Source organism: Lampetra fluviatilis, chromosome 44 (genome assembly GCF_964198595.1).
Source record: "Lampetra fluviatilis chromosome 44, kcLamFluv1.1, whole genome shotgun sequence".
Taxonomy (NCBI): Eukaryota; Metazoa; Chordata; class Hyperoartia; order Petromyzontiformes; family Petromyzontidae; genus Lampetra; species Lampetra fluviatilis.
In genome coordinates, this window is record NC_136318.1 from 4,921,781 (window position 1) to 5,044,209 (window position 122,429).

General features: G+C 49.7%; 9 protein-coding genes and 1 non-coding gene across 18 annotated transcripts in view; 4 read left to right on the top strand and 6 right to left on the bottom strand.

Moving 5' to 3' along the window:
- The window catches only part of RBM17 (RNA binding motif protein 17), a 13,322-nt gene extending 12,133 nt beyond the window's left edge, over positions 1 to 1,189 (bottom strand). The window contains exon 1 of the mRNA XM_078876551.1: positions 961 to 1,189. The gene's annotated coding sequence lies outside the window, so the exon portion shown is untranslated. The remainder of the gene's footprint in view (positions 1 to 960) is intronic.
- Positions 1,190 to 5,561: 4,372 nt separating this feature from the next.
- PBRM1 (polybromo 1) lies at positions 5,562 to 38,510 on the bottom strand. Of its 4 annotated transcripts, none has more exons than XM_078876553.1 (30): positions 38,395 to 38,510; positions 35,973 to 36,128; positions 34,840 to 34,937; positions 34,217 to 34,364; positions 33,119 to 33,481; positions 32,387 to 32,500; positions 31,732 to 31,800; positions 31,430 to 31,528; positions 31,016 to 31,104; positions 30,580 to 30,680; positions 29,413 to 29,532; positions 28,674 to 28,965; positions 27,956 to 28,097; positions 27,407 to 27,516; positions 26,091 to 26,542; positions 24,459 to 25,221; positions 23,504 to 23,724; positions 22,941 to 23,120; positions 22,153 to 22,310; positions 21,073 to 21,447; positions 20,377 to 20,522; positions 19,658 to 19,818; positions 18,879 to 19,062; positions 17,492 to 17,726; positions 16,903 to 17,098; positions 15,794 to 15,961; positions 13,175 to 13,306; positions 12,011 to 12,081; positions 10,915 to 11,110; positions 5,562 to 9,695 (listed from the first exon to the last, which is right to left on the bottom strand). In XM_078876553.1, the coding sequence occupies exons 2-30, from the start codon at positions 36,111 to 36,113 to the stop codon at positions 9,523 to 9,525; spliced, it is 5,697 nt and encodes a 1,898-aa protein (XP_078732679.1). In that variant the 5' UTR covers positions 36,114 to 36,128; positions 38,395 to 38,510; the 3' UTR covers positions 5,562 to 9,522. The 4 variants fall into 4 exon arrangements, with proteins under 4 accessions (XP_078732679.1, XP_078732680.1, XP_078732678.1 ...); XM_078876554.1 differs by having other exon boundaries at positions 10,915 to 11,074; positions 31,430 to 31,531; XM_078876552.1 differs by having other exon boundaries at positions 31,430 to 31,531.
- Positions 38,511 to 40,381: 1,871 nt separating this feature from the next.
- UQCC5 (ubiquinol-cytochrome c reductase complex assembly factor 5) lies at positions 40,382 to 43,167 on the top strand. The gene is made up of 3 exons (XM_078876557.1): positions 40,382 to 40,458; positions 42,604 to 42,780; positions 43,043 to 43,167. Exons 2-3 carry the CDS (start codon positions 42,627 to 42,629, stop codon positions 43,123 to 43,125), a joined length of 237 nt encoding a protein of 78 aa, XP_078732683.1. The 5' UTR covers positions 40,382 to 40,458; positions 42,604 to 42,626; the 3' UTR covers positions 43,126 to 43,167.
- A 134-nt stretch (positions 43,168 to 43,301) lies between these two features.
- Positions 43,302 to 45,068, top strand: UQCC6 (ubiquinol-cytochrome c reductase complex assembly factor 6). Its single transcript, XM_078876558.1, has 2 exons — positions 43,302 to 43,436; positions 44,218 to 45,068. Exons 1-2 carry the CDS (start codon positions 43,329 to 43,331, stop codon positions 44,341 to 44,343), a joined length of 234 nt encoding a protein of 77 aa, XP_078732684.1. The 5' UTR covers positions 43,302 to 43,328; the 3' UTR covers positions 44,344 to 45,068.
- A 3,193-nt stretch (positions 45,069 to 48,261) lies between these two features.
- Positions 48,262 to 61,759, bottom strand: HSP90B1 (heat shock protein 90 beta family member 1). The gene is made up of 19 exons (XM_078876556.1): positions 61,554 to 61,759; positions 60,158 to 60,263; positions 58,844 to 58,985; positions 58,221 to 58,337; positions 57,374 to 57,705; positions 56,650 to 56,761; positions 56,414 to 56,536; positions 55,879 to 55,995; positions 55,307 to 55,444; positions 54,993 to 55,070; positions 54,246 to 54,311; positions 53,787 to 54,056; positions 53,177 to 53,266; positions 52,424 to 52,579; positions 51,766 to 51,902; positions 50,917 to 50,995; positions 50,037 to 50,192; positions 49,194 to 49,337; positions 48,262 to 48,544 (listed from the first exon to the last, which is right to left on the bottom strand). The coding sequence occupies exons 1-19, from the start codon at positions 61,603 to 61,605 to the stop codon at positions 48,506 to 48,508; spliced, it is 2,454 nt and encodes an 817-aa protein (XP_078732682.1). The 5' UTR covers positions 61,606 to 61,759; the 3' UTR covers positions 48,262 to 48,505.
- Positions 61,760 to 65,039: 3,280 nt separating this feature from the next.
- LOC144947310 (guanine nucleotide-binding protein-like 3) lies at positions 65,040 to 76,570 on the top strand. Of its 2 annotated transcripts, XM_078876560.1 has the most exons (16): positions 65,040 to 65,128; positions 66,306 to 66,364; positions 67,345 to 67,500; positions 67,804 to 67,914; positions 68,327 to 68,392; positions 69,038 to 69,167; positions 69,647 to 69,747; positions 70,215 to 70,512; positions 70,938 to 71,025; positions 71,340 to 71,523; positions 71,719 to 71,861; positions 72,710 to 72,840; positions 74,046 to 74,398; positions 74,878 to 74,941; positions 75,663 to 75,718; positions 75,773 to 76,570. In XM_078876560.1, the coding sequence occupies exons 1-16, from the start codon at positions 65,116 to 65,118 to the stop codon at positions 75,989 to 75,991; spliced, it is 2,172 nt and encodes a 723-aa protein (XP_078732686.1). In that variant the 5' UTR covers positions 65,040 to 65,115; the 3' UTR covers positions 75,992 to 76,570. The 2 variants fall into 2 exon arrangements, with proteins under 2 accessions (XP_078732686.1, XP_078732685.1); XM_078876559.1 differs by having other exon boundaries at positions 75,663 to 76,570.
- A 3,337-nt stretch (positions 76,571 to 79,907) lies between these two features.
- Positions 79,908 to 91,019, bottom strand: LOC144947313 (putative E3 ubiquitin-protein ligase makorin-1). Of its 2 annotated transcripts, none has more exons than XM_078876561.1 (8): positions 90,932 to 91,019; positions 87,864 to 87,992; positions 87,250 to 87,530; positions 86,713 to 86,939; positions 85,575 to 85,789; positions 85,183 to 85,293; positions 84,733 to 84,877; positions 79,908 to 84,357 (listed from the first exon to the last, which is right to left on the bottom strand). In XM_078876561.1, the coding sequence occupies exons 1-8, from the start codon at positions 90,979 to 90,981 to the stop codon at positions 84,142 to 84,144; spliced, it is 1,374 nt and encodes a 457-aa protein (XP_078732687.1). In that variant the 5' UTR covers positions 90,982 to 91,019; the 3' UTR covers positions 79,908 to 84,141. The 2 variants fall into 2 exon arrangements, with proteins under 2 accessions (XP_078732687.1, XP_078732688.1); XM_078876562.1 differs by lacking the exon at positions 90,932 to 91,019 and adding an exon at positions 90,467 to 90,607.
- Positions 91,020 to 94,134: 3,115 nt separating this feature from the next.
- On the top strand, positions 94,135 to 103,319 carry LOC144947314 (metalloproteinase inhibitor 4-like). The gene is made up of 5 exons (XM_078876563.1): positions 94,135 to 94,467; positions 97,130 to 97,215; positions 97,947 to 98,055; positions 98,859 to 98,983; positions 99,905 to 103,319. Exons 1-5 carry the CDS (start codon positions 94,323 to 94,325, stop codon positions 100,178 to 100,180), a joined length of 741 nt encoding a protein of 246 aa, XP_078732689.1. The 5' UTR covers positions 94,135 to 94,322; the 3' UTR covers positions 100,181 to 103,319.
- Positions 103,320 to 104,886: 1,567 nt separating this feature from the next.
- SLC25A3 (solute carrier family 25 member 3) lies at positions 104,887 to 116,554 on the bottom strand. 4 transcript variants are annotated; one of them, XM_078876566.1, is made up of 8 exons: positions 116,493 to 116,554; positions 116,114 to 116,339; positions 110,222 to 110,346; positions 109,600 to 109,779; positions 109,058 to 109,239; positions 107,568 to 107,740; positions 106,531 to 106,641; positions 104,887 to 105,759 (listed from the first exon to the last, which is right to left on the bottom strand). In XM_078876566.1, the coding sequence occupies exons 2-8, from the start codon at positions 116,289 to 116,291 to the stop codon at positions 105,599 to 105,601; spliced, it is 1,110 nt and encodes a 369-aa protein (XP_078732692.1). In that variant the 5' UTR covers positions 116,292 to 116,339; positions 116,493 to 116,554; the 3' UTR covers positions 104,887 to 105,598. The 4 variants fall into 4 exon arrangements, with proteins under 4 accessions (XP_078732692.1, XP_078732690.1, XP_078732691.1 ...); XM_078876564.1 differs by having other exon boundaries at positions 116,453 to 116,534; XM_078876565.1 differs by having other exon boundaries at positions 116,457 to 116,523.
- On the bottom strand, positions 108,272 to 108,535 carry LOC144947405 (small nucleolar RNA SNORA53). The gene has a single exon (XR_013640060.1). It is a non-coding gene; the product is annotated as a small nucleolar RNA SNORA53 (small nucleolar RNA).
- Positions 116,555 to 122,429: the final 5,875 nt, after the last annotated feature.

Below are 122,429 nucleotides of genomic sequence, written 5' to 3' on the forward strand. Positions count from 1 at the left end.
CGCTTGGTTAAATGCCTCAGCATCTCAAATCGCCTGACATCAATTCTCATTTCAACCATTCTAATGCCTTGCGGGAGTCTAGGAGCCGAGGGCCCCCCCCCAGTGGCAACTGTCCCTACGTGGCACAAGGAGTATAACAACACGGGCCTGAAAATGCTCTAAACACGTTTCACTGAAGAATTATCAAGGCTTAAATCGTTGACACGTAACAATCGCCATGACGTAGCGACGCTTATGCCAGGCTAGGTGTGTGAGAAGGTTGACTGCAGGGTGTCAGGGGACTGAGAAGACTGGCCGATGCACCACCTGTGCCAGTGTGTACACACACACGCACGCTAACACACACACACACACGTGTACCACAACCCGCCATTCGCCACTAAGTGACCGTGACATCACCACGGCGCCTGTGCCAGGCCAGGTGCACTTTGAGGCCACGTGAAGTGTCCAAGTGCTCGCTGCTGACAGGAGGTCTCGGGGCAGACCCAGCAGGTGCCATGGGTTGACCGACTGAGATGACTGATAGATGCACCAGCTGTACCCCCTACTGTACACACACAATCGTCTTAACGGTGGCCACTCACCACTGAATAGCGGTGGCGGGAGTGCCAGGCTAGGTGTACTTCGTACAATTACTTTGCACAGGCACGTCAAGGTGTCAAGTACTTGTACGCACACGCGTGAACACTCACGCGTGAACACTCACGCGTGAACACTCACGCGTGAACACTCACGCGTGAACACTCACGCGTGAACACGCACGCGTGAACACGCACGCGTGAACACGCACGCGTGAACACGCACGCGTGAACACGCACGCGTGAACACGCACGCGTGAACACGCACGCGTGAACACTCACGCGTGAACACTCACGCGTGAACACTCACGCGTGAACACTCACGCACGCACACACCACGCAACCCCCCTCATCGTTCGTTTCAATGAGACTCGGCACTCGCCTGGGCGAAGCCTGGCCTAGGCCCCGGGCTTCGCTCCAAGCCCGCGCGCTTCGCTCGGCGCCTCCCCGTGCCGCTTCCCGCTCGCCCGGGGGCGGTAAGCCGCGCCGCTGTTGCTGCTGCTGCTGCCGCGCGCGTTGCGTCCCACCGCGGCGCTGAGATTGTCAACTCGAGTCGACTGTTAGCGAGCGAAACCCCCCACACACTTAAACTGGCGCGGACGAGGCGTGGATTTCATACAACGCACAAGTGATCGCGTGGAGACGAAGCCGCGCGATTGGTCGGCGCGGTTGCCCACGTGACCGACGCCAGCCAATCCAGCCGGCGAGCTCGCCGACCGTCGCCAATGCGCAGTGGAGGTTTGCAACGCGAACGAATCTTACGGGAAGTGACGAGGCACGTGCGCGCGCGCTGAGCGAAACGCGATTTATAAATGATCCAAACACCAATGAGAAAATCTGAAAAGCTTTCTTGAGTGTAGGAATTAATATTCTTTGGGTCTTTCGGTAAAGTCACGTAGGTAGAAAAATAATATCTACGTGACTTTACCGAAAGACCCAAAGAATATGAATTCCTGCAGTCACGAAAGCTTTAAGTCAATATTTAACCGCATCTAAGGGGAGGGTTTCCACACAACCATTCGATCTTTGAACAAACTCCGAGACAAGAATGATCGATTCGCTCACTTCTCTGAAGAGATGCCGCGACACCGAGGTAATACCGATCGCCTTTATTTTATTGCATTCTGACCACAAGTATTCTGGTTAATGCAGACGTAATTAGTCGAGGTATTCCGAGCTCTGCGATCTTACATTTATAGTACTTGCAAATTCCATCTCTAGCCCCGCCCACTTACCCTTGGGTTGTACCCATCTCAAACATATTTAACCTTTGGCTGCAGTTGCTCTCTCGCAACATTTATTCCTGCCTCAGCAGTCCTCCTGCTGTATTTTTCAACGGTTTTACTTAACGTGATTGCTTGTATTCTTAGTTTTTTTCGGTAAAGTCACGTAGGTAAAACATTAAATTAATAAAAGTTAAATAAAATAAAAATCACGACGTTTCGGAGGCAACACAAGCTTCCGTCTTCAGGTGTTGCCTCCGAAACGTCGTGATTTTTTATTTTATTTTACTTTTATTAATTTTAATGTTTTTACCTACGTGACTTTACCGAAAAAACCTAAGAATATGAATCCTTGCAGTCACGAAAGCTTCAAATCTAGAATTGATTGCTTGTGTTGCAATCGAAACGTCGTGATTTAATTTATTTCATTTTTTACCCACGTGACTTTACCGGAAAAAACTTAAGAGTATGGATCCCTGCAGTCACGACCACTTCAAATCGAGATTTCATTTTTTTTTTCTACCGACGTGACTTTACCGAAAAAACCTATGAGTATTGATTCCTGTGTCGTGGTCAAATCTTGTAATCAAACGTTAGTCTACTTCCTGTTGTCCAATGAATTCAAAATTTTGCGCACGTACTCAGATCCGGTGACAATGCATGCCTGGATCAAAATCTGCATCAATTGATAATTTAATTCGCTACTTTAAAGCAATTTATATTTTGTATGGACGCCCGATTATTTATTTATATATTTGTGTAGGTTATAAAAACGCCGCGGTCCCTAAACTCTCCAATCGCCTCGCCCAAGAAGCAGGCGCCACGTGTCCTAGGCGTGCCTTGCTCCGTGTGAACGAGTTACGGGCACCCTCCACACAAACAACACATTCCTGCGGAGGGAGCTGGTAGGAACGTTGGGTTGCTCGGTCAATGGCCAGGGTCAACGGCGGCGTGGTTTATTCCGCAAATATGCCCGACTGTGAGGGCGGGCACAAGCCGGCGTGAGTAGGTTAAACGTTGAGTTTTATAAGGGCACCACGGGGTGACCAGCCCCTCCACACCCAGCCCCACCCCACCCAGCCCCATAACTTCCCCACCCAGCCCCTCCCCACCCAGCCCCTCCCCACCCTCCCATCCCAGCCCCTACCCACCCAGCCCCTCCCTGCACGACGGACACAATAATCCCCTGTGGGCTGGTGTAACCAGGAAGTTCCTACCGCTAAAAGTTCTACATTGAAGATTAATTGATCAAATAATCAATTAATTCAAGTAAGCGTTGCTGTGGGAGCAGGCACCGCATCATTGACGTTCTCCTCGACCGTGGAGTTAAACGAAGTTTTGTTAATAAAAACCGTTGTATTTAAAAAAAAACTTTTTTAGAGGATATTTTCACCTGAAGACGATTGCTTGCGTTGCGATCGAAACGTCGTGATTTTGTATTACTTTATTATTTTTCTTCTATCCACGTGACTTTACCGAAAGACCCAAAAAATATGAATATCAATGAGAAACCTTTTGCAATTAACGGTAGTTGTGGTGAACACACAAACAGACGTGCTCTGATAAATATGATGATGTATTGTCTTTAAAATTGGTTGGCCTACACCAGATACAGCAACAGCCTTCTTTAGGGCCTCGTCTTTCACCAGTGTCAGACCAGAGAACAACGCCAAAGGGGCCGTCCATAAATGACGTCACGCACCTAGAGAGGGGGGGGGGTCAGACATTTGTGACGATGTTGACGAGGGGGGGGGGGTTGAGAAATGTGACGTCACATCAAAATGCGCAACTTTGAATAAATATAGACAACACGTTCTACTTAATTAAATATACTTTTTAATAAATGTTTTCTCCTACAACATCAGAGTGCAGCGCCACATTAAATACGCACTACAATGACAATAGTTTAAAGCGATTTGAAGCATGTTTTATTTTGGGGTGGCGGGGGCAGAGCTTTGTGACGTCATATTTTAGGGGGGGGGGTCTGACTTGTTGTGACGACGCGTGACGAGGGGGGGGTAAAAAAATCGTCCAAATTCGCGTGACGTCATTTATGGACGGCCCCAAAAGTCGAATTGGCAGAAAAAAAACCTATTCTTATTTTTTTCATACTTTGATACTGGCAAGGAGGTCCCAAGAGCAGGACAATGTATCCTTCGTTTATCGGGCTATCCACATAAAAGTCTTCCTTCAACACATCGGCCACCCGGCCTTCTGGGAGTGCATACTTTCAGAAGCATTGAAAGTCAGCACTCCGACTAGCACGGTTGGCTACGTATGGTGCGAAAGAAGTTAAAAATTTATTGATTTAAGACAAAAGCCGTTTCGACGTTCACATACCTATTCTTGGTTCTTTCGGTAAAGTCACGTAGAAGGGAAATAATAAAATAATGCATGACTTTACCAAAAGAACCAAGAATATGAATCCCTGCAGTCACGAAAGCTTTAAATCAAAAGTTCACATACCTGTCAACCCATACGGTTTACCCGTATTGTTGTACATGGAAATTAAGTAATTAAGTCCATACAGCGTTTCGCCATTTCAATACGGGAAAACACTTTTTTTGTCCGTTTTTCCCTTGTGATAGGAGTTTGTAGGATGAACGTTAAGATTTATAAGGGCACGGGGTGACCCATACGGTCTGAATTGTTCTGTAATAAGACAAGGGCACTGGTAAGGGGTTGACAGGTATATAGTGTTCTTGTTTTTTTTCGGTAAAGTCACGTAGAAGGGAAGTAATAAAATAATAAAAATAAAACATAATAAAATTATTCTCACGACGTTTCGGCCACAACGCAAGCAGCCGTCCTCAGGTGAAGACCAGGTCTGTCGGGGAGACAGCGTCTTGAGAATTATTTTATTATGTTTTATTTTTATTATTTTATTACTTCCCTTCTACGTGACTTTACCGAAAGAACCAAGAAGATGAATCCCTGCAGTCACGAAAGCTTTAAATCGAAAAAGGTATATAGTGGTGAGCAGAGGTGGGACAAAGTCATTGTTATGCAAGTCCAAGTCGAGTCGCAAGTCATCAAATTCATGACTCGAGTCTGACTCGAGTCCAAGTCACATGACTCGAGTCCACATCTCATAGGTGGGACAAAGTCATTGTTATGCAAGTCCAAGTCGAGTCGCAAGTCATCAAATTCATGACTCGAGTCTGACTCGAGTCCAAGTCACATGACTCGAGTCCACACCTCTGGTGGTGAGTGTACACTAGTGGTGAGTGTACTAGTGGCGAGTGTCTGTTTGTGTTTCTCCCTTGTGATGGGACTTTGTAGGATGAACGTTGAGATTTATAAGATCACAGGATGCTGACCAAGATCTGAATTAGTCTGTGATAAGAAGACACTGGACAAGGGCTGGACAGGCGTGAATTCAGTATCATCAGAATGATCGAAACCAGTGCAGAGTTTGCTCGACTTGAACCAGTGCTGCTGAAATGATGCACTCCCAGAAAGGCGAATGTGGCTTGTATAAGCGGACTTGTGTTGTGAAAATCCGGATATAGAGACATTGTGTGTGCTGATGGTATTTATATTCTCCACAACGCAGTTTATGATTTAGTTACACAAAATTTAATGATTTGTTCGTAATATAGCAAATTACGATTGGTCGATTGACACCACATTGGACACGACCTTTCTTTTATCCAGAGCCCAACTTTACGGGCGTATTTGTCAAGTTTCTGACATCGTTTCTTGTAGTTTTCAAACACGAGGAACACAACAACGACCACAAGATGATGAACAATGAACATATTTATTTTTTTGTGTTGTTTCCATTACCATTGTCCTTCGTGGTATTATTTTTGTATACAAATTTCCCATAAAATGCAAACAAAAAAACGCTCATGGTTAATACACGCTGACACACACGCAATAACAATAAACACACGCACACGTTACCTTAAACACAACCGCAGGTATTGGTCCAAACACGAGGTCACACATACGAGGATACGATTCAGCAGGTACACGTGTATGGACCACACAAAGATAAATATCCCCCGTATAGCCGCCAAATACTGCTGGGGAAAGAGCTGTTAGCGAGCATTCTATTAAGGGTGGTACAGCGCAGGGGGGAGTTGATCAACAACCACGCCCGGTCGTCTTTGTCTCCCCCGCTACTTTGAGGCTGAGTCGACCTAGGGGAGGCCGAGGGTCGGTTCAAATATTCGCCAATGTAGTTTGGTGGCGAGCGGGAATTGAACTCATGTGGCCCGGTTCGGAGCGGAGTGCGCTAACCCAATGTCCCGCCACTCTGTTTGTTATGCACCACACGCACTCACACAGGCGGAGTACGGTCCCTTCAAATATGAACACAACGACAACTCCCCGGCACGGTACGGCAGTGGAACATTTACCGCGAGAACGGGTAGGAGCATTCAAATTACCACGCACACCCAGAAGGCATGATGACCACATGTGACCCACGCAACTGCCTGCGCCTGTATACGCCTGACGCAGGCACACCTGGACCGCGCACAAATACGAAGATTAATCTCCCGAACAGTCACTGTCGGGGCGAGTGATGTTAGCGAGCACCTATTACGATTGACACGGAGCACGAGTCGGTGGTGTGGCCATAGGGTTGCCACCCCCCCCCCCCTCCCAACTTGCAGACACAACCTGGACATATTTATCAGTCAGCCAGCGTGTACTAAAACCGTGCAGTTCACTGTTATAAAGTTCAACACAATACCAACAGATCTGGGTACAAATCAATCTGTCACCCGAAGGATGCCAATTTTCGGGACTGTTAAACGCAGACAGCTGGTAAACCCGACGTGGCCAACAGATCCATCATGCCCATAATACAGATCCATGCCCGCCCACCTGTTGTCTCCCCAGTGCCACTTTGTATATGGCCAATGCACACAATCCGTGGCAAGTGCTATCCAGTCTCGGACTGGCTCTGCCTTAAATGGGTCCATGGTGCAGTGTGTAAACATCATCTTTGGGGAAACAAAGATGACCGGGCATGGCGACTGCTACCCCCGACCACACCATGCCAGTCTCTGTGTCTTACTCAATGATGCCATGCAACACTACACACCCAACACCACACACAACCCAACACGCAGCGCGTGCATTTGGCAAGGAATGTCTAAAAATACACGGCTGTTGATGTTTGAATTGACCGTAGTAAATGTTGATCGATTTTTATCTGTTTTTCCACATTATCATTGGTTTGTTTTTCTTACAAATATGCCCCCGGTGCTGGCCTGGCAGGAACACCTGTCCGAATATGAAGAACTACGGCTGCCGTGTCGTCACCTCTAGCCCGAGGATAGGAAATGCGATCGGAGACGGAGATAGGTGGCTTTTTTCGACCTAGTTAACATCTCGCCGGGGTGGCAAGATGTTAACAACTTCGCCTGGTATACAGGAGATTGTGCGTTTGATCTCGACCCTGACGCCTGTATATTTGGAGTTTTCACGTCTTATTTCCCCGTGGTCGCGTGGATTTTTCTACGGGTCCTCCAGTTTCTCCTTCCACATTTATAAACATGTATTTAGAATATTTGGCTGCGATTAATTTACACACAAGCCACGTCGTTGAGCTATCATTCGTGATAGCCAGGTCGCTTCTGAAAAAGAGTTACATAGCTCAGTGGGGCTTACCTGGTAAATAAAAAGTTTAGTTTTAGATGACGCAAGGGAACTGGCAAGACCCCGGTGAGATTCATATTCACTCCATCACATTGCGGTTGAACTCTGCGGTGGACTCTTAAAACTCAGCCTTGAACGGCTCGTCGAGTAAAAAAAAATACAACCGTAGGTTTTCGCACGACATAAATTTTCACCATACGATATCAAATATTACGATATCGGGTTTTAAAAGACTTTGTAACTGTATTATTAATGTATCGTTTTTTGTGATTTTGTCACTTTCAGAACAAATAAAAATAGTATTTCCATCACCGCAAGCCAGCCATAATTGTGTACAACCTAAAACGCTTACAATGCACACACGCTTTTAAAATGTTACGTATTATGGTCATTTGCCAAGTTTTTGCAGTAGGGGGCAATGATTGCTAAACTGAATATAGTATTTCAATTGAGTAACGTGCAGTAATTTTTGCAAATTTGGACCCACGATGCGAGTACACAACGGCCCCCTGTTGCCAACGACATCACGAGATCTTCAATGTCCACTGTGAAGCAGACAGCGCGCGCAGGGTGTTATTACGGTTCATGCACCCGCTGCAATAACCAGGGCGGGCTGCTGCGTTCGAACCGTGAAACTCTGCAAACAAGCGGGGGGGGGGGGGGGGGCGCATGCTCAACCACGACCCAAAATCAAAGCAACACGCCATCAGCCGCTCGGAAACAGTCTCGTGAAGAACTACCTAGATTTGTAATTGCTATTTACTCTGAAACGTTTCTTCAAATTTTGTCTGCCACAATCACCTTGATGTTCTCAATGGGGATGGTAGGATTACCATGGACCTTGTATCATGCACTATGTCGTAGCATTGCCATATCGCGGCAGCCCTAGATAAAATAGACATTAAGGGACCGTGTTGGCAGAAGAGCGTTCACCAGGGGCAATATTACCTCGCCCTTCTTTTCATTAACAACCATGCCAAATAGTTTAAATAAAAAAAGTATACAAAACAAGCTCACGTTTGGGGAAGCGGTCCTTTCTTCTTGGCAGTGAGAAAGAACTGGCAGAATATTGTGCCAGTCAGATATTTTTTAAATTATAGTGAAACCTTGTTCTTCCAAAGTCAACATTTTCACGGTCTAAACCCCCTGTTGATACAATGTCTCATTTTCCACACGAACGCTGACCCTATTGATTTTCCAACGAACCCTAAACCTGTTCAGTCTCACAATGAACGATACAAAGTGGTTCAACCTCTCCATACAGACAGGACCTGGAGCCAAGAAACACCGCATGCTTGATCCTCAACGACGCCAACAACAGCTGGCACCGGGGCCGCTGGCGCCACAGCCAGACATAGGTGGCGCTGAGGTCCGGCCGTCTGTGTCAACAATCGTTGCAAGCGTTACTCCTGCCATTCCTGCTGCATTTGCGCCGGGCGCAGAAGCGACTTGCGACGTGATCGTTCTCGTGCTGCCACCATGTTGTCAAAGACGGCAACATCGCTGCCAAACTCAGCGCCATGAGCAACCAGAATGATGGAGATGGCTGAATGATGACGATGGCAGCGATGTCCAGGCAGCAGCGCCAGCTACATCGACCCCGGAACAGATCCGAGCACCCGCCGACCCGATGGTCCCTCTCGCCAGATCCTGTGCAGTGGTGGCAGCGGTAGTGGCAGCGAGAATGATGGTGGCGACGAGGATGGCGGTGGGAGGCGTGGTGGTGGTGCCAGCAGTGGAATGGTGGTAAGTGGTCGTGGAGGGAGATTGGGTAGTGGTAGAGGGGAGGTGGCAGCAAGCACCAGCGACAATGGCGATGGCAGCAAGGACGGTGGTGGTGGTAGTAGTAGCGGAGGGGGATAGGGTCAGAGAGGATAGATATTGTGAGAGGTAGAGGTGGCGGTGGGTGGAAAGAGAGAGGTGTGATGGTGGCGGAAGTGGTAGCGACAATGGCAGTGGTGACGAGGACGGTGGTGGTGGCGCTGGAGAGAGAAAGTGTTGGAGGGGACAGATGAGGCGGCGACGGTGACAGCGGTGGTGGCAGTGTGGGACGGCGATCGGAGGGGATTCACTTGGAGGGGGGGGGGGGGCGGCGTTAGTGTGCATTAGTCGCAGTCGAGCGAGTGCGCCTGCCGGATGTTGAGGGCGTCGCGCAGCATGATGTCGCGCAGGCGCCAGAGCGCGTGCGCCAGGCTGTTGTGCGCCCCCTTGCCCTGCAGCCAGTGCGTGGGCAGGCGCGCTTCCTGCTCGCGGCTCAGGGGGACATCCTCCCGTCGCGCTGCACCGGCAACGAGGGGTGCCGGATGAAGGTCGGGGGTCAAGAGTCACGGGGAGTCAGCGGCAAGCAAAGGGCAAGGGGCGGACGGAGAGGTCAGGGGGCGCGCCCACCAGCAAGGGAGGGCAGGAAGTAGAGGTCGTAGGGGTGGAAGTTATTCAGAAGCAAGACAGGGGAAGAGGAATGTGGGAGGAAGGGGGGGGTGGGGAAACCAAAATATTGAAATAAGGTTATGAATGCCAACGTTGGCAGAATTAAATTATAAAAATTAAAATAGGCATGTCTTACAACTGTAATTAAATCAAAGTAAATATACAATGCAATAACAAAAAGTTACATTTAAAATAGGAATGAAAAATTTTCTTGAAAAAACTATTTGCAACAAAAAAACCCACCTACTTAATTGGAAAATTAAATGAATGCAAATTACACAATAAAAAAAGCCAAATTGGACAAAAACAAGTCCATACATGAAGCCACTGCTGCTACGGCAGAGAGACCGGCAAAACATCGCCATCATCGCGGTGGTGTGTTCACCTAACCAACTGATAAAATCCAGAGAAAATCGGTGTAGTTGACTGATGCTTCTAAACGCAGAATCACTCCAGTTGCTCTCTCACTGCTGTTCAGTCACTGCTTCGTCACTCTTTTACCTGCTACTACCACGTTCAGTGTTCCCATGAACCTCAAGCCCTGCCAGCTTCATCAATGTCAAGCACTCGTTCTGTCAGAATGACTGTTTATATGAGGCCCCTCAGCCACCCCAAAATCTCAAAAGCCCCCCACATACCGGCAAGCGTCTACTCCCACCGGCTGACGGTGGGGGGGCACTCATTGAGGTTCTCGTTGAAGGATTATCCTTTTAGCGCTGGCTTTTTAGCGCCAGTATAGGAAATCCTTTCATCCATATGGCTGCTTTCATATAGGGTGAGTCCCTAATAGCCACACAACTTTACTCTAAAGTTTCACTCGTATTGGAACATATTTATGAGAGTCATCATGTAGAGCAGTCACATCGACAGAGAGATCGATCGACTGACAGAAGTAGCTGATGCATTTACGCTTTCAACCCGGGTTGGACCATGCGCGGGCCTGCGCCCACGATTGTTTATCCTTGATCTAAGATGGTAAAAGGACACGAGAATGAATGAGAACATTGGGCCACTGAGGCCCCACTCCTCAACCACAAACCTCCAACCCCGAAAGCCCCCCCCATACATACCGGTGACCGTCTGCTCCCACTTGCTGACGGTGGGGCACTCGTTGTTGAGGTTCTCGATGTAGCGGAGGTACGCCTCCGAGTGCAGCAGGCGCTGGGGCCGGGGCGGCGCCGCCACGAACATGGGCGCCGGCGGCAGTGACGACACAGCCGCCACCGCCACCTGGGGCGCCGGGTACGGGGGGGGCGGCTGCTGAGACTGTGCACACAGTTTGGGGGGGTCGTTATTAATTAAAGAAATTTGCGGGGGGAAGGGAGTAGTTAAAAATTAACCCGTAAAAACAACGTTTTTCACTATAAATCCTTTATATGTGTGGCGGCTAGAGTCCTCTCGTCCTCTGGCTTGAGATGGCTGCCACCTATGGGTCAGATAATTACCTGCCACCATTAAGCAATTGGTAATTAAATATAATTTATTTTTTCCTAAAAAGTCTAAAATTTAGGAAAAATTTTTTCACGTAAATAAATTGTCACGCACAACGAGTCTGTTTGCAAAATGTCAGCTCGATTGGATCACGGGAAGTGGGTTAAAAAACGACCGAAAGATTTGCACGGTCGTAAGCGCGCAAGCAAGCAAGCAAGTGAACTTAATATAAAGGATTTAAATATACGTCGAACGGACGCGTGCGTGCGCGGCGGCGGCGGAGGGATGCGCGCTCGTCAAACTTGATCGGTCGCTTTATTTAAAAGTTGTTCCGCCTTGCGGCGACGTTGAAAAAGCTACGCGAGTGACCGTTTCCCGTCGTGGACGCGCAAAAACAAAGAGCGAAAAAACCTTGAAAAGGCTACAACCGCCACGTCATTCTCGCGACTGCGGCGTCACTTTTGCTACGTTGGCAGGTGACCCCTCTCGGCCCAAGGGGAGAAAGGAGATTGCCAACGCGGGTCACACTCTAAAAAGGTGGCATACCCGTTGGGAACGGTAGGCAATCAGATACTAACGAAATGCTGATGCCTAATCCTACTAGCCACCCGGGCCATAGGGCTACATCTAACCCTGACCACACTCGCAAACCAGACTTTGGCACCAGCTCTAACCATAACCACACTAGCCACCCAGTGTGGTTATGTTCGCGTGCATGTGTATGTATATGCATACCTGTTGGAAGCCAGCTCCTGGTGTCTGGCCTGCCCCCACTGCCCCCACTTGCTGCCCCATGACACGTCCACCTGCTCACGGCAAACAACCACAGCCACAATGATGACACCGGCCTTTTCAAAACACACACCACGCCGCTAACCACGCAAAGCCAAATCTGCAGCCAATAAGCCTGCTGCTCTCGACTGCGTAAGTACATGCCAAATCCACAAGCACTGGTGGGTGCCTTGCTAGGAATTGTGCGCTTTCCCCATGAAGTCAAGTGGCCTAAATATATTTCAACATAGCCATGATCACCACCAGTCACGGTCAATCCACTGCTGGATGAAGGCTTCTCCAAGCCACCGCTGTCTCTCCCGGTCCTGCGATGTAATAATCCACCTGGCATCTGTACAGGAGCTCCTTTCACCGCTCTATCTCCTCGGTGGACATAATGAAATTGTGAAGCTCCTGCTAATTTCACGTTTTGTCACAAGGCACTGAGCACACTTTGGCACCCTCCACCCATTCAACTGAGTAAGACAAATGGCAAAACACTTGTTTTGATGTGAAAGTAAATTTCCAACATCTTACACGATTTGCGTGTAAATGAGCAATGGCCTCGAGATAGAGCACAGCTAATCCTGTGAGATTCATTCATTAACGAGCACCATCATCGTTAGCCACTACCAATCCACTGGTGGACGAAGGCCTCCCCATGCCATCCCCATCCTTCCTTGTCCAGTGTTGATATTATCCATCTCGCTCCTGCACACAAACCAAACTCCTCGCACTCCAAATCTGGGAACAACACGGATAGGCAACTCCCGGCATCCGCGCTTTTAGATGCGCTTCTGCTGCCGTCTGGAACGCTCTTCCTTCTGATATTAGGAAACCACTGGAACTATGGACTTTTAAATATAAATTCTACCTATGTGACTTTACAGAAAGAACCAAAGAGTATGGATTTCTTGAAGTCACGAAAGCTTTAAATCAAGATAAATTGAAAACTCATTCCTTAAGAACTGCTTTTTGTGTTTAGTTTGTTGTCCTTAACCCGCACCTCCGATTAGCACGGTTGGCTACGTACGGTGCGAAATAAGTTCAACGTACAGACGTACATCTGGATTGAAGCATTCCGCTCCGGTAAAAACACAGAACGTGACGTGGACGCAGCAGCCTTACCTGAAGTGATGGCGATGGGCTGGGGGTAAAACGGCAGCATGGGGGCTGGCGGAGCAATGAGGGGAGGGGCCCCCAGCCCCTCTATGGAGCCCTGTAGGCTGACCAGCGAGGGAGGGAAGCCCCCTATGAATCCTTCCCATCGACATGGGGTGGATGGGATGGGGGGGATGAGGCGGATGTTGTTTGGTCGGGTGTGAGATGTGGGGATGCAAATGGGGAGGAAGGAGGAACAGAGAAGGGGGAGAACAGGGAAATGGGGGAAGGGCGAGGAGTGGCAGATGAGAGATGGCCTGCGCATGCACAGTGAGAGCGTTTGGGGTGGATAATGATGATGCTGCCCAAGCGATGTTGTCAAGGCCCCAACAGCGGTGGTGTACAACCAATTAGTACCGCTGGGGCTGTGGCTTCTGGTTCACAGCCTGACGAAACGGCTGGAACATACAGAACCACTCTGATGGTACAAGCAAAAATGTACCCAAAATGTAATTAGGAGGGCCATTGTCCTATACGGAGTGCAACTTGTCTGCTCCGTTAACTCAAAAGAGGTTCTGGGGGTTATTCTCTACACTTGGGCAGCATCATAAATGCTCGATGTTACAAGTTTACAATTCCTTCCTTTCAATGATTAATGGTCTCTGCTCACGCTTACAATGTTTTATGTACGGCTGTTTTTACGTACTTACGTATGCATGTTCGTACTCTATATGTACAGACACGTGAGGGGCGATAGGCACGACTAAAATTGAACACTGAGAGTATTTATAGCATGTGTGTATGCACTCGCAATTAATGCTACGATATTCAATACAGCCACCAAAAGGCCATGGGCACTGAAGCGATTAGTTTACAAATTATAATGGGGCGGTAGCATAGCCCAGTGGTCAGCGAGTTCGCCACTCGTTGCAGAGGTTCACGGTTTGAATCTAGCGGTCGCCCTGATTGTTGCTGCGGGTAGATTAATCACGTGAATAAAAACCACGAGCCACTTGCTTCAAGGTGGATGTTAAAGATCCAGTGATGTAAATCGCAAGAGCAGGCCACTGTGTGCCAGCGTCATTTTACCGAAAGAACCAAAGAGAGTATCATAAAAGCTGTGATAAAGCAATTATTATTTGAAAAGCGAATTTAACGATTTGCCAAGTCATCATCGGAGGTGACTGAGTCCATCAACTCCCTACGCACGAGAACCCGGTTCGAATCATGATTGGGCAGCCAAAACTCGAATTCAAACCCAGGTTCTCAACGGCACTGGCTCAGTGTTTTGGACCTTCCGATCGCTCCCCACGTGCGTTAACCCGTACGTATACAATGTACACAGCCACACGTGTTATACACACACACACAAACACACACATGCGTGGCAGCACAGGGCACTGCCGTTTGTTGCAGGTGGCTCAGCAGCGGACCATTAACTCGTCATGCAAAAGCCTCACGGTCCACACCACACACGATGGGATGCGGTTACGTCGCGAAGGAGTGGCGACCGTGCGGCACCACTGTGCCACAGCCGATGTTTCATGCAACCGCCAAGAGTCGGGGGAAGTTCGTGCACAGCAATGGGGTGGTGGTGGTAGTGGTGGTAGTGGTGGTGGGGGAGATGGGGGGGGTGGCGGGCGAGCAGGGGGGCTGGTCCTGGTCACTTATAGCAAGGAGGAGAAAATCAGAGGTCGCAACCGGGTACCCGATACCCGTACCCTACCCGATACCCGGCTACCCGTACTCCGCCGGGTACGGGTAGCCGTTTGCGACCCTGGTGTGGCCGGGTACGGGTACGGGTAGACCGTGAGTCACTGGTGGGTAGACCGTGAGTCACTGGTGAGTAACCGTTTGTCACTCATTTCCCAACGTCTTGTCTCTTCTCACAATTCAAGTTCCTAGAATCAATCCACCCGCGCCTGCAACATGGCTTCATCCCAGAGGTCGCAATCAGTTACCCGATACCCGTACCCGGCCGGGTACGGGTGTAGGGTATGGGTACACCCGGGTACGGGTACCCGTTTGCGACCCTGGTGCGGCCGGGTACGGGTAAGGAATCAAAACCCGTTTGCGACCTCTGGAGCAAATGTCACGTGGAGGGGAAAGTTCTCTTCCAGTGACACTATTTACCCAGCAAGTGGCGCAGCCTCACTCATTTGCTGCTCGATTGGGTTGGTTTGTGTCGATCCCATCTGTTGTTGTCCATGTTTTTGCTTACTCACTCATCGTTTAAATGCTCGCACTTTCGCGTGGTAGTTCGCAAGTTAATTTGTTCGCAATTTAATTTGTTTACTTTCTCAATCACTCTTATGTTCGCTCACTCTCTCGTTTGTTCTATCCCAAGCACTATTGTTCACTAGTTCATTTATTTTCTAACTCGTACTTTCGATTATAATTAATTTGCTTGTTCATTCATCCATTCCATATTTCATCTGCTCGTTTTCTTCTCAATTTCATTAATTTGTTCTCTTGCTCAATTGCTTGTTCACTCACTCACACAATTATTCACTCACTCATTCACCCCATCGTCCATTCATCTGACTGCGCGTCCATTCGTCTGACTGCGCGTCCATTCATCCATCTGTCCGTCCGTCTGTCCGTCCATCCGTGCGTCCATTCGTCCATTCGTCCATCCGTTCATACCAGCGGCGGTGGGCAGCTGCTGCTGCAGCGCTCCCATAGGCGTCGGGGGCGGCACGACTCCCATGATGGCGCCCCCCGAGGGCGTGCCAGCGCGCGGCGACGCCGACGCCTGCTGCTGCTGGGCTGCGCGCTCCCTCTCCTGCAGCTCCGCCTGCTTAGCCGCGCGGTCTGCACACGCGCCACGCGGGGGGGGGGTGCATGCGGGGAGGCCATGCGCGATCACGCACCACGCCAAATGGCGCGGTTACACGCGCTTCGCATGTCGCATGGACGCATCTCGCAAACTCAAGTGCCACGCGAAAACTACGGGCACACGTGGTGCCGCTCTTGGCGGAAGGGCATTTGTGGCTGTGGTTTGGGAAAGTGGTTGCAGAGCTGCACCTTTACCTTTTTGTTACCAACCTTGTAGTAGGCATAGCAACATACGTGGGAGGTGGGGGCAGTGATGTAGCTATCAAGTCTCAAGACCCATTGAAGATTTCTTGGGTTGATAAAAGGCATTAGTGTGTGCATAATTTTTTATTAAAATCACGCTGGCCAGATGTCTTATAAGAGGTACCCCCACTTTACCCCGCCACACATGACCTGCCGATCGACTAACCACAGCGTACCCATTCATACTGCTGGATGGGCCGAGGTTGGGGTGATTTCAAGAACACTGCCCTCATTGTTTCCATTGCTGCCGCTCTTCCTCTCACCAACGGCCACCTCCCCTAATCACCAGCGCAGCCGGCGCCACCTGCAGACGCAACCCCATGGGGCGCCATGGTGACGAAACGTTAACTACCTCGCCTGGTATGCATGAGGTCGTGGGTTTGATCCCAACCCTGACACCTGTATAGACGGAGTTTGCATGTCTCCTCTCCCTGAAAGTCGCACAGATTTTTCTCCGGGTCCTTCGGTTTTGTCTTCCACATTTAGAATCAACATCACGTGTTTAGAGTATTTTGCTGCTATAAATTCCCACGTGATAAGCTACTTCGTTGAGCCATCATTTGTGGCCAGGTCGCTTCTCAAAAGCAGCTATAAAGCTTAGTAGGCCTTACCCGGTAAAATAAAGTAGTTTATTTTTTGCTCTACAGCGCCGCGCTCTTCTCTTGCTCACTCACCCTCGTACTCGGCCTTCTTGACGGCGTCCAGGTTGCGCCACTCCGTGCCGACGATGCGGCTCAGCTCGCCGAAGGTGTACTCGGGGTTCTTGGCCTTCACCACGGCGCGCATCTCGCTGCTGAACAGGATGTAGCCGCTCGGGTTCGTCTTACGCTTGCCGTCCTTCGCCTTGCCCCGCACCGCCTTCGGAGTCGTCTGTGCCACGGGGATGAGGGGTGATGGGGAGGGGGGGGGTTACCCCGAAAATTCGGCGATAAAAAAAAACTGCGCAAAAAAAAGTATCTGCCTTGGCATCCGAGGCGGTGACGACATAACTTTCTGACCCGCCACTACTGGACATCTGTGAAAGAGAGCTTCATCGCTCATCAGATTTCTCCAGCATAAAGATTCCGATTCTGTCATTACTTGTGACGTCACGCAGAGGGGGATCGCAACGTTCCAAAGCTATCCAATCAAGGCCTAGAGTATTAATGATTCTTGCCTGTCTGGAACGAGAGGACCATGATAACTCTTGTAAAGATAAAGATGCTACAATAAAAAGCGAGTTGCAGTGGTGGTGGTGGTGGGGGGGGGGTGCCTGGTCTGCACCTGTGGGGTGAGGTACGCGGACGAGTCGAGGTCACCCGCTAGCGGCGCGTGGAGCTGCGAGAGCGCCGCGTGATCCGCCAGGTCGCCCTCCTCCTCCATGCCCTCATCGTCCTCCTCTCCGCCGGCGCAACCGGCACCACCGACGCCGCCGTCCTGCTCCGCGAAGCGCGCCTCCAACTCGGCGATCTTGCGGTCGAGCAGCGGCGACGGCTCCTTAGCCGGCGTGATGGGCTTGCTGCACGGGGCACACAGAGACGCAGGGCCGCCAGTCGTTACTCTCTCTGAGGCGGCGCCCGTCGAAGCGGACCGCGGCGTTCATTCGGGACGGTGTCGGACGTTTCACTCCACGTGCCCTTTTTCTAAATACAGTCAACAACAATAACTATCTTCTTGGTTCTTTCGGTAAATTCACGTAGAATGGAAGTAAAAAAATAATAAAAATAAAACATATTTTATTTTTATTATTTTATTATTTCCATTCTACGTGACGTTACCGAAAGAACCAAGAAGATGAATCCCTGCAGTCACGAAAGCTTTAAATCGAAACAATACCTATTTTCTGCCACTATTTTCGTTGTATGTGTTGAACTTTTTTCGCACCGTACGTAGCCAACCGTGCTAATTGGAGGTGCTAATCGTTATCCATGTGTTTGGGTTTATCTGGGCCACCCCTCTCCCATTATGAATCGAGGACCGAAGCAACAAGGGAATTTCTACCGGAGCTTCTTCTCTATAAATATATGGTTCATAGGTCATCACAGTCATTGATTTCACAACACATAGTCATCGCCTCGTCCCTTCTTCCAGATCCTACGGTTGTCACAAAGAAAGCCGACACCGGCAAGACAGGGAATATGATAGTGACGATGATTTTGTTTGGCCAATGAACAGCAACGATTAGAAATTCAGTTCAAAATGATTCAGTCATTTAATTGCTTTGTCTGAATACAGATACACTTGCCTTGAAACCTATATTTGGGGCAGACAATACAATCGAGAGAGGGGATACAATCGACAAAGACAACACAATGGACATGGTACAAATGAGATAATCATAACTGACTCAACGACTATTCTAACTAGACTTTTTATTATATCAGGTAAGGCCCACTGAACCAATTTAGCTCTTTTTCAGAGGCGACCTGGTCACAAATGATAGCTCAAAGACCTGGCTTATCACGTGGAAATGCATAGCAGCCAAATACTCTATACGCACTTTTATAAATGCGGAGGGAAAAACCGGAGGATCGGGAGAAAAAAAAACCACGACTCACTGAGCAGCGGGGGGGGGAAGGGTTAGGACAGGAGGGTGGTGAATGGTCATGAGTCCCAGCGTTTGCAAATCCATCGCGGGGGGGGGGGGGGGGGGGGAGTTCCCCTCACTCACCGGAAGTAGTATATCTCGTCGTCGAGGACCTTGGCCGACAGCGAGAATCGCCGCAGGCCCTTGAAGCGCTTCATGTGGCGCTCGGCCTCGTTGTAGCGGCTCTCGCACACGTACACGTCGCGCTCCGCCACCTCGGTGGCGCGGCACACCAGGTAGTCCTTGAAGGCGAGGACGCAGCACTTGCCTGCGACGGTGCAACAAAAACAACGACGACAACGCACACGCTGAGCCGTGGCGGGAGCCCGAGGGGGGCATGGGGGCGCAAACAAAGATCCCCCCCCTACAGCCTCAGCAGACTGCAGGGGCAAGTGCGATCAACGAGTAGCACCTTTGAAGGCCGGCACGGCACACAATTGGGTGCTTGGCAAGCAGCAGGTCCGGCCGGCTTTGTCTCCCGGGTAGCGATGTTGACGCATTATACCAGATACTCATTTGAGGTTGAGTCAACCTAGGGGAGGCCCAGGACCAGTTCAGATAACCGCCACAGTAATTGGTGGCTGTGAGCAGCAATCGAACTCGGGTCGCCGGGTTCGTAGCACCGCGTGCTAACCTCCACATCACCACTCCCGCGCACGCACACACACCTACACACACACACACACCTACACGCACACACATCTACACGCACACACACCTACACACCTACACACACACACACCTACACACACACCTACACGCACACACACACGTTTACGCACGCGCACACCGACATGCACGATGACACGCACGCACCTACACACGCACACCTACAAACACACAAACACGCACACACGCCGCACCGATGACGGTGTCCATGGTGCAGGTCTCCTCCACGGTGCTCAGGAACACCTCCTTCTTGTAGAACATCTTGGTCGGTTCGTGCTCCGTGTCCTCGGGAGGGATGAAGAACGGCCCGAAGAACCACACCCGCCCATCTTTGTCTCTCCACAGTTTCTCCACCCTGCAGCAGACACAACGGCCCTCTGTGCTCATCGCGAACACTCACCGCCATCAGCCTGGATCCATCCACTGCTGGACGAAGACCTGCCCAAGCCACCGTCATTCCCTGACAATTTTCCAGGGTAAGAATCCACTTGGCTTCTACATCCGAGCAGATTTCATCGCTCCATCTCCCCAACGTTCGTTGCGGACGCGTTGCGTTCCTTGGCTACAACACTGTCATTCCTCTTGATCATAAGCCATCATGCCTTATAGGTCCGACGTGTCCCACGCAAACCTACTTGATTCTCTAAACAGCCAAGACGATTTCTTTAACCTGCGTGCGTCCTCTGATCAACGCGTTCCTGTTTCCGTCTATCACTGTAATTTCAAAACGACGATGCGTCATCTCTCCATGCATCTCTGCGCACATTGTCCGCTATCTATCAGCTTTAACCGCCGCCATCCAGGGGGAGTCGGAGTGTGTGAAACGGGGGACGGCCCCAAGGAAGGGGACAGTAACAAAGGGGGCGCACAGTGGGGATCGAGGGATGAGCGAGGGTCGGGGGGAAATGCTGACCTGCCAATGCGCGGCCGCTCGCGACCCTCAACCCGCGTGTACACGAAGTCCCCGATCTTGTGGTAGCGGCCGCTCATGCCCAGCTGCTCAAAGTACTGGCAGCCGGGCTCTCCGTTGGGCATCTCCACCGGCACGTCCTCCCGCTCCTGCCAACAGCGGGCACGGCACGTGCGCGCACGCACCAGTTACGCGTGTGTGTGTGCGCAAACATCCTGCAAAGACGGTTCGCTCCCGTCGGTGTGTGCGCGTGTTTGTGTGTGAACACCCCCCCTGCCTGCGGGGGTAGCGGTTGCGTTGTGGTTCGTGCACTGAGATACAAACCCGGTGAGACCCAAGCTCAATTCCCGCTCACGACAAATATCAGCGACAAATATCTAAACTAGCCTCGGGCTACTCCTGGGTCGACTCAACCTAGTGCCTGGTACGGTGTGTAAACATCGGCACTGGGGAAACACATGCGGCCGGGCGTGGTGCTGACCACCCACCCCCTTCTATGCTACGCTGGCTTTAACAGGTGCTCGCTAACAGCACTTGCCCCACCAGTCTATTAAAGGCAATATGGGGGATCTTTGTTTTTAAACACCCTGTCAAGACTGTTCACTCTGTGTGTGAACCCTGTCCAGGCAGTTCACGCTGCGTGAACGTTGGGCCTCACACAGCCCCCCGGCGACCACCGATCGTCGCTCCTCTCCGCACCTTGTCGATGATATCGTCGTTGCTCTCCTCCATCATCCCGGCGGCCGCCGCCGCCGCAGCTGCCGCGGCCACCTTGGCCTCGTCGAGTCCTGCGGTGATGGGCCCCACGAGCATCGCCGCCGTCATCCCGTCCCGCGGGCGCTCCCTCTCGCGTTGCTCCCTCTCGCGCTGCTCCCTGTCGCGCTCTCGCGACGCAAACACGGAGGCGACGCGCACCACGGGCAGCGGCTCGTCGCGCGCCACAAGCCGCGCCGTGCTGGGCGGCATGGACCACAGCTTGATCTTCTTGAAGGCCTTCACCTTGGTGGAGTAGCGCGACTCGCACACGTACACGTCTTCCGCGCGCAACCCGTCCGGGCGCGACTTAAAGTAGTCCTGGTGGAGAGGAGGTGGAAAAGTGCTTCCACGTCACGCACAACGACATCGTCGCCTGGCTGGCAAGACAAAATTCTTTGAGCGCTGGTTTTTAACTTTTTGGCAACCCTTTGATAAATCTAGTCAGTTTTCTATAAGTGACTAAGATCAACATAACTGTTTGTGCCTTTTGTTTTGGTGCCATCTTTTGTTTGTAAATTTTAGAATTTGCTTGGTAGTCAAGTATCAATTTGCTTGCTTATGGCTGCATGTGGGATTTGGTCCTCATATAACATTAATGTACAGCGTTATGGGATGCTATTAGCATGAATGACGCTATATAAAATGAAAATATCATTCTGTTAAAGTTTTGTTCATATTGGATAATCTTAACAATAATTATCATGCCCCCTCCCCCCACCCCCCACCCTTTGTCACAGACAGACGCACGGAGCTAAAGTATTCACACTTTAAACCTCAGTTATAAATATAGCTGGGATATCCGATAACAAATTCATTATTTTCTCTACCGATTCTCGGTGAGATTATTTATTTCATGGGATCGCCACAGAAGAGTTGGAAACTATTCGGCAGGATGTCGGGACTGGCCACCGTTTGCAAATGGGGACCAGAGTCCTCGACCACAAAAGTAGATTTTACAACTTTTGGTCGATTGATAAATCAACTTAATGAACCGCGTGTGTGAGACGGGGCGGGGGCTGGTACCTTGACGAACATGACGACGCACTTGCCCAGGATTTTGGAGACGGGCACCGTGTTGTAGTAGTCGCTCTTGAAGACCTCCTTCTCGAGGAACTTGCGTGTGGCCAAGTGGAAGGTCTCCGTGGGCCGGTAGAACCAGCAGCCATACAGCCACTTCTCTCCTGCGGAAGGGGGGGGGGATACGGACACGCAAACACATACACACACACACACAATCAGATCCTATAAATATAACACACATTTGAACGAGATCCACCGTTTTCATGAGATCCAGAGGCATGGGAAATCACAGATGAGCGGGATGTCAGCCAGAACTACAGTCAACAATTGCCCAAGCTCTGGGATCCTATATTGTCATGTTAGGCCCACTCTATGAACGAGTGTTCATAAAAGTGGAAGGAAAACGGAGTGCCCGGAGAAAACTCACCCATGCGAGGGGGTAACAACTCTCAATCGCCGTGGAGATGGACAAAACAAAGATCTGAACAGACTGTAGGGGCAAGGGCTGTTAGCGAGCACCTATGAAGGTTGGTACGGCACATCAGGGGGTGGGTGGTCAGCACCACGCCCGGCTGATTATCTACCGAGTGGTGATGTTTACACGCCGCACCAGGTACTCATTTTGAGGCTGAGTCGGCCTTAGGGTAGGCCAAAGACGGATTCAGATAATCGTCACTGATGGTGGCCGTGAGCGAGAATCGAACCCAGGTCGCTGGGTTCGAAGTGCAGTGCAGCAACCGCGACACTCGGGCTCCCCATACATCCACTCACACACCCACGCACGCACCCACCAGTATTATCGTCCACCCAAAGCTTCTCAATGCAGGCGATGTGGGGCTGGAGGTCCGAGGAGCTCGGCTCCACGTAGACAAAGTCGCCCACGCGGTACATGTTATCCTCGAAGCTGCAGTCCTGGCTGTACGTTCGTTGCCCTCCCGCCCGCGTGTCTGACCCCTCGCTCTTCTTGAAGTCTGTGCGGGGACACAGGCACACAGCCGACACGCATACACAGCCAACACGAACAAGCTCATGATGATGACAATAGGAAAACGCAAACCAAAATACAAACATCTACTTCTCACACATAGTATTTACAAATTTATCTTCAATGAGCAGCAGCATCTATGTGTGGCAACATTAATCAAAAACCACATTGAAGACGAAGAAAGCTCAAACTCACGTGGAACAGGCCCGGGACACAAGAGACTGTGTGTGTGCAGCAACAAGGTAAGAGCACGCTGGGTTCCATCTCTCAGTGAAATGTTTTTAGAGAAATCTTTGAAGAAGACCGAGCGGGCTGAGCGAAGACACGGGGGGGGGACTGGGGGGTGCCGGGAGAAGACTGGGGACTCACCGGACGGGTCCTTGCCGTCCTCGTCGCGCTTGACGCGATCTTCCGCTGCCTCGGCGGGAACCTTCTCCTTGCGCTCCTTCTCCAGGTCGTGCTGAAGGTGCTTGGCCGTGTAGCTGAGCGCCGGCGACAGCAGCATCTCTCCGTTCTTGCACAGCTCATCGCGGATCTTGATGAAGAACTGCTGCAGCTCCACGGCGTCCTCGTAGATCTCCGAGTCCGTGCTGTCCCGGGCAAGGGAGAGAGCGACGATGCACGCGGCGGTCTGGCAACGCCACACGGCTCTGCATGATGTGCGCGGGTGTGTGTACGCGTGCTCGCTAACTGCGTGGGGAGCGGTAGCGTAGTGGTTAGCGCGATACTAATGCGATGCTAACCACTGCTCGTAATCGTATATATGTTGTTTGTCTCTTAACTGTGACTCTGAACTGCGGAGCAGCACAGAAAGTCTGTGCTGCTCCCCATTTGTCTGGGTGAAAACTGGGCGAAGTTTTGCCAAACTCTGGCCAGTTGGCTCAACAACTTCAACAACATCGCTACGAACACGGCCACCAGAGTTCGATTCCCGCTCACGGTCAAACACTAGCGACGATTATTTGATCCGGTTCTGGGCCTCCTCTAGGTCGTCTCAGCCTCAAAAGAGTAGATGGTGCGATGTGTAAACACCGCCACTGGGGAGATAAAGGCAGCCGAGCGTGGCACGAGCCACACCATCCCCTCAAACTAAACTATATTTTATTTTACCAGATAAGGCCCACTGAGCTATATAGCTCTTTTTCGGGAGCAACTTGCCCACAAATTATAACTCATCAAAGTGGCGTATCATGTGGAAAGTTATAGCAGCAAAATACTCTAAACAAATGTTTCTAAAAGTGGCGGGGAAAAAGCGGAAGTCCCGGAGAAAAATCCACGCAACCATGAGCAGAACATTAGCTCTGCTAACGCAACCGCCTCTCACCGGTTCATCTTGCGCGCTCTGTCCAGCACTTCGAACATGTGCTCCTGGAACACGTCCAAACGACGGTAGCGCCCCCTCTCGATGTTCCTCCGGATCGTCTCGAATGTCAGCAGCCGGTCCTGGGTCTCGGCGGCCACCGGCGCCACCACCACGGGGGTGATGGTGGCGGCGGTGGCGGGAAGTTCGGCGCCGGCTTCGACGGCCAGCGGGCAGGACACCACGTCGGCGAGTGAGTCGCTGTAGCAGCGCCCCTCCTCGTCCTGGTGGCTCAGGACCGACACGAAGAGGTTGTTAATGAGCTCGCGCACGAGCAGGCCCACCTTGGGCGCGCCGCCGCCGCCGCCGCCGCCGCCGCCGCCCCCGGTTATCGCGTCGATCTCGTCGTCTTCGTTGTCGCACAGCTGGCGCCTGGCGCGGAGGAGCACGCGATGCAGCACCAGCGCGTCCTTGTAGATGAGCGAGTCCGGGTCGTTGTAGGTGCACGCGTTGTTGAACATGAGCGTGAAGTCCTCCACGAGTGACTCCACGTCCTGGTACTTGCCCGCCACCATGTGGGCGCGCATCTTCTCCATGTCCACGGGCTTCTTGATGGTCACGTAGTAGTCGGGCAGCTCGGAGCGCGACGGCAGCCGCAGGAAGATGGTGCACAGCTTGCGCCCGCGGCGGTCCGTGTGGCTGCGCACGGCCTCGTACAGGTCGCTCAGCTTCTGCTGCAGAGGCGTCAGGCTTCGGATCTTCTTCGGAGACAGCCCGCTCTTGCGGCCTGCGTGGGGGGGGGGTGGGAGGCGCGTGGGGGTCCGAGGAATGGTGGCAGCGAGTTCATGGGGTGAGTGCGGAGAGCCAAGGTGTGATAGGGGAAAGTGCGGGAAGACAAAAATCATTATGCAGGCGGATCATATGAATGTATATGGATCTTTGTCATTGCGTGTGAGAAGCGGTGGTGTAGGGTTTGAGCGCGCTGCGTTACAAATCCGGAGGCCCGGGTCAATTTGAAGATTTAGCGCATGACAAGAAAGGAATAGTTTGTACTGCTTCACAACACCACGTTTCTAATTCAAACTAAACAATTTAAACTATTTTTATTTTACCAGGTAAAGCCCACTGAGCTATATCACTCTTTTTAGAAGTGACCTGGCCACAAATTATAGCTCAACTATGTGGCTTATCACGTGCAAATGTATAGCATTCCAAAATCTGTAAATGCATGTTTATAAATGTGGATGGAAAAACTGGAGGACCTAGACAAAAATCCACACCACCACAAGGAGAACATGCAAACTCAAAATATACAGGCATTAGGATAGGAATCGAACCCATGAATAGGCGAGGTAGTTAACATCTTGCCACCTTAACAATAGTGGAGCGCCGGGCGGCTAAAACACAGCAAGGTGGCACAGTAGACAGCACAGGTGGCACATCTGCCAGCCATCTCAGTCAGTCTGTCCCATGACTTCTAGTCAGCGAGATTTTGACACTGCAAGTGGCCTCAAAGTGCCCCTAGCCTGGTACAAGCGCTACAATGTTGAACGGCGGCTGCTGCTGTGTTGTTGTTGTGTGGGACTGGTATTAGGTGAGCCCCCCCCCGTGGCTCGCGCATGCTAGCGAGGGCGACGCGGGGACTCGACTCCTCACCGAGCTTGAGCTTGGGCGATGGGGACTCGTCTTCCTCTGTCAGGGGCCCCATCTCCTTGAGCTTCTCGCGGATCAGCCCCTCCAGCGTCACGGCGTCGTTGTACACCTGCGACCCCTCCTCGTTGTAGTGCCGCGCGTTGCGGAACATGAGCTGGAAGTCGTCCATGAGCGCCTCCTGGCTGGTGTACTTGTCGGCGCGGATGTTCTGCTCGATGTTGCGCATGTCGATGGGCTCCAGGATGATCTTGTAGTAGTCGGGGTAGTCCTTGCGCGACGGCCGCACCATGAACAGGTCGACGAGGCGGCGCCCCGACGCTGGGTCGCGCGCCTCCACCGCGGCCGCGTACAGGGCCCGCAGCCGACGCTTCAGCGCCGAGTCGGCGTCTCGCCGCTTGTGCGTCTTGTACACTTTCTTGCCCGAGGAGCCCGTGAGCAGGATGCGGCTGATTATCCTGCGAGCCGGAACATACGGGCGAGCGAGCGAGCAACGGGGTTTAAGGATTTTACATTTATTCAGAATCAGAAAATTTTTACTGGCGGAATCAAATGCACTATAAAGCTCTTTTTCATACATGTCCACGAGAGGGCGCTTGTTTCAAATATTCGGCAACTCAAATTGCACTTAGGTCACACCTCATCTCGACCGTTCCAATGGCCCTGTTGCGGTCTAGCCAAGAGGATACCTCAAGCAGCATCGACCTGCAAGTGGTCATAAGTCCGCTAGTTGGGGGCGATGTTACAAAATATTTCATGCAATTAAATAACTTATTATGCAACAACCACAAATAATAAATGGATATATATATGAACGGAGAGGTGAAGCAATCAGCCTTGTAGTATAGCTGATGTCCGACCCCCTTCACTCTCAGCGAGAGAGCAAGCATGCAGAGAGCCAGGACGAAAAGCTGATTAAGAGGTTTAACCCAACTGGAGATTGCAATCGTCCACGTCACTGCTTAGGTGCGGCAGTGGAAAAACAACCTGGCGCCTCGTGATCTGCGTCAGGCTTGGCTCGGCACGGCCCCGGCGTGGCTCGGTTGTACAGTGGAAAAAGAGGGAAGTGATTTAGACCAATGATTGACCACTTCTCTCTCGGTAAAACAAATATGCCCACTGTTTCTTTACGAAGCCAAGAGTGCAGTCTGGGTCGAGAAGCGATTGTGGAGGCCTAACTATGGCCTCCATGGCACAGGACCATGGGCGCAACGGTGCCTGCATCAAACCAGCTCCGCGCCAGCCAAGGCCATCACCGTGCGCGGAATGGGAGTGCGCGTGCGGGTGTGCGTGCGTGCGGGTGTGCGGGGGTTGGGCGCCACCTCTTGCGCTTGCCGCTGGCAGTGTCGGGCGTGGAGGCCGTGCTGCTCTCCGGGTCGTCGCCCAAGTCCCGCGAAATGTCCGCAGAGCGCAGCAGCAAGCGCTTCTTAATCTGCGCCGCACACGTCAAAGTCACAGACCACCGCGTCAACCACCACAGTGATATAAACCACCACCACCACCACCCCACACAAACCACCTTCAATCACTACTCCACAAACCACCGTGTCAACAATGGTGATATATTCCACTACCCACACCACCACCACAATCATACAAAACCACCTTTGAACACCACACAAACCACCGCCTCAGCCATGACGATGATATATACCACCACTACCATCTATGGTCAAACAAACCACCTTTGACCAACACACAATTTAACTTAAAACACTACGCAAATCACCATGGAGACAGAGGAGTGGTGATGGAGTAGGCAGACAGTGGGGAGACATCAGACAGACAGAAGAGACAGAAAAAAAGGGCAGCAGCAGCAGGCGGGGAGTGGCCAGGAAAGCTTCGGAGGAGCGTGTGGCAGCGGGGCCGACCTGCAGCAGGTGCTGGAGCTTGACCGCGCGCTTGTAGATGGAGGACGTCGGCATGTTGAAGCGCTTGGCGTTTTCGAACATGAGCGTGAGATCGGACTCCAGCTGGTCGGCGCTCGCGTACTCGCCTGCGCGCAGCTTGCTCCTGCCACCGCCGACAAGCACGAGAGACACGACATCAAGAAGCGGCGGCGGGGGCAGCAGCAGCAGACACGGGACTCTCCAGACACGGGACAGTGATTCCATCGATTCTGGAAACTATGAATTGTTTGCATTAGTGTTCGCGATTTGATTTAAGAACCCATTATTTATTGTCTTCATTCAAGACTGCACTCGCATTCTTCAAGCTCCTCTGCCTCCTGCCTACCTCTACCCTCTCGTGCCACTCTACTCCCCTCCATGTACTCTCCTACCTCTACCCATCATCCTCAAGAAACTCCCCCTCCACGCACTCTCCCACACTTGAATCGAAAGCATGAATTAAAAGCATGCGTCAGGTGCAGTCAGCATTTTGTGACCGCAAAACTTAAGCAAAACCCCTGCCTGTACATTCCTCCAGCCATGCCACCAGGCAGCCATACCACCCCTCCAGCCAGACCACCCTTCCAGCCATGCCACCCTGCAGCCTCCAGCCTGCAGCCATGCCACTCTCCAGCCTTGCCACCCTCTAGCAAGAGCACCCTGCAGCCAGACCACCCATCCACCACCCACACATGCCCACCTGATGTGCAGCAGCGCGATGGGCTGCTTGATGAGCACGTAGTACTCGGGGTACTCCTTGCGGGAGGGCAGCCGCAGGAAGGGGTCGGCGAGCAGCTGACCCTGGGCGCCGCGCGCGTTCTGCACCGAGTCGAGCAGCCGCTGCAGGAGGCTCCCGCCGGACTCGGAGCTCCCGCCGGGACTCACGGCGGCCGTGCCCCCCCCGGCGGCGCCGCCGACGCTGCTGCCGCCGCCGTCGGCGTCGTCATCCTCGTCGGAGTTCGGCGCGTCCTCGTACTGCATGCTGTCGTCGCCTTGGTGGGAAACAAATCGAATCGCGAGTACGTTTTGGTATCCGCCGGGCGTTCTCGCGGCGGACAAATTAAAGCAATCAAATTATTCGTAGATTCGGCGTTCGCGCCGTTCTGACTTGCCAAGACCCTCCTGAAAATAGTCTTCAGACTAAGTGAGAATATCTGAGGTAAACAAAAGCCTAATAATAATAAATTCATGAGAATAATAGGATTAACATCAACAAGATGATGCTTGTGCCAGGATAGGTTCACAAATATGCACCTTTGCAATATTTGTGAACCTGTCCTGGGACCTTCGAACGCGTTTGGCGTGTGGGAGGGTGGCGTATTGACCATTCGCCGTGACCATCATCTATCCACTGCTGGATAAAGGACTCCTAATCCCCCCCCCCCAACCAAGCCATCACCAACTTGCATAGTCTCACAATGCACAAGTCCATGCAGTACCTGCGCACGAGCTGATCTCATCGCTCCGTCTCCGCGGCGGACGTCCTCTGGGGCGCGTTCCCTCCTTTGGCTGCCAGTCCGCCGGTAGTCTCGACCGTCGGACGGTGGCGTTGAGACTCTCTATAAAAAGCCACAGCGCGTTGTGAATTACCGCAAGATCCACGCACCATGGCAAGGCTGTAGAAGTACATTTGTTAAATATACACATCGGAGACAACAAATCGTGCACACGCAACGGCATCTGCGTGCAACACTTTCCAACAGACGTTTGTCCTCCGATGCGTTTAATCAGCGATAATTGTATACGCAGGACTTCACGACCGACACAATGATTTGTAATCGGTTTCTATTCTGTTCAGTCGCGTAGAAGTAAAGCCAATTTTTTACGTAACCCTCAACCACACCTTATGATGAGGAATGCAACCTCCAGCAAAACGTCGAATAAAAAAATGTCAAAAATATTGCTTGATTTTCAATATTTCCTCCTCTTCCAGATCTGTTGAAAAACCAAATCAATTGGGACTTTTGCGCATGGCGTGACAACTTGATTGGATTGGCTCTGTCAGGGAGTGGAGGGTTGTTATCGTTACAGATTGGCATTATACCGTCACGATGATTGAACCCCAAAAGAAACAACGAATGAATGAGCAATAATTCCATTTGGGACCGATGCGCGACAAACGTGACGTCACACGGTGTGCATATGGCATGACGTCATCTCGCGACGGCACACGTTACGATGTCATCACGTTGACCAGCAACCCAGATATTTTGTTGTTCTGGTTTTTTTGTGCGACCCCATTAAACTAACTATTGAACTAAACAATTTTTTTTATTTTACCAGGTAAAGCCCACTGAACTATACAGCTATTTTTCAGAAGAAACCTGGCCACAAATGATAGATCAATGAAGTGGCTTATCATGTGGAAATGTATCACATCCAAATACTCTAAACTTGATCAAGTTGGCCGGTTTCCTTTCGGGTAAGTTCCTAAGAGCAACACAACTTTAAACATTTTTTTTTTATTAATATTGGCCCATCGTTACTAAAGTTATCGGGCCTCCCTATCCCCATTACCGACAGCCAGAGAAGCGGACAGAGTGAATGCATTCACGCTTTCAATCTTAGTTCTCGTTAAAAATGAATGAATGAATGAACGACCGAACCGTTTGGCGGTTGCTGCTGCTCCTCGTCTTCGCTCTCGGAGCCGTACTGCAGCGTCATGGTGATGGCCGACAGGCGGTCGCCCTGCGCCGAGCGCCGGTTCCTGCCACATCGACGAATCCACGGGCGTACAAAAGACAAAGATCCCCCGTAAATCCTTACTGGACTATTGGGGCAAGTGCTGTTAGCGAGCACCTATGAAGGGCGGCATGGCGCACGTATATCAGGGAGTGATGTTTCCAGCACCACGCCCAGGAACAGCTCAGAGTCACCACCGGTGTTGCCCATGAGACTGGCAGGTTCGTAGCACATTGTGATAACTGCAACGCTACCGCTTCCCGCATACGCGCCCACTCGCTCACTCGCGCACGCACACAATCACTGCACTCCTAAATATCCCCACCAGCCGCGGCACCGGTGCACACCACGCTCGCCCACCTTATCCTGAGGCTGGTCTTCACGGGCTCCAGCGAGTGCTCCAGTTCCGTCTTCTTCTGGTTGAAGATCTTCTTGATCGTGTGCGCATCCTGCCGTCACAAAACGACGACAGAAGCGTCTCTCGCGGATGACGGCGAGAACGACGCTCGTGGTCGCGCGGTGTGCGGGTAACCCCACCGTGCACTGCCCCTCGATGAACGCTTAACGTTCCCGGGTGAAGCCGGGCAAATGTTCTAAACTATGGCCGACAGATGGCTCTGTTAATAAACCGCTGTTGGTTCGAGATCCCACTATCCACCAGGTGGGGGTGAGCAGGTGAGGGGCAGCGGGAGATGGCAAGCAGGTGACTGCAAGCGGATGATGGCCTGAAGGGTGGTGAACAGACGCTGGCACGCAGATGTTGGCAGGTCTCACCTTGAAGACCTGAGATCCCGGCTCGTTGTAGTTGCGTGCGTTCTTCACCAGAGTCTCCACGTCGCGAGCCATCTCCGTTATGCTCTTGTAGAAGCCGGTCTGCTGGGCAATCAAAGACAAAGATCTCCCATGTAGCCAAGTGCTGTTAGCGAGCACCTATTAGGGCGTATTGCACACGTACCTTATAAGAACTGTTTGTTTGTTGACCTGCGAACACCTTGAACTTGCGCTCACCATTAATGCACGGTTGGCTATGTACGCTGCGAAAGAATTTCAACATACAATGCCCAAGATTAACTCACCTGGATCCTCTGAGCGATCGTCTTCAGGTCGATGGGATCCTTGATGACGTCATAGTAGTCGGGGTAGTGCTGGAAGGAAAATGAGAGGTTATTCAATGTTGGACGCATGCGACACGGATCCGCACGTAAAACAATCATCCACCTGCCAGACGAGGGCCTCCCCATGCCGCGAGTGGTTCGATAAATACTTCACCCACGCTGGGCAGGCACCCGTTGTAGGTAGGGGATTGAATGGGGCTAGAAGTTAGGCTTACTGTGAGTCAGGCTCGAGCGTTACTGGAGCTACGTACTTTTCAAATCTAGATTGAAAACGAATATCTTTAGAAAAAATGTTTTCGTTTAGTTTGTCGTCCTTCCGCTGTGCCCCCGATTAGCACGGTTGGCTCCGTACGGCGCGAAATAAGCTCAACATTAATTGTACATCAGGAGTCTGAGTAAAGTGAGGGCTAAATCTATTGTTATAGTGAGCACGAGGTGAAGGGCTCAAGACAGGAAGGGTTAGAGTCAGGGTTAGGAGTAGGGCTAAGCTAGGCTTTAGTTAGTGTTGGGATGAGTGAGCTAGGGTTTGAGTGAGGGATGAGACTAAGATCACTCTTGCTAGGGCTCGGGCTCAACTGAGGCGGCCTCGCTACTGTGAAAAGGAAGCAGTGCTGACCGTGCGTGATGGAAGCTTCTGAAAGAGTTCGCTGATGAGGCGTCCAGATGGGTCGCTGTACGTCGCCACTGTCTCAAACAGCTGTTCCAGGTGCTCCTTCAGGCCCCGCACACGCTGTGAATGCATGTACACGTAAGCATAGATATACACGCAACAAAGATCACTCGTATAGCCTTAACATACTCCTGGGGTAAGTGATGCTAGCGAGCACATGTGAAAGCGGGCACGGCATGGAAGGAAGTGGGTGGCCAGCACTACACTTGATTCTCTTTGTCTACCCAATGGTGAATTTTACAATTCACACAGGTGCTCATTTGAGGCAGAGTCGACCTAGCAGAGGCCCAGAGCAGTTTCAGATATTCATCACCGGTCTTGGCAGTGAGTGGGAATCGTAACTCAGGTCAACAGGTTCGTTGTGAAGTGCGCTAACCACCACACTACTGCTCCCTGCACATATGCACGATACTCCTGCTCAACACACATAGGAACCGACACAAGGATCCCCCATATAGCCTTTAACAGACGGTTGGGGAAATTGTTGTTCGCGAGTAGCAGCAGCTATGAAGGCTGACACGGCACACGAGGGGGTGGGAGGCCAGTCCCCACATACGAACCCGCACAAGCACGTCCACACGCACACAATCAATCAGAAAAGCTCTTGCATCTCGTCATGCATTGAGACCCCTCGCGCACACGGCCGTGAGACCGCCGCGAAGGGGCGAAGGTGCCTACCGGCTTCCCAGGCATCTCGTCGTCCTCCGTGGTGCCCGCTCCGCTCTCCTGACCCTGCTCCTGCTCAGGATCCTCCGTCTTAGCCTCAGGCTCGGCCTCCGCTTCCGCTTCTTCCTCCTCCTCTTCCTCTTCCTCCCCCGCTTCCTCCTCTTCCTCCTCCTCCTCCTCCTCCGCTTCGTCCACTTCCTCCTCCTCCTCCGCCTCCTCCTCTTTGGCGGTCGTCGCAGCTGCGACAGCGGCGGCGGAAGCGGCGGCGGCACTGGTGGCGGTGGCGACGTCCAAGGGCGGGTGGATGAGCTCGTTGCGCTTGGAGACGTAGAGCTCCCAGAGGCGACACGCGTCGCGGTGTTCCACCGTGCCCTCCTGGCGGAAACGGAAAACAAAAATACAAGTTTGGAACCTCATTTGCCAGTAAAAAATATGATAATTGGTTTTTTACCCTTTTATTTGGCAACATAACTGACACCTTTTTTTTACAAGGAGTCATGTTTGCATAGACCACAATACCTGCAGTCATAATGCCTTTTGGCATCATCTGGTCCAACCCATGTGAGACTAGGCTCTAAGGAAAGCTGTCTCGGGTGTGGACCAATCAACTTCAAGGACAGTGCATACATTATCAGAGTTATGTTTTTTGTTTGCATTATGACTGCAGGTATTGTGGTCTATGCAAACATGATTCCTTGTAAAAAAGGTGTCAGTTATGTTGCCAGATAAAAGGGTAAAAAACCAATTATCAAAAATACAAGCGAGCAAGGAAGAATCGCGCGCGTGCACAAGAACGAATTCGTAAACGTTTTCCAACATGCGTTCGTCCCCAGAGGGATTCAATAACGTTACATTCTGAGCCACGCGATGAGGTGACGTTAGTTGTAATGACGTCATCGCCTTAACAGTCAACGTGTAAACTATTAGCGCCGCTTTTTTGTCTCCAAGTTTTGGGCAGTTTCTGTACGGTCAGTCTCTCATAGCAAGGTAACTTTATTTTAAAGTTTTGTTTATTTTACTTTGTAGTCCTTCTTTCTTACTGACAAGACAGACAGAGATGCTTAGTTGGAGAACATTGAAAAGGCAACTGTGCGAGCGATCGGCACGTACCTTGTAATAGGCCTTGGTGTTGTTGACCATGAGCTGGATGTCGGTGGTAAGCTGGTCCACACTGTTGTACTCCTCCGTCTTCAACTTCTGCTGAATCTTCAGCAGATCCATGGGCTGAGACACTACGTCATAGTAGTCGGGGAGGTTCCTGGGAAGAAGCATTCCAAAGTGATGCTGTCATGACGTGAAAAAATCATCCTGCGGCATCACGTGTCACTTGACGTCATCTCATTTGCATCGTCTATTTCGTCACAAAAACTAAATTCAACCACCTTGCCATTAATACTGCGTTATAACACCATTAATAGCATCATCATCAGCCATGAACAATCCACTGTTAGACGAATGGCTCCCCAAATAGTTGCCATCACTAAGTCTTGCGATACCACAATTCCCGTGAACCAAATAGCTGCCTTATAACAAAGCAAAATACCAGTCAATGCCATCTCCACCCCCGTGACGTATGTATGTTAAACTTCTTTCGCATCATACATAGCCAACCGTGCTATTCAAAGGGACGGAGCCACACCTTCCTCCGCAGAGCTGCTGTTGTCTCATCACATTCTACGGAAGAATGGCTTCCTTCGCGCCGTGGGCGAGCGCTGCCAATTATATGGTCTTACCTGCGCTTGGGCACGCGGATGAAGAATTCACACAGCAGTCGCGCGTGTCCATCCCGCGTGTCCCGCAGAGTGTTGTACAACTCATGGCACACGCCCAGCTGCAAAGGGAAGGACCGGAGGATAGAGAGTGTAAGGAAGGAGAGCGTGGAGGACGAGGGAGCGAGAGCAGAATGGGAGTGTAGGGGTAAGGTGGACAATAAGCACAAGGAAGTAAATATGATTGAACCCAGTATGAAACACAGTCTGTCTGGAAGACCCGAATCCTTAGCACAGGTGAATAAATCATGGAGTAAAGTTCATGGGAAGTTATCATGGAAAAAGCGACAGAATTGATAAGGTGACTCGGATGAATCAGTAAGTGCTGAACCGTTGATCACCCTGGCTGCATTACACTGAAATTTATCGGGTGCAGTCAGTTTTGTCTTTTGTTGTTGCTGCTGTGCTCCCACAGAACCACGGATCTAATTGGTAAAATAGCCGGGCTACATGTACGCATGTATGTTGAACTTATTTCGCACCACACATAGCCGACCGTGCTAATCGGAGGTGCAGGGAAGGACAACAAACTAAACACAAAGAGCAGTTATAAATAAACGAATTTTCAACCTAGATTTTCAAAAACCATCTGTGTAACAAATCAAATAAACTCAAAACTCAAGGTAGGAACCTGGGTGCACCCACCCCATATACGCTAACGGTTTTCCAACAAATGTATGCTTTGTATCGCACGAGGAAAAAATGTACCCGTAAAAACAAAGTTTTTCACTATAAATCCTTTATATGCGTGGCGGCTAGAGTCCTCTCGTCCTCTGGCTTGAGATAGCTGCCACCTATGGGTCAGATAATTACCTGCCACCATTAAGCAATTGGTAATTAAATATAATTTATTTTTTCCTAAAAAGTGTAAAATTTAGGAAAAACATTTTCACGTAAATAAATTGTCACGCACAACGAGTCTGTGTGCAAAATGTCAGCTCGATTGGATCACGGGAAGTGGGTTAAAAAACGACCGAAAGATTTGCTCGGTCGTAAGCGCGCAAGCAAGCAAGCAAGTGAACTTAATATAAAGGATTTAAAAATCCAAGACAGGGGGGGCCCGGGCGGTGGTGGTGGTGGTGAGGGGGGGTGCGTACAGGATCCACGGCTTGCGTGTGTGGCCGGCGCCGCTTGCGGGGGGGCACCGTGGCGGCAGCAGTTGGGGGGGGGACCTCTTCAGCGTCCCCCCCGCTGGCGCTACTGGAAGGCGAAGCCGTGCGCCGTCGCTTCACTCCCATGGTGAGAGTGGTGCCCTGTGCAATGAGGCAACATCGTCATCACTACCATCACTGCCATCGTTACTATCATCATGCCCATTCTGGCGAATTGCCCGATGATGCTGGATGCAATTACCAGCGAAACGTCGTACTCAAAAATTGTAAATGTTGTGGTTTCACGCTTCAACACTGCACCGGTGGGTTAAAGCAGTGAACTATTTGTCTTTTGTCAACGTGACACTTCTTTGCTGATTGGCCGTGTCGGGTGGTGGAGGGTTACGACACATTTATAAATAACGCATCTAAACCCAAAAACGTTGATTATGCCCATCATCATCACATCATCGTGATCATCACATCATCATTGTCATCGACATCATCATTCCCATCATCGATATCATCATCACTATGACCATTGCCATCAACACCGCCATCATCATTACTATCATTGCCGCCCAATATTATTGTCATCATCATTGTAATCACTATCATTACAATCATTATCACTAACATTACCAAAATCATTATCATCATTATCTTCATGACTATCGTCATCACTAACATCACGATCATTATTATCAGTATCATCCTCATCGTAAGCATCACTACTGTGCCATCATTCCAATCACTCTCATTTCTGTCTGGACAAACATCATTGCCATAATTACTAGTTCTGTGTGGCTGAGTGACCCATACATATTTACACACACGGCACACTGCATCGAGTATACATCTTGCTAGTGACGTGTCACCTATTCCAGATAAAAATCTACCTGGAAAATATTCAGCGATACATTAAGCCCAATGTGTTCCTATGTCTCTCAGTTTAATTCTGTCTCTGTAAATATCCTTCTTTGAACACTTTTCAATTATGGATCCTTATGGGTTTTTAAAATTATGTTTTCCCAATCAATATGGTTTAAAACGTCTTTCTTCAGGCACCCTGGTGTACTCATCAAATGTAATTACCGTATCCACAAGGACTCTATCCTGCTCTCGCTCTCCTCTCTATCTCATAATTTAATCCCGATCCGCCTTCAACATTTGTCCTAAATATACACGAGTTGCGTTTTCCAGTGCTCCCTCCAATTATTTTGTATTTTTTCAGCGAACTTGCTCTGCATGACTTTTGATTATATTTTTTGCTCCACTTTCCACACTTTCTCTTTGTGAAGTGTTTCAATCATTTCCTCTTCATACTTTCACTATTTTTTGTGTGCCTTTTCTCCGCGTTGTTGTAAATAGTTCTGCTCACTCCTATTTTTATCTGCATTCTGTGACTTTCCTTCATGCAACCTCAGTTGTAGCTGTTCAATCTTTAGAAACCTATTTGATATAATGTCAATGCATTGGTTGATTTTAAGGTCCTCGGTTTGTGACAGCTTGGATGCATGCAAAGCCAAAAATAATAGACTTTTGGGGCAAGCGCTGTTTGCGAGCATCTCTTATGTAAGCATGTTGAACTTCTTTCGCACCGTACGTAGCCAACCGTGCTAATCGGAGGTGCGGGGGAATGACAACAAACTAAACGCAGTTCTAAATAAATTAGTGTTCAATCTAGAGGATATTAAAGTGCATCGCTCTAGTGGCTTCTTATGAAGGCTGGCACGGCAGACGAGGGGGTGGCTGTCCAAGAACGACGCTCAGCCACCTTTGTCTCCCCAGTGGCAATGTTTACACATCGCACCATTTAAGGCCGAGTCTACCTCGGAGAGGGTCCCATGCCCGGTTCAAGACATTCGCCACTGTTGTTGGTTCGTAGCGCAGCTCACGAATCGTTACACTGCCGCTCCTCCACAGCATGGACCACACAGACGTCGCTCCGACAGCCCAAACTCAAATCATACACAAAGCCCCAATGAGACACAAGCCCTTTAATCCACTGCTGGATGAAGGCCTCCCCAAGGGATAGGGGGGGGGTGTTTGACCATACTTCACCACGCCGGTCAGGGCGTGTTTAGAGAAAGGTATGAACTAGAAGCGATTCAGATATCACTCTTAGCCATCGATGTTGGTGCCCGTCAGCCTGGAATCAAACTCGGGAGGGGGGTGGGTCGTTGACTTCGAGTGACTCTCACCGCTGCCCCCAAACACCACCACCACCACCACCTCCTCACCAACAAATCCCCAAACCTGGCACCCAAAACAACACAAAGAGCGCCACAGAGCGCGGTGCGATTTACGCCAAATCGACGAACGCCGAAACAAATCACCACGCAGCCCGCACGTGGATCAGCAGCAGCAGCCCGTGCCTGGTAACGAACCCGCACCCAGCCCACACGGCGGCTCCGAGGCCCCTCACCCTGGGGGCAAGCAGAGAGGCGGCGCGGCGAGGCGAAGGTGGATGAGGCGAACGACGGAGATCGCGACGCGCGCGGGCCTCAGCATTGACAATGGGAGCGGGACGTGCGCGGGGGTGTTTGCGGCACTTTACGACGCTTTACGGCAGGCGGTTGGTCTAATTTACGACGCTTTGCGGCAGTCCCCCTCCCAACTCCCTCTTCCCCCCTCCCAATTCGCCCCCCCTCCCCTATCCCCCTCTCCTCCCCCCTCTCCCTCCCCTCTCCGCCCCCTCCCCTCCCCTCTCCTCCCCCTCGCTCCCTCCCCCTCTCCTCCCCATCTCCCCCTCTCCTCCCCATCTCCCCCTCCCCTCCCCCTCCCTCCTCCCCTACCCCCTCTCCTCTTCCCTCTCCTCCCCCAATCATTTAATATTTCACGACACTTTACGACCGACGGCTTTTTGGGGAAGCTATGGTTGTTTTAAAATATATATATGTCACGTTATACTGGTAGGAACCTCCTGGTTACACCAGCCCACAGGGGATTATTGTGTCCGTCCGTCTGTCGTGCATCCAAAAATAGGAGGGGTGAGGCTGGGTGGAGAGGGGAGGGTGGGGAGTGCCTGGTGGGTGGGGTGGGGCTGTGTGGGGAGGTGCTGGTCACCCCGTGGTGCCCTTATAAAACTCAACGTTTAACCTACTCACGCCGGCTTGTGCCCGCCCTCACAGTCGGGCATATTTGCGGAATACACCACGCCGCCGTTGACCCTGGCCATTGACCGAGCAACCCAACGTTCCTACCAGCTCCCTCCGCAGGAATGTGTCAATACGGGCAAAACAATGTTTTGTCTATTTGTTTGTGTTTCTCCCATGTGATGGGGTTTTTTAATCCTTTATATTAAGTTCACTTGCTTGCTTGCGTGCTTGCTTGCTTGCTTAGGACCGTGCAAATCTTTCGGTCGTTTTTTTACCCACTTCCCGTGATCCAATCGAGCTGACATTTTCCACACAGACTCGTTGTGCGTGACAATTAATTTTCGTTAAAAAAATGTTCCACAATTTTACACTTTTTAGGAACAAAAAATTATATGTAATTACCAATTGCTTAATGATGGCAGGCAATCATCTGACCCATAGGTGGCAGCCATCTCAAGCCAGAGGACGAGAGGACTCTAGCCGCCACGCATATAAAGGATTTAGAGTTAAAAACTTTGTTTTTACGGGTTAATTTTTTTTAGGATGAACGTTGAGATTTATAAGGGCACGGGGTAACCAATAATGTCTGAATTGGTCTGCAATAGGGTAGGTAGGCACTGATAAGGGGTTTAAAGGAATGTTTATTTTAACACGTAGGCTTTCGCGACCAATATCACCCATAATACAGGTTTCTTTGGGTTAGATCGCGTACACATTAAAAACAACTGTTTATAGAGGTATGTTTACGCTTGTGCCGCCACTGCCAACGCAGAATCAACACCAAATAATTGGTCTACGATGGATTGGTTGGTTTTCGTGTTATTGATTTTTACGACACTTTTTCACGACATCGTGAGCATGCACGTTACCAACGTTGGTGTACTTTACGGCAGCCCCCCTCCTCCCGCCACAACCTCTTGCCCGTGTGGTTTACGACGCTTTACGTCAATTTATTTAACGCTTTTTTATTTCCCTACGTCTCCTGTGGGAGTACTTAGCGCGCGCGATAACTTGTCGCAACCAAACACGAGAACGTCGACATGTTTTCGTGCACGATTATTTATTTGTCTCAAACCGTCGGGTTTTCCCCCAACGCTTTTACGACAGTTCCCGGGCCATGAGGGAGAGGGGAGGAGGAGAGGCTTTACGGCAGAGAAAGTGGGGCGGGGGGATGGTGTGTGGTGGAGTGGTGCATGGTCGAGTCGTCATGCATCGCTCTGCCACCCGCCGCCTTCCCCTCTTGGTCGTCGGCGCGCCGCTCTGAGGAAGCGGCTGACAATTACCGGCGGTGCATTCTGACTCGGCGATTCACGCGGAAAGGACTTCACGCAAGGACACCACGTGCAGCGGGCGAGGGTGGCAGCTTCAGTCGAGTTTTCTACGTGTCTGAGGTGCGTACAACGGTGTAGAATGTCTCTTTAAGACGACCAAGGCCGTAATTATAACATTCAAATATGCTCAAAATGTCCCCACTAATATATTGCTATAAAATAAATTTGGTCACCCCCCCCCCCAATATTGACTCCATGGCTATGGCCTTGAAGACGGACAATGATAAAGCACGTCAAGTTAAATAGCCCTCGCGACGTTTCGTTGCACGTTCAGGCTTTCGCAACGGGGTGGTATGCGATGGAGGGCGATAATGACAAGCCGCGTCGACGTGACATTGCGGCGATACGGGTGTGGGCGTTGAAATGAGCAATCTCGCTCTATTGCATGCACGGTTACTGTACTGTACGTTGAACTTCTTTCGCGCCGTACGTGATTTGTTGATTAACGCGCCGATACGGCCCCACCGTCTTGTTCACGAGAGAGCTTCTTGACGAAGGGACGCTGTCTGCGCAACAACAATAACAAAACCCCACAGGATTTGACAATTCGTGCGATGCAGACGGGGCATTTCCCGAAACGTCGCCTTATTTTAATCTTTAGGGCAGCGCTGTTGTCAAATGTGTTGCGTTTTCGTTATTTACCGCTGCACGCGGCAAAACGACGTTGCCTTATGCAACCTGTACCACGCGTGAGTCGTGTAACTCTACCCCCGAAGCTCGTCACGATATACAACTCCGCAGGACGTAAGCACAAGCATGTAAAAGTCCATTAGGGGCCGTCCATAAATGACGTCACGCACTTAGAGGGGGGGGGGGGGTCAGACATTTGTGACGAGGGGGGGAGTGAGAAATGTGCCGTCACATCAAAATGCGCAACTTTAAATAAATATAGACAACACGTTCTACTTAATTAAATAGACTTGTTTTCTCCTACAACATCAGAGTGCAGCGCCTCATTAAATACACACTACAATGACAATAGTTTAAAGCGATTTGAAGCATGTTTTATTTTGGGGGGGCAGAGCTTTGTGACGGCATATTCGAGGGGGGGGTCTGACTTTTTGTGACGCCGTGTGACGAAGGGGGGGGGGTCAAAAATGTTCCAAAATCGCGTGACGTCATTTATGGACGGCCCTTTATTTTAAAGACCTCGAGTGATGTGTCAAAGCTGCAAAACCCAGCCCGGGTCTGGTGGAAGGTTGCCTCAGGTCGACAGGGACCAACTTTAGTTTATCTAATTTTACACGACTGTACCTGGAGTTGTCCAAAACCCTCCAGTGACCACATTTAATAACAGTACAATACTACAACTCTACTGTCGTGGGCTGTAACTACGCATGCGTGATGAGTGGGGTGGTGTAGCGAGCATCAGGGTGTAGGGAGCGGTAGCGCAGTGGTCGGCGCACGTGCCACGAACTGAACAACCCAATTCTAGATTTGAAGCTTTCGTGACTGCAAGGATTCGTATTCTTAGGTTTTTCGGTAAAGTCACGTAGGTAAAACATTAAAATTAATAAAAGTAAAATCAAATAAAAAATCACGACGTTTCGGAGGCAACACATGCCTCCGTCTTCAGGTGGAACTTGATACAGCTGTCGTAGCTGTGACGGTTCCACCTGAAGACGGAAGCTTGTGTTGCCTCCGAAACGTCGTGATTTTTTATTTTATTTTACTTTTATTAATTTTAGTGTTTTACCTACGTGACTTTACCGAAAAAACCTAAGAATATGAACAACCCAAGTTCAATTCCCGGTCACGGCTCACATCAGTGGCGTGGGATGACATCCGAACCCGTGCTGCCCTTCCCCCGGCTTCACAACCCCGCACTGACCAGCGCGGTGAAGTATGGTTAAACAACCCCCGTGGTTGACACGGTTTGGGGGAGACCTTTTCGGCTGCTGGTAAGTCACCAGCGAGATGGAAAATATTCAGTGAGAAATGAAGCCCAGCTTACAACGTCTGTACATGTCTCTCTGCCCACGTGTCTCTTTGTGTCTGTGCCCACGTGTTTCTCTGTCTCTGTCCACGTGTCTCACTGTCCGTGTGTTTTTTTGCGTCCGTATCTCTGTCTCATGTGTGTGTCCACGTGTCTCTCTGTATTCTCGTGTCTCTCTATGTCCTTGTGTCTCTCTGTGTCTACGTGTCTTTCTGTCTGTGTCCGCGTGTCTCTGTGTCCACATGTCTGTCTGTCTGTCCATGTGTCAGGGGGTGCAGCGGGCGAGTGGGCGATGGTGTTCTTCAGCAGCACTCTCGGGAGGATTCTCAGTAAAGTTCCCGGAGAGAAGAGGCTGGGTGTCTATCGGTTCCTGCCCGTGTTCTTCGTGATTGGCGGTGCCATGGAGTGGATCATGATTAACATGAGAGTCGGCAGAGAGACCTTCTGTGGGTACCACGCAGGGCTTCATTATTTCTCACTGAAATATTTTCCGGGTGACCGGTAGACTGGAGTTGGTTGCACGTGACGAGTATCCACGGCCTGATAGCCCTGAACAGCGCCTACACTCGAATCGAGACTCGCATGCCACGCGTTTGACCCTTCGTTTGACCCTTCGTTTGACGCCGGCGTCCCGTTGTTGACCTCTGACACCGCATGCTCACCACCGAGTGCGACTAACCGCACGCGACGGCGCGCTGTTTCTTTCAGACGACGTCTACAGACGCAAGCAGTCGGAGCGCCGTTACCAGCAGCGCCTCGCCGAGACCTCGCAGTCCAGCGGTTCCGACTAAGAGTCTCGCCTTTCTCGAACAGACGATCGACCCGGTCACCACCCCACACGTCACTCCGTCTCCGCCCCCCTTTCCCGCCGTTGTTGCTGCTGCCGCCGCTGCCACCAGACCGGCTTGCGCTGCTTGCGTAGAAGCTACGGGCGCAACGAACTGACAGCTCACACTGGGCCTTGTGTGAGACTTTGAGAGCGAGGTTGTTGACAATGCCGGCGGGCGTGACGTGGCCGCGCTATCTCAAGATGCTGACCGCGAGTCTCCTGTCAATGCTGGCAGGAGCGGAGGTGGTTCACCGCTACTACCGGCCAGACCTGGTACGTGGACTTTTTTTTTTTCTTTCTTTCTCAGGAGTCCGGCTCCGGGATAAAATGTTCACGTTATAAGCCACTTGGTTGAGCTATCATTTGTGATAACCAGGTCGCTTCTGAAAAAGAGCTCAATTACTCATTGGGCTTAAATTTCGATTTAAAGCTTTCGTGACTGCAGGGATTCATCTTCTTGGTTCTTTCGGTAAAGTCACGTAGAAGGAAAATAATAAAATAATAAAAATAAAACATAATAAAATAATTCTCACGACGTTTCGGCCACAATGCAAGCAGCCGTCCTCAGGTGAAGAATGAAACACCACCAAGCTTGGTCCTGCAAATAAGATACGTTCCAAGCTTGGTGGTGTTTCATTCTTCACCTGAGGACGGCTGCTTGCATTGTGGCCGAAACGTCGTGAGAATTATTTTATTATGTTTTATTTTTATTATTTTATTATTTTACTCATTGGGCCTTACCTAGTAAAACAAAGAATCCCACTGAGTGTTTTCCGGGTCTCTGGTTAAACCCGAGAAGGTGGCACTTGACTAGAAGTAGCCGCAACCATAGCGAAGGAGGTACGGTGGATGTGGTGTGTTGGGTGCAGAAATACATTCTAGATCGCGAACCTCAAGAGACGCTGCTACCCGTAGTGTATCTGTGTGGATATCTGGAGTTAATTACCATTCAAGAGTGGGTAAGAGGATATTTCGATAGTGCCACCCCAACAGGGATAAAGAGGGGTTTCACCGCAATGCTGTTGTTCACCGTTGCGGCTTCCCTCCCACACAGAGCATCCCCGAGGTTCCGCCAGCGCCGGGGCAACTGCAGACGCGGCTGTTGGGCATCGAGGGCACAACGGGGACACCACCCGGTGGCACCAGGGCTGCGGAGGAGCAACGCAGCCATCCCTCGTGACGGCGTCGCGTCAACACTCCGTCCACTCGCTCAACCTCGAGCACGCGCACGTGTACGTGCTCGCTCAACCTCGAGCATGTGCACGTGCACGTGTTAACACACACACACACGCTTCACACAAGCACGAACACGCACAGGAGGCACAGCACATGCACAGAATGTTCTCTCTCCTTCGCGATGGTGAATCAAAAACGATAAGACTTTTTATTTTATTTTAGCAGGTAAGGCCCACTGAGCCATATAGCTCTTTTTCGGAAGCGACCTGGCCACAATGACAGCTCATTGTAGTGGCTCATCATGTGGAAATTCATAGCAGCCAAATACTCTAAACGCATGTTTCTAAATGTGGAGGGAAAAACCGGAGGACCCAGAGAAAAATTCACGTGACCATAGGGTGAGAGACACGCAAACTCCAAATAAACAGGTGTCAGGGTCAGGATCAAACCCACGACCTCCTGTATACCAGGTGAGATAGTTAACATCTCACCACCGTGGCACCCACTGTTATGATGGCCCACATGACAGCTCTATTGGCTACCCCCCCTCTCATCCGATCAGTGCTGAAGCTGGAGCTGATGCACTTCAACATGCATGCACACACACACACGCTTGTCGTTTTGTACCGGTTTTGCGTCGCCTTTGACGTTTGTGTTTTTGTTGTCACTGCGATTTAGTGACAACTGTGACGATGTTTAAATAATGCCTTGATTAAAAGTTAAATACCGGAGCAGTCTCAGCTTCTTGCCTTCATCTCCATTCCTCTTTGTGTAAGAATGTCATTCGGTAATCCAAACAAGGCTCACGGAGTCTTAAGACTCAATTTCAAGAGTCCTGAAAATAAGATATTTGGGACATTGGGCACAGTGCGAGGAGACCTTTAACCTTAACTATATTTTAAAAGGGCTGTACATGTACACGATTTGGCATATAAAAATTACTCGTGTTTACCCCAGAAATATTCACTTCTTCCATACTTTTTGCAGGAGAGTTTTTTTCACCAGTGGGTGATGTTGCTGGTGCTGTGTGATCTCATTCGAGTAATTTGCAGGCAATTTTTCAGCATTGATATGTTTGGCTGATGCCAATTATATTGATCTTAACTCTGGGATGAAACCAGATAACCTGGAGGAAAGCCAAGCGGAACATGGGGAGAACGTACAAAATCCACACAGAAACGCATCCTTGTCGGGAGTCGAACTTAAGGACTTTTTGCTGAGTCAAATTACACTCCTGCACCGCCCTGCCACCAATATTTTTACTCAAATAGGTCACAGGCAAAAGTTAATATCCAGATCCTGGATTCAAATCCAGTTATAAAACTGCCCTTGATTAACCTGGGTTCTCAGTGTAGTAGGATGGTCTAAACCAGGGTTTCCAGATTTGAAAGGTGCTCTGAGTCGAACCTTGGAACTTTTTTCCTGCGGCACAAATGTTATCACTTCACCATGTCACCCAAGTGCAGATCAGTGTAAAGAGCTATTCATTGCGGAGATAGATGGGAGGTGAACAAAGAGGTGACAGGGAAATTGATGGCATAGAGCAGTGGTGGCCAACTCGTGTCTCCTTAGCCGCATGCGGCTCTAATCCACCACATCCGGCTCTATCGAAGGGGCATAATGTAGAACGGTCCTATCACAGTGACGGTCTCCCATCCTGTACCGAAAGCTGTCAATATATTTGCCAAAATATACTTGGCTCTTTGCAGAACTCATGCGTACTTTTGGCTCCTTGGTCCGTTACAGGTTGACCACCGTCTGGCGTAGATAAATGAAGCAATCAGGATAGTAGAATGCTTTAGGAGGACCGACAATTTTTATTAGAGAGAAAGCACAGTCTGGCTAATAGGTTATTCATAAGGTTTACTGAAGCTGCCATTTAACACCACATTTAGCACACGATCCGTTGGATTTACAATAACGTGGGTTTAGACAGCCCGGAAAATGAGCAGGGTTGAGCCTGGATAGTGCTTCTATCGGCAATTGTCATGTACACAGCAGGTTGCTGAAGGCCTCAAGGATGTTGCAGCCAGCAGATGGAAATGCAAAACACAATTTTAGAGGACGTTGGCTGTCACCTGATACTGGTTGTAATTACTGGCGAGACGTCGTACTCGAATTTTAAATGGTTTACTCTCTGGTGTGCTGTACTACTAACGAATTGGCACGTTTTGTGGAGGGGCCGTCCATAAATGACGTCACGTACCTGCGGGGGGGGTAAGACATTTGTGACGTGACGAGGGGGGGGGGTTTGAGAAATGTGACATCACATCAAAATGCGCAACTTTAAATAGACACTACTTAATGAAACTAACTTTTTAAAAAGTTTTCTCCTACATCAGTGCAGCGCCACATGAAATACGCACTACAATGACAGTCTAAAGCGATTTGAAGCATGTTTTATTTGGGGGGGGGGGGCAGAGCTTTGTGACGTCATATTTGAGGGGGGGGTCTGACTGACGCCATGTGACGAGGGGGGTCAAAACTCGTCCAAAATCGCGTGACGTCATTTATGGACGGCCTCTTACGACAAATCTAATTGGCTGTTGGGTGGTGGCAGGTTTACCGATACATATTTACGCCATCTAACCCAAAACAAAACCTCCATTATGGATGTTGGCCGTCAAAGCCTTCGTGTTAAATATTGTACATGTTCCTATATCTTCAACCCAGACTGGTGAAATATGGTAAAATAACCAGCAATGACCCACGTGCCGAGATAAACCGGAATATAGCACTGGATTGACAGCACGCGTGTATTTTAGTTACAACAGCATCAAGATACCGCTCAAAGGGGAAACGTTGACTTTGTTTATGCCACAGCCCACAAGGGAGAATAGGATAAAGATGCAGCAGGTGGTCATGCCTAACACAATGGCAGCTACGAGAGAACCCACCCACCAAACGGAATCTGCTCATATGCAGGATCTCGAGATGGCAACAGCTTTGCAAGGTCTTCATCCAGCAGTGGATATTTAGTTTAACAAAGTGACAACTCGGAGACCAGGACAGTCTAATTTCCAAGAGTGAACTGGGGCATTCATCTGCCAGTAGGGGGAGGGGCGGGCAACGATTGCTCCAATCCCAAAAGTAATTTGTAGCCTATAAAGAAAACCCATTGAATTGAAAACCCAGCCATTAGGCAGAGAAGCTCCCGATCCTAAAATTGAACACAGATGCCACATTCGCAGCCACGTCGGCATTTGCCGATTGCCATCGACCAGGAATGTTGCGGTCAGCGATTGAACGTGCACGTGGCACATTGAAATCGATGTCTCTCCAACCACCCCAAAGTGCCGTTCTGTAAAGAACCTTCAAGTACACGTGTGCGGTTATGAAAGACACCTGCCGAATTGTTTACCCTGGACAGCCTGAGTGAAGTCTCTTGCACAAAGGTCCTGCTTGGGATGTTTGCCCAGTTCAAGGATTGCCCCCCCTCCCCCTCTGTGTAGGCAGCAAAGTGTTCCAATAAACCCAGGATGAGTTACCGTTCAACTAGGCCGACATGGCCTGTTGCATCACAGGACCTTGCCGGATGAAGGGATGGGAGAGGCCTCCATATACTGAAGTGATGTGGCCCATTGCCGAATTGTAAACGGTTCTTTGTATTTTAACTGCGCATGATGCTTTTGGATAACTAAAGGTATTGCATTTGCTTTGTAAACCAGTCTCCTAAAATGGTTTAGTTGATAGCTTGTAAAACGTATCAACCAAAAGATAGCCTTTCGGTAAAGTCACGTAGGAATAAAATAAATCACGACGTTTCGATAATTGCTTGTGTTGCAATCGAAACGTCGTTCTTTAATTTATACCCACGTGACTTTACCGAAAGAACCAATGAGTATGGATCCCTGCAGTCACGAACACTTCAAATCTAGATCAACAGCGTTAAAATAGACTTACAACAACAAGGCACAGAGCAGACAGTGAATGACATTTTTATTAAAAAGTCAAAACAATTTCTTGCGACAGGGAATGGCATGAGGACACCCCAAATAATATACACACACACAGCAGACGTGTCGAACCCACCTATTCTGTACAACCAGACAATTCAGGTGGAAGCAAAAAGGGTTTCAAAATCCATCCCCCTCAGCCCCACACCTCCACTGATCCCCCCCAATCGACTACCACCCCCCCCCCCCCCCGTGGTGCCAGTGTGGGGCTCAGAGTTCATCTTTTTCAGCTTCTGCTTTTTCCGAATCCTGCAAGACACGGGTGAAAAAGGAAACCATCGGAATCAAAAAAACATAATTTTTGTGAATGAATATGTAGGTGTACATAGGTTGATGCGAGCACACACACCTTGTAAGTGCAAATGTTTACATGTAAAGTATATATTTCGTCACTAACATTGCCTTAAAAAGGGACGATCGAGTGGTAGTAGCTGCAATTTAGTAGAATGCGATTTCCTATTTAAACAAGACTTCCTGGTGAAATGAGCATGAAGGTGGTGCATGCAAACATCTCTTGTTTACAGCCATGAGCCAGTGGTGAATTCCACTATCCCATGGCAGAGGGGCTAGTAACACAATCGCTGTTTCACTTGCATAGAAAGTGGTACTCGTTTAAGCAACCTCTATGGAGAACTTCTTTTCGCATTGTACAGAGCCAACCGCGTCAAAGTTGCAGGGGAGGGGAACTAAACAAAAGGCAGTTCTAAAGAAATACTTTATGGATGATAGGCCCACTAAACCCCTACCAAGGATTTTTTTAAAAATAGATACATTGATCCTCTTAGTATTGTCCATTTTGCTCTTCCATCAGACCAGCCAAATATCAGAGAATCCAAAAGCTTTAGTCAGAGATGAGTAATGGCCTCTCAATGCCCCGTGACCACCAGCACCCACTTACTGTGGCATCCTCATCAGCAGCCTTCTTGTCTTGGCTCCCAACGTCAACATCCACCACCTCTTCATCATCATCAGCAGCATCGTCATCGTCGGCATCCTGGTCCTCACTCGCCTCCTCAGCCACGTCCTCCGGCTCCTCATCAACCTTGACGAAGAAATGGAAGGACGGTTTATCGTCATTACTGGGTTCATATTCGGCTACAAGCCCAGCAAACCCCAAGTTGTATTCCTTGCCATGGCTAAAATCATTGGCTACCAGAATCGGGTGGAGGGTTTCAATCACGGCCGGCTTAAACTGTTCACAGGATTTTTAGTGGCGCTGGCTCCATGCACAAACCCCCTGGAGAGAGACATATCGAAGGCATCTCGTTGTAAAAATTCCATTTTAACGTCCGCATGTTATTTGATATCATCTACGAACATAAAAACCTGATGTACGTGTTGGATTACAACAGTTAATTAAAATACCCCATCGTTATCTTAAAAACGAAAAATGTACAAAATAGCAGTAAGTCGCATACACCCTTTAGGCCCACTACACTGCCAAAGCCCACTATACACAGTCAAATGCGGCGTCTCCAACCTGCATATGCACTCTAACCCATGCCTATACCCTTCGAGAGCAATTTCAAGCATGCACATTTTCTCTAGGCCTTCTCTGCACAACTTTCCAGTGTCGGTTTTATTTTCGTCAGCAGCCTCGTTATTCAATCCATGCCACGAGCAGGTAACACACGCACGCCGATTAACTTACAAAGGGAGAGTTAACGTTTTGTAGGCGGACGCAAGAGACTCGCCCTCCGGTGCTAACCAACCGCCGCGACGGACGAGCACAGCAACGCACCTTGGCCTCGAGGTCGATGTTGAGGCTGACGCGCAGCATGCGCTCAATGCGGTCGCTGAAGGAACGCGTGTCCTGCAGGAGGTAGCCGGAGCGCAGCGTCGCCGTCTCGAACAGCACCAGCGCCAGGTCCTTGGCCGTTGAGTCCTCCTCGCTCGCCTGCAGGCAAGGGGACGAGTGGAGATAAAGACATCAAAAACTTCACAACAGGTCGCCATACCCTCCTGGTAACATCCCACCTCGTGATCCGGAGGTTTCACAGGATTTCAGGTTAGGATTCAATTGAAGAATCCGGTAATTACATTTGTCCCGTTTAACCATCTTGTTTTGACCTCACGCTCGCCTGCATCCAGGGGGGGCAGGTACCGCAAATAGATCTGACCATTCACAAACCCCCACTTCCCCTATCATTTTATAGCTCGTCAGTTTCAGAGTTGCTCTTTCACCATTTTAGTACATAGAAGTGATTTACATTGATCATGGTGTCATAAGTCTTGAACGTCCTTTCCCCAATCATCCGTGCGGTCGGATTGCCCTAACACTGTTCAAATCCATGCTCAAGTTCAATACCTTCCCCTTCTCACTACTGCTTGCGACCACCTCGAATACGATTTAAGAATTACACAGTATGTACCACCATCGAATGTTGGTCTCGCTGGTTCTATTAGCACATTTTGCGCCCAACTCGCACAAATGAGCAATTTTGGCACCTGATTGATTATCCAAGAAACCAGAAGATTGGCAATTCCAAAAAAGCCACTTTAATAAGCACTTGGCGACCGCCTTCCAGGAACACATCCATCAAATCGGCAGCAAAAGGTGGCGACATGGGTGGTGGGCGATGGTCACGATGAAGGTGGTAATCTGCCATGTGACCCCTCACCTGTACACGGGTCAGCATCTCCTTGATGAGCGGGTGTCGTGGGTTGATCTCAAAGGTTTTCTTCTGGCTCCCGTAGAAGCTGTATGGACAGGGGTGGAACAAATGCGTGCGCACACAAGTAGCAGCATGAGATTGTGCGGAAGTCAATCAATCTTAATTTTATTTGCCAATATCGCCCTTATTAAAGTAGGCATCAGGGCACATTACAACAGAACGGGAATAGATGCATTGCTCATCTCCATTAGCAGTCCTGAACTAGTGGTAGAAATTCCTTATTCTCATGGCGGTGGCAAATCTTCTCCATCGGGCTGGCAATAATGATTACCACTTTCCCTGCAAGCAGTCCGAACACTTGCAGTAGCGGGGGATACGCCATGTTTGGCTTCAATGGACACTTGACAATTCTCTCCCTTTCCCCTTGCAATTCCTTCCCCCCCCCCCCCCGCAGTAGTTAGATGTTAACTACCTCACCTGGTATGGAGGAAGTTGTGGGTTCGATCCCAACCTTCACACCTGTATATTTGGCGTTCGCAAATGTGGATTTTTCTTCCGGTCCTCCGGTTTTTCCCTCCACGTTTAGAATCAACATGCGTTTAAAGTATTTGCCTGCTATAAATTTCAGGTGATAAGACCACTTAATTGGGCTCTCATTTGTGGCCAGGTCGCTTCTGAAAATAAAGATGGTTCAGTAGGCTTTACCTGGTAAAATAAAAATAGTTTAATAGTTTAGCTTTAGTAGTTTAGATTCCATCCCTACCCCCTATCCGTCCCTTCTTGCCTAATCTTGCTTCCCTCTGTCCGCGTCTCACCCTCCCCCATGGCGAACCTGCCGGCGGCATGGCCACTCACTTGGAAGCGGCGTCCTTGCCGGTCTGGTAAGCCTGCGCCTTCATGATGCGCTCCATGTTGCCCGACCAGCCGTACTGGCTGGCGACGAGCGCGCAGGGAGAGCCGAGCAGACGCTGCGACACCGTCGCCTTCTCAATCTGGCGCACGTGCAAAGCAAAGGGGAAACCCCACAGGGGGATTCTAGATTTGAAGCTTTCGTGACTGCAAGGATTCGCGCTCTTAGGTTTTTTCGGTAAAGTCACGTAGGTAAAAAATTTAATTAAAAAAAATAATAATAGAAATAAAATAATAAAAAATCACGACGTTTCGGAGGCAACACAAGTCTCCGTCATCAGGTGGGACCGTCACAGCTAGATTTGCTGTATCAAGTGAGGCAGGGATTCCAAGATGCAAGTTCTTAAATACAAGTTAAGGGGAGGAGGGGGGGGGAGCTTATCAGAATGTGGTAGCCAATGAATGGAACGTATTAGGAGAGGGGCGGGGCTAAAAGAGAGCACGACGTGTACGTAGACGTGTTTGTGCACAAGCCCCTGTTGGTGCACATGATAACGCAATCGCCCACACAGGGGGACTTAGTTTAACCGTGGAGAAGCTGTAGCCACGGGGATACGCGAGGTGGCTTGGTTAACAACTGTGTGGAGGAGGGTTCCACGCCGACCTTGTCCTTGAGGGCGTTGTCCTTGAGCCACTTGACGAGGGGCTCGTACTCCTTCTCCAGGGTCTCCAGCTTCTCCTTGGCCTTCTCGCTGTCGTCCAGCTTCAGGCCCTCCTTGGCCACGTTCTGGAAGCGCTTCCCGTCAAACTCGGGCAGCGCCTGCGCTCCGCCGCACGCGCAGAGGGAGCAGTCGCGTCATCAGGAAAACCCACGGGGCGGCGAGGACGGTTCGTTACGGCCCTGGTCAGAGACCCCGGGCTGGGCTGGCACCGATAAGAACCTGGGTTCACATTGCAGTTTCAGCTGCCCAAACTTCGTTAAACCGAGTGCCTCAAGTGTAGGGTTTATGGTCTCAGCCCAGGCACCAATTACTTGAGAAAATCATAGATTTGGACAGCAAATCGAGCTGCGTAGAGACCCGCAGACTGTCTAAGCCGTGATTAAACTGGATCAAGTGTACCAGAGTGAGTCTCAGCCTGGGCACCTAGGACTTAATTCACATACTTGCATAGAGATCCATAAACTCAGACCCAAAATGTATCAGACGATTATGACCCAGGCTCTCAAGTGTAGCAAGTTAACGGTCCGAGCAGTCGGCAGAGACTGCACCAAAAACATTTTAATTTTGGCGCTTCTCACAAATTCGCTCGAATCCCAGCTCTCGGGACTTAAATCAGCCAGGCTGCTGGGCGTGCGACGGGCAGCAAGGCAGGCAGAGAGGTTGCGAGAGAACAGCGCCCCCGTGTGGCCGCTCACCTGTATGCAGTACTCGTCCACGGCCTCGGTGAGGAACAGCACCTCGTAGCCCTTCTTGAGCAGACGCTCCACGAACGGTGACGACTCCACCTGCCACCACGCAAAGACAAAGGTTCCCCCCACACCATGTAGCTGTTAGACTGTTGGGGGGCAAGTGCCAGTAGAGAGAGCACCTGTTAAAGGCTGGCGCAGCACAAAGGGGCAAGTGGCCAGTACCATGCCCTGCCAATGTTGATGTTTACACTGCACACACCAAGATACTCATTTGAGATGAAGTTGAACTCGGTGAGGTAGGGGGGGGGGCAGCAGCACTGCTCTGAATAGCGTTTGCCACTTCCGGGTTGGCAGTGCGCATGCATGAACTTAAATTCCAGTGCACACATCACAAGCCTAATACATTTCAATTAATCGACACATGGTCACAGCCTCACTACAATAGCCATAAAGACCACACAAATAAGCATGGCAACAAGACTGACAAACGTCAACCGTCAATCTAGACAAATTACATTCACCAGGATGAGACGCCGCACTCCCAGTGACCACACAACAGCATCACACAAACAGCATCACACACACACAACAGCATCACACCACCATCCCCCCTCACCTCCTTGCGGTTGGCGCCGGCAATGAAGTAGATCTTGTCTTGCTTCTCCTTCATGCGCTCCACGTACTCCTCCAGGCTCGTCAGCTTGTCCGTGCCGAACGACGACTGGAAACGCAGCAGCTTGGCGAGGCGCGTACGGTTCGAGTGGTCCTCGATCACGCCCAGCTTGATGTTGGTGCCAAACTCCTTCCAGAACTTCTCTTCGTACGACTCGTCCGCGATCTTCTTGATCATGTCCAGCGTCTTGCGCACCAGCTTCTTCTTGATGACCTGCGCCGGCGATGATGCAGCAAAGAGGGTCAGAGATACGGACGTTCAGAAGTTTATTTCCCTCACCCCCAAGCAAAACTCAATGCGCCACGCTGCTGTAGGCAGTATTCAAATCAGAAGTACGTGATGGAGAAACGGCCATCGTGGTACGAGTCAAACAGTGAAGATTGACACCCCGCGCCAGCTCACCTTGAGCAGCTTGTGCTGCTGCAGCGTCTCTCGCGACACGTTCAGGGGCAGGTCGTCAGAATCCACCTGGGCCAACGGAATAGACAAATCTCTCGTCAGGCACACGATAAAACGTGGGGCAATTCACTTGCCTGGCACAATGCTAGGTCAGCTTCTGCCATAGGAATGTAGTCTACACCAGTGACTTAGAGCCACCAATGTTGCCTATATATAGCTGTAACAAATGTTTTCCAGCTAAAAGCAGTACCAACTCAACTGTTGAAAATGTACCAAATTTCATTTCATAGTACTTCTATAATATTAAACTTTACAGCCACTTAGTCCAACTTGTATACAGGTATTAGCTTAAATTAGTTTCAACTAGCAGTGTGAGAGGAGTCTCCCCCAGCCCCTTGATTCAACGAACTGTCACTAGTTGGGATAATTGTCTAATATCCAATATTCTTATTCATATTGGCGAATGTATCATCATCCATTGTACGGATAAAAGCTTTCCCCCACACGGTCAGTAGTTGGGGCTGTTTCACCATAGTGCGCCACACTGGTCAGTGTATTTTGGTGAAGGGAAAACAGCCATGGGATCTGTTTAGAGACACTCGCTACTGATAGCTGTGGCCGAGAACTGAACTCTGGGTCACTGGGTAAGCCCAACGCCGGAGATTCGATGCACGAATTGGGCGCTTACGAATCGAGCACGCGCTCACGCTGCCCTAGTTAAGAGATGCTTGCGGCAGGAATACGACTCACCACTCCCTTGACGAAGTTCAGGTACTTGGGCATCATGTCGTGGAAGTCGTCCGTGATGAACACCCTCCGGACGTACATCTGCGCGACAGCAGTGCGGGAACATCCCCAGCACCTCCCATTAGCAAGGTTGGCTACGTACGGTGCGCGAAAGAAGTTCAACATGCGTGCAACATCCGATTTGCGCCGTGAACCCAACCCGTGACGGCACGGTCGTGTCGGTCACGTCAGCAAAGCGGTGCCGTCAGAGCGCCAGCGCACCAGCGTCTCGACGGCGTCAAGACTAGTTTCGCCCGATGGCACATCGTCCCGTTTACCTTGATGAAGTCGGTCTTCTTGGTGCCGTACTCGTCGAACATGCCGCGGGGAGCGCTCGTCGGCACAAAGAGGATAGACCTGAAGGTCACCTCGCCCTCGGCCGTGAAGTGGATCCAGGCCAAGGGCTCGTCAGAGTCCTGCAGAAGGAGACGCACGCGGTCAAGGGAGAGGCGGTGATGGGTGCGAGGGAGATTGGATTGTGGTTTAAAGTCATGGGAATCTATCGTGTAGGTAGGGTTCATAGAAAAACTGCCAATGACGTTAAAAGAAACACCTCATTGCTCGAGTAGGAATGGCAAATTAACCTTGCCAACCATACATTTCAGAAACGTGATTTTAGGAACTAGATTACACTTTGGGCTGCAGTGATGGTGCATCAGATGGCAGACTGCATAACAAACCGTTTGAAATTCTAGCCAACATCTGAAGCAGTCCTGGGCTATCTGCTTCACGCTGACCAGCCTGGTAACGTACGGTCAAACTCACAATACGACAGCGCAGGGGAGGGGAAGAGGCAAGATGTGGGGGGTTTAGCAAGGCGGCGGCGGAGGGAACAACAAACAACAACTACCTTGGAGAAGGACTTGTAGAAGGCCTTGTACTCATCGTCCTCCACTTCCTTGGTCACTCGCTGCCAGATGGGTTTGATGTCATTCATCAGCTCCCAGTCCCAGATGGTCTTCTCAACCTGGGAGGGGCGGGGGGTGGCACAAACCGCTCGGCATGTTATTACGACACTTAGCCAATTCCAACTGGGAGCGCGACGAATCCGCCATCACGAGTCGCGCCTCACCGTTCGATTTGAGAAAGTATTAAGTGTCTCGTTCACACCTTGCTTGTATAATCGTTCACATTTTAGTTGGATATTCACACGTTTGGTCAGTCACACAGTAAACGTGAACTTTATCGTTAGCCCAGTCGTGCAGAATCATTAGGGCTCAGTTTTTACGTGTTGTGTTTCAGTAAACTAAATTTGTGGATGGGGAATGTTCACAACATGGTGTTAATTTGTTTTCCAATTATAATCTTCTTTCGATTGAAAGTCCCTTCAATAATTCCAAGCGGAGAGCTGGTACGATACTCAAGTCCAACAATCACAATGGTACCTTCTTTGTCTTGGGTTTCTTCTCGTCTTCCTCTTCCACCTCCACATCGTCATCCGAGTCGTCCGCCTTCTCCTCCTTGGCCTCTTCCTCCTCCTCCTCAATGGGTTCTTCAACGGTCTCGGTCTGCCACGGGGCGAGAACTTCCCGTTAGGAGGGCGCGCACGCGAGTAAAACCTGCTGCCGTCGATATGGGCGCGGTGTCACTCTCGTATGTGAAACGCACGAGCACCACGCACCTTGCTGCTCCACACGTAGATGGGGAAGTTGATGAACTGAGAGTACTTCTTCACCAGGTTCTTGATGGTCTCCAACTCAAGGTAATCTGCAGCTTCTTCCTTGAGCACCAACCTGAACAAGAGGCACCAGAGTAATTCATTAGAAGTGCAACAACGCGATTAAATTAGCATCAATTATTGTATGTTGTGATACACACGCATAGAATCGCACATGGGTGGGTCAATGCTTTTTTGCGATTCATCGGTTGTATGTTATGAGTTGATGTGACCCCCCCACTCCGCCCCTACAAGGCCATTACACATTCACCACAACGTTAAAACAACTCTTCATATCAGGACCCTGAATTATGACAATTCAGACCCTTATCCATTTATTGGTCTCACCAAAACTACCTTAAATGCCCCTGATCAGCAGGGCTATGCCAAGCATGTCTACCACTTGGATTAAATACTGCATACGAAACCAAGTGTTGTATGCATGGGCGGTGGCCAGGAGATGGGCGTAGCAACATTTGGTTCCTGGACCCATATGCAGAGCTTTGACAGCATTATCACGTTACTACCTATAAACAATGGGTGAAGAGCAGCTTCCAGCCCAACCTGTGTCTTGTTCTAGCCACCAACCACCACAACCGTCAAAAATGTGGCCGTACACCAATGGCTTGGGCCACAACGACATCCAAAATGAACAAATTTAAAACCTCCGCCAACCATCCGCACTCACGTGATGGTGGTGCCGCGCGCCAGCGTGTTCCCTCGCGGGTCCTCCGTCACCGTGAACTCGGACGAGTCAGACTCCCAGATGTGCTGCGTGTCGTTGTTGTGCTTGGACGTCACCACGATGCGGTCGGCCACCAGGAAGGCCGAGTAGAAGCCCACGCCGAACTGACCGATGAGCTCCGAGGTCGATTGGCCCTCGGTCGCCAGCTCCTGTGCCCGGCTCAGGAACTCGCTCGTGCCCGACTTGGCGATGGTGCCCAGGTTCTTGACCAGCTCATCGTACGTCATGCCCACGCCCGTGTCTGTGATGTGCAGCAGGTTCTTCTCCTTGTCGGCCTACGCGGGGAGTGGGAGGGGGGGGGAATGATTGGGGTGAGAGGTCCGATGGGTCCAGATAAAGGATGTAAAGAGTGCAGAGTTGGGAGGTGGCCTTGAGACTCGGAGGTCAGAGAGTTGAACTGGCAACGGCCGAGGTCCTGGGTTCGAAAAGAGAAAGTCGCCTGTGATTAAGTCAGGAGTTTAATGTAATGAGTTGATGGTCAGTCACCAATGATAGCACAAGGAATGTATAAACAGTTCTTAGTTCACAGAATATGACAGCACCAGCACAAGAGGAATAAAAAAAACGAAATATACACAACAATGCAGATTTCCTCCCGGAATGTTCCACAACACAGCCGGGCATTTCGAGTGCCGTGGAGAAGGGGAGGCTGCCAAGCAGTGGAGGAGGAGGGGGGCCAGGAGAGAGCGGAAAGCGTCGCACAGCAAGGCTGTGACCCCAAGGTCAGTGTAGAGTCACAGTCGAGGTCGTTTATAGTCGACAGCCATCACCGGGGACCCCAAGGTCTTACCTTGATCTTGATAGTGAGCTCATCGGTGGCATCCAGAGCCTTCTCGTCAGTCAGCGACATCAGGCGGATTTTGTCCAGGGCATCGGAAGCGTTTGAGATCAGCTCTCGGAGGAAGATCTGCAAAAGAGAGCAGTGGCGACATAGTTAAAAACCAGTGCTGGACAACGTCCACGATAAACAGCGGCGACGCCTCGTATGCGCGCGACCCAAGGATTGTGTCCGACTGAATGAACTGTAAACGTTGGGAGAAGTTCACCCAACATAGGTCACCGATATCCCACGCCAGCACCCTACAAACCCTCAAACCACCATGAAACCAAGCTCATAACGAGGATGGCCAACTCCACGCACAAGAAAAGATCTCCCCCCCACCCCCGTCCGAAGAGGCCACGCAGATAACGGCATGTGGCAAAACAGACGATACGATTATCGTGGACCTTGTATCACTCGACACATCGTAGCATCGCAGAATCCAAGCAACCTGTGTTCTCAAACCACAAAGAGGTCTCCCTCCTCTCCACCGCCCGAGCTTTGAAAAAAAAGCTAATTCTTTCATTAGCTGTGAATAAACAGTTGGGTCCTTGCCACCACCCATTCTCACAGCCTGGCCCCCATCACTGTACCTCCTTGTTCTTGTAGAGGGAGTTGATGATGAGCTTCATCATGCGGTTCACCTCCGCCTGGAAGACGTGCTTCTCCGCTTTCTCCCGCAGCTCCTTGATCTGCGCCGCGTTCAGCCCATCCAGTGTGATCGCCTCCTCCTCCCTGCACGGCGGAAGTGGGTGGTGGGGGTTCAGGGTTGCAATAGATTTTATTCCAAGGTTAATTGGGTTTTATCTCAAAATTGCTGTTCATGTAGCAGATTAGTGCCTGCAGGTGGGTCAAGCCAACTCAATACATACAACATATACGAATTGAAATACATTAATTCTGACTTAAAAGTAACTGCAAGTGCTGTACAAAAATAAAACAAATCCATTTTAATCATTGCATCATTAAGTCTATCATCAGCTTCCAGGCTGTCAAGAGGGGACAGGGGTGAGGGTAAAAGGAGGAAATTTGCCCAGGGCCTCACAACAGGCAGAGGCGAGTGGACTAGGAGTTGCATTCTGCCTCCTGGCCTCCAGGAAACTCTGGGCAGACCATAACCAAGCTAAATATATATAAAATAATAAACTCCATTCAAACTCAACCGACCAATGGCCAAAGGCCTCCCACCTCCTCCCCAAACTGTGTTGGTCACAGGGATTTTGTATCACCATACTTCACCACGCCTGTCACTGCGAATTGGCAAATGGGGGAGGGGGAATTTAGTCATGGCCAGGAATCTTCTTTGCAATTTTAACAGATGGGAAAACAATGGATTGCAATTGCAATTGCCAGCGTTAAATATCAATTTGAATCGATTAATCTTTGCAGAGCCTGCTGGCTCCAGTGGACATGCCAGGCAAACACGATGACGATGGTTGGAATTAACAGCGAAACGTCACTCAAATTCATCTTCGTGGTTCTTTCGGTATAGTCACGTAGAAGGGAAATAATAAAAAAATAAAAATAAAACATAATAAAATACATTTCTCTGTATTTTATTGTTTTATTTTTATTATTTTATTATTTCCCTTCTACGTGACTTTACCGAAAGAACCAAGAAGATGAATCCCTGCAGTCACGAAAGCTTTAAATCGAAAGTCAAATTGTGGTGGAGTTTACTCTCCAACACACTGGTGTGCTGAACTTGTAACCAATTGGCACGTTTCACGTGACAAACCTAACTAATTGGCCGTATCGGGTGGTGGCGGGTTTAACAACAGATTTCTATGTGTACGTGCTCTAACCCAAAACAACTATTATGGAAAACGTGAGAAACGTCAGCCCTAACATGGTGGTGCTGCCGCGGTGCGGTGTCGGTGGTAGTGCGAGGAGCCTCTTCCCCCCACCTCTGCACAACTTCGTCGTCCGTCCGCGAGCCCTCGCGGCTCTTGCCCAGGTCCTGCTCCACCGTGGCGTCGCCGTCCACCGTCGAGTCGTCCGCACTCACCGCGGCTGTGGACAAAGGAGGGGGGGGGCGGAGGACGCAGTGAGGAGGAGCGTCGAGACGAGGGGTGCCTGGGGGAGAAGTGGTCGCTGTGTGGGGAGCGGTGGTGGAGCGGTTAGCGCGCTGCGCTATGAACCCGGCAACCCAGATTCGATTCCCGCTCACGGCCAATTGCCAGTGACGATTATTTGAACCGGTCCTGGGCCTTCCTTAAGGCCGACTCAGCCTCAAATGAGTACCTGGTGCGATGTGCAAACATTGCGACGAGGGAAACAAAGGCGGCCGGGCGTGGTGTTGGTCACCCACCCTCGTGTGCCGTGCTGGCCTTCATAGGTGCTCGCTAACAGCACTTGCCCCAACGGTCTGTGCAGGCTATACGGGGGATCTTTGTCATATGGAGGAAGTGGAGGAGGAGGATGGAAATACTTGATGGCCGATGAATGATTGTGGTTCATGGACATTTAGGATGCGTTGGAGTTTATGGGGCTTGTTAATAAACAACCGTTTTTAAACGCAACGATCGACCATTTGCGCACTCACCAGGCTCAACTTTTGCGTTACTTAATATGGACGTGAATGGGGAGAATTAAGGGGTAATTGTGGTCATTGGTTGTATTTGTCGATGACGGGATTGCCAAGTTTAACACCGATTATGTAAATTCTGGAAACCTTCGGTTTCATCAGCATTGCACAGCCTCGACCCCCTCCCCGCATCAAACACTCGCAAAACAAGGAAACATTTGCACAACTCGATATTTAACGTACTCCAAGGCACAATCCCACTGCATTTTCCCGGGGCATGAAAATTATCCCGAATCGCTACGTCGTGGTAGTGGCAGCTTGGGCGAGGCCTTCGACCAGCAGTGAATAGACCACGGCTAGGGCGGTGTGCGACCGACCACAACGATTCGCAGATTCGTCGATATTACGGTGGGAGGAGAAGTCGCGATTCGATTCAAGAACCCTACAAATTAATTTTTTGTTCAACATCGACGTCAACATTTGACAGGGAATATACCGAACAATCAATCGCCCCGGGGGTTCTTTTTTTTTAATTGGCAATCGTTCAGCAAAATGTGAAAAAATTTCACAACGGCGGCGTTTGACACGAGAAAAATTTGCCTTGCGAAGACGGCACAGAACAGCAGTCTCGAGGTGTGGAACATGCTAGAAAGGGTGCGCGCGTTACGCCAGACGAAGGTTAAACGAGCTATTTAATTATACGCTCGTCAATGTGTTAACCCGACGCACGGCGAAGTTTATAACGCATTAAAAAAATGAAACAACCGTATACTCACAAAACGTCAGAAGTGCACACAGCAGGCCCACGAGCCACACGCTCCTCGCCATCGTGTTCGGCCTTCAGTCGGGGAAAGAGTTTCTATAAATTTTGATCTTCGCCGAGACACAAAATGTTCGCGGCGCGAGTGAAAGTTCGCACGCAGCGACGACGCCGACTCACAGGGTGAAGATCCCACAGCTGAGTGCGAGCGGGCGGGCGCCCCTCAGCGCTTATATAACCTCCCGCGTGCCCGCCGCGTGGACCAATCAGCGGCGAACACGCACGGCGAGTGGCCAATCAGAGGCGTCCATGTGCGAGCGGCCGGCGCGCGGGGCCGTGTCGCGCCGTGATTGGCTGCGAGGTGCGTCGAGACGTCGGCGTTTCCCGCATAAATTATGCTAGTTATTGAACGCTGTTTTTCACGTTCATTGCAAATGTTTCGGGAGTGGTGTGAGTCATGAATGATGCAAAACTGTCAACCCCATTTCAATCAGAGTACGGAGTTATTGCGGTTATTACAGACAAATTCAGAGACCGTATTGATCAGCCCCCGTGCCCTTGTAAATCTCAACGTTCATCATACAAAGTCCCATCACAATAGACAAACACAAACAAATATAAAAAAAATGTGCCCGTATTGAAACGGCTGTACGCCGTATTGACCTGAAAACTCAATTTCCCTGTCCAAGAATGCGGCTAAACCGTATGAGTTGACAGGTATGATAATGTATTGCTGTTGTAATGATTTGCAAGCACGTGTGCTCCTGGATTCCACGCAGTTCTAATATAGGTTAGTTTAACACGTAGGCTTTCGCGACAAATATCATCCATAATATCAAATATAATCCATAATAGAGTTTTTTTGGGTTAGATCGCCTAAATATGTCGTGAAACCCGCGACAACGTCGTATTCAGATTGTAAATGTTGTAGCTTTGCTCTCCAACACACCGGTGTGCTGTACAAGAAACGAATTGGCATGTTCTGTTCACGTGACAAAGCTGACTAATTTGGCTGTGTTGGGTGGTGGAGGGTTTAACGACACATATTTACGCGATCTAACCCAACAAAAAAACTACCCAGCCCCTCCCCACCCTCCCTCCCCACCCAGCCCCTCCCTGCACGACGGACGGATACAATAATCCCCTGTGGGCTGGTGTAACCAGGAGGTTCCTACCAGTATTATACACTACAAGCCTTTTGCCCGTCCAAGGACCGGGTGTATTGCAATAAAATCTTAAACTTGCAAACGAAAAGCAGACCGCGACGTGGTATTAATTGCATGCATTAGTGTGCAATTAATTATTATTAATGAGGGGGGGGTGTTCGATGTGAAGTGACGTCACCTGCTCATGAATATTAATGAGGGGGGCTGTTCGATGTGGAGTTACGTTACTTGCTCATGATGATTAGTGAGGGGGGAGTACTCCATATTGAGTGACGTCACCCGCTCATGATTATTAATGAGGAGGGTTGGGGGGGTGTCCATTTGGAGGACGTCATCTGCTCATGAATATTAATGAGGGGGGCTGGTCGATGTGGAGTGACGTCACGAGCGTTAAACTTTCAAGTAGTGATTATAGTCGATTTGGAGTTCTAATAGAATGTTGAAATCACGCTGTCTGAGCACAGGCCCAAAACGCCAGGCAACGAACAGCACTTTGAAAGTTGTAAAATTGATTGCTGGGCGACAATCCTCTTGAATAATCGAGTAAACGATTCTACTGACAACGCTGAACTTAATTCCCCTCCCCCCCCCCGTCTAAATAAAAACGTGTCCAGTCCATATTAACCCACTAAACATGGAGAAACGACATGGCCACAAATGAGAGCTCAACGAAGTGGCTTATCGCGTGGAGATTTATAGCAGCCGCATACTCTAAACGCAAGTTTCTAAATGTTTCTAAACCCGGAGGACCCGGAGAAAAAAATCCACGTGACCATGGCGAGAGAGACACGCAAACTCCAAATATACAGCGTCAGGGTCAGGATCAGGATCGAACCCATGACCTCCTGTACACCAGGCGAGGTAGTTAAAATCTTCTAGCCACCGTGATGATGATGAGAGAGAGACACGCAAACTCCAAATATACAGCGTCAGGGTCAGGATCAGGATCGAACCCACAACCTCCTGTATACCTGGCGAGGTAGTTAACATCTCCTAGCCACCGTGATGATGATGAGAGAGAGACACGCAAACTCCAAATATACAGCAGCAGCAGGCGTCAGGGTCAGGATCAGGATCGAACCCACAACCTCCTGTACACCAGGCGAGGTAGTTAACATCTCCTAGCCACCGTGATGATGATGAGAGAGAGACACGCAAACTCCAAATATACAGCAGCAGCAGGCGTCAGGGTCGGGATCGGGATCGAACCCACGACCTCCTGTACACCAGGCGAGGTAGTTAACATCTCGTCACCGTGACGCGTCCAGAGAGCACCCATCCACCGCGGAGATGGAGCGATGGAATGCCAAGCTCATCGAGTGTGAATTGCAGCGGGGAAGTCTTTGGGGCCTCTTCCTCCAGCAGTGCATTGGCCGTGGCTAATGATGCAAATCGATGAATTAAAGCAAATGTAACTCTCTCACGTGTGACTGAAACGCCAGACTGAACACACTGGCAAATTAGATTGACGTCGCCCTTGCAAATAAGACGGCACGCGTCTTTTGGTGTCTCGTGTTTTCGCCGTGGGGGCCGTCCATAAATGACGTCACGCGATTTTGGACGATTTTTGACCCCCTCTCTTTCATCACACGGCGTCTCAAAAAGTCAGACCCCCCCCCTCAAATATGACGTCACAAAGCTCTGCCCCCCCCCAAAACCATATTTCCATTTTGAAAATAAAACATGCTTCAAATCGCTTTAAACTATTGTAATTGTAGTGCGTATTTAATGTGGCGCTGCACTGATGTAGGAGAAGACATTTATTAAAAAGTTTATTTAAGTAGAACGTGTGCATTTAAAGTTGTGCATTTTGATGTGACGTCACATTTCTCACCCCCCCCCCTCCTCGCCACACATCGTCACAAATGTCTGACCCCCCCCCCTAGGTGCGTGACGTCATTTATGGACGGCCCCTTGTCTCACGAAATCCAACTTGAAACTTGACACGATGTGAATATGAAAAGTCTAAATGGCCTCATGTGAATTTCAAAACGCCATTTTATTTAAAAAAACACATCCAGCTGTGCTATGTTACACACGTGTTATTTGGTCAATATATTGCAATATGGTGATAAAAACATTCAAGTAATCGTAATACTGTACATTAAAAAACATACTGTACTGGAATTCAAATTCAAATATGAATACAACACCGTGATTCAAATCAAATTATATATTCGTGGCAAAATATATGAACATCAATAACCATTTTGCAAAAATAAACATTTAAAGCAAATAATTGTTTACGCCAAGAGTGGGAATCGAACCAGCGGTCTCGCGCGCTGCCCACCCGGCGAGCACGTGGCTCTCCCCCCCCACCCAACGCATCGCCGCGCTACATCCAGTTCCGGGTCAGGGGTCACAACTTCCTCCTCCTACCTTGGCGACCACGTTGCCTCCTCCGTTGCAGCCATGAAGAGACCGAGTAAGTTTCGTCGCCTCGGCCCTCGCTCCTTCATTACATTCGTGCCGCCAGCTCCCCGTTGGCGCCGTGGAGGGGAAGGGGACGAAGGCCACGGCCGGCGACCTTCAGACCATGCCCCCCACGTGCCCGTAGCGGCCCCGGTGGTGCAGGATAGGCCGTGTGGTGTAGGCCCCTGCACATGGAGCGCTCAGCACGAAGGCTGTTGGGGGTTCTTCGGGTCGCTGTGATGCGTTAGGGGGACCCTTACGTTGGGTTATTACGTTAACTCTTAATTAATTTAATGGATGGGTTAATTGAGAATCCCAATTCGTGTGTTTTATTAAGGTGGGTGCATCGGATAAGTATCGTCATCGCCAGTAACCATGGTCAATCCACTGTTGGGTGAAGGCCTCTATAAGCCGTCGCCTCTGGTGTTGGGTTTTAATCTCACCAGTGCGATTACACTGGTCAACAAAAAAACACATTTTTTTCTGGCCTGGACTTTTGCAGCTGTTTTAGACTAATTTCAGGGTGCTGATTCCAAATCTGAGCTCAGATTTGCTCTATCACATCTCATTTTACGCTATCGGCATATCCCATTTTCATTGATTTTACCCGAAATTAACTCTGTCACTTATGATTGCAAGTTGTTGCGAGTCAGTGACTGCTTTAGTGTTAAAATATGGTGCTGTATTTTTAGCATAGTGTGTTTATATCATTTTATGTAGATATCCACATTTAATATTTTTCTTCTGCAGTCTTTATTGAAAATGCAATATCTGATATCTAAAAAACCTGATGCGATAGACAAAAACTGATGCCAGATTTGGAATCAGCACCCCAAAATTACCTTACAACCGTTGGAATACCTTATGCCAGAAAAAGTGTGTTGACCAGTGTTATCACCCGTGTCATCACGTGCGATCATCATCCGTACCCTCACTTCCGACCATGACCCGTGTCATCACGTGTCTTGCTCACCTGCCTCGTCACGTGCTTTCTCACCTGCGCAATTATACTTTTATGAATGACTCATATCCTCACCTGCACTCGCTTGCGTCGCCCCACCTGTATAATGTAGTTCCTAACGCTCTCACATGTGCTCTCGCCCATGTGATCGCAACTGCTCGCTCTCACCTGCCGCGCCAATTCTCACCGCGACCTCGCCGGTATCTTCTCGTCCGTACCCACCCCGCAGAGCTGAAGAAGGCGAGCAAGCGCATGACCTGTTCCAAGCGCTTCAAGATCCAGAAAAAGGCAAGGAACGGTTTCTGCGTGAGACCGGAACGAGCAAGGGAGGGGAAGAGCGGCTGCGTGGTCATTTGCGAGGAGGTTCAACTGATTGGCTGCTGGGCTGGCCATCTGCGGAGTGGTGGCGCAGTGGTTAGCGCACTGCGCTACGTACCCAATACCTGAGCTCGATTCCCGCTCACGACCAACGGCAGTGACGAAAATTTGAATTGGTCCTGGGCCTCTTTGGTCTACTCGGCCTCAAATGAGGACCTTGTGCAGTGTATAAACATCACTCATAATCAACGTTTTTGGGTTAGATCGCGTTATTTATAAATGTGTCGTAAGCCTCCACCACCCGACACGGCCAATCAGCAAAAAAGTGTCACGTTGACAAAAGACAAATAGTTCACTACTTTAGCCCACCCGTGTGTTGAAGCGTGAAACCACAACATTTACAATTTTTGCGTACGACGTTTCGCTGGTAATTGCATCCAGCATCATCGGGCGATGCCGAAACGTCAAACTAAAAAATTGTAAATGTTGTGGTTTCACGCTTCAACACCGGTGGGCTAAAGTAGTGAACTATGTCTTTTGTCAACGTGACACTTTTTTGCTGATTGGCCGTGTCGGGTGGTGGAGGGTTGCGACACATTTATAAATAAATCGATCTAACCCAAAAACGTTGATTATGAATAATATTGGTCGCGAAAGCCTACGTGTATAAACATCACCACTGGAGAGATAACAGCGGCCAGGCGTGGTGCTTATTACACTACCTCCTAATGCGCTGTGCTGGGATTCATCGGCATTAGTTTGCCCCAATAGCCTGTATAGGCTACACGGGGGATATTCGTATGTTTCCATGTGTGTTTGCGCCCGTATGCATGTGTTTGCGCCGTGTGCGTGCAGCGTCGGGTCTATGTACCTGTCCACTCACGTGATTAACATCTTTTGTGTGTGTATACGCGTGTACTTCTCTCCATCCGTTCCCACGCTCGACCCAGGTCCGCGAGCACAAGCGCAAGCAGCGCAAGGAGGCCAAGAAGAAGGGAACGGGGGCAGGGAGCGCCGCGCGACGAGCTCGCAAGGACCCCGGCGTGCCCAACTTGGCGCCGTTCAAGGACGCCGTCTTGCGCGATGCCGAGTTAAAGAAACAGCAGGTGCGGCCCATGGACGGACGAACGACCGGGAAATGATGGAGAGCATCAGTGGCGCCGTAGGGGGCTGAAATGTCCGAACCACAGTTGGGGGGTGGGGGGAGCTCATAGCAATACAATTTCAATCCAACATGGATTTTTCAATCGTCTTTGTCCGCCACAATTTAGTGCACTCCAGAAGGAAGAACTTCCACAAGCCGTTGCCCTCTCGCACAGACCTACGCACTAACAATCCACCTGGCGCAGGCAAACAAACTCGTGCTCATCTGTGTGTTCATCTGTGCGTGTGTCTCTGCGTGGGAGCAGGCAGAGGAGCTGAAGGTGAAAAGGAAAGAGGCGAGGCAAAAAGAGCTGCAGAAGAAACGGGATGAGCGCAGTAAGAGAACCGAGCGCAAGACGGATCGCCTCTCCACAAAGGTGCACACACAAAGATCCCCTGTATAGCTTTAACAGACTGTTGGGGCAAGTACTGTGAGCAAGCACCTATGAAGGCTGGCACGGCACACGAGGGGGTGGGTGGCCAACACCACGCCCAGCCACCTTTGTCTCCCTAGTGGCAATGTTTACACACCACATCAGGTACTCATTTGAGGCTGAGTCGGCCTTAGGGGAGGCCCAGGTCCGGTTCAAGTAATCGTCACTGAAGTTGGCTGTGAGTGGGAATCGAACCCGGGTTGCCGGGTTCACGATGCAGCACGCTAATTGCTACACTACCACTTCCCACACAGGTATACACACACACGCACGAGTACACACGAAGGAACAAAATCATGCAGATGTGGGGCTGTGGTTACACTGTTTGAACATCTGTCTCTTTGTCTCCGTACAGGACCCCGTGGCTATGAAGACAAAACCAGAGGCTTTGAACAAGAGGCTTCTGAATGAGCTGCACAAGGCAGGTGGAGCGATCGGGAGGGTCTCATCATCGTCATTAGCAGCAGCAACACCATTGTCACCTGCCTCACATTGGACGTTAAAGATCCCGTAATGTTATTTTTTATTAAGTAGGCTGTGCGCACTATCGGTCAATATTTTAAAAATCTACTTACAAATGACCCAGCTGAGTAAAAAACTCATCCATTGCAATTGTGCGTTATGGGTAAAAGTATATATAACCAGAAGTTATTATCAAGCAGCATTTCTTTTAAAGAAATGCAGCAGTGCATTGGGTAAATCCGCTTAAGAGCCATAGAGCAGACTGACACTACTGTACCGTTCTGTGGCGCATAGCTCATCCTCTCAGCAGCTGCTTTTGACTAACCATTGAACAAAGACGGTCACCGCATCGCTTCCTTTCAGATGGGCTTTTGCGGTCGTCTGGAACGCTCTTCTGTTATTACAGAATGACCGGAGCAATGCACTTTTAAATCTAGATTGAAAACTAATTTATTGAAAACTGCTTTTTGTGTTTAGTTTGTTGTCCTTCCCTCACACCTCTGATTAGCACGGTCAGCTATGTGCGATGCGAAAGAATTCCACAAATGGCAGATGTGCTAATGAATTGATTTGTGTGTGCGATGGTGGTGGTGGTGCTGGGCAGGTGCTGGGCTTGGCGGACGTGGTGCTGCTGGTGCTGGATGCGCGCGACCCCCTCGGTTGCCGCTGCCCCCAGCTGGAGCAGACGGTGCTGGAGGCGGGGAAGCCGCTCGTCTTCCTGCTCAACAAGATCGGTGAGCGCCACGATCCCGTTCCCTTTTTCACCGCACACGGCCGCCGAGAGCCGGCGACGTCGCCAGCGTTCGCAGTCGGCGCAGGTGCAGCCCTGCAACCGCTTGCTCACTACCACTGCTCGCGAAAGGGCTCCCGTGAGAGGGAGATCGATAGAGGGTTCCTGCAGATAATTTTTTGTGTCATCTTTCACTCTGTGCCAGACGGGTTTTGTAACACGTCTGTTCATCATGAATAATTATAATAATGCAATCATCGTGAACGACAGCCCTTTGTCAATGCACTGCTGGATGAAGCCCTCTCCATGCCATATTGGTGATGGTGGTTGAGTATACTTCACCACGCTGGTCACTGCCAGTGAATGGAGAGTGATATCCGGCCCAGTCTATCCTCCCCCCTCTCTTCTGGCCATGGTTAACATTCCTCTCCCACCGTCCCCTGCCCTTTTTGTCTCTCTCTCCTGCCCTCCCTCTGCCCTCAGACCTGGTGCCAAAGGACAGCGCAGAGAAGTGGCTCGGATTCCTGGGCAGGGAGCACCCCACCGTGCTCTTCAAGTGTTCCACACAGCTGCCGGGCATTGGGGTGCGATACACTTAGCACCGCCACTCGCACTTCTGCTGCATTACTTGCACTATCACTCGCACTACTGCTGCACCATTTGCACTGTCAGATCAGAACACAATATTTCTCCTGGAGGAATCCGATGAGCCATGAAGCTTTTTTTTATAGATGTCATTTACACTACCACTCGTACTACTGCTGCACTACCAGCACTATCACTTGCACTACTGCGGCACCACTTGCATTACCAGTCACACTACCGGTCACACTTCTGCTTGCATTACCTATTACCTTTCGCAAAATGTCAAGGTCAAGAGGTCATCATGGCCAATGCCTTTGCTGTTGGTACCACACCTCGCCATCGCTTCCTTCCACCTGCCAGTGCCTTTTCTAGTCCAGTACGGCCACAAACATCAACACAAAACGGGAATTCCACGGTCCAGTTGACGGTGATTGATTGGTGCTGTCGCTTTGCTGGCACGGTGCAGGTGAAGGCACAGCTGCCCGGCAGTGAAGTGCTGGTGAGCCGCAGCGTTGGCGAGGAAGCGCTCATGGGGCTGCTGCTCGGGTTGGCGCAGCACCACCACAGCCCCATCTCCAGTGGTGGCAGCGGCTCCAAGCGCTCCAAGCACGCCACCACCATTGACACCGCCACTACTGACACCACTGCTGCTGGCGAAGACACCGAAGACGCTGCCGCCGCCGAAATTGCCGCCGCCGCAGAAGACCCCGCCGCCGCCACCACCCCTGCCGTTGCCGCCACCGCAAGCCGGGTGGCCGTAGTAGGTGAGCATGACCGAGACATCTCCCCGCAATGGGCCGCATATTTTGCCGTGGCGTGTCCGATGCGGCCATCTGACGCGGCGCATCTAAGATTCGTTGGCCTGCAAGTGCGGCCACGAATACAAAACCATCGACCACAATTGTAAACACCCCGCTGCTGTCTTCACTCCTTTAAAGGAGGAATAGACGAGATACATCTGCTTCTGAACAAACAATTGAGTGTATAACAACATCTAAAGTTACATCTTTAATCTGCTGTTGTTAATCCAATATTTCGCCGTGGCGGTGTAGCCCCCTCCGGATTCAAACCCAGCATATCAGCGGTGCCGGCACAGCGTCTGACCGGGCCTCCTTGTGTAACCATGAAAATTGCCTCCGCCCCGCTCACTCATCCCCACCGTCTCTTTCTTTCCCGTGTGCCGCGCCAGGGTTTCCGAACGTCGGCAAGAGCAGCATCATCAACAGCCTGCGGAAGACACGCCTGTGCAACGTGGGACCCAACGCTGCCGTCACCAGGTGTGACCCGACACGTAGCGCTTCGCTGATGTAACCGCGACCCGGGACTTGAATTTTAGTTTTTTTATTCTCATGAATAAAGCTTCAAACTCGTGTCAGACAGTGTAGTGTCATTACCCTGAAGATAATGAGTTTTAAGTTGTGAATATTGCAGTGTTTAAATGCTGCCACATGTCCCCACAACCGCGCTACCCTGCAATCGCACAACCTTGCCGCTGTACAGACCTGTAGCTGCGCACCCCTGCAACAGCATAACCTCGTCACGGTGCAACCACGTCACCGCGTAACGGTGTTTTCACTGGCGCCCCACGCAGGGCCATGCAGGAGGTGTGCCTCAACAACCACAGCGTGCGGATGCTGGACTCGCCGCCGGTGCTGCCGAGCGCCGACAACGCCGAGGTGGCGCTCGTGCTGCGGGGGCTGCACGCCAGCGGCGTGAACCTCGCAGACGCCGTGCGCAAGCTCGACGCCATCCTGGAGCGGTGCAACATGCAGCAGGTGCCTCCCCGCCGCCGCCCGTCGAACGGCGACACCGAACCCGGCGGTCCGAGGCAAACGACAGACGGCACCAACGATGCGCGAATCGATTCGCGAGCCGTACCGTTACCCCCAGAGTCATGGCCATTCCGATGCGTTTTTTGCGGTTGCGTGTGCTGCTCGTCGCTAAAGTTAACCTCCCGTCCGCCATCACAGATCATGCTTCACTACATGGTGCCGGATTTCTGCAACACGAGCGAGTTCCTGGAGCTGCTGGCAAGGCGGCGCGGGCACCTCAAGAAGGGCGGCGTGCCGGACCACGCGGCGGCCGCCAGGGCAGCCCTCTCCGGCTGGCTGTGGTGCGTGTGGCGACACGCTCACGCAACACACGCACGCAACACACATACACTCACACTCAAAACACACACTCAACACACACACACTCAACACACACACACCCTCAACACACACACTCAACACACACACACTCAACACACACACACCTTCAACACACACACTCAACACACACACGCACTCACACACACGCAACACACGCACTCAACACACACGCACTCAACACACACGCACTCAACACACACGCACTCAACACACACACGCAACACACACGCAACACACACGCAACACACATTCAACACGCACACACATTCAACACGCACACATGCAACACACGAGACAGGGCAGTCCTCTCCAGCTAGCTGTGTGGCGACACGCTCACGCAACACACACACGCACTCAACACACACGCAACACACACATGCACTCAACACACGAGACAGGGCAGTGCTCTCTAGCTGGCTCTGGTGCGTGTGGCGACATGCACACACAACACACACACGCACGCAACACACGCAACACACACACAAGAATCAAAGGTTTTCGTATCACCTGAATAGGCTTTTGGGGCAAGGGCTGTCAGCAAGCACCATCGAAGGCCGGCACTGCACGCCAGGGGATGGGTGGCCAGATATTCGCCACAGTTTTTGGTCACGAGCGTGAATAAAACTCGGGTCACCGGATTCGTAGCGCAATGCGTAAACCACTACACCACCATTCCCCTTGTTTGTGCATATATATGGACACAAAGGCAAAGCGCTATCCAGCTGGCTATCGTTTGTGTGTGTGTGTGCGTGGGCAAACGTGATGCAATCGGGCTGATGCGACGCTATCGTTGTGACTTGCGTCGCAGTGGGAAGCTGAGTTTCCACACGAGCGTGCCGGCGGATCTGGCGGCCACTGAGACCACGAAGAAGTTGGAATCCCCCCCGCTGCACTACGACCGTGCCGCGCTGGACACTGCCAACGCCGACACGCTGTCACGTGAGTCTTGACCGTGTGCTACGGTCCCTTGCCCACATCCGCTCGCATCCCCCGCATGTAGTTTGCCGCGGTCCCCCGTATAACCTACATAAAACGGTTGGCGCAAATGATCCTTATGGCGGTTCCCCGGGTTACCAAATGATACAAAATGGCCGAGGCAATTAAATATTTTATTTTTGGGACACTATTTTTTTCCAGGGGTGTACTTAACTCTGCTACTGGGGTACCAATCAATCCGAAATCAGTGCTACTCCGTGATGTCGAAACGCCAAACATCGGCATAAAAAATCCGTTATCGAAAAATTTTACTTTGACAGTGCACCGTGTAGAGCTCGTCGAGATGAGTCGGATTGCCGCATCGCCGACCATCAACAGACTAAAAAAGACTGCATCACGGACATTGTGCGACAGCCGGGGTACTATGGTACCCCAGGGTATAGGCATAGGGTTCAAATGCCGTTATCAAGCACCTGTTAAGCCCGTACAAACACACCGACGCAGAGACGTACGAGCTAGTGTTGCCGCAGCATTATATTTTTTATTTTTCATGATACACCGTAAATGGTGATGAAATGATGAGTTACAATATTAGTTTCCCATTACTGCGTAATTAATGGAATTGTACGATTTTATGATCGACACTTTCCAAGGAAGGTCAAAAGGGACGATGCGTCGGCTGTGTCTGCCCTTCTGCCTTGTCCTTCTGTAACGTGGGGTACACGATAACTCGTGTCAAGATGATCAAATCCAAATTCAATGTTCGTATAAAGTTGCGTCGCTGTTGGGGGTTTACCCGAAAGGAAACTGGCCAAATTGATTAAATCAATGCCCCAGTAATCGGTAATAAAACCATGGCAATGTTGTAATAAGTGAGCGGTAGCGCAATTGTTGAAGTTCAATACCCCGGCCACCATTTGTGATAGCCAGGTCGCTTCTTAAAAAGAGCGATATTGCTCAGTGGACCTTACCTGCTAACATTTTTTAATTGTTCAGTTTTACTTTAAATGCCCGCGAAGACATCATCGCTCATGACAAACGAGTCAATTGGGATCGCACACACACTCAGCAGCAGCAGCAATCATCGCCAAATACTGGCAAAGTTAATGTCCCCCAGGTCACTATTGCATCAGACTCTCCTGGGCTCCTCCGACCCCTCACTTGGACAAACAACGTCAACTTAAAACTTTTATTTCGCGCCCTTGCAGGGTGCCGCTTCCCCATGCCGGCGGGGAGCATCGCTGTGAAGGGCTACGGCTCCACCAAGGGGGTCCTTAACGACCTGGAGCTGCAGCAGCTGCAGCAGCTGCAGCAGCAGCAGCAGAAACAGCAGCAGCAGCAGCAAGCGGTAACAGCCAGCGCCAGCAAAGGGCAGCAGCAACGGAATGGCAACAAAGTCGAGAAGGCCGAGGACAACAAAGACGAGAAGATTGAGGACATGGCAATAGATGAGGAAGATGATGATGACGAGGACGATGATGACGAGGAAGATGATGATGACGACGACGATGATGAAGATGATGATGAAGACGATGACGATGAAGACGACGATATGGAAGAGGTGGGTTTATTTCTGTTCTGCACTCAGTCTGAGCCTTTATTTAGCCAGGTGAGAGCCCAAATTCAAAGAGAATGAAAGCTCAAATTAAATATAATTATCTAAAATAAAGACAAATTATTATCCGCCAAAGAAAGAATTTATATTTATGCATTCGTATTATTATAGACTAACCCTGATCATAGGAATGTTCAAACCAGTAAATGAAAGCAGCACCGCCCTATACTAAATAATTATATTCCTTTTCTATATCCACTGCTGGATGAAAGCATACTTCACCACGCTGGTCACTCTTGGTTGGTGAAGGGGGGGGGGGCCCAGTGCTGGTTCAAATCTGCACAATGGATGAACACAATAATCCCCTGTGGGCTGGTGGAACCAGGTGCTTCCTAGCAGTATGAAATTACGTGATTACATTGCACGAAGTTTGGGTGCTGCCCCCATGCCTGTTGAGTCACGGTGCGACGTTGTTGCTTTTGCAGGTCACGGCGGAGGGGAATGGAAAAGCGGCGATCGCTCCTGGGCCTGGCGTTGACAGAGATAACGGTGAGACTGTCAGGGGGGGTAGGGAGGGTGGGAGAACCTGGACCGGACCTCGGCCGCTGTTTGCGACACCGCGAGTGAAGGGGTCAAAGGGTTGCCATCTGTAGTTAAATCTGAACGGAATCGTCGTCGGCCATGATCTATCCGCTGCTGGATGAAGGCCTCCCCAGGGCGTCGCCATTCCTAATGGTCACACGATTCAACAATCCCCACCTAGTTCGTGCACGCGAGACGCTAAGCCATAATATAGGTTTTTCGGTATTCTTTAGTTCTTTCGGTAAAGTCACGTAGATAGAAAAACTAGAATAAAGTGAAATTTTTAAAAATAATTTTATTCGTTTTATTATTTCATTTTATTCTTTTATTCACTTTTTTAAATTCTTTTTCGATCTATGTGACCTTACCAAAAGAACCAAAGAATATGAATTCCTGCAGTCACTAAAGTTTTAAGTCAAAATTTAGTTTTTTTGGGTTAGATCGCGTAAATATGTGTCATTAAACCCGCCACCACCCGACACAGACAATTAGTAAGGTTTGTCATGTAAACAGAACATGCTAATTCGTTACTAGTACAGCACACCGGTGTGTTGGAGAGCAAATCCACAACATTTACAATCCGAGTATGACGTTGAATTTAATCAAAGGTTAACCAAGTAGGTCACCCACAATGCACTGCTCACCGATAACGAGCTGCTTCTCTCCCGTGTCCTGTTCCCGTTTGCAGGAGCCGTGACGAGGACACCACTCGGCAGGACGCGGGCTGCCACTGCTGCTGCCGCTGCTACTCCAGCTGCTGCCACAAAGACAGCTACTCCAGCTGCTGCCACAAAGACAGCTACTCCAGCTGCTGCCACAAAGACAGCTACTCCGGCTCCCACAAAGACAGCTGCTCCGGCTGCCACAAAGACAGCTGCTCCAGCTGCTGCCACAAAGACCGCCCCTCTCGCTGCCACAAAGACCGCTACTCTGGCTGTCACAAAGACCGCCCCTCCAGCTGCTGCCCGTGCGCCCAACGACGACAGTTACGACTTCGCCACGGACTTCTACCTGTGATGGCTGGGGTTGGTCGCTGCTTGAGCCTCGTTTCCACGGGACGGTGAATTCAAGTCGACTCGCATCCACCTCCAGTTGGCCCCCTTGCTCTCGTGGTATTTGAGTTGATGGACAAATAGAGTCTGTTAACAAAAAAAGCGGCGGGGAAAAAAATTCCGACAGGTTAACATTGTATGTTTTGCCGTAACGTGAATCTCCTCCGGCCTCGGCTCGCATTCTGACGTCGGGGATCCGGGCAGAGCCACTCGGAGCGGAATCAGCCCAGAGAAATCGTCTAAAAAAACAACAGGGATTGCCGGGCGACTCGGGTTTGTCTAAAGAACATGAAAACTCTGTGTTAGGTGGGGGGGGGGGGTTCAACTTGGTTACCAACTTGAGTTCTGCATTCATTTAAACGCGATACGAGAGGCCTTGGTCATTGTCTGTGCGTGCGCGCGCACACACGCGCACACACACACGTGGTGCCTCTCAAAATGGGGACTGCGCCAGCACCCTGGCCGCCACCGATTCTCCTGTAATGTTCTGCTCCTTCTGTGCGTCCGTTTTTATTTTTGCCAATAAAGTGAAGCTGTTATTGGAGCCGTTCTCTGTGCCTGCGTTTTGTCCTGGAGGTGTGAAGCAGGTGGCGATGGCGATTGTCGCTCACGACCTCTAATTAGATCATTAAATGGGCCCTGGTTAACATTAATTAGGCTTTGTGTGAGATGAGCTTACCTCTGCAAGGGGAGAAGAAATGTGGTAAATGTTATGATTAAACCCTGACCTCGACATCCCCAAACAATTTTTTTAATGGTTACTCAGTGCAGGAGTGTCGAAAGCACCCACTGCATAACACATTCCTGCAGAGGGAGCTGGTAGGAACGTTGGGTTGCTCGGTCAATGGCCAGGGTCAACTGCGGCGTGGTGTATTCCTCAAATATGCCCGACTGTGAGGGCGGGCACAAGCCGGCGTGAGTAGGTTAAACGTTGAGTTGTATAAGGGCACCACGGGGTGACCAGCCCCTCCCCACCCAGCCCCACCCTTCCCACCCTCCCCACCCAGCCCCTCCCTGCACAACGGACACAATAATCCCCTGTGGGCTGGTGCAACCGCAGGAAACCATTTAAAACGTTTTCTATCAGTGAAGCTCAAGATCAGTTCACCCTGAATGTGCCAAATCTAATCCGACTCTCAAAAGCTAAGCAGAATAGAGCCTGGATTGTGCTTGGATGGATGACCACTGTGCATGTAACGCAGGTGTTAAGGGGCACTGCAGCAAATCCCATTGCTGTCCTGTGCAATCTGCTTCCACATCTGCGCTTCCCGCCTTTGCTACCAACGTGCACCGACCAGCGTGGGGAAGTATGCTCAAATAACCAACAATTGGGTGGTGTGGGGGAGACCCTCAAATTTTACTTCTGAGCATCTGTGAAGAGCTTCATAACTCAGATTCCTCCAGTCTAAAGATATATATTTTTTTCTGAAACTCAGGTGACCAGGGCATAGATTCATCTGGGTCTGTGACCCAGAAAATATTTCTATACCTGGCACACATTCTTCAAAAAAACACAAAAACAATTCATATCAGAATGGCTTTTTGCATTGATACTAAATTGTGGATGTTTCCGTCATTCAAACTCTACTCCGAACCTAACACGCATACATCTATATCCCTTTTCACAATACAAAAATAAAGAACAAATTTAAATGGTTGGATATTTCTTTGTTAAATATAATTCACATTTTCAGGGAACTTCCCAAAAGACCTGCTGCATGTTGGTATGACTGGAGAGGTAATGGAGACATTGCTGCTGCACTGCAGGGACAGCGTAGCGCCGTCACAGATGGATGACGGCACCCTTCCGGGTGCGTCTTGATGCCTTCATGGCGTGTGCCATCTGAAATTTCGTTCCCGCGGAAATTCGATTTCGTTCATCGAAAAGTGTCCCCACGCGTTGTCAATTGCGACTACGCGAAATTTTGTAAAGCGAATGATCGGAAATCAAGTGATACCTGGACACCACCTCTCACTATGGCTGTAAGTCGCATGCTACCTAATCAGTCTTGTTGTCAGCGACCAGAAAACATTTGGCAAGAACTTCAGCCAGTCGGTGGTTCTTAACCTGCGGTGCACGCACCACCAGCAGGTGCGCGACATGGCCAATTTCTTTAGAAGGTAAATTTAAAAAAATGTAAGTACAACTACTTTAGATTTGAAGCTTTCGTGACTGCAATGATTCATATTCTCAGGTTTTTTCGGTAAAGTCACGTAGGTAAAACATTAAAAGTAATGAAAGTAAAATAAAACAAAACAAAAATAAAAATAAAATTCACGACGTTTCGGAGGCAACACAAGTCTCCGTCATCAGGTGGGACCGTCACAGCCAGATTAGCTGCATCAAGTGAAGCAATGATTCAAAATGTAATCCCTTATAAGCAAGTTGAAGGGGGGGAGGAGAGGGGGGGGGAGTTCATCAGAATGTGGTAGCCAATGAATGGAACGTATCGGGAGGGAGGGGGGTGGGAGGGGGAGGGAGCCAACAAAACATTTGGCGACGGCTTGGACGCGGCTGCTGCGCACGCCAACACAATGGGCAGAAAGGGGGGAGGGGAGGTCTGATACACATGATAGAACAAAGGAACGAAAATGCCCATGTTTATACCAATGCAGGCTGAAAAATGAAGAGAGTACTGTTAAAAATAACTGGGGATGTTAACACTCGGTGAAGTAAATTAAAATAGTGCCTGTCAGATAAGATGGTCCAAAAAGTGTAATTAAGTCTTTTTTGCGTGGTTAATAACATCTTTCCAGTGATTACTGAGTTTGTACCCATCATCACGGTTGAAATTATGTCTGTGTTTGTATATTTGTATGGCTTCGTGTACAAACCTTTGATGGTAGCCAGGAGGCTTGCAGAGAACCTTGGTCTCGGAAAAGACAATATCATGAGAGCCCGCCGAGTTGTAGCAATGATCGGCAACGGCCGAAGAATCAGTTCTGCCGTGTTTCAGATCTGACTTGTGCTCGCGGACACGATCAGCAACATGACGTTTTGTTTCTCCAATGTAGCAATCACCACAAATGCAACTCAATTTGTAGACTCCAGGATACTGTAAGTCAGGAACGACATCCTTCACAGATGGAATCAGATCACGGATTTTATGCACTGTGCTGAATCGGACTTGGATCTTATGTTTGTTTAGAATTTTGGAGATCTTTTTGGTCACGCCTGCTATGTATGGTAACGTGATAGTTTTGGTCGGAGTTTCATGTGGTTGTTTCTGTGTGGTGGGAGAGACAGCTTGGCGGATAGTACGGTCAGAGTATCCGTTCATCCTGAGGGCCCGATGTACATGTCTTAATTCATCAGTCAGGTGGTGTTGGTCAGAAATGCCATGGGCTCTGTGGTATAGCGTTTTGATGAGAGAATTCTTTTGAGATGGGTGGTGGTGGGAATCCGGTTTCAGGTAGGAATCTGTGTGGGTGGCTTTCCTGTAGACAGAATGTCCCAAGGATCCGTCAAGCCTCCTCTTAAACAGAATATCCAAGAATGGTAGTTTACCGTCTTTCTCCACTTCCATGGTGAATCTGATAGATGGGTGTCTAGAATTGATGTGGTCCAAGAAGTGGTTCAATGCTGGGAGGCCATGTGGCCAGATGACGAAAGTGTCATCCACATATCTCTTCCACAGGGAAGGACGCAGGGTGGATGTCTGGATGGCGTCTGATTCAAACTTTTCCATGAACATGTTGGCTATAACTGGTGACAAGGGGGAGCCCATAGGGGTACCCTCATTCTGTTTGTAGAAGGATGTATTAACATCCTTTTTTTTTTACAATTGAGAACCAAAGGTTAAGAACCACCGACTTAATCCTGCAGGACCACAACCAACAACTTGGAACGAAACAAACCCTCAGCGCAAACACCACGGGAATGGAGAGGCAACCAAAGTTCATATTTATTGTGTTATCTACAAGATTGTACATGGAATGGAGAGGAAAACCCGTACGAGCAATGGGCGAGCGCCTCGGGTCGTCAAAACTCGCCCCTCTCAACCCCCCACAAAACCTCCACCGCGGCTCGCGAAAAACCGGCGCTCGATCGTCCAGCGGCGTCCACCATTTGCGTGCCAAAAGACGCCGCGGCTTCGATAAGGCAACACGCGCGCGCATGTTTTGCCCCGGTACTGGAAGCTTCAGGCGAGTGCGCAGCTCGCGAACGCGCGCCAAGGTCGGGCGCACGCGAGGATTCGCTCGTCGTTCCTTCTCGATACGATTTAGTGGTTGTAGCCAAGCCCCTCCTCATTTTGACCACCACCGCGTCGCAAAATGTGCAAATAGGGTTACCGGTTTATATTCCTTTTGTTTTAATCAACGGATAAAATCAACGGCCGCTCGAGTTCACATCGCGCTGGGACACGGCTCTCCCGGCTGGAACAATGTACGGGTCCCGTCGTGCGTGCCCCCATCGGAGTCTAAGCAGCGGCACCAAAATGGGAAAACTCAAGTCCACTTGGGGAATAACTGGGACAAAACGCAGTGGGAGTTACGAGTTTAATGAGGTAGAATAGAGGCCATGCGGGCAAATTCTGTGCGATAGTCCAAACCACGGCTGGTGGAGAAATATTGTGGAAGGGACCCAAAAGAGTGGAGCACAAATCTCCAAAAACCAACCCACGCACACCCCTCCATAAAATAACTCGGGGGGAACTCCAAATGTGCAATCACTCTTCCTGAGTCTACAGGACATAGTCAGTCTGGACTGGTCACTCAGCAGATGGCATTTTCTTATTTGAGAACAGTATCTTAAAAGTGGATGTAGTGTGATCAAATTTGATAGCAACATTTCCTTGACTTTCACAGCAGCTAAAGGCAACTTTCTGATTTATCCCACCTCTTGGTTGATGATAAAGCTCAACTACTTTGTTAAACTGGGTGATTTAAACCAGATGAGGTTTACCTCAATCCGAAACCGAACATTAACAAAGGCAATTCATGTTTCAATTGGCAAAAATCAAGAAAAACCTTGAATTGGCTTCAGGCTCAAATGGTAACGCATGCCTCATTTGTGATAATGATGTGGTAGGGGATAAAGGAGGACATTAAAGGTCTCCCAAGTGGTGATGCCACTTTTTCACTGCCCACACGACAACGCTGTCTTGAGATCCAATCCAAGTTACAACCCATCTCTTGTGGTACGATCAATCTTACGGGCTGCCTACCTTCCTGCCTGCGCATGGCTTTTCAAAACGACGTGCACAATGGGATTCTCACATTACCTGTCTTAACATATCACCTTACGGACTATTTGAACCACCTGCCACACAACGTCCTATTTGTACTACGGTGCACCTCACAAACTGCCTGCTCATTATGTCGCACCCAATTGTTCCGTTCGGGGTTCTCGCATCCTATCCGGTGATGGCGCCAACTGGCCCGCCCCAGCCTCTCGCGGTTTAGAAGCTCCCAGTACCGGGCAAGCCCGAGCGTTTCTCTCCGTCACCGCAGCACGCTCGCTCGCTCCGCGGACGACGCGATGGCGGCATTGCCGCAATGGCTACGCCGCGATGACAGTGCCGTCCCCACCGCGCGCTGCCCGGGTGAGGTATGATAGGGCCAGGCGCGAGGGGAGGGGGTGGCGACCGCAGGCGAGCAGGGGAGGCACAACCCCACCGGCGCCGCCTTCCCAGCACCGCCACCGTCCCCACCCTAACATGCAGGCTGCACTCTTTACCACAACTGGCGTGCGTGCGCACGCGCGAGTGAGTGACGCAGTTATTCCACACGGGGAAAATAAAGGAGCAGGCTTCCCTCTAACGAGTCGCACAACGGGACAGGCTAAGCGGCTGCAACGAATGAGCGACCTTGTTGAGAAAATGTTCTCAAACAACCGAGAAATTGACAGGGTTTGGTTTAAAACTAGAATCTCTGCTTTGCCTTAACGGAACGTTAGCATGCAGCTGGAGGGCAGCCAGAAGTTTCGATTGAACAGCGAGGTTGCGATGTATCTACTGGGTGCAGGTTGAGTATAATAAACAGTTTCCGGAGATAAAGTTGCAGCCATCGCTTTCGAGAGCACGGCTGGAAGCGATGGGTCTATGGGTCTTGTTAATTGCAAGGAGCCGGGAAAGCCAACAACGATTCATGCCGACGAGTTCAAAAACTTCCAAGGCTTGCCTCACGTTTCCCCGAGCCTGTGCACCCATCACTCAACGCAAGCCCAATGGAGCTTTTTTTAAAATCCACATAGCCGCCCGTTGTGACGCAGGACCGCGGTCGCGCTGTTATAGAGTACGTATATTTGTTTCGATCTTCTGAGAAACGTACTGCGGACTGTCAACACCGCTAGTTACGCAAGTTAGAGGTCTTTATGTGCTCGAGTCTTCAGCCAGATCCACACCGCTCTCGAAACTTGCACAAAAATCGCCTGCAACTGCTTTGACCAAAACTGAACAAGCAATTCTGCAACAGGGAAATTAGACAGTGCGCATTCCAGATCGTAACGACTACTCACAGTTCACAAACGTGCACGTTTTGAAATGTCGCTAGAGATCGCTTCTCAAAAGTCGTCCGTCTCCAAGCAACTAGTTGCACACACGTAAGCGATTCAGTTGCATGCTAACAAGTTGCGCAACCCATTTCTCAGGTGCGGAGCCGGCTTTAGGGCCGAGGCGGTGGCGGGGGAGAATTTTCCCAAGTCCGAGTTTTCAGGCCAAGTTGCAAACACCTACACACGTCGTCTGTGCATTACACCACTACGCTGGCACGGAGGCAATGGGGGGTGGGGGGGGGTGACGGGGGAAGGGCAAGGTGCAGTTACCGACATTCACGAATTAACAATTTTGAGAGGTTAAAGAGAAGTGGATCCTGCCCGCAGACAGAACGTCCCGGCACTTGCAAACCAGGCGATCGCTCGCGACACTGCAGGCCAAGGTTCCCCCCCCTCCCCCACGGAGCCAGGGCTCACAAGAAGCTGGGGCTGCCAACTCGACTGCAGCAAGGCAGCCGTCAATTGGGAACTCGCGATGGGCAGCGAGCAGAGCGAAAGAATCAAGAGGGGTCCAACATCAGTCCCTGCTTGTGGGAGGCAGCACTGGGAACCACAGCCTCAGGCGAGTGTTTCAATTGCTGGCCCGGCAGATGAGAAGGTAGTGGCGCCGACTTGACACGGGGTGTTCAAACACCGGGCGTTTGTTTTGGGCTGAGTGGATCCAGTGGAGGCCCAAACTACTATTCAGGAGTTTGTCAAGTCAGTACACCGCGAGAACGGAGCATCACTACCGCCTCATCTACAGGCGCCTCGACTCGTTCATTGCATCTGACCACCTCGCCCCCCTCTGAACCGTGATCGTCACCCTCCCATCTCCCACGTGCACTGCCAGATTTGATGTCAGCGCAACCATAAGCATCCAAACCCCCGCCACCCCAACTCCACTGAGATAGCCCTTTGTGAAATCAACACCTTTACAGAATGATCCCTCCCATTCCCCCACTCACTCCGTCACCACCACCATCATCCTCTCCCGAGAGAGGTGTCCAAAACAGCAGCCGCCTCTGGCAACAGCCGCAATAAACGGCAGAACAAATTGGCGCATGGTCATGCCCGAGCACAGCCAATCGTGCAGCAAATGGAGGCCAGTGCCGAGTATCGCGGCCCAGGATTGGCCAGGGCAGAACCTTGGATGGGCAGCCAATGAATGCCAATCTCCAGTGTAACCCTTGGATCAATGAAACTGGTTCACGGCTAACACCGTAGACCAAAAGCGGAGCAGCTCGGGCTGACCGTGGCTGCACCAAGGCCTGCGGAACCTTCGCACGACTCCCGGCAAATAAATTAAATCGCCACCCATGACGTCACCGTCACGATTGGCGCGGGGGTGGGGGGGGGGAAGGAGAAAAAAAAATTCAAACCTGATGGAACTGTGCGAAGGTTGAATCGCTGGGAAAAAAAAAATTACGGCGGGAAAATAACGGTCGGCGGAGACGAACGGAGACCACCCCCCCCCCCTCAGGTGAAAGGGGAGGGCGGCACAATAAGGCGGTGCAGACAAATGGGCGGCGCGGAGCGGTGCGCGAAGTCGCTGGCGGAACGGGAGGAGGACGAGGAGCGGGAGCTGTTCGCGCGTCACGGGGAGGGGAAGGCAAGCGGGCGAGAGCCGGGGGAAACCGTCACAGGAAAAACTCGTCGTCGTCGTCGAGGGGGTCCGAGTCGTCGAAGAGGTCCGAATCGTCGTCGGAGTCGGTGGCGAAGTCGGCATCTCCCGCGAGCAGCATGAAGAGGAGGTCGCTGAGGTCCGAGAAGATGAGGTCGTCGTCCGAGTCGAGCAGTGCCGCCCGGCTCTCCCGCTCCTCGATGAAATCCCACAGCCGAATCGAGCTTTGGAACTGCGCGAAGAAACAAACGCACAAACACAGGTCACCCCCCCGAGCTCGCATGTACGCTCGCCATCCAATGGACAGTGGGCACCGGTTAAGGCCCAGGTAGGAAACTGCGGGCGAACAATCCATCACCGCAATAACATATCCCCTCTAGTACTCGATTATTGCGGGCCAGGATCCTAGCCGCACTAAATTAGCTACTGCAGGGCTGTGTTTGGGGGGCGAGCATGCGACAGGTGCGAGTGAGCGATGGACCGGGGGCGAGCGAGCGATGGACCGGGGGCGATCGAGCGATGGACCGGGGGCGAGCGAGCGATGGACCGGGGGGCGAGCGAGCGATGGACCGGGGGCGAGCGAGCGATGCTGCCACTGCCTCCTCACCCGCACGTGTCCCTCCTGCCCGTGCTGCTTGCGCGCCCGCGCCTTGTCCTCCTTGCGCCCGTCGGGGTACGCGTGCAGGTAGAAGCACTTCACTCCAAACGGACACGAGCCCCGGCCCTGGTCAAAGTAACGGCACGCCTTCTGCCTGTGGGGACAACAGACGTAGGGGAGTGATTGAGAGGTGGTGGTGGGGGAGGTAATGTGAGAGGGAAGGAGAGAGAAAATTGGGGAGGGGATTGTCGGAGGGAAGGAATGGAGAGAGGGGAGAGAGATGGAATGGAGGGGAGAAAGTGAGGGAGAGCAGGCAGGGGAGGAATGAGGGGAGAATAGGTGAAGTGAAAGAATGGGGGAATGGTGAGAGGGGAGGAGGAAGCATCTCAACCTCCCTCCCCTCTCACCATCCCTCCCTCCTCTAACTGGGAAGTGTTGGAGGAGGGACGCTCATCTTACCCCATGGCGTCTTTGTAGCTCTGGATGAGTTTGTCCTTCTCCTCCTTGCAGTCGATCCAGTACTCGCTCGGGATCACAAAGTCGGACGTCACGCGGCACTCGGGGCACGACCTGCGGGTTTATCGGCCATTACGAACCTCCAAGGAGACATCGACCCCCAGGTATTAACATACCCAGGATCTCGGCGGTGTCCGCTCTGTGGCTTTAGACACGGCCATTACGAACCCCCTCAGCTCTATAACCTAAGAACTTCACAGTGGCAGAGCTGGTTCAGTGAATACCACTGGGACATTTATGAACCCACACACGCGCACACGTGCGAGCGCGCGCACGTTAAACCCTAAGCCTTGACACCGGGGACGCTCCGTAGTTGCAGCTCCGAGCCGACTCACTTGATGACCTTGTTCTCCAGCTGCTTGGTGCGACGCCACTTGCGGATGCAGGAGAGGCAGTACGCGTGCGAGCAGCTCGACAGGATGCCAAACCGGCGCTCCGACGCGCGGGCCTTCTCAAACACCACCTCCATGCAGATGCCGCACACCACCCCGCTGCTGCGCTGCACCGCAAACGCCGCCTCCATGTCCTTCTCGTGGGCCGACACGCACGCCTGCGCCACATCGCCGGTCAGTCGGTCAGCCGGCGCCACCGTGGGGGGAGAGAGAGCGTCGCCGTTAATAACTGACGCGGAGAAGCTAAGCCACAGCGCGCACAAGTGACTGCGCGTGCCAACGTTGGAATATATTCGTCATTTTCATCATGTCCCCGGTTCGCGACGATTCATGGATTCACCGAGGAAGAAGGGGCGATGGAACGGTTGAATTTTAACACGCCCGATAATATAATCAGAGCTTAATTTCAACCGGGTCTGTTCAGGTGAGCGACACAAAAATATCTCTGCATGCTACACACATCGAACATACATAGCTGTGGCTACTCCGGGGTCACGTGCCACCTATTTCCGCAAAAAATGTAGCCGCAAATTAAGCCCTGGCTGCCCCCTATTCAGTGGATTCCAAACGCCTCCCCGTGTAAGTTTACAGAACCATGTCCGCACAGCTCACACGACGCCCACGGACGGCTGCGGGAATTACAACTGCACGCCAAAATTGGACAACAAATCTAAATTACTGAGCACGTGCATACTCCAGTCGACCAACGACCAGGAAAATATCCAGTGAAACGTGCATCTATATTTTAGATTATTTTGCTGCTGTCCATTTCCACATAAGCCACTTGGTTGAGCTATGACTGAAAACGAAGCTAATGGCTCAGTCGGCCTTACCTAGCAAGATAAAAAAAATTGTTAAGTTTCATTTGTATATATTTAAGTGATTGTTTACCTTGCCTATAATTTGCACTCCTGTCGTGTTTTGTATTGTTTGTTGACCTGCCCCAGATGTTTGTTGACCTGCCCCAGCTGGAAATCTGTGAAAAAGAGCTGTATACCGCATCGGATTCCTCCTGCAGTCTAAATGAACATTCCGCTTCTGAACTGGCGAGCGAGTTGCGTCACATCACGGCGCGTCTCACCCGGTGGTGCTGCGTGCGCTGCTCCGAGTCGGACGGGTGCAGCACCTGGAGGCCGCACATGTCGCACACGTCGCCGTGCAGGTACACGCAGTGGTCGCCGTAGCGACACTCGCCCACCGCCGCGTACGGGCACAACTGCTGGGAGGCGCCCGCTGGCGCCGGCGGTGGGACCGGTTCCTCCTGTGGTGGTAGCCCCTCTTGCGCCGCCGCCAGGTACGACGACGGGACTGGGCGGTGTCAGGGTAGGCGAGAAGGCATGTCGCAAATGTCCATTAACTGACACGCACATAGTGCAACGTAATTTTATAGGTAAGTTTTGTTCGCATTGGATCATCTTTACGAGAGTTATTGTGCATCCTCCACCTAGTCAAGACATACAGGCAGAGCTAATGCATTAGGTTTTTCTACCTATCTTTCAGGTTTGTGGCTAACTCTAATTACATTGGCCATCCTGTGCTAGCCAGACAGAGATAATGCATTGATAATTTTAACTTTGAGTTGAAAAATGTAAATTTTAAAAAGGCAATATGATCTCACCCTCTCGCCCATTGTAGGGTTGCCCGGGCACAAACTCGGCTGCGTTGACCCAGTCGGCCGCCCCCCCGGCCTTGCCGAGTGGATGGTTGAGCCCGTGTTTCCCCGCTGCCGTGGCTCCCCCTGTCTCGGAGCCCTGCTTGGCACGGCTCAGCGGTGTCAGCTTGGACGGAGCGGCCCCACAATCGGATGTGAGCGGTACGGGGCGTGGGGGAGCTTTGGCTGCCGACGGCGGCGCTGCATGTTGCTGCTTTGATGGGGCGGGCGGCTTGACATGGTCGTATCTATAGCAGCAATCAAAGAATTTCGTTCAAGGCAGCTCGGTGGCTCGTCATCTCTTTTTCGACTCCCTCAACGAGTCCTTCTCAATCACTTCCCTTGGACATCAACACCCATTTCTCACCGCCACTCTCACTCACCCTGCCACCTCAATCCTCTCACACACCCGTCCCTTTCGCCCCCCACCAATTGCCCTCGCCCACAAACATTGTCCACTCACACCTCTCGCTTACTCTGGCCCTCTCACCCCTGTTGTAAACTCACACCGGTAACCAACGCACTTCCTTATCCAACCCACCTCACACCAACTCACGACCCCATTGGCCCCGCTCGCTCACCTGCAGCCGTCTCCATAGACGCAGCGCCCACGTTGGTAGAACTTGCAGGACATGGCAGGCTTGCTAGTGCTCAGATCGTGTGAGTAGGGGCAGTTACGACCCTCCCGACAGACGCCGTGAAGAAAATACCTGTCCCAGTGACACGAGAAAATGGAACATCACACACCAATTCATCTATGATCTATCCACAGCCTTCATAAGCCTTTATCGTTTCAAGGTTCTCAGGTTTAGATAACCAAATGCACATGTTGGAGTCTCAGGAATAAACTGCAGTGTGATTAATGAAACTGGCCAATCGTCTCATGTCGGACCCTCCTGAAAAAGTGTGAAGGGTGTGATGTTTTCCTGGATAAAGCTATTAGCTATGGTTAATCCACTGCTAGATGAATGCCTCAAGCCATCACCATCTCTCAGGCTCACGCGATGCAGCAATATATCTAGCACCTGCACCCAAGCGCATGTCATCACTCCATCTCCCGAGTGGACGTCCTCCCGCGAGTGTTTTCTCCTTTAGCTGCCACAGTATGTTCTCCTTTATACCGCCAGAATTTTTTTTATCATAGCCTCTATTTATAAACGAGATCATTTATAGTCATTACATACCACATAGGATGCTAGCGTGGTGTAATGGTTCACACACTGGACTTGCAATCCAGAGGTCACAGTTCGATCTCCTGGCGCGGCAGTTGAAAACAATGGCCAAATTTCTTAAAACCCTCCCGCCTGTGTCCAGCCAGGAGTATAAATGGGTACACCACAGTTAGTCTATCGGCAGGTCGTGCGTGGTGGGGACAATTGTGGGCACTGTCACCTCTTCCACGTCTGGCCAGCGTCGACGAGTATTTAAGGGCGCCATCGTGGCCAGATGTTAACTACCTCGCCTGGTATACAGGAAATCGCGAGTTCTATCCCGACCTCGACACCTGCATTGTCGCGTGGATTTTTCTCCAGGACCTCCAGATTTTGAGATACCATGTGGCCAGCCAGCTTCTGAAAAAATAGCTATATAGTAGCTCAGTGGGCCTTACCTGGTAAAATAACAAAAATAGTTTAAATCTTGATTTGAAGCTTTCGTGACTAAAGGAAACCATACTCTTTGGTTATTTCGGTAAAGTCACGTAGGTAACGTCAAGATTTTATACCTACGTGACTTTACCGAAAGAACAAAAGAGTATACGCCATTGGAACCTCATTTGCCAGTAAAAAAATATGATAATTGGTTTTTTACCCTTCCATCTGGCAACAAAACTGACACCTTTTTTTACAAGGAGTCATGTTTGCATAGACCACAATACCTGCAGTCATAATGCAAAACAAATATATAGTTGAAATCGTTTTTCAAGACGTCTGGCCAACGTTGACGAGTATATATTCATTCACACAGTGGCGTGGGAAGTCAATCGTCGGGGTTTGCAACTTGACTCACAATGCGCCCCGATCTCGTCTGATCTAGTGAGGCTCGATTGTGATTGGATATAGGCAACCGCCGTAAAGGGTCACCGTACACTTAACCAGCGTGTATAAACAGATGGTCACATCACTTACGGCAGCAGTGGGGAACGTCTGGCCCACGGGCCGTATAAGGCCAGAGATATCATTTGGTGCGGCCCTGCCAAGGCAATCAACCGAAGGCCGGACTCGAAATTCAATAAATCGAGGAGCAAACCTGGAAAAGCAGTTGCGAGTAGCAGCAACATCATCAATACCAGCTAACATCATCACACGCCTCGCCAAAGAGAAGCAGTACCAGCCATCGTATTAGGGGCGAGTTAATTAAACGTTTGACCAAATATAACGGGCTTATTTTTAAGTTGATAATTTTGTATGGCCCGCGAATGATGTTATAAATATCCAAATGGCCCTTGGCAGACAAAAGGTTCCCCGCCCTTGACTTACGAGAATCCACGCGGCGTTTGGAGGCCTCACCTAGCACTGGTAGCCGATAAGAGACTGTTGGGACAAGTGCTGTTAGCGAGCACCTATGAATGCCGGCATGGCACACAAAGGGGATGGGTGGCCAGCACTACGCCCGGCCGCCTTTGTCTCTTCAGTGGCGATGTTTACACAACGCTCCAGACACTCGTGAGGCCGAGTCGACCTAGGTGAGGCCCAGGACCGGCTCAGAACTCGGGTCGCCGGGTTCGATACGCAGCGTAGCGCTAACCACTACACCCACCGCTCCCCACGTACCGCCAACAGACAGACCTCGCACATTCGCTACAACAAAATACGCCACCCAATTCAACGCAACGCCTCCACTTCGTTGGCAAACCAAAGCTTGATGGTACAAGAACAATTCCACGTTCCCATGACGAGCACCAGGAACGTGTTCTCACGCACGCACGTTATTCCACACGACAAAGAGCATGCAGGTGATGAAGGCAACGGCCGGGGATTTGAACTCAAAATCGCGTTAAACGAGTGAACGCGACGCCGTTTAAATCGCTTATTTTTGTTCAAGTTATTTTTTATAAATTATAAAAACATATAATCCACCCGGCTCCGACAACGTAAACACGGCCCCGCGGCCGCCGCGTTCAAACCAAACCAAATCAGCCGTGGCATTTTAACGTGCAAGCGATGCCCTCGGATTTCAGCCTCACCTCGCCCGATTATAACTTCGTTTAAATTCACCTCTTCACCGACGCGATTAAAAACAAAGAAAGACAAAGACGGCGCTAAACACACACCTCGCTAGGCCTGAGGCCACGCACAAATCCCCCCACCCCCCAACGACGACATTTCATAGTCCGCTTACGCGAGCTCCGTCCGCCGATTGGCCGAGCCGCTCCCCTCAACCGCTCCGTGGTGCGAAACGAACCAATCAACGCGCAGCCGGAACGCTCGCGACGACCATCCGCGCTACGATTTCAAAAAGCCGAAATCTCGTGGGTTTCCTCAGGCCCGGAGGTGGTGGCGGGGCGGGGAGGACATTAAAGGCCTCGCTCGGCTTCGCGGGAGCTGCTGACTACGTGAACGGGAGGGCGGGCGGGGTAGTTCGACGAGAGAGGAGGTGGGGGGGGGGCCGCCGTGGTCGAGGCGGCGGTTGAGGTTGGGACTCGGGTTACCTGCACGTCACTTCTCCCTTCCAAGCCGCCGTTCTGCCCGCCTCCGCCATCTTGTGTTATCGGGTTGCCCCAGGCCACGCCCCCTTACCCAAAGACCACGCCCCCTTACACAACGGCCACGCCCCCTTACTCAAAGGCCACGCCCATCTCGCACAAGCCCCGCCCACACATAACAAACCCCGCTCACGCACAACAAGCCCCGCCCATACACCCAACAAGCCCCGCCCATCTCGCATAACTAGCCTTTCCCAAAGGCCACGCCCATCTCGCACAAGCCCCGCCCACACATACAACAAGCCCCGCCCATACACCCAACAAGCCCGCCCATCTCGCACAACAAGCCACGCCCCTTACCCAAAGGCCACGCCCATCTCGCACAAGCCCCGCCCACACACACAACAAGCCTCGCCCACACACAACAAGCCCCGTGCAGATAACAACAAGCCCCGCCCACACACCCAACAAGCCCCGCCCACTCCCCCTTTCTAGCCCCCCCCTTTCATTTCAAGCCCCGCCCCCCTCACTTTCCCCTTGATAACCCTCCCCCTCGCGCGCCTCTCGACGGTGACGTCATCTTTGGGGGTGGGGGGAGGGCGCCAAAGCGGCGGTTGCCAATTGGATTCCTGTAGACAGCAGCTGGGTTGTATTTGGTAGAGCGGATAAAATTATGCGGCACTGACGTCATGTCAATCAGAGGGCACCCCCCCCACCCCTCACCCCCTTCCCCCCACCCACACCGCCTCCCCCACCCCTCCTCCTACCCCCTCTCCCCCACGCCACCCCACCCCCCAAACTGCGTATCTATTGCGATTCACAATTTATCGTAATAAAAAGTATTCCGATTCTGATTATTTGTGGTCAGATCGCGTAAATGAAACGTGTGTAATAAAGCCTCCTCCACCCGACAGAGTAAAAAAATATATAAATACTAAGTTGTCACGGAAACAAAACAAGGGGCAATTTATGACTGCTTTCAAGAATTCACACCGGGAGTGATGGAGAGAAAATTTCACGTTTAAAATTCCAGCAAACTTGCCCGTTCGGGTGCAGATGCTGGGTGAATTATTCAATTCGCATGATCGTCAGAGATGATCGGTGGCTTTTGGGGGAGGGCTTCGTCTAGCAGTGGATTGATCACGGCTGCTGATGCTAATGAGAGGATAAGGCTGGCTGGCACTGGTGGGGGTGGGGGTCCCCTTGGCTAGATTGTTAAATGACAGGGCAATCGAATGGTTGAGATGTAATGCAACGGAATAACACTTTCAATTGTTGAGACATTTCATCCTTGATCGATTCACTGCTGGATGAAGGCCGATATTATCATCCACCCAGCACCTATATACATTATTACGACTTCTTGGTTGTTTTGGTAAAGTCACGTATAATAAAATAATAAAAATAAAACATAATAAAATACATTATTATGTATTTTTTACAATTATTGTATTTTATTATGTTTTATTTTTTTATTATTTTATTATTTCCCTTCTACGTGACTTTACTGAAAGAACCAAGAAGATGAATCCCTGCAGTCACGAAAGCTTTACATCGAAACATTACTACGAGTTTAACTGTTCATTGATTAATCAATTAAAATTTATCCTTACGCTCACAACAAGCGTAACCGTCGCAGTGAGAATTATTTGTTTTTTTGTAATAATGGCATTGAAGACAACGGCTCGAATAGGACCGCAACAATCGCTTTAGCAATACAGCGCACCACGAGGCGGTGACGTCGATCAATAACGAAATCGTCACCAACAAATCACTTTTAAAACAACGCAATCGATACTAGCCCATCGGGTTATTTGGCAAGGTAAACGATACGATTCGGACAAGCCTCAAAACCCGTCCGGGCAGGAATCTATTCATTGCGAGGGTTGTTGTTCGGTAACCGCAAAGGGGGGAAACCGGTAAAAACCGGTCGTAACCGGTAAAATTGTAAAACCGGTTAGGACCGGTAAAATTGTAAAACCGGTTAGGACCGGTAAAATTTTAAAAACGGTTAAAATCTGTGAAACGAATAAAAACCCGGTTAAAATCTGTAAAATCGGTTAAACCCGGTAAAACCAGTTGAACCCGCTAAAACCGGTTAACGGTTTGCCCCACATATCATTTTTTTAAAGATAGATAATGAAAATTTTTTTACTAAGAAAACGTAAACAGCGTGGGTGCAATGGTTCGCACAATGGACAAACGCCGTCCATGGGTTGATCTCCAGGTGAAACTTCAGCAAGTTTTTGTGTTCGTTTTAAACCCCACCGCGATCTCTGCCCCACCCAGCAATGTCAATGGTTTAGTCGCCTCGACGGGAACAATTGTGGTGTATTCTCCCACCTCTTTAAAGACGCAAAGGGCCGGTGGGGAAGAGTAGGCCAAAAGTGCCGTCTATAGGGGGGAGAGAGCAGTTTCTGTGCTGCACATTCGATCGCCCGTAGCGGCAGCTGGAACAATGGTGCAAGGCTCTGACATTCCCATGCCCCCTTCCACTTGTCCAGACAAAGATCCCCCGTGTAGCCTTAACAGGCCATTAGGGGCAAGTGCCGTTAGCGGACTGGCACCTATGAAGGCCGGCACGGCACCGCGAAAGGGGGGTGGGGTGGCCAGCACCACGCCCGGCCGCCTTTGTCTCCCCAGTGGCGATGTTTACACACCGCTCCCAGGTCACTCATTTGAGGCTGAGTCGATCTAGGGGAGGCAAAGGACCGGTTCAGACAATCGTCACTGATGGTGGCCGGGTTCGTAAGGGGCCGTCCATAAATGACGTCACGCACCTAGTGGGGGGGGGGTCAGACATTTGTGACGATGTGTGACGAGGAGGGGGGGGGGGGTGAGAAATGTGACGTCACATAAAAATGCGCAACTTTAAATAAATATCGACAACACGTTCTACTTAATTAAATAGTCTTTAAATAAATGTTTTCTCCTACAACATCAGAGTGCAGCGCCACATTAAATACGCGCTACAATAACAATCGTTTAAAGCGATTTGAAGCATGTTTTATTTTTTTAGGGGGGTGGGGGGCAGAGCTTTGTGACGTCATATTTGAGGGGGGGGGGGGTCTGACTTTTTGTGACGCCGTGTGACGAAGGGGGGGGGGGTTAAAAATCGTCTCAAATCGCGTGACGTCATTTATGGACGGCCCCTAACCCCTTGAACACCACCGATCACCACTTGGCAATAGCATCGCCATCAGCTTCAGCAGCAACAGCAGCAACGGCATCACCTCGACCCTGGATTAAATTCACCACTCCGTGGCCACAGCGCCCTCTAGCGCCGGCCGCATTGAACTACAACTCCCCCTGGTCCCTGTGCCCGAGACCCGCTATTTGTCTGGCTGCGCAGGGAAGAAAGCGAAGTCTGGATCGTGAGCTGCGTCCCTCGCCAGCGATGTCAGCCCCCGGCGGAGGAATGCGCCTGTGTCTGTGGGGCCTCCTCGTGTTCATCGTGGCCAACGCAATGGGCCCCAGGGCCGTGCAGAGCTGCTCCTGTGCTCCGTCGCACCCGCAGCAGGCGTTCTGTGCAGCGGATCTGGGTGAGAGAGGGTCATCATCATCGTCGTCGTCGTTATCAGCAGTGTCATCAGCAGCAGCAGTATCATCAGCAGCAGCGGCAGTATCAGTAGCAGCAGTATCATCAGCAGCGGCAGCTTCAGCGGTCGTAGAATAATCTTCATCAGTGGTAGCTAGCATCATCATCAGCAACATCAGCATCATCAGCAACATCAGCAACATCAGCAGTAGCATCAGCAGTAGCAGCAACTTCAGTAGTAGCTTCGTCATCATCATCAGCAGCAGCATCTTCAGCAGTAGCATCAGCAGTAGCGTCTTCAGCAGTAGCTTAATCAACAACAGCAGCTTCATCAGCAGCAGCAGTATCAGCAGCAGCAGCAGCATACTAGCAGCATCAGCAGTACTAGCAGCATCAGCAGCAGTCGCATCAGCAGTTTCATTAGCATCAATTAAATCATCAGCAGTAGCATCCCCTTCAGCAGAAACATAATAATCATGAGTAGCAATAGTATCAGCATTAGCATAATCATCAGCAGAAGCACCGTCATGATCAAATACGTATCAATATCATCAGCAACAGCATTCTAATCTACAACACTATAACAGACATCATCACCAACACCAGTATAAACCCCATAATGGACAACATCATCAACACAGACATCATCATCAGCAGCAGCATAACTCCCACCATCACCAACACCATATTCTCTTTATCAACATCATCATTACCATCAACGATAACCGATGGGAATTTAGGAGCAGGAATTGGAGGCAGGAGGATGTGGATGATGCGGACATGTGATGGTGGAATCTCGTGTTATAGTCGTCTGCACTCTGCAGTGACTGTTTCCACCGTCAATTACTCAACTAAATGAACATAATGCATTAATTGTGTTGTATGATTGTGTAAAGATACCTCCTACGGGTTATGTATAGACTAATGCATAAGTGAATGTGTGGCATTAGATATTTACAGATAATGGAACACACTCGTTTCGTTTGGTATTCCCACACATCGTTATGTGCAAATTGTAAGTATAGAGTAAGTCAATTACAGATCAACTGGCGTTTATATCGTAAGACTATAAAACGTGCAAACGTCGTCATTTCGCTATCCCTCATCCCAACACAGCTGCTATCACTATCGCCCATTGTCAACAGCGCCTGCGTCATCACCATTGTCTCTGTCATTATCATCTTCATCATCATCAGCAGGAGCTCTAACGTCGTCGTTTCCTAGATCATCACCATTGCATCTATTCTCATTGTCGTAATCATCACCTTTTCATCAGTGTCATTATCTTTACCAATTTAATTATCATCATCATATTCATATCATCACAATCATTGGTCGTCATATTAATCGCCGTAATCACCATTGGCGTTTTAATTACCATTATAACACATTCTAAGAATGTCCACAAAAGCCCAAAGTGTTTTCAAGTATGTATAGTCAGCGGTGTAAATTCCTCATTATGGTGGCAGCGCACACCCACACAATACATCCCGTAAATTGTGTGCAAGCATTACGCATCTCTTCTAACAATATACAGAATACTTGTATACTGTATTACATAGTATATCGATTCACAGCTTTGGTATCTATGTAATGCGGGCGAAAGCGACCTTCCGGATGTGACGTCACGAGGAGGTGGAGCCAGGTGACGTGGGTGAAAGGTAGGGGGTCCTTAAGCGGGTAAACCGGAAGGAGAAGGCAGTCGGGGTGTGAGCGGAAAAGAGTGAGGCCACGCGGGCGTGTGTGGAGAGGGGGGGCGCCGACGGCCATCGGGAGCCAACCCCGAAGATAAGAGGAAGCTGCGGAGTGGTGTGCAGCTGCGGAGGAGACAGCCAGGAGGGCTGCGTGTTAGAGGCAGCGGTGTGGCTGCCAGGAGGAGCTGCGGAGAGAGAGAGAGAGAGGCTGCTTGTTAGAGGCAGCGGTGTGGCTGCCAGGAGGGAGCTGCGGAGAGAGAGAGAGAGCAAGAAGCTGTGAGAGCTGCGGAGGGAGAAGAGCAGCAGCGAGTACAGCCAAGGGAGGCTGTGTGAGAGAAACAGCAGCGGAGCTGCTGTTGTGGATCGGGCCGACATTGGAGTCAGCACCGTGGAGAAGCTGAGAGAAACAGCAGCGGAGCTGCTGTTGTGGATCGGGCCGACATTGGAGTCAGCACCGTGGAGAAGCTACAGAGTAAAGACAGCCGTGTGGGTGTACAGCACGAACCGAATAATAAAGGACACTGAGCCAGACATCGTGGTCCAGTCGTTCATTACATCTATGCTAATTGTATGCACTGACCTGCTGTGTGACATATACCTACTGATTGAAAGCTTTCGTGACTGCAGGGATTCATCTTCTTGGTTCTTTCGGTAAAGTCACGTAGAATGGAAATAATAAAATTTAAAAAAATAAAACATAATAAAATAATTCTCACGACGTTTCGGCCACAACGCAAGCAGCCGTCATCAGGTGAAGAACAGGTCTGTCAGAAAGATGCTGTCTTTCTGACAGACCTGTTCTTCACCTGAGAAAGACAGCGTCTTTCTGACATGAGAATGATTTTATTATGTTTTATTTGTATTATTTTATTATTTCCATTCTACGTGACTTTACCGAAAGAACCAAGAAGATCTACCTACTGATGTGTACTGTGAGACACCGACTGCGTGCCACGCGCTGTGTGTATGCAGTTACACGTGCCAGGGTGGTGGGTGAGGCGGTGGTGGCCGGCCCAGAGGGATCGGCGAGCATCCAGTACGAAATATCCCTTCTCCAGGTACCGCAAGCTAGAGGAGGCTTGTAGTGGACACGAGGCCACGATGCGTTCCACATCAAAACGTGGCTTTTTGTAGCCAGTGCCACGAGTGCGTATTTGGTTTTTTTTGGGTTACGCCCCATGGTCGTAGTTTTATGCCAAAATTATTGCCATTAACCCTCCACCACCCGACAACATTGTCAAGTTTACAGACAGATATTGTACGTGCATATGTGTTAATCGATTTTGACCGATCGAGCTCTGCACCTCACCGGTGGCTTAATGACAATAATTTTGGCATAAAACTACCACGTAGCCCAACTCAAAAACAGACATGGATCATGTGTTCCACCATTTATTGCGGTATAACACGTAGGCTTTCGCGACTAATAATATCCATAATGAGCCTGATTGTAATTACCAGCAAATGTTGTGGGTTTACTCCCCAACGCACCGGTGTGCTGTACCAGGAACGAATTTGCATGTTTTGTTTCCGTGACAAACCTTACTAATTGGCTGTGTCGGGTGGTGGCGGGTTTAACGACACATTTATATATTAACGCGATCTAACCCAAAAAAAAAACCCCGCTATCGTGGATTTATTGCGTTGCGCCGTAGCCGCTAACATCGGTGGAAGGCGATAAAGGCGGTCGATCAATAGAAAAACAAATCGTTGCGATGATTATTATTATGAAATGGTATTGGGGCCCCACGGCCTCCACCAATCCTGCTTTGACCTCCCACTCGTGCAGGTGTTCAAAGGCCCAGGAGGGCCGGGCGACGCGACGCACCTGTACACGAACCGCGAGGGCTACCTGTGTGGCGCAAAACTCAAGACGGACACCGAGTACCTGCTGGCAGGTTAGTCCTCTGCAATCACGCGAGTTCCAGTTGTAGTACTAATACTACTAGATAATACAATTTATTTAAAGCAACCGCAACAACCAGCGCGGTGAAGTATGGTTAAACAACTCCCACATCCGACACAGTGCGGGGAGGCTTTCAATTGGCATGAAAAGGAATGTAGTTGTTTTGTTGTTACCTTATGATTATTATTTAAGGTTAAGGTTTCCGACTAATGGTTAGGGCTAGAGTTTTCACTCGTGCTGGGTAACAGGCGAAACGGGATATCCCGTGTAACAAATAAACATTGAATTGAATAATGCTAGGGTAAGGCTTAGAGCTACAGTTAGCCATTAAGGCTAGGCGTAGGTTTATGGCTTTGCTATTCTTAAAGTTAGGGTTACATTCAGAACTGGGGTCATGATTATGGGTTAGGATTATATTAATTAGGACTAACGCTGGCTTAGGCTTAGGCATAGCGTTAGAGCTAGGGTTATATTTATATCTCGGCTAGGGTTGGGGCTAATGCTAAGCCACCCAACTCTGGCAACCTCAGCATAACCATGCGCCCTCCTACCTGGCCTCCAACATTTGCGAACCCAGAATCAGAATCGGAAACCCGCGACCACCCTGGTCATTTTTCTTCTTGGTTCTTTCGGTAAAGTCACGTAGAAGGGAAATAATAAAATAATAAAAATAAAACATAATAAAATAATTCTCACGACGTTTCGGCCACAACGCCACAACGCAAGCAGCCGTCATTGTTTCCCGCATCTCAAGGCCCCCCCCTCTCCCCCCCCCTGGCTGTTCCACCCCCACAGCGCGCCGAGTCGAGGATAAGCTGCGTATCTCCCTGTGCGACCTCGCCAAGCCTTGGGCGAGCGTGAGCGCTGCTCAGGCACAGAACCTGGCCGGGGAGTACGGGCGCGGCTGTGGTGTCTGCTCGGTACGGACGACGGCACGAGACGCGCGCATTCACGACGCTCCGCATCACCTTCACGAAGCCGCGTCTCCAAGACTCATTCGCAAGAGGGTCCTGCTTTGGCATGTTTAGCTGATTTTTTTTTTTACAATTTTCCTGTCGATTATATTGCAGTTCTGCTATAAGCGTCACTTCATGAGATGGTTACATTTCAAGGCCCGCGAGAGACAGCAACAGCTTTGAAGTGGCCTTTAACCAGCAGTGAAGAGATCTTGGCCGATGATGGTATTTTTGGGTTATGTGAGCTCAAGTGCTCCGACACGACATTATCCCTCTGAGCCTCCCGGCCACTTCAGCTGCATTACGTTTTAAAATTTTCTTTATCTCCGAGAACGTAGCGAGGTGGTTGCGAGGTCAGATCACTTGAGCCAGCGCCGCTGACAATCCTGGTTTTAAATCCGTTTTTTTTGTAGCCACCCGTGGATTAACTGCAACGTCAAGAGGAGCAAACGTCAGTGGCTCTCAGCCCACTCTCTCTCCATTGACTGCAAAAATAAATGATCGGTTGAATTTGGGATTGCAACATAATTCGGCAAAAATTCCAGCTCTGACAATTAGAAATATCAGTTTGACTGCCATGCAATGAATCTTTCTATCCTGGGTTGTCTCGACGTTTTTGGGCTGCCCTTTGATACATTTGGCCCGTTTTCAAGTCCCTAACAGCAACACGACTTTACGCTAAAATGTTGTTTGCATTGAATCATCATTACAAGATGATGATGGTGATACAGACAGACGGACCGACAGAACTGATGAACGGATGAACCGACAAGAACGATCTTAACGCATGAACGCCTTCAACCTCATTTGTAAAGAGTTAAAACCACCCTTCTTGGTCCCGTGCCCTACTCCCTCCCTCCCTCTCTCTCCTCGCACTGCGCTCAGATCAAACTCTGCTACGCGAGCGAGTGTGAACGCTCGGTGCCGGGTGAGTGCACCGGCTCCTACCACGACATGTTCGGGCTGAACGGTCGCCGACTGTCCGAGGAGCATGCGTGCCTGCAGACCGAGCCACGTCCCGGTTCCAGCCCTGGTCCTGACACCTGCCAGTGGGTGCAGGGCCACTTGCCTAACAACACCGTCGCTGTTGTCGTCACCACCAGCACCGCGGAGGGCACGGATCACATTCCGGCGACTTGGGATAATTCGGCGGGGCAGTAAACACGTGGTCGCATATATAGGCTGCCGCCCATACCAGTGTTACCACCGCAGTAGTATTATACACTTGCCAACGCTACTGATCGTAATAGAACAACACGCAAAGGTGTGCTCTGCTCACGGCAGCAGGGAGGCACGGCTCCCATCATGCCGTGCATGCCATGAGATCACCACACTGCATGTATAATCCTTTCAGCATTGTCCAGACCACCGAACTGAACAGAGCTAAACGTTTGGCTGTATCATGGACAAGGCTGAGATCATTGTACGTGCAATCTGGTGGGCACATGCATGCCAAGGCAGGATGGGAGACGTGCCTTCATGCTATTGTGAGCAGCACACCTTTGTGGGTTGTTTTTTCTATTTACATCCTGCACGCATTATTTATGTTTTGATGGATTTTCTCATTATTTACAAAATGTATTGGATTTGAACTCCCGATTTAACCAGTAGGCTGCTGATTTGTAAACTCTTTTACCACATGGACGCTGGGAAGAGTAGGCCAAACACCATCTAGAGTCTCTCTCAAGCTGCCACGTATGGAGGCCCTTCTGCCGGCAGTGGTGTCAGCAAGTGAGGTTCAGGGCTGCACCTTTACGCTTCAATGATTTTAAAAGCTTATGCCACTGTGCTGCTTTATAAAATGTTGGGAAAAATCATGAATTCGCGATGCGATTTTAGCTTTGAAGATCGAGGGATTACAAATCAGCAGCTTTGCCACTTAAATCCGTGGGGTTGGCAAGTAAAGTTTGTATTACGAGAACCCAAACGATGGCATCGTTATTTATTTAACTAGGAGAAATGCTGAAACGTAGAAAGTTGCCTGTCATTGACTTAAAGCTTTCGTGACTGCAGGAATTCATATTCTTTGGGTCTTTTGGTGAAGTCACGTAGATAGGTTCAAAGTATTTAGCAAAAAACTACGCTTCGATCGAAAGACAAGCGTTCGTCATCATCTTCCTGATGCCGAACGCTTCCGTTGCGATCGAAACGTCGTAGTTTTTTGTTATTTTTTTGTTATTTTCCTTGAACCTATCTACGTGACATTAGCGAAAGACCCAAAGAAAGTTGCCTGTCATTGTTTAGTTTTCGCGTGGCGTTAATTGTTGAGAATGCAGACTAAGCTGTGTGCGTTGGAAGGAAGCCTTTCTGGGCCGCTACGTTCGCGTTTTAGACGTGAGGTCTTTGTGGAATTGCTTCAGCCGGACACGTCCCAGCTGATGGCCCACTCTCTCGCGTTACACAACCACGCCGATTCGTGGATGACCTCGATCCCAACAAATTTACCTTCGGCCACACTCTTCGGATTTTCATCGGCGTCCAGTCGCGAGTGAAACTTTTCCACGCGTCGCACGGAAGAAAAAAAATCATTTTCACTCCGACCACTCCTTGCGATACGGTACAGGCGGTGCTTAATTTTCTCACTCGACATTTTCCGGAACGATAATCGGCTGGCTTGGGTGTAGGGATTATCGGCATAAGACAATACCGCTCGGGTAAAAGGTACACCTATCCATATTATATTATTATGCCCTATATGCATTTGACGATATGGGCAGGTTTAGGACCAAATGAGGAGACGTGGATGTGACGCACCAAAATAATCCCCGGAGCAAAGTTCAGGCGGACATTAAGCACTGCACACGATACTTATAAAATAGAAATGTTTGACTCTTATAAAACATTATTTATCATACGTACTAAGGGTGTTAAGGGTCATGGTCACCAATTATAATTTTTTCATGCCTATAAAATAGCCACTCGAGTGTGTTCACAGTGGATGCACCGATGCCAAAGGACTTGCAGAGGGCAGTACAGCCTGAGAAATGTCACTCTCCCAAGCGCTCGCACGAAAATGCCTTTGTCGATATATAATCTCACGTTCATATTCGAATGCGGATTTGAATGCGGAGATATGTGGATTTAAATCAAGAGGGCAGAGGCCTGCTCTGGCAACACTGCTGACGAGGTTGGTGGGTGGATGTCAAAGTCAACCATAAACCAACACTGCCACAATCCTCACCGTGACCCTTCACCCCGCCGTGTTTAAAAACACCGCCACGGCAACCTTCACATAAACCATCACCGCTTATAAATTAAACTCCACGATGCACATCTAAAACGTCAGTAGTCACCTCTTACATTTCTTTCGACTTTCACATCCAGTTCCGTGTCAATTCCACTGGCACCCCCACCCCCGCCTTCCCGAAACCATCTCCGATCGTGCCGAGGTCGCCGGCCGGTGAAAATATAACCACTCTAACACGCTGGGCAAGAAGTCTTTAGGTTTACGTTCTCAGGAATATGATTTTGTCCAAATTTGAAGCACGTCTGTAGCCGATGTTGTCGCTTCTGCCGATGGTCGTCGTCATCGTGTGAGCTGTGCGATTGCGCTTACTTAACGCCTCGATGTTTGGCGTAAAAAACCGAGGGTTTACTAAACGGGGCACGCAGTCGATGTGTTTAAGGGCGCTGCGGTGGCGAGATGTTAACTCCCTCACCTGGTATACAGGAGGTCGTGGGTTGGATCCCGACCCTGACGTCTGCTGTATATTTGGAGTTTGCATGTATTCCCCATTTAGAAACATGCGTTTAGAGTATTTGACTGCTATAAATTTCCACGTAACAAGCCACTTCGTTGAGCTATCATGTGGCCAGGTCGCTTCTAAAAAAAAGAGCTACATAGCTCTGTGGGCCTTATCACTGGTGGCATATACAACCAGAAGGCACCACAGCAAGGTTGCCGAAATATTTTCTGTGTCAAGACTGGAGCAGGCGGCTCGTGACTGGCAAACCACAGCCATAGTGAGAGGAACGGTGGACGCGGTTGTACCGGGTACGGAAATATTCTATTGCCGATATGGACAGACGCGGCTGAAATTGAGCCCCTGGGTGTAACATTCAAGAGATGTATAAGCACTTGCGGTCAAACGCCATTCACTTTCAAACAGCACTTTAAACTGGACCTCAGATGGGAGGCAACTTGTACGCGCGCAACATTAGTTTCCAGTGCAATTTAAATGCCGCTTTAGGTTTCAAGTAGCGAATACGCATGCAGTGTTACGGTTTTCATCGTAGGGCATTTAAATGGTAACTCTGGATCATAGCAGGCTTGCACATAATAAAGGCCACTACTGTATGTTGTGCCAGTGTTGCCGAGATTCTCGTTTGATCTTCTTGATGAGCCTACACTGCATCACACGAGCACATATCCAGTGTTTTGAAATTCATCAACTTTGTCCGGTTGTATCACATTCATATAAATTGCATAATTGAGGGAAGAGTGCCTAATGTATGTTTAAAAATGTGTGCGATTTAATACGTAATATATATTCCTGTAGGGTGCGTAGTGGGTAGGACACTAGCACGAAAAACCTGGCCAGTCAAGTTTAACCCTTGGCCAGGCTTTCTATCATCAGTGGCAACATCTGAAGGAGCCCTCAAAGCACTCATTTAAGAACCCACGCGGACCAGTAAAGTACGGTCAAGCAATCCCCATGGTTAAATCATGAATACGAAAAGCCTCGAGAGAGGACATTCATGTTTAAGTCGATTCTGCCCTCGACCAGTTAAGAAGTTGAATGACATCTTAAAACAGGTTGGTTCCTGGCGAGTGCTGCAAAGGTCTGTACACTAAAGGTCATCTCTATCCCGAAGTCACGGGTAAACGAAAACAATTGAAACATACCCTCAGCTAAACTTACAAGCCCAGGCCTCTCCACACCACCACAAGCCGGCTTTGTATAAACACAAAACCAGCCACGACAGGCAGATTCAGGCAAGAGCAAGAACACGCAGCTACAAGTGAAATATACTGTCACAACCAAAATCTTTCTTCACATCTGTTCTTGCAAAAGAATCCGGTATTTGCAAACCATCCCAGCCAGCGGCAAGGAGGCGGTGATGCTGTGGGTAACACTTGGCACAGTATTCAGTGCGGTTTCTGGCTAGCCGCCACGACCACCACTCGTCCAGTTGAAAGCAGAATTTAGTACCACGGGTGGTAGAAAACATGGCGACTAGTTTCTGTATATGGCCAATGAAAATGTGATGCAAGTGCAGCCCTGCAATTTCATACTCACACCACTGTTGGCAGGGTATTTTGACCTACTCTTTTTTACACTGGCCTGATGTTTTATAAGAGGTGGGATACTCACAACTGGACTGACTGGATTCACCTTTTATACTGCTGGGGAGACAAAGGCAGGATTTAAAAAACGTGCTAAGTTTCAACCTGCAGTGCTTGAGGATTGAATCGAACTGGCGAGTTTTAAATTATCCATTGTGATAATTGACACATTGCAGAAAATCATGTGATAATATACTTATGAAGGTCACTGCACACTTAACTTTTATTGGCAATGTAAAGATATTGGTGCAACTAAAATTTTCCATCTCATGTAGTACTAACATGTACAATATTTGGTCTCGACCTATGAACTACATTGCATACTAGAGATGAGTTTCGTATTGACATTTCAAATCCGAATAATTTCCATTGACTTGTTTAAAATGTCTTGGTATAAATAATCTACGTCACCCGATGCAAAAATCACCTTTGGCAGGAAACGCATTGAAGTGACGCCATGTTTTTGGATCAGTCTAAAACAAAACATGAGGATCATTTGTGAAGTATCCAAGGCTGGAGTTTCAGAATGACAGAAAAAATGTAAAACCTACCGCACACGGATAGAAAAGTCTCACAGCAGTTGTCACGTAAGATGTACATGTTTTATTCAGATGCTCTTATTACACATCTCAACATCATGGGTGTGCGTTGTGCGGCCAGACTTCAGTTGATAAATCCGTGACCGAAGCCCTCCCCAGGGGTTTCTGCCAATTTCTCCTCGATGCTTTTATTGCATTTACCATCACAGCGTTTAAACTATTAACACAGCTCGCAGGGAAACATGGAAATCTAGAGGGCCCCAGTCACTCTGCTCTGTTGGCTCTATGGGAACCTCACATAAATACACAGCTCAGGTTACGGGGTGGTGGAAGGAAGAGGCGGCGAAAGAGCGAGCACACACACACGCTTGCGAGCAACGAAATGTTTAACCGCTAAGTAATGAGATAATAAACACTGCCAGTGTTGCTGAAAGGTGCAGGGGAAGTGCGTGTTTATACTAGAGGGGTCTGTGTTGGCCATTAATCGCCGCCAACTCGGAACAAAATAAATTCATTCTGTTGCGCGGGCTGCAACGGGAACTAGCACCGCTGGAACCGGCAGCGTATGAAGATGATGAGGGCATCCCGATTGGCGCCAACCGCAAGCCCCCTCCAGAAAATGCTAAAGTTGAACATTCCAACGAGACCACCGAGCGGGGCCTTAGCAGTGTCAGGGCCCCGCTGGAAGGAGGAAGAGGAGATTGCTGGCGGCCGAGTTGAGCGATGGCGCCGCAGTTGCTCTCCTCCTCCACCTTACTCGCTGAGCTGCAGCTTGCGCTTGAGAGACTCGGGCATCTCCGGAGGAGGTGGGCGCGGTAGGCGGAAGTAAACCTTCACCGAGTCGTAGATGAACCACTGCAGCGCAGTGAGTGTGCCGATCATGATGATACGGGCAACCAGGCCCTTCCACACACCTGCATCGGCACAGACACATTTTAGCAAAGATCCCCCATATATGTAGCCCGTTCAGACTATTGGGGCATGTGCCGTCAGCAAACACCTCCACACATGCGCGTTTTCAGTACATGTGCGATTGCTTACAAATGAATCACCCGGAATGCACCGGATCTCGTCAGTTCTCGAAAGCTAAGTATGACCAAGTCTGGAATGTGTTTGAATGGGTGACCAACGAGTACGAGAGAGCAGTGCAGCAATTCGGTTGTTATAATATACGTCCGTCCATGTTCGCACGCTCACCAACCAACACTGACCAGCATGGTAAAGAGTCATTAAACAACCATATAATACACTGACATGGTGAACCGGAGAGGCCCTCATCCAGCAGTGGATTGACAATGAGGCCGTGTAGATGCTGTCAAGGCTACAGTCAGCCAGAAACAAATTAACCAGCTCTTGCCGCACGCTCAACTTGGTGAAGATGACAGGCAGGTAGTGTTTTTAAAGTGCAGTTAGAGTGTACCTTCGATAAGTACTATTGGCTACGTATGGTGTGAAAAAAGTTCAACATACAAGTGCAAAAACATGGGCTAGTTGCAATGCTGGGTAATGTTGGCCCTCCCTTTGCTGATAATTCACTGACTTGACCGTACACAGCTCCTGCCGCCCATCGAGCTCTGATCCCAGCACGAAGTGAAGCTGGTTCCACATTTGTAAGTGTGTGAATCATGTAAAATGTAACATGTGAAGGGACTGGGAGGGTGGCGGTGTAGCGTGCGGTAAATTACCAAGGGGGCCGAGCTTTTTGAGGACGTCAGCGGCGGTGCTGCCCTTCTCCTTGTTGAGCACCGACACCACCGAGTCGGCCGGGTGGGACACGATGGCGCAGAACACACCGGCTGTGCACGCGGTGATTGGGGGCGACAGGTCACAGTTGGGGTCATCATCACCACAACAAGCATGAAAATTACCGTATGTCATCATCGCCACCAAAATGACCATGTCACGACCACCGCCTCACATCGCCGTATTGATATTATCGCATTAAAAACCGTCACATCATGAACATTGCCATCAAAATGTGTCAATCGACCACCATCAATAGCAATAAAATAACACGACTTTCGTAGGAAATTACCATGCCGATATCACCACTGTATTACATCTCCGAACTATCACAATTGTGCGCCAAAAAAACAAGGATGGCAGGTGGGATCTCAGGGATGACAACAGACTGTATTGGGTCAGAAATTAAAAGACAAGAAATAAAGCGAGAGTGGTGGCAGTGTCCATCTCAGGCAAGCTGAAAGTCAACGCAGACGGCCAGGTGTGTCTTACGAAGAGAGAGAACACAACAGCTCAAGAAACGTGATAAACATGGAAGCACAGGGGGTGGGGACACAAAGCCAGATTTGGGATTACACGCAACAATTAATCGCGCATCCTGGCAGAATGCCCAAATGCAGGCCAAGGCCAAACGAGGAGTCACCTTGGGTCCAAAAAGACAGCTGCCACTGGGGATGCCATTTGAATTGTTTGACATGGGATGTGCTGAATAGTGCTTTGAGTTGCCGAGGCATTTAAGTGCCATATAAATGTAAATATTATTCATAGAAATAGCTGCTTTGTAGTGGCGAGCCAAAATATTAAGAAATGTAGAGTGGAAGTGGCAACCTTCAGAACGCAAGTGTGCTAATTATTACATCACAGCACAGCTCGCAACAAACTACCAAGGTCAAACGAAGCTAGAGGTGGTGTCGCTGCTAGCTTCGCATTCTCATTTGTGATTTAGGCGGTACAGAATGGGAGGTGGTGGTGATCGTACCGATGTATCCGGCGGTGAAGGTGACGAGAAGTTGCTCGCCCTTGGTGCAGTCCGCACGTGGCTTGGGCACCACAAACTTGTAGAGAGCTTCCACCGTGCGCTCAAAGCAAGCGAACTTCATCATGGTGTAGGGGATTTGCCGCATCCACAGCGGCACCACACCCTTATAGAAGCTGCACAACGGCAAACGCAGGAAATGTGCACGGTGTGAGGCACAGAGGAGACTCGTAGGACACATTGGTGTGAAGGACAGACAGAAGATGTAGGTGCGAGACATGGAGACACAGGATACATAGCGACACAAACTTGTGAGACAAGAAGAGACGGACACACAAAGCTATGAGACACACAGGAGACAAACACAGTTACAGGATACAAGCAAAGGTACACATACAGAAGGACAAGGGCACACGTGCATGTGGCATGCGCAGACAGAGACAAACATAACTCATGAATCGTGACATGACACCGCAGGGCTGCGTGCCCTAACCACCACTTTTGCGCCAACCCACACTATCAGTTTACAAATTCCAAACACAGCCAGCTTGAAGCAGCCAGCGGCAGCAGCACCAAGGTAGTGTCCGCACACTGATTGGGATCCAGCGGAGGGAATGCCCTTCCTCCTCCCCTCGCCCCACCAGGGCCCCCATTCCTTTCATCATGAGGGGGACATGAGGGCCCCGGGAGATCGAGGCAGAATCGGTGTAGGCTGCCGCTGGGCCCGAATCGGACCAGTGCGCAGGTATATTGCTCTCACACGCCAATGACTCATGCACCTCCGACCGTGCAACCGGAAAAGTTGGTGGACCCAGGTCTGAGCGCCACAACCGCCGCAACGCCCCGCCTGCCAAGGCACACATCAGGCGGACCCCAGTGGGGTTCCCTGACGGGTGACAGGGCAGAGCGGGAAATAACGGAAGCGGTGGAGGACAGCAAGGGGTCCCAGAGGTGGATCTAAGGAGCGTGTTATTCAAGATGCTAATTCTCTTTTCAGCCGGGCTCTGTCCTGGGTCAACATTTGACCCGGCACACCACATCTAATATACCTCCACAAACTATGGCTGTGGACACTCGTCATGTGACCCCTATTGCAGTTTACCAGCAACCCGGGAAAACATTTCTACATCTGGCACACCACCATATCCAGTATGGCTACTGGTCACATCTGCACCAGTCTATAGAGACCCAGAAAAAATTCTGCAACAGAGCACACCAATCACGACGGGCACTTTAGTGTACTTATTTATAATGATGGATGCACAGAGCTGCGGGGGAGGGGGGGGTGATTTAAGAAACCTGTACCTTTTTTTTTACTCTCACGTCAGGAGATGGGAGTGATACCGGCAACCTCTGGAATGCAAGTCAATCGTGCGACTCATCTGACCACGGCAGCAAAGATAATAGAATCTTGATGACGGTAGCACGGTGCAATACTGAACAAACCATCACAATACAGACGCGACAGCGAACGTTGCACAGCAACCACTTACGCCCAGACGCCCTCCTCTTTGTACATCTTGGGGAAGGCCTGGCGCAGTGTGTTGGCGAAGCCGGGCTGCGTCTGGATGCGCACCTTGCAAGCCTCCATGGGCGCCAGCGCAATGTCGGCAAAGAACTCGGCGCTGGCCGACGCCGCCAGGTACAACGACGTGCGCCACAGGTAGCAGTTTTCCTGCGGACGGCACACCAGATGGAACATCAGGTTTACGAGCGCCATGCCTTGGCAGACGATGCTCAAGCAGAAGTTAAAACCAGTTCAACATTTATGAGCGCAAAAGCAGGTCATTTGTAACAGGTGATGGCTGTCGAGTGCACATGAAAAAGGTAAACGATTTCTGACCATTCCAGAGTAATCTGTGGTAGTGTGGTCTATGTAGCCAATGCTTACAAGTCTCAGTTTAACTAAATCTGGCTCGTAAAAGCCAAAACAAACTGGATTGCTTTGCCAACTAATTACCGGGCGGCCACGGCATATATAAACGATCAACTTTCTCCTCCAAAACCCGTGCTCACGGCATATTTCGGCACTCACCTCACCGAGCAGGTTGCCATAGAAGACCTTGAAGACCTCATACAAGCCAAACTTGCAGAGGCCCTGCATGGAGTAGCCGATGAAGGTGGGAGCCCATCCCTTGGCCAGGCCACGCATGCCCTCCTCGCGCACCGACACCGAGAAGCCAGTGAAGATGCCCTTGTATTTGCCGGGGTCCACCTGCAACCAGGTGAACACGTCAGGTACTCTTTGTAGGGAATACAAACCGGTGTGCCACCTAGTGGGCACTTACTGCAAGGACTTCACAAGTTGTTCTGTGCCATTCTTCCAGGGCATCCACTGCCAGTAAATAACAAATGTTTTTTTTTTATCTCATATCTGATTTAACGCCAATAGCACAAACTGCATTCGATTAGGTTTAGCACAGGGGGGTATATGACACGAGTTCCGTTTCCAGCCACATTAAAGGTAAGCGGCGAGCAATATTGGAACGGGAGCTGGGGGCACAGCCCCCCCCCCCATCTCCAACTGACCAGAGTTAAGACGTTTGGTCAAACTCCATCGTATCGAAAAAGGGGCTGCAGATTATTGATAATTTTACACACTATATCGGGTTAAATAATTTTTTTAAATATGATGGATTACGACGACTGCTGCACACCTGAATGCGGCATTTGACCAGGTCGAGGGGGACGATGGCCGTGTGAGTGACGCCGCAGCTCAGAATTCCACCAAACCCACAAAGCACGTAGTACTTTGTCGAGCCGTATTCACAGCTGCAGTTGTCTGCAAGTGTCGCACAAAAATGCACGACCGTACACAACACAGCACACCGTGCGGGTTTGATTCGTGCACACAGCATGGTTAGGACGCTAAAAACACACAAAACCTTTGGTTAGTTATCACTCGGGTTAATACAAACAAAATAAAGCATATGTATCGATTCTATGACACTTCAATACGCATTCTTCGGATTGAAGCAGCAATGATGTTACATTCCGAGCCACATAACGAGATGACGTCACATTCTTCATGACGTCATGGTGATGAGAGAAAGGTGCAATTGTTTAGTGAAATTCTGGGCAACTTTCATAAATTTGGCCAGTTTCCTTAAGGCTAAGTCCCCAATAGCAACATAACTTAAAATAAACGTTTCTCTATGTTGGCTAATCTTCATAAAAGTCATTGTGGGCATTAATGCATTAGACAGCTCTAATGCATCAATGCTTTAAAAAAAATTGGTTGTAAAGTGTAAAAAATACACCAACATTTTAACAACGTAACCCTTGAATGGGAGACGTCTACATGCGTTCCGTTTTTTTGTACGTGTCGCTAGGCTGCCATGTCGGTCATAAATGCCCGTGCAAGCTCAGCAGCACTGTGCCCACCCCACCCACATTCCAGCCAGCGCCGCCCCCCCTTCAAGGTTGGACTCATCGCTCCAAGGGCACCTTTTGGACGCCCGCAGCCAAGAGGACGCAGGAACGGAAAGCAAACAAATGAACGACTGCAATGTATAAATAATAACCTTCGCAAGGTTACAGAACTTGACAATAATCTAAACTTGACAAGTTTAAACTTGACAAGTTTAGATTATTGTAGTTCCTTGTGTAAAACCACTACGTGAGATGTATTATTCACTTTGTATGTTTTTAAGTGACAAAGCAAATGGAAAAAACACTTTATTCACTCAGTGGGAAGATTTGAGCTATTTTATTGCAGTAGGGCATCCATTTTCCCTCTGCCTCCGACTGCCTCTAAAATACGCCACTGTTCTGTACAGCAAATTGGTGCGATTACATTTAAGATGTGATGTACAAAGTTGAATTGTACTGTATAATTGTATTAAGAGTGCCTTAGAAAGGACTAAAGACTTTGATTTGGATAATGAATATTGTAGATTTTCAAAGTGTATAGTTCTGGTTAACGTTTCCAAAATAGCATTAACTTGTGACTTCAAATGGGTATGAGATTCCAACTTTAATTTGGGACTCCTATATGGGATTAAAACTTAGCATAGCAAGGGAAATGTAATTAAAAGTGCAGACATGTGACCTACACTAATAACAAAGCAATAAATCAAACCACAACAGGGTTTTTGATTAACTTTAGCCTAACTCTTGTCTCCAAAAAAACTGCACTGTATGCAAAGAACTAGCTGAATTTAGAGATTTATATTTTCCTCATGAGACATGCTTGTGCTAGTCAGACCCTGTGATCAATTATAAACACAATTTTTGCAGCATTACCGTCCGTGCAAGGTTTTCAGGAAGTAACGAATTTTGTTTGGAATATCCGATGTTTTGTTTTGCGTTCTGGGTGCTTCATCAAGAAATTAATTTCTTGAACCGAAGCTCCCAGCTCGTGGGGTGAAGCATCACAAATTATGCAAAACTATCGCTACAACCCACAAACACTCAAGCAGTTTAACTTAAACTGACAACTAATTATTATAAATCACTTAACCGACAATTCCATTTATAATTCCAAATTGATCTCAGGTCTGGCGCTGGCTGTTGAAGAAGCAGGCTGGGTCGGTCGCTTGTTTTTTTGGGTTAGAACGAGCAGTCAAAAACTGGGGTAGGCATCACAAACACCGTGCCAACACCTCACTCCGTGCCACACACACAATGGACGCACCTGGATGCGGCACTTGACCAGGTCAAGCGGCACTATGGCCGTGTGCGTGGTGCCACAACTCACGATGCCGCCAAAGGCGCACAAAAGGAAGTACTTGCTCGAGCCGTACGCACAGCTGTCCTCTGCCAGGCCGAGAACAACGGGGTTCTCGTCAGGCAACGAAGCGAGAGCACCAACACTCGTTAGCAGCGCCCGCAGCTACCCCCATTCGTTGAAGCGAGACCGACTACACAGTCTCAAGCTCGCCCTCTCGTATGGATACCAGTTGAGTGGCAACAATAAATTGATGCCAATATTGGAAATTGAGCGGATGGGTTTGGCGGAGAGCGAGTGAAAGTATGCTACTCCTGCCCTTCTGAGAAAGCTCCGCTGACTTGAGTTAATGATGTGTTCCACAGTGCTTGTTGCATTCATATTGGTAGATTGTTTGACCTTATTTGTGGACAAGGTGATTAAGACCACAACGATCAATTAGACTTGGTCATGGCAAAGACTATGATTGTCATATTTTTTGTAAATGTCATACCCAAAAGTGCGGGGATAAAAAAATGCATGGAAAGGTCAAGGAACATGGTCAGGCAGTCCACCCCTGAACATATGGCATTTATGAAGGATACAAAGTGCCTAATCATTCATCTTTAAGACCATGTGCAAGATATCACTTTGGTCTTTGTTAAAATTTCGATTTCCGTGACTACCGTGACATTGTGCCAAAATCACAGCTTTATTAATAACGTGGCAGAATGGTTAGCGCAGTCATATGAACTCGGCAAACTTTCTTGGTCTTGGCAACTGATATATGCCCATTTAATAATTCACACTAACAATGACCGACATGGAGTAGGAAAACCTTTATGCAGCAGTGGATTAAGATAAAACATTTTTTTTGTAAAATTATTCTTAAACTATTCCCTGTGCACATATAACATATAAGTAACCCACAATCGTTTTGAAAATAATGTTTAGACAACGTATCCGTGTTTGCCTCCACTTGTCTGGAGGTGCAGTAAGCGCATACTAGGTGCTTTATTAATGAGACTGTACCACCGTGCCAAAAATAACTGTATAAAAGGCAGTGTAATACTCAACCAAATTATCTTGAAAAAACTAACACATAAATTGCCGTACACATAAACAATGCTCTTGTTACCGTCAGAACATGTTTTAACCTACTATCCCGTAGCACCCCAGTTCTCCTTTACAAAGGAAGCCACATTCTATCCCGATACCGACATGGATAGATAAAGTTCATGAACGAACAAGCGTGGCATCTCGTTTATGTAACATGTACAACGCCCTTCACATGGTACTGTATTGGTGTCTTGGCATGTCTGACGCCAAGCCCCCTCCCGCAATTATTGCTTTATTAAAATGGGATAATTAACAGTGTGATTAGTAGGCACATTTGGGTGACAATGCAGCTGCCGGGCTATCAAAGTCCAACATTAAAGCACACACAAGATGCTGCACGCTTGAACTTTGCCCAGTTTCATTACGTGGCATTTACCAGGGTTAAACGGACACTGTGCACAACCTGTAAATCAGCTGTAAGTTTTAATGCTCTATTTCGGGAGTAACTGCAGTGAATGCTCAACAGCGCCAGCGACGTGTTCGCCCTCCCACGTGGCCAGATAGATATGGATGCCAGCAGCAACTATAGCTCACTGCCTTGTCTGATCGGGAGGGAATAAAACAAACCTTCCACATTTCCGAAACTATCTTCTTGAGTAGAACAATCCTATAGATTGTTTAAACATATGTACATTAAACAGTTGTGGCCAACAAGGGAACAAAGGAAAACGTTTAACAGAATATATTCACTTAAAATACTTGTACTAAAGTCCAGGTCTTGACCACACTTCGTTTAAGTTGTAGGCTCCAAATTAAAGTTAGTTTAATTGTAAAGTTTTATTGACTGCAAATTAAAGAACTTTTGACGTGCAGTAACGATTCATTTCTATTTAAAATCGAAATTTAAAACAATGCGATTGGTAAATCGGAAAGGCTGCGATTTTTTGCGATTTGAAAAGTCCTATTACTTTCTTATTGGAATTGTTTGATTTTATTATTACTTATTTAACTTAACAAGTGTTCTGTTCCATTGTTCTATTTCAATAACAAAATTTTGATAAATACATGTTGGAAGCAATTCATATCTTTTAAGTTCTCATCCTTGCATTATAATAATAGCAGTTCATATTTTGATGGTATCATGTGGTAATGCTGCATCACATGTTTTAAATCTATTACACAGTGAATATTGAACTGAAGCTTGACTTAAGAAAATTTAATCGCAAATCAAATCGCAATGTCAGAAAAATCGCAATTAGATATTTCCCACAAATCGTTCTGCCCTACCCCCTTATCCCCAACTGTGTGGAATTCAATGGGAGGACAAAGCCTCAAGAGTTTCCAATTACCCAATGAGACCCACCCCGCATCGCTCGCATTCCTTCACCAGCACTGGTGGCACCACTGCATAATGAAATACTATTACTTTTAAAAATGGTCAAATGGAAGCTACAATCTCATCCCCTAACACGACTCACCCACGTTTTTCCAAGAATGGTTGATGCCACCACACCCGATATCGTGCCTTCTGATCGCACTTAAAGCAAACGTTGACCGGCTGCTGTATTTTTCACAAAACAGTAGTGTCTTTCACCACATCACCAATAAAGCTAGTCGTACGTGCAAGTCGTGTGTGTACTATATACACGCACAGCCAACACACACGGACGCTAGTGCATACGTTTTCTTCTCTAGCCTTTTGAGTCAAATGGAGACTAAAAAGCGTGGCATCTGCCAAATATTTTAGGCGCGCCCGACTCTCCTCTCCCTGCCAAAGGCCGCCCTCCTGATCCTCACCGTCCCAACCAACTCACCCAGCCAGCGCTTCAACGCAAAGGCAAACACGTCGAGAGTACAGTATACTGCGGTGAGTGGAAATGTGTGTGAAAGGGCACGACGGCATAGGACCGTGTGCTGCGACACGAGGGCTAGAAACAAACCTCACGTTTCCCCGAGGTCAGGGGTCGACCACGTGGGTCGACCACGTGCGGCTCCCAGAGGCGGCATGAGGCTCTTTAAGGACTGGCTTCACCAAGGACCACTGCGTCTCGTGTGTCACCACATAGTGCACTGCCGGCTATTGAAATATTGTGGGTTTTTAATTGATCGAATTCGAAACGGCTTTTTTATTTTGCTTATCAACCCGTGCGCTAATCTACTCATCCCCGTAGGTCGACTCCACCTTAACAAAGGGGTACCTGGTGCAGTGTACAAAGATCACCACAGCCGGCTTTAGTTGATGTTCTAACAAAACTTCCTCCAACCGGCTATGAGGCTACACAGCTGGAGGGAGGAATCCGTCTTTAAAACCTCTCGCATTATAATTAATTCCATTACCACCATACCCTCCTCGGCTGAGGTTTTTGTGACCGTAGCATTGGTAATAGCATCGAGACCTTCACCCGTGTAGAACATGGACTTTGTTGATGGAATAATAAATGAAAGAGTTAATAAATGAAAGGAGCCGCTGTGTGAAGGACGTTTACAATGACAAAGAGGAAGCTTCCGCAATGGAGGTCACGAGTTGGCTTATTCCTTACAGGGGGTACAGCACTGTGGGCATCCTTGGTGTGTATAGCACAATCTGGATGTTGTATTGCACTTTTAAGCTCCCAAAAAACCAAGCTTGCAACTTAAGACCAAAAGCCCATAACGTCGACCCAAGACCCCACACACGACTTTATACAAAGCGCTCTCGAGCATTACATCTCAATCACGCACTGCAACCAACCCAGCTCGCAGCCTTCTACCCTCACAACCTTTCACGAACAATTTTAACTCCCAAGCTCCCCTCTCTTGCCGCAGAATCGCCTTGAACCCCCCATCCCCCTCTCTCTCTCACCGCTCGCGGACGCCGCGGCAAGTTGACGACGTTGGGGAGCCGCCACCAGCTCCGACGAAGGCGACGAGGCGGCGGGAGACGAGGGCGAGGCGATGTCGCCACCATCGTCGCGGGCGAGGGTGAAGTGTGGTCTGTGGAAGAGGTTGATCCTCGACGCGGGAAGGACCGAGGTGAACATGTCTGCAACTGGGTGGGTTTCGGCTTCGTCTTTAATTAACACCCGCACCTGCACACACGGACGCGCAAGCCTTACTTACAATCCCCTCACAACGAATTAAGACCGAATGCTACGCCCGTGAGGGGTTTTATTTTATACCGAAACGCCTCAAGGACTCTCACCCACCACCTCCTCCCAGTTCCCGCCGGTGCTGCCACTCACAAGATGGACGCCTCCTTCACCAAAAGACACCGAGGTCGGAAATACGTCACATCCGGCAAGGGTGGGGGGGGGAATGGGAGGGGCTACGGCCTAAGCTCCTCCCCCACAAACCACCACCGCCGCCGCTCATTGGTCCGTCCACGGGGAGTCACGTGGGCAGCGCGAGAACAACCGCCACGCCCGCGCGCGCGCCCGCCGCGACCGGCGGCAAGGTCACCCGCGGCGGTGACGTCGACGAGCTGTGTGACGTCACGGCCGCCGCGTTTCTTGGGTTTCAGCGCGCGCCACGTGATTGATCGCGCGGGCCCATGCCAGGTCAGAGGAAATTATCTAGTCGTGACTGGATCGATACTATAGATTAGAATCGTGAGGAATTTAATTCGATTGTCTCTTTCCATTTCCGTATATGTTGTGCGCGTGCTAGTGCACGCGATTGTTGCACGCGGAATTTCCCGTAGCGGTTGTAGCATCGCGCGCAATAACGGAATTGATTCCGAATCGGTTCCAACGACGATTTGCAAAATGAATCCATCGATTGTGCTCGCGATACTATTCATATGAATCGATGAATATCGGGTTTTTTCTTGTTGTAATTGTTGCACGTAAATCATCGAGCATTTATACATATCTACACGCACACACTGGCGAAATAAACTATTATAACTATTGGATCGAATCGAGAAGTCGATTCCTGAATGGATGAGCATCGTGATATGGCGACCTCGTGTAGAGGTTGAGCTGGAGGTGAACTTTACTTTATAAATCTTTATTTATACTGCAGGAGGAATCCGATGAGCTATTGAGCTCCTTTTTGATAGATCAGAATCATCAGCATCTTTATTTATATTGCAGGAGGAATCCGAACAGCTGTAAAGCTCTTTTTTTGACATGTCCAATAGGGGCACGGGGTCAGAACGTTATAACAACTTGATCTTTTGATTTAAAGCTTTCGTGACTGCAGGGATTCATATTCTTGGTTCTTTCGGTAAAGTCACGTAGAAGGAAAATAATAAAGTAAAAATAAAACAATAAAAATTATCTCGACGTTTCGACTGCAACACAAGCAATCATCATCAGGTGTGAAATCCACAGCAATATTTTTTATTATTATTTTATCATAATAGTTTTCTTTATTTCCCTTCTACGTGACTTTACCGAAAGAACCAAGAATAACAACTTGATCGTTTGTCCGTTTGATCTAGCGTCAATTCAATCTTGTTAATTTATTTTAAATATTCTTTGTTTATTTTTGGTAAAGACACGTAGTTAGAAATAAAATTCCCTGCGGTAAATCTTGACTTAAAGCTTTCGTGACTTTAAAAGTCTTCCTCGGCAGCTTTCTCCCTCTTTTTTCCTCCTGATGACGATCGCTCGTGTTGTAATCGAAACGTCGTAGTATTTTTTTTATTAATTTGAACCTATCTATGTGACTTTACCGAAAGACCCAAAGAATATAAATTCCCTTGGGTATTAACCCCCCCACCCCCTCAGTTGCCTTTAGATTCTTAAATAAAAAATCGCCTCACTTTTTGGCGGGAATTTTTTTTGTAATCGAAACGTTTTTTTATTTTTATCAATTTGAACCTATCGATGTGACTTTCACCATTTGTTGCGCCCTTTAGGATCACCTTCCTGGCTCCACCCCCCCCCCCCATCAGAGGTCGCAAACGGGTTTTGATTCCTTACCCATACCTGGCCGCACCAGGGTCGCAAACGGGTACCCGTACCCAGTCGGGTACGGGTACCCGTTCCCTACCCGTACCCTACCCGAAATGAGTGACAAACGGTTACTCACCAGTGACTCACGGCCTACCGCACCAGGGTCACAAACGGGTACCCGTACACGTGGGTACGGGTACCCGTTTGCGACTCTGGTGCGGTCGGGTACAGGTAGCCGGGTATCGGGTACCCGGTTGCGACCTCTGCCCCCCACCCTGCACCCGTCCTTCTTGGATCCTCCCCCCTCCTCTTACCCTATACAGTATAATAATGTCCCATCACAAATAACTCTCACTACAGTTATTTTGATGTGCCTTTTTTACACCTGATGAAGGAAGCTTGTGTTGTCTCCGAAACGTCGTGATTTAATTGATTTACTTGAATTTTTATTATTGTTTTATTTTTACCGGCGTGACTTTACCGAAAAAACCTAAGAGTATGAATCCTTGCAGTCACGAAAGCTTCAAATCTATCATTTAAATCTAGACGTGACTTAACCGAAAAGAACCAAAGAATAATTCCTGCAGTCACGAAAGCTAAATTAAGATTAAATCTAGTTTACCAAAAGACCTAATCCGTCGTGACGTCACATCCTCGCCCCCCCCCACCAGCCCTCGTCCAATCACGCGCGAGTTCGGATTTATTTCTTTATTTCGACAACCAATCCGGCACAAGTCGCGGTGGGGAACGGGGCTCGCGCTTATCCGCTGTATGATTTTGATCGGCGTCCCTCGCCGCCGCGTGCTGGGGCCGCCCCGCGATAGGGGGAGGGGTGATTGGAATCCGTAGAGCGGATAGGAGGCGGCGAAAGTAGCGGGAATCGTGACTGAAAATTCGGGGCCTCGGGGTCGGTACGGGGCCTGTGTCGGGCCTTACACACGCGGTGCTAACAGATCAACTTACTCTGTATGGTAATCACAATGTGATTGCGTTGTAAAGTGCCCTGATAAAGGACGCTGAATAAATCATAAATAGAATATAATCATTATATCAAGATGCCGTGTCATAAAGTACGCGCGCGTGATCACTTCCCCGTATAAACAAGTGGAATGTAACAATATACGTGTATGATATGCTTGGACGTGTAATATAAACTTGACGGAATTAATATTGAATTGTCCTTCCTCAATGCACTGCTGGTTTAAGTTGTAAGGGAGTCACCGTATTGTGATTTGGTGGGGGGAGTTTCGATTTAAAGCTTTCGTGACTGCAGGGATTCATCTTCTTGGTTCTTTCGGTAAAGTCACGTAGAAGGGAAATAATAAAAGAATACAAATAAAACATAATAAAATGCAATTTTATGTGTATTTTATTAAATAATAAAATGCAAAAACATTTGTATTTGATTATGTGTTATTACTTTATTATTTCCCTTCTACGTGACTTTACCGAAAGAACCAAGAAGAAGAAGGGGGGGGGGGTTGTTTGACCATACTTCACCACGCTGGTCAGTACCGGCTAATCGAACTCGTGTTGTGGGGGATCTTCAGTATCGGGGTTCAGGTATTACTCGGGCAGCCGCTAAGATCGATAACCACAGTATCACCCAAAGCCATCATGAGCACAGGGTACGATTGGTGATTCTGCAATGCGCCTACGTTTGTGTATTTGCCCAAAGCTGTCTCTGAAACTTCGTATCCATTACCTGCGTATGGAATTCAAAACAAACTTTGTTGCAATTCGTGGCCACAATTGGACCTCGTGTGGACTGGCACAGAGACCCATAGACTCAAAATCAGAATATTTCGACTGGAAAGCTCTTTTCACACACGATAGACATCTGTTGTGGAGTGACTCATGCAGCCAGCTATGGTTTATTGTGAAAATTAGGTCACAGTTCCTATGATAACTGTTTCATTGCTTTTATGGCTTTATTTTGGTGATTTTCGAAAAGTTTTTTAGTTTGGCGATGTTTGTGTTGTACGGAGTTAGATTGATGGCCTTAATCTAAGTTGTCTTGTTGTTGTTGTTTGACTTGCATCCCACTGGGATTTTTGCACACAACGTTGGTGTACGGTGCTTTTTGTGGAATATTTTGCTGTCTTTTCCTGGATTTTCTGTTTGCACATAGTCACATAGTCACTTTAAGATGTTTTCTTGTTCATGTTTTTGTTTGTTGCGGTTGCACCCGATTTAAGAGCCGAATGGCTCACAGGGCTATACCTAATACATTAACTTGAAACTTGATCTGAGACCCACATACATGGCCCAGCAGTCGTCGTTTGTTGCAGACGTTCACGGTTCAAATCCCCCGGCCGCCCGAGTTAAAGACCCCCTACCAGAGGTCGCAACCGGGTACCCGATACCCGGCTACCCATACCCGGCCGGGTATGGGTACCCGTTTGCGACCCTGGTGCGGCCGGGTACGGGTAGGCCGTGAGTCACTGGTGAGTAACCGCTCGTCACTCATTTCCCAACGTCTTGTCTCTTCTCACAATTCAAGTTCATAGAATCAACCCACCCGCGCCTGCAACATGTCTTCATCCCAGAGGTCGCAATCAGGTACCCGTACCCATACCCTACCCGATACCCGGTCGGGTACGGGTAGCCGGGTATTGGGTAGGGTACGGGTAGCCGTTTGCGACCCTGGTGCGGCCGGGTACGGGTAAGGAATCAAAACCCGTTTGCGACCTCTGCCCCCTACCGACGAAGTTTGCAAGCGACGCCACCGTGTGGCAGTGTCATACTTTAACACATTTTAAAATGACTAAATAACACAAATGTACTCACTTTGGAGTATACATAGCAATCATCGCCCCCCCCCCCACTGGCAGATAAACGCACCAGGATTGCTGAACTGTACTGCTTCCCGCCAGGTCGTGGGGAAAGCCTCAACCAGGAACGGATTGGCAAAATGATCTAAAAAGTATGCATGGATATTCATTGATGGGCTTAATATAGATTTTTAAAAATCGTGGTGAACTTGACCGTTTAACCTAGCGCCCATTCAATCGTGTTAATTTATTTTAAATACATTCCCTGCGGTAATTACCCCCCCCCCTCAGTTGCCTTTAAATTCTTACAAAAAAAAATCGCCTCACTTTTTGGCGGGAATTTTGTTTGTTTGTAATCGAAACGTAGTTTTTTTTTATTAATTTGAACCTGTCTATGTGACTTTAAATCTAGATTTCTATTTAAAGCTTTCGTGACTGCAGGGATTCATCTTCTTGGTTCTTTTACGTGACTTTACCGAAAGAACTAAGAAGATATAAATCTAGAGTTTACCGAAAGACCCAATCCGTCGTGACGTCACATCCCTCGTTCCCCACCCCTCCCTCCCCCACCCCTCGCCCCCCCCCTCGCTCCCCCCCACCCCTCACTCCCCCCCACCCCTCGCTCCCCCCCCCACCCCTCGCTCCCCCCCCACCCCTCGCTCCCCACCCCGCCACCTCTTTCATCCACCAGCCCGCGTCCAATCACGTGCGAGTTCGAAATTATTTAAATTTTCACTTAAAACTTTCGTGACCGCAGGAATTCATATTCTTGGTTCTTTCGGTAAAGTTACATAGATAGAAAATAAAAATGAATAATTTTTTTTTTATATATATAAAGTAAAAAAACCCACGACGTAGCGAGGTGCAATGCCCCCCCCCCCTATCTATATCCCCTCTCTCCCCCGATCTCTACCCCCCCCCATCTCTCCCCCTATCTCTCACCCTCCCTCCCCCCTCTCTCTCCCCCTCCCTTTCTCTCCCCCTATCTCTACCCCCCTCCCTCTCTGCCCCTATCTCTCCCCCCCTATCTCTGCCCCCTTCCCCCCCCCCCATTATCTAATCTTACACGAGCACTGGCTGACTGGCTGCCCTGCCCATGCTGTTTACGCCTCACAGCTCTCGTCCCCCACCCACCCACACTTTGGAACCCCTGATAAGCAGTTGCATTTGGAGGTTAGCCCCCTCTTTTCTCTCCGCTTGATGAAGACTGCTTGTGTTGGCGATCGAAACGTCGTGGATTTTTTTACTTTTATGATTTTATATTTTTTTAAATTTTAATTAGCTATCTACGTGACTTTACCGAAAGAACCAAGAATATAATTTATTTATTTCGACAACCAATCCGGCGTAAGTCGCGCTGAGGATATGTGACCCGTGTGCGGAAGCGTAACGGAGTGTGCCAGCTGTTCGCCGGTAAAGTGAAATACAAATGTGTTGCAGGTCAAAGGCGTACTTCGCGTAGCATTGGTTTATTATTTGAGTCGTTTCCTGCCGTACGCACCCT

What these genes read in the sequence shown, in the direction of transcription:
- UQCC6 (XM_078876558.1), top strand. Translation starts at nt 43,329, where the DNA reads ATGCCGGCGGGCGTGACGTGGCCGCGCTATCTCAAGATGCTGACCGCG. An exon ending in GCTACTACCGGCCAGACCTG is followed by an intron (nt 43,437 to 44,217) that starts GTACGTGGACTT and finishes CCTCCCACACAG; the next exon opens with AGCATCCCCGAGGTTCCGCC.
- LOC144947313 (XM_078876561.1), bottom strand. Translation starts at nt 90,981, where the DNA reads ATGGCGGAGGCGGGCAGAACGGCGGCTTGGAAGGGAGAAGTGACGTGC. An exon ending in GTCTATGGAGACGGCTGCAG is followed by an intron (nt 87,531 to 87,863) that starts GTGAGCGAGCGG and finishes TTGCTGCTATAG; the next exon opens with ATACGACCATGTCAAGCCGC. An exon ending in ACCCTACAATGGGCGAGAGG is followed by an intron (nt 86,940 to 87,249) that starts GTGAGATCATAT and finishes GACACCGCCCAG; the next exon opens with TCCCGTCGTCGTACCTGGCG.
- HSP90B1 (XM_078876556.1), bottom strand. Translation starts at nt 61,605, where the DNA reads ATGGCGAGGAGCGTGTGGCTCGTGGGCCTGCTGTGTGCACTTCTGACG. An exon ending in AGAAACCCAAGACAAAGAAG is followed by an intron (nt 55,996 to 56,413) that starts GTACCATTGTGA and finishes CGCCCCTCCCAG; the next exon opens with GTTGAGAAGACCATCTGGGA. An exon ending in ACAACGCCCTCAAGGACAAG is followed by an intron (nt 51,903 to 52,423) that starts GTCGGCGTGGAA and finishes CACGTGCGCCAG; the next exon opens with ATTGAGAAGGCGACGGTGTC.
- UQCC5 (XM_078876557.1), top strand. Translation starts at nt 42,627, where the DNA reads ATGGTGTTCTTCAGCAGCACTCTCGGGAGGATTCTCAGTAAAGTTCCC. An exon ending in AGTCGGCAGAGAGACCTTCT is followed by an intron (nt 42,781 to 43,042) that starts GTGGGTACCACG and finishes TGTTTCTTTCAG; the next exon opens with ACGACGTCTACAGACGCAAG.
- LOC144947310 (XM_078876559.1), top strand. An exon ending in CCGAGTTAAAGAAACAGCAG is followed by an intron (nt 67,501 to 67,803) that starts GTGCGGCCCATG and finishes GCGTGGGAGCAG; the next exon opens with GCAGAGGAGCTGAAGGTGAA. An exon ending in TGGCGTTGACAGAGATAACG is followed by an intron (nt 74,942 to 75,662) that starts GTGAGACTGTCA and finishes TCCCGTTTGCAG; the next exon opens with GAGCCGTGACGAGGACACCA.
- PBRM1 (XM_078876552.1), bottom strand. Translation starts at nt 36,113, where the DNA reads ATGGGAGTGAAGCGACGGCGCACGGCTTCGCCTTCCAGTAGCGCCAGC. An exon ending in ACACGCAAGCCGTGGATCCT is followed by an intron (nt 34,938 to 35,972) that starts GTACGCACCCCC and finishes TTCCCTTTGCAG; the next exon opens with CTGGGCGTGTGCCATGAGTT. An exon ending in ACGAGATGCCTGGGAAGCCG is followed by an intron (nt 32,501 to 33,118) that starts GTAGGCACCTTC and finishes ATGCATTCACAG; the next exon opens with CGTGTGCGGGGCCTGAAGGA.
- LOC144947314 (XM_078876563.1), top strand. Translation starts at nt 94,323, where the DNA reads ATGTCAGCCCCCGGCGGAGGAATGCGCCTGTGTCTGTGGGGCCTCCTC. An exon ending in CACCGAGTACCTGCTGGCAG is followed by an intron (nt 98,056 to 98,858) that starts GTTAGTCCTCTG and finishes CCACCCCCACAG; the next exon opens with CGCGCCGAGTCGAGGATAAG. An exon ending in GCGGCTGTGGTGTCTGCTCG is followed by an intron (nt 98,984 to 99,904) that starts GTACGGACGACG and finishes CACTGCGCTCAG; the next exon opens with ATCAAACTCTGCTACGCGAG.
- SLC25A3 (XM_078876566.1), bottom strand. Translation starts at nt 116,291, where the DNA reads ATGTTCACCTCGGTCCTTCCCGCGTCGAGGATCAACCTCTTCCACAGA. An exon ending in TGCCGCGGCGTCCGCGAGCG is followed by an intron (nt 110,347 to 116,113) that starts GTGAGAGAGAGA and finishes CGACACTTGCAG; the next exon opens with ACAACTGCAGCTGTGAATAC. An exon ending in CAAAAAGCTCGGCCCCCTTG is followed by an intron (nt 105,760 to 106,530) that starts GTAATTTACCGC and finishes GTGCCGATGCAG; the next exon opens with GTGTGTGGAAGGGCCTGGTT.